At 46.8% G+C, this 144,179-nt stretch overlaps 1 protein-coding gene across 1 annotated transcript; it reads right to left on the reverse strand.

Moving 5' to 3' along the window:
• Positions 1 to 32,937: 32,937 nt before the first annotated feature.
• NIPAL4 (NIPA like domain containing 4) lies at positions 32,938 to 117,827 on the reverse strand. The gene is made up of 6 exons (XM_086931225.1): positions 117,552 to 117,827; positions 52,020 to 52,268; positions 42,641 to 42,697; positions 41,918 to 42,008; positions 36,483 to 36,643; positions 32,938 to 34,733 (listed from the first exon to the last, which is right to left on the reverse strand). The coding sequence occupies exons 1-6, from the start codon at positions 117,586 to 117,588 to the stop codon at positions 34,123 to 34,125; spliced, it is 1,206 nt and encodes a 401-aa protein (XP_086787351.1). The 5' UTR covers positions 117,589 to 117,827; the 3' UTR covers positions 32,938 to 34,122.
• Positions 117,828 to 144,179: the final 26,352 nt, after the last annotated feature.

The following is a 144,179-nucleotide window of genomic DNA, read 5'->3' on the forward strand; positions in this document are numbered from 1 at the left end:
AGCGCGTTTGGACCGAAGGCCCAGAAATATTGCAAGTATGAGATTTTGCTTTTGGCCTGTTTGGGGGTGTTATGCTTCTTGGCGGGTGGGTTGCCGGGTCTTGGGGCATTCCTGGGAAGGTCTAATACCGGGTAGAAGTGGTTGGGACAAAATCCAGGCCGATTTTTTTTTGGGCTATTTCTGACATTTTGCTCTATGTAGCGTTTTCGGGGGCCTGTTTGGGGGGCTTCCTGGTGTTTGTGGGTGAGTTTCGTGGTCTGGGAGCACTGCTGGGACACTCTAATCTTGATTGCATTTGCTTTTCAGGAAATCCGTCGTGCCAACCCCGACTTATGGCCTAGCTACGCAGCGCGTTTGGACCGAAGGCCCAGAAATATTGCAAGTATGAGATTTTGCTTTTGGCCTGTTTGGGGGTGTTATGCTTCTTGGCGGGTGGGTTGCCGGGTCTTGGGGCATTCCTGGGAAGGTCTAATACCGGGTAGAAGTGGTTGGGACAAAATCCAGGCCGATTTTTTTTGGGCTATTTCTGACATTTTGCTCTATGTAGCGTTTTTGGGGGCCTGTTTGGGGGGCTTCCTGGTGTTTGTGGGTGAGTTTCGTGGTCTGGGAGCACTGCTGGGACACTCTAATCTTGATTGCATTTGCTTTTCAGGAAATCCGTCGTGCCAACCCCGACTTATGGCCTAGCTACGCAGCGCGTTTGGACCGAAGGCCCAGAAATATTGCAAGTATGAGATTTTGCTTTTGGCCTGTTTGGGGGTGTTATGCTTCTTGGCGGGTGGGTTGCCGGGTCTTGGGGCATTCCTGGGAAGGTCTAATACCGGGTAGAAGTGGTTGGGACAAAATCCAGGCCGATTTTTTTTTGGGCTATTTCTGACATTTTGCTCTATGTAGCGTTTTCGGGGGCCTGTTTGGGGGGCTTCCTGGTGTTTGCGGGTGAGTTTCGTGGTCTGGGAGCACTGCTGGGACACTCTAATCTTGATTGCATTTGCTTTTCAGGAAATCCGTCGTGCCAACCCCGACTTATGGCCTAGCTACGCAGCGCGTTTGGACCGAAGGCCCAGAAATATTGCAAGTATGAGATTTTGCTTTTGGCCTGTTTGGGGGTGTTATGCTTCTTGGCGGGTGGGTTGCCGGGTCTTGGGGCATTCCTGGGAAGGTCTAATACCGGGTAGAAGTGGTTGGGACAAAATCCAGGCCGATTTTTTTTTTGGCTATTTCAGACATTTTGCTCTATGTAGCGTTTTCGGGGGCCTGTTTGGGGGCTTCCTGGTGTTTGTGGGTGAGTTTCGTGGTGTGGGAGCACTGCTGGCTATATATACTTTACTTTGCAAGAGGTTTGAAGCAAATCCATGGTGGCTGAGGGGACTTAGGGCCTAGCTGCAGAGCGCGCGTGGAGTGATTTGGGAAATTTGTGAAAAAGTGACTAAGTCCCCATTTTTGTACTTTTGCTCTTTGGCTGTTTGGGGGTCTTCTACTCGTTTTCTCCTGGGTTGACGGCTCTGGGGCCATTGCTGGGAAGCTCTAATACCGGATAAAAGTGTTTTGGACCAAATCCCAGGCGGAATTTTTTTTGTGTTTTTGATGACTTGCTTGCCTTTGAGGTGCTCTTAGGGGGGGTTCCGTCTGTTTGCGGGTGAGTTTTGTGGTCTGGGAGCACTGCTGGGACACTCTAATCTTGATTGCATTTGCTTTTCAGGAAATCCGTCGTGCCAACCCCGACTTATGGCCTAGCTACGCAGCGCGTTTGGACCGAAGGCCCAGAAATATTGCAAGTATGAGATTTTGCTTTTGGCCTGTTTGGGGGTGTTACGCTTCTTGGCGGGTGGGTTGCCGGGTCTTGGGGCATTCCTGGGAAGGTCTAATACCGGGTAGAAGTGGTTGGGACAAAATCCGCGCGGAAAAGCCTTTAGTTTTGGCACTTTTTGTAACTTAGGGTTCGTTAGGGTTAGCCCTAGCAGCAGGATTGCATGTGTTTCGGGGTGTTCTAGATTTTTCAAACTGAGTTCTGGGGTCTTAGAGCACTCGTGAGAATGTGTAATTTTGGTTGCAAGTCATTTGAAGAAAATCCATGGTGGGAAAGGGGGGATTTGGCATAGTTAAAGAAAGCCTTTGCCACTATTCTTAACTTAGGGTTCGTTAGGGTTAGCAGTATTTCTATTGCATGTGTTTGAGTGGGGGGGGGATTTCGAGTCTTGGAGCGATGCTGGCTATGGCTACTTTTGCTTGGTTGCTTGCAAGTGGTTTGAATGCAATCCACGGTGGGTAATGGGTAATTAGGGTACTTCGGCCTACTTTTACTTTCAAAGTAAGTTTTGTCACCAGTTTTCTGCTAGGCCTCGTTTTTTGAGATTTGATTGGGGGTCTTCTACATTTTTGCGACTGGCTTTAGTAAGGGTCTGGGTGGGAGCACTGCTAGGAAGATCTAATTTTGTTCTAAAACACAGTTTACAGTACACCTAGCTTGAGGGGCAAGATCCGATACATTAATTTGCCCATACTTATTTATCCTTCAAAAGGTGACTCAGAGTACGCACTTTCAAAAACATTGTACTGTCTACTAGGAAAAACAAATTGTGACTTTTTGCACTCCACAGCCTACATACCTTATATTTATTTATCAGTGGTGTTGTAATATTATATCACTTCCTGTTTTTCGTTGAATAGTTACAGGCCGGGTTTCAGTCTCTGCAATGGGGAAAAAAGGATGGAGTCAGGCTTCACAGTAGCGAGCCACAATTCAGCATCAGGCAGGCAGTGGACAGGGTGTCTTCTGGTGACCAACATCGATGGACGAAGCGTCGGCTGCAATGGAGGAGTGCCGCTAATAGGAGGATTTTTTTTCTGCGGGCAACTTACTTACCACTTCCAACAGGACCACTACAACCACATAGATACAGTATCCCTTGCCTTTTTCTCTGACTGTGACTGCATTTCTTGGCTCTCTCTCTGCTTCTACATTGATCCCTTAACACATCCCTTAGTCCACTCCACTATCACATCTGCACCACACATAGTCATTTGTAAGTGCTCCTACGTAATTCGCAAGTCGCAGCACGCCCCAGGCCGTAGAGGACTGGAATGGCCCCAATGATGAAGCATGTCACCAAGGGGCAACCCTGGTGAGTGAGGGGACACCTAGAAAAAAAGCAATTTCTCCTTTTCTATCTACTATACCTTCTGTCAGGTTACGCAGCCCCTAAGCGCCTACCGTACTATGAAACTACATTTCCCATGAGTAGGCGGGAGACTTGCAGACTATTTAGTGAGACTATATGAGAGTACCCTTGTATGTTAGGACAGCACTTCACTGATGCCTGTCTTGTCTTCTGTTACAGGTATCCTTTCCCTGCTGACCCTACCTTTACCCATCCCACATTTTTTATTTTAGTTTGTTATTTTTCTCCCCCGCCTAATGCCTCGAACACCCTGTGTTTACACTTCTGGGTGTTGGTGACATTTGGAGGTGGAACCATATTTGCATCGACTGGATCACGGGGAGTAAACCTGACACCTTCCAGACCAACCCCATTGAGTGTTGTTGTGAATGGATTTATAGTGACCAGCAAGGCTCTCAGGTATCTGGCTACAGAGACCTTATGTTGAATATAGTTATCAATATTTCCACCCACGCCCTGTACTGTCGCATTCTTTCTTCCACAGTTGTCGAAAGTACTAATTACTTTTAACTGACATGCATGCAGTTACAGTAGTGTATGCACTTTCAAAGATTGATGGATAGGTTTGTACCCAAAGATTTGTTTATGTTCACAATTGTTCGTCCATGCTGTGCTACTTTTTCTTGTCTCCCAAAACCTTTCCCAAAAACCCCCGTACCCATCCATTTTTCAAACCCTAACCCTCTTCCCCCGGGCTGTGTGGTTTTGATTGATGTGTGACTAAATTACAGCAATAAATCCACACACTTGCTGGGGAGGATAAGGTGATAGCAACAGGCTGGTGAAGAAATCCGAGGATATATTCTTACTCTGCTTGACAAAGACCCATGGCTAATGTCAAAGAACTTCAACCGAATTAGTTATACTTTAACATTTGTTAGGCTACAACGTGGCACTGTTCTAGTGTACTTCTGTCACCTGCTATATTCTGTATTGTACCTTTGTATTGCTCAGGAGGACAAACCAGATTTCATTTTCTTTTTTTCATAGGCAAGCAACTGCCACTGTGTCACACCACTAGTACCACCGCTATGAGGAAATTTTATCCGCCCAGGATTGCCAACCTTATTTGCTGTTTCCCGTGGAGCCAGCCCTGGGCCTAGCCCTACTTGCAAACAGAAATTACAGGTAAGATAGGCGTTTGGTTGGAGGTAGTATAATGGAGTATTAGGAGAGACGAGAGATTTGATTGACGGTAGTACTACTAAAGTCCTAGGACTATTCAGGAAAACAAACTTACTGTTATGTTAAACCCCCACCCACCAGACTCAAAAGCAGTAAAAAACAGGTATGGTCAGATAAAGTTTCAAAAAGTATATTTTTATAGCCCTAACAAAAGAATCTCCCGCAAGACCCTCCCTAACCCCAACGATTGTCCTTCAAAAGTCCCCAAAAATCACAACTCCCAATTCCCACCCCCCAAAAGTCTCTAAAAAAGGGGCAAGGGACACTATGGCAGGGTGCTGTTGGAATTAGCAGCCAGGGCATCATGCTCCTTGCGGAGGGTGGCAAGTTCGAAGCGGAGGCCCTCCACCATGTTCTTATAATTATGGACCTCCTGCTCCAGGTAGGACAGTCTGAGGGATAAGCGGCGCCGGTGTGCCTTGCAAATCCTGTGAGGGGCAGCTGCTTTCTTTGCTGCTGGGCGGTGGCGTTTGGCTTTGGTAGCCCGGCTCCGTACCGCTGGAGCACTGCGCTGGCTGGCAGCCCGCACGGAGGAGGAGGCAGCTGTCCCAGTGGACGTTGTTGTTGTTCCAGACTGCGTCTCCTCCTCCTCCAGGGCCACCAGCCGCCGATATTCAGCAACAGTGGCATCCAGCCTCCGTTGCCGGGCCATTCGAGCCAGCTCCTTCCTCCTTGATGGTGTCTTGGATTTGGAAGGAGCAACTACATGAAAAAAGAAAGACATAGTCTGTAACCAATGCTCCTTAAGATTAACACAAAATGATTGAGCAGAAAGTTGTCACAGTACAAGTAGCAAATTGAAAGCACAGTGCATAACTATTGAGGACAGTATCTATGTAACCTCCGACTTCTTCATCCTTGCTCTAACATTAGTGGGAGTTTAAGGAACAAATTCTACGAGCACTATGGACTTCTATTACAGTCGACTATGACAGTACACCACTCTTATTCTTCTTCTTCTCTCTTGTTTAGGAAAATTGGTACGTTATCTTATGCAAGCCGGCATAATGCCAGCGCAGTGAACTTGCACCCGAGAAAAACAGACGCACACCATGGTGAGTGAGACAGACTTGCGTTACTGTACCGGTCCAGTACATGCAGGTGGTGAAGCTCTTACTTTTCTATTACGGGTGGCACTGAGAATACTCTGTTAAAAGGGCTACTGCTTAATTAATTTAGCTTTCACCCTACAGTGCAAATGAGTATTAGAAAAGGAAAATGAAGAAGCTAAATTATCTGATTATCTATCACTTCACATGGGATGTATTTGATGACATATGGGATGACTTTAGGTGCTTTGCTTATTATTGAGTGAACAGTGATACCCCCACACATGAATGACGTACTACTACTAAACTAAAGTTATTAAGGGAGGTAGGGAGTGCCCACCGTAATAACTGGATATATGCTGTGCTTGCAGTTGCAATACAAACTACTGCTACTATTCATGGTAGTCTTTGGACAACGTTACAACTTCTTTTCCTTGCCTTTCCTACACTGGAACGGACGTGCGGGTGCGGTGTTACATGCTCTTCAAAGTAACACTTAGTTCATCCAGTGACCGTCTACTCTCTCTAGATTCACATATGCTATCTAAGAGTCAGATAGTACCATGAATGATCCAGGCATCCATCCATTCAAAGTATATTGCACACATACAGTTTCTGTCTCACCCACCCAGGCTGTTCTCCTTCCACCCATCCTTGCTTCATCATTCACCCAGCCATGCACCATACCATTTTCTTACCTTCCCAGCCACCTCGGGGACCAAGCAAACACATATCATTCTTCTTTGCCAGTCATCATTACATTTCTCGTGCTTCCACACTTACTTACACCCTTCTTTCGCTTTTCGTTCATCCCATCCATCAAGTTCACCTCAGATCGGATTGGGATTCTTCTCGCCAAAAACTTCACAGCTAAGTCGAAGTACATTTAGAGGAGGCTACTACCTGCTTTTTTTATAATACACCCGTGCAGAAAGCACACTCTGCAGTCTTCAATCTCAATGACTAAGGAATGTATAGCTTACCTCTGCCCGCCACCACCGTGTGAACCCTCACAGGCATGTCCTTTTCCGGCACTTGCACCGCCTCCTCCCCAGAGTTGTCCTCCTCGTCCAATGCCACCACCTCCGCGCTGGCCCCGTCTCCAGATGTTCCACCTACAAAGTACATTTAATAATGTTAGAATACACCACTCACTACTATATAATATTTGGTCTAGGAGGAAGAAAGAAATGTGAAAAAAAGTGTACAATTTAATAATTTTTGACTGTGTACTCTAGAGTAAAAATGTCCCTTTTTCCAGGGAAGGCTGTTGTCTTGCTGCACTTTTTGGCACAACTGATGAATGTTTGCTTTTTACTTTTTAACACGCACCACTTTTTCTCCTAACAGACAGAACCTTGACTTCTAAGAACACGAGCAGGATCAAGTTCAAACCAGGTGAGAGCTCGGCTCGACCACAAGAAATGTGTCCAATTAATCGTCAGCACTAAGCACTTTTCCATTTTCAGTTACACGTTCACTTTTATGACAAACTTGAATTTAATAAATGTGTTTACTTTTAATAAAGCTTTTAAACTTAAATAGACTCTGTGGTTTTTGGTCCTCCAGACTAGAGTGGATGAGCTAAAGGTTTTCGAATTTTTGCAAGCATGAGTCCGTGCCTCTGCCATCGGTGACTTTGGGAGCTAAATGACTCTGCCACACTATCTAGTCAGTAAGGAGATTGGGGGTTCAACTACAAAGTCTGTTATCACTGAGGTATGTGGAAAGTCTAACAGTTACAGCACCTATTATAATTGATAAGCTAAGCGATGCATTATTTAGTGTCCATAGTTCTGTTTGTGCAGATTTGTCCCTGCAACAGTAGTAGAATGGATTGTCCTATCCAAACCAAAAGTAAAGTAGTATCTTATTATTTCTTGGTGGTGGTCATTCACCTTTTTATTGTTGGCAATGGTCAAAGCATAAACATTTAGAATACTTGAAAAGACATTATGGACAATCCCAGAGGACTACACTCAGTGCATAGAGCTATTGCTGACTAGAATGGGAGTCCAATGGAAATGCCAAATGTGCAATCTTAGTTAGCTACACAGACAGACTAATAAGAATAATCTAGTAATACCACACGGAGTCATAGGGATAAGAATTTAGATCCTGTCTACAAGAAGATCAAAGACGATTTAGAAAAAATCGAATGAGGAACGCTAGGAAAAAATAAGTACTCTATATTAAAATTAAAACTTACTGGGGCCAGCAAAGGAGCCCTCGACTGCCCGGTCCTGGCCTGCATCGACAACAGCACCCTCCTCCTCCTCCTCCTGTGTCCTCCTCTTGCCCCTGGGGGAAGCTGATGTACAACATGAAAGAAAGAAAAACAGAAAACATGGATGATATTTATTTCTCAACCAAATCAAACATTTAAAAAAGAACTAACAAAGTAACAAAATATTTTTGCGAAATAGCAAATAGGGAACGACTCCACGGGATATATTATTGACCAATCTCATGTGGTCGACTACGTCATTACTTTAGTATTGCTTGATTTGCGGACCGTCGAATTGGAAACTACCCTATGTAACTCACTAAACAAAGTACTAAAAAGGTTTGCCTAGGATTGGCAGGCAGCAGTCCGCAGCACGCAAAGTGACAGCCAAAGTCCATCGTGATTGAAGATCAGCGACAACACTAAAGTTTCCTACTACATTCACCAGTCATTAAAATACTCAAACTATTAATCCACCACCACTATTTCTTCTTATCGCCATGTGTACAAAGGAAGGACTGGACTTGAGTCTGTAGGGGCTGATTTATAAGGCCCTTGCGGCTCTTTTGCTCCATTGTTGCGTGACTTTTGTGACGCAGCGACAGCACAAAAGAGGCGCAATGGTGCGGCGTATATTAACAACGTGACGCATCTGGGAGATGCATCACGTTGTAAAGCCCTGCGCCAATAGGGGTGTTCCGGCGCAAGGGAGGGCGTTCCTGCGCAGGAACGCATCCTAAAAGTGGCTGAGGGAAATCTACAAGATTTCAATCAGTCACTTTGAGGACAATGATGCGTGACTCAAACCCTGCGCCTGCTTGAAGCAGACGTACGGCTTGACGCAGCATTGGGGAGATAGGGCACCCCAGAGAATTGATGGAGCTGCACCATCGTTGCGACGCAACTCCAGCAATGCGCCACCTTTACGGCACAGATGCGTAACGCTTTGGTGACGTTTTGGGCCCATGGCGCGCCGCATTGTAATACGGCGCACCATGGGTGATGGTGGCGTGACGCACAATTACTGGCGCATCCCTGCAACTTTGCAGGGATGCGCCGGTAATTAAAAATCTGAACCTTAGTGTGTAGCATTGCGCAGTTCTTTCAACTACACTCATACATAATTTCACAGGCCAATGAAATGAACACAAAATCTAAAACAAATAAGCATAGTAGCAACACTACTGAGAAGGAGAGCAGTGTACCTGAAATGCACAGAAGATTTTGAAATAAAATGTACCTACAATGTAATGAGCAGCATTATTGCTCTTGGTAAAAAACAAAAATTTGCAATATAATAACACAGCAGGAGAAAACATAGTAGTAAAGACATAGCTACTACTACTCACCAAGCCCGGGGATCTCAAGGCCAAGGAGGTCGAGCAGATCTCGCTCACGGGTCAGGACATCCGTCCAGCGGTGGGTGGCCTGGTTGTAGGTGCGCCAGACCCGAGAGTGGTGGTAAATGGCCTGGCACACCTTCTCCCACCGCTTCCGGCGCTCCCGGGCCCCGTACCCGGCACTGATCTTGCCGCCTCCCATGATGGTCCTGGGGAGGCGGCGCTGAACATAAAAAATGAGTTGGGCCACCTCCTCCGGGGTAAAGATCTCCCGTGGCATCACTAGCTCCCCCCTCAAATGCCCGCACGGGAGCCGGACACGGGGTGCGGGACCCTTCCCCTTCTCAGGATGCTTCCCGGCTCCCTTCACCATGGTCTGGGCGGAAAGGAATAAAGAAAATAGAATAGGGAAGAGAAGAAAAGAAAAGAGTTTACAAAAGTAGTTTAAAATTAACCAAAAGTAGCAGTAAACACAAAAATATAGGGCTAGAAAAATAGAGGGATAGATAATAAGTAAAATAGATTAAAAAAAACTTCAAACAAGCAAAGGATGGCAGAGATTGACAGAGGATACAAAGACCATGCCCAGAACCATAGCAATGAATGAGAAACAAGATGGCCGCGCCCGTTCACGACCGCGCGGGTAAGTTTGCGCGAGATTTTCCTTGCGAACACGCGCGAGACTGTACTGGCAAACCGCGGACTTTGCGAGATTACACTTCGCGCCCGGAAACGGAAATACGTCAGGCAAACAAGATGGCTGCGCCCTTGAACGACCGCGAGGGTAACTTCGCGTCTTGCGCTACGAGCGGCTCGCAAAAACGCACAAAACCTTGCCAACTAACACGCCGCAAAAAAAACAAATTGCATATTCGCACGAATTTGCGGCTTCCGAATCCGATCTTGCGCGTGTTCGCACCCCGCGAACCCCGCGAAATTGCAGAAAAACGAGTTTTTCAAAAGTGAAAGCACTCGGCAGGGGCAAGAGTTCAAACTCATCATTAGTAACAATTCCCGGTAGTGCTTCCTGACTGGGGCCCCTCCAGAATTCAGTTGCTAGTTGCAACAATTGTATGACCCTGCTCTGACCCTCACAGCAGGCTCATACAATAGCTACAAGTAGGCCACAAAGAAGGTCCTGGGGAAAAAAAATGCACTGCAACAGAAAGCAAAATTACAGATAAGGAAGCAGGTGCCAGACTGGAATTTTAAAACAGTGACACATTAATAAACTAACCCCAAATTAATTCATCTGAGTTGAAGCAGGGATGGTGTGCTTGCTTTTCCCCCCCATAATCTACAGTAATGATGAACCAGAGGGTGGCATTGATGTAACAGAGGGTTGCAGTGGTGAAACAGAGGGTGCTGGGAACCTGTGATGATGAACCAGACGTAGAAACAACATAATTCGCGACCGTTGCGCGACGAAATGTAAGTTCGCAATTGCGAACTGGTACGAAACCCTCGCGAACTGGCAGAAATCCTTGCGAACACAAAAAAAAAAAAAAATCCGCAAATTCGCAAGAATTCGCGGATTTTGCGGATTGCGAGTTCGCAAATCCGCAAATTCGCGAACGCGAGATCCGCAAAATTCGCCCATGCTTAATTGCCGCGCCTATCGGAGGTCGACAGAGACTTAATGGATGCACCACTCTCGGCGGATGAGATTGCTACTGCCATTCGTTCCGTTCGCTCTGGCAAGGCTATGGGTCCCAATGGTCTGCCCATTGTACTATACAAACTGCGTCCTGATAAAATGGCACCGTATCTTCGAGATATGTTCCTGGAGTCGCGAGACCTTGGCTCCCTTCCTTGCGATCAGTGTCTCGCTACGATCGTGGTTATCCACAAGGAGGGGAAGCCGCGGGATCGCTGTGCTTCCTATAGGCCCATCTCGCTCTTAAAGGCCGAACCCAAAATTCTAGCCAAATTGTTAGCTAACCGACTGATCAAGGTAATCAGTGACATGATCCACCCGGATCAGTCTGGTTTTATCCCGCATTGCAACACTGTACTTAACCTGCGGCGCTTACATGGCCTCCTCGCGAGGGCGGCGTCTCTTCATGAGCCAGCCATTTTGGCTCCCTTAGACGCCACGATGGCCTTTGACACAATAGAATGGCCGTTACTCTGGGCCTCCCTCGCGAAATTTGGTTTTGGTTCCGGGTTCATCGGGTGGGTGAAACTTTTGTACGAGAAACAGCTGGCTCAGGTGGTCGTTAATGGCCGAGTATCGGACTCTTTTACCCTTGGGAGGGGTACACGGCAGGGCTGCCCGTTGTCCCCCCTACTTTTTGCCCTTGCTCTGGAACCACTGGCTGCGACGGGAGCCTTCGATAAAGGGTATCCAGTGGACCCCGGATTTTGAGGATCGAGTATCGCTTTATGCAGACGATATCTTATTGTACCTCACATCCCCCCGAAAAGCGCTTAACGTGTTGTTTGACGTGCTTACTTTGTTCAGAAAGAACTCAGGTTTAGTCATCAATTGAACTAAATCCTGTGTTTACGTGCTTTCGGGTGGTCTCCCTCCTCTGCCTCGTAGATTTCCTATCCAGGTCTCGCAGACGGGATTCAAATACTTGGGGATCTCCATATCTTTGGAACCCGCCGTCCGCTACGAATGCAATCTGCTTCCCCCTCTTCAGAGGCTGAAACTTGACGTTATGCGCTGGCGTAGGCTGCCATTGTCACCGCTCGGGAGCGCAGCGCTTTTTAAAATGATTTCCCTGCCACAATTTTTGTACGCGCTCCAGAATACGTTCAATATTATTCCAGTGAGCTATTTTCGAGAGGTGGAGAGCTTACAGAGGCGGCTAGTTTGGGACGGACGTGCGCATATCGTCCTTGCTAAGCTAACGCTCCCCTGGTACGACGGAGGTATAGCGCTTCCGGATATCAGGCGGTATTATTGGGCCTCTCAGTTGAGTGCGATTAACCACGCAACGTACGCACCTGGCCCAAACCCGGCATTCGAGATGGACAAGTACCTGTTACCAGGAACAATAATAGGGCGCTCTATTCTAAGGTAGCAGGGAGGAAATTAACTGGACCTACCAAGATCGCTGTACGAGTCTGGCATGATGCGAATGTGGCTTTGGGTTGGAGAGATCGACTGACCCTTGCAACTCCTTTGTATGCATCTGAAAGATTGGGATGTCTCTGGAAAACGAAAGGTATTGAGAAATGGGACATGATTGGTATTAGCAGGGTGGGCGACCTCTGGGCCAAGGGCAAAATTAAGACCTTTGAGGTATTAAAGACAGAATACGAGTTGAGCGACAGAGAGTTTTTCAGATACGCACAGGCTCACCACGCTTTGACCTCTGTTTTCACTGTCGGCGTCGATATCCCTGAGTCCTCCCTGCTCGAGGATCGTGTGCTTGATGGTCATGTGCCCGATAGCACGATTTCATTAATATACAAGAAGTTGTTCAACAATCGGGCAGATCTACTTGTACGTCTTAGGGAGGTCTGGACTGGAGATGGTTTGGAACTGGACGATGAGGATTGGCAATCCGCGTTATCTTCTCCTAAGGAGGTGGCTATTCCTGCCCGTCTCTGCCTTGTTCAGCTTAAAGTCCTCCATCGTGTGTATGCTACTGGTCCGTGCTTGGTTCGTATGGGTTATTCCACTGATGGGTTATGTAAACGTGGCTGTGGAATGGTTGGAACCTTCCTTCATATAATTTGGGAGTGCCCGGAGGTGGTTGCATTCTGGAACCGTGTGCATGCAGCGATGGAGAGGGTCACGGGAGTTGTGTTACTGCCTGAAGCCAGGCGCTGCCTGTTGAATGTGTGGGAACCGAATGATTATAATGTTGCTCAGACCCAGTGGGCGACCCTTGGGAACATGATTGCCAAGAGAAACATCGCACAGTTGTGGGGTTCCCAGCGGCATCCCACGGTATTGGTATGGAAGGAAAGTATGGATTGGTGCATGTTTAGAGAAAAGACTGTATATGTGGCTAGGGGTAGACCTCGGAAATGGAATAAAATCTGGAACCAGTGGAATGCCTACCGTGGAAACATATGTACGCCCCCTTTCGTTGAGAGCCTAGATGTCTCCCTTTCCCCTTGATCTGACATTCCATGTATCCTTCACTTTATGTTACTATCGACCGGCTTCCCCGCTGACCCCCCGACTCTGTATTAGTTACATGCTGAATAACATTACACTCAGAATTTCTTCCTGTATGAACACATGTCCATGTATATTGTACTATTGCCTTGTGGATTGTTCTTTCTTTTTTCTTAATAATAATAAAAAAAAGGCATTAGACACTATCAACACAAATTATAAACATAAATACATGAAATACATTCATTTAACAGCCAATGTAGACAGAATAGAAAACATGATAAATAACATTCATATAGACACCATATATAAACACAAGGGGGGAGATGCCACCAAATACTACGTTTATGGGGCACCAGTCCTGATTTAATATATACAGACAAGCGGCAAACTCATAATTTCCATATGAATGTTATTTATCATGTTTTTTATTCTGCGGCAAACTCATAATTTCCATATGAATGTTATTTATCATGTTTTTTATTCTGTCTACATTGGCTGTTATATGAATGTATTTCATGTATTTATGTTTATAATTTGTGTTGATGGTGTCTAATGCCTTTGATAGTAGTGTCCCCTTTTTCACACATGGTTTGAATTGAAAAAACATTCAAAACTAAGTAAAAAATAATCAGAAAGAAAACGTCTCTCACTTAGGATTATTGGCTAGGTGAGTTGCAAAAAAACTTTAAATGTATGTACCTGTTTAAAATCAGTGGCAGACTTCTGTTTTGCAACTCAGCAAAGTGAAGGGATTGGGATAGGTTTTACACTTGCGTTAGTCCCTCAACAGTTGAACTTTTGCTGATTCGTACTCAGCATCTGACAAACAGCTGGCTGAATGAATATGACAAAACAATCCTAGTGTCTGACAACATTTCAGTCAGAAGGTGCAATGCTCTGAATTGTGATCTTGCCATCCACAAACAAAGATGATGATGAGAACTGTGATAATGATTGCATTGAATTGACAGAAATATGTACCCAGCCAAAACCAGATATACGGCATGTGCCACTTTAATTGGCTGTTCTAATTCGATTTGTAGATGGTTCTTTGAGAGCCCATTATAGAACATTGCATATGAAGTCTACGCCATGCCAAGTATAATGGACGCATCATACTTGTGTAACGTAACAGAGTTAATTGCATTCATGAGAGCATGCTGCTTAGCTGATGAATTTAGAGTCACAATCTACACTGATAATCAGTATGCTTTTGGAGTGGGCCAACTGTGGTCACAGAGGGTTTTTATGACATCATCTGGTTCCCCGATCTGTAATGTGGCATACATTTTTAGCAGTGGTGGCTGGTGGAATTTGAAAGTGGTGCACATAAGAGCAATGAATGAATTAAAATGTGAGCAAATCCAAAGCTTTTAAAAGGGGCGCAGGAAGGGAGCTCACCCAAGAAAATTTTACAAGTTATTACTTTGGTGCGATTTTTAGCACTATTTCTGTGAGAATTAGATAAAAAATGCAGTTCTTACAGTGGCTTCAGCCTGCCACCCTCCCTCTCGCTACCCCAGGCGTGATGTTACAGACAGAGCTGCTGACTTTGGAACTGGGGGACCAGGTTCAATTCGCACCACTGGAACGGATTCTGGGCAAATCACTTAAGGCCATATTCATCATTTTTTCACACAACACAGCAAGACACCTTGCTGCACTGTGCTGTGTGAAAAGGAGAGGGCAGGAATGTGCCATATCTACATAGATATGGCACATAAAGAAACACACAAGGTAGTGGTGGTCAAACTGTTGCACTTCAATGCAAAATTGTCGGATACAGGTACAGTCGGATATTAAGTCACATAGGTGTAACTATACACCAAAGGTCTGGTAGGTGCCACTCAGGGTAAGATACCCCATTAAAAAAAACGAGGGTGTGTGGAGGGTCAAGGGGAATATTTAGAGACCTGTATGCTACCTCCCCTATTACATGAACATAAGACATACAAAAGCAGACCAGGTCTAAAGGGGGTGTATGACTATACCAGTGACTACGGACCAGCTGGATGCGCATGTGTATCAGTGCCATTAGTAGTTATCGGAAGCAAACAGGCTAGAAAAATCCCATCAGACCACCCTTTATGATGGAGTATGCGTCACGTGGGACTTTCTGATCATACCATGTCACAACCAACCAATTAGTGTTAGTGTGAAAATGGATGTCAGCAATCTTATTCATAATGTTTGCCAAAGGAGTGGACTAGTGAAGTGCAGTGCTCAGGAAATGGTGAAGGATAAAATTAACTACGCAGGCTCTGACTAGGTGTGCATACCGAAGTCTGTGTGTCAAAAAATTTAAAAACACGCCTGGTGGAGGACTACTACTCCATGGCGCTGTGCAGTATGGTCGACATGTTTCAGCCTAAGGGGAATTGCCCCGGCTTTCTTCAGGACCTTGAGAAAAAATAGCTACTGCAACCAAACCCAAGTAATCCGTTGGGAAGGGATAACAATGACGTAACTGTTAGACAAATATATATCTACCAAGAATTTAGGCGTCCACTGGTGGGAGAAGATACTCTTCGGTGCCCCTGTGTCTAAGCCACTTCCGCTTGGCTTAGACACAGGGGCACCGACGGACAGAGCGGGGCCTCATTCTCCCGAGCGGTTGCCGGGTGAGGTGAGGTTTTCACCCACACAAGGCTGGGAAGAAGAGTATCTTCTCCCACCAGTGGACGCCTAAATTCTTGGTAGAGATGCTTTTGTATGTCTTAAGATACCCCATTACCTAGAGTATCGGTAATCACATGATACAAAGTGAATTGTACAATATATGCACAAATACCCCCGCACTCTTATCAATCATATTTACAATTTTACAAATAGGTTTTTAGAGCTAAATCAACACCAAGATGAGGAGTGAAGCTTTCTGTTACAGGAATCATGTATAGAGACAGATTTCGTTCATTTGTTACAAATGCTTATTCGCTAGTAAATATAAAAAAAGTATTTCTTCCTCGATAGCACCACAACCAAAGTTTAAACAGTCACAAAAGATGATTTCTGTGATGTATTCATAGTTCCACTTCTTAGTCAAGTAGAATGAGAAACAGCCAATGGTTCGGCGAAACGAGACGGGTTAAACTTGCTGGAACCGTTGCTACTACTCAACAGGGTCTTATCATAGAACTCAGAATACTGCAACTGAACTGTCCCCCGAATAGGATGGCAATTGTTATTCACTGAATGGTCTTCGCTATGATATTTCAGGGGCGTGGTCATCCAAATGTTTGAGGACTCTGACAACAGAGACTCTTTCGTTATTGTCTGATTTCACCAAGAATAACTTCTTCCAAACTACTTTTTCTTGGAGTGTATGTACACTTTGTTTCAACGCCAGCCAGTCTGACCAATCCTGACTGGGGCCCGTATATTTGCGGTGCTGGAAATAGATACGTAATTGGTATTTTGGTGCCCAGAATATAACAGGAGAGGCTGGGACCGATAGCAGTCGTTACAATCCGCCTTTATCGAGTTGCGAGCCAGGACCACAAACTCTTCGTTCTTTTGGGGATATCAGAGCCAAAGAAAATGGTATCAGGGCTTTGTGACAACACAATTGAAGCCTTGAGGAAGTTTTAGATATGGTACATTCCTTCTCTCTCCTTGCATTGGCGCACTTTAGGCTGCCTAGCGCCACCACAGGCATCTTCCATCATTCATGTTGCAGGCACGATCGTTTTTGCAATGGGAAGGGCACCTTTTTGTGCACATAAACAATCCTTTGTGGCTTTTTCTTCTTTTTACTTGTCTTACATAATGCAGCATATACAAAAAGAGACACAGACAAGGAGAAATAAAGATATTTTTCCTCATTACGCCTCCCCTGGGAATGCGTAGCATTTGTACCCATTCCTAGGTGTACCACTCATGGTAAATATAGGAATGCACCAAAATCCATGGGTGGGTGCTGGGAGCGCTCCAGCCGTGCAACGCCGCTCTGTCATGCGTTACTTCTGATTAACCAAGCATCACCTGGACATGCAAGGTGGTCTTGTGTGGATTGGTAAATTTCATCAAGTTTTTTCCTTACCCTTGCATTACCATGGGTGGCACTAGGGCAACACACATCTTTGAAGATTATATGCCCCTTAATCTCCCATGTGCATTTAAAAAAATGATTGTGACCTTATGTAATGTAATTCGTGCTCATGTAAAGTGTTTCAATATCTTTGGGTCAAGTTTGTGTTATATAAAAACTGCACAAAGAGGTTAAAAGCAAATAAAGATATTCATTTAGTGGCTGATTTTTCAAAGTGAAACCAGAATATCTGGATACATCATGGCTTTCCCACTTTAATTATGTGATATTAGGCAAGTATTTTACTTCACCAAAGCTCCATTTTCACATATGAAAACACTTTTAAATATCAAAGTACCAGTTGCACAATACCCTTATGTGTTTGATTTATTAGACTTATGTTCATCTATAATAATCTGGACCACATAAAGGATTTACAAGGTTGTTGTCTTGCCGCTTAGGTCACTAATAGTTAATGTTTAAAAATTATTACTTCTCAGTGCAGTGCAATAATGTGAGATATTGACGTAAAAGTTTTCACATGTTAAGGAAAACAGTTTGAAGACAAAATTATACTTGAAGAGACATCATCATATGTAACGTTGTATGCACTGCTGCTGCTACTAGAGAGAGAGAAAGAGAAGGAGATCAAATAGCAGGAAAGGAAGCGGGCAACTGGATATAGACACTGAGAAAATGATGGAAAGGGGGAAGGCAGGGAAAGTGAACCCGACCGTGAAGGAGAGTCAAGACAAGTCAAGACCACTTAACCTAACTGTCTTCTTGTCTAGTTGGTGTCGCAGACAGAGTAATAGCACACCAACATTCTGCACTGCTTTCTTTCAACAAGGCCAAGCTGCCAGCTCCTCTTTCTGGCTGGAATGCTCTAAACAGATACACATGGCTCAGAAATAAGCCCAGTATATCTTTTTAGAGCAGTGCTTAATTTGAGCCAGTGGTTTCTGGTGCACAGCACCGGTAATTCATTGTCAACACGAGCACTTGTGACAGCCAGACAATGCCACCTTGTGGCAGGCTAATTTATAGATGATCAAAACAACAGTTCATTATTAAATCGAAATACATTAAAAATTACTACCAGCTGCCAAAGCCATTCTTACAGCTCTTGGGGCCTGAAATAGTGCACTTTATCACACTTTTACGAGTGTGATGTTTAATTTAATTTAAAGGGGTTTGTAGAGCGCATAGTGACGCCTCACGGCGTGTCCCCGCGCTGTGGATAGAGCAAAGACTAAGGAGAGAGGAGTAACATTATGCCGTAAATAGATGGGTCTTTAGCCGCTTTCTGAAGAAGACCTCATTTGTCTCAAGCCTGATGTCCGTGGGAAGGAGGTTCCAGTGCCTGGATGTTTAGTAGTAGTGTTTTCACTATTATTAGCAGCATAGGTTGGTCAATGCGTGGAGCAAGCTGCAGTGAGTTCCTGTAAAGCGCCCTGGCACTTATTTTACAAACTAAACACTGGTGTAGAGCATAGAGCCATGAGTATAGCTTCATGGTCCAGTTGCAAAGGCTGCAACCCCGCCCCTTCTCAACTCATCACCCTGTGATGACTTGGGAAAGGGAGATGCGGTGAAAAGCAGATCTAAATAACTGACCAGCAGCCGCGGGAGTACAGGGCCGATACCGTACAAGCTAATGGCTACTTCAGAATGTGAATGTAATTGCATCATTTGTGGGCAGTCCCTGGGGATCCCCAAGTATTGAAGAACTGGGATGACAGCATGTTCACTGTTGCCAACTGGTGCATGTACCTAATTAAAACAGCCTGACTTCCATTTTCAAGAACAGACAAGCCAGTGTATGTAGGCATTGTAATGTAAATAGAATGTTAATTGCTTTTTGCAATAACCATCCATCCTTATCACATACGTTTGAAAGGGCGTAAAGTGTTAGAAGCAATAAAGCAACGTAAAGAGATTCCAGTAGCAAAGTGTGCTGCCCATAAAAGTGGAAATAACATGATTACTTTGGGTAATAGGTAAGCAGACAAATTTGCAAAATATTGTGCTCTTGAATCTGCTACAATCAATTCAAAGGGACAAGAATAGTGAAAAACTGAAAATTTAAATTGTTTCTTGTTGATTCTTGTCCAGATTTTGAGTTAGCTTAGGGAGGTCTGGGATGATGCACCAGAAAACGAAGAGAGGAAGTGGGAAACAGCCGGTTGTAGTAAATATCACAGTGAAGTTTTCATGATACCTGAGAATCAATATTTTACCAAACTAAAGGTCACTTGTCTAGGTGTAGGAAAGCGGGGTTCTGTTGCAGTAACTCCCCCACTTTTTGCCAGATTTCTGATGCACTTTGACTTTATGTGCCCTAGATCCCTGCCAATCAGGTTCCCAGGGCTTGTGTTCTTTCCCAAAACTGTACATTTGTACCCCCAATTGGCACATCCTTGGCCACATGTAAGTACCTTGTAAAAGGTACCATGGGTACCAAGTGCAGTGTGACCAGGGAAGGCCTCTAAGGGCTGCAGCACATGTTAGGCCACCCTTAGAGGTCCTGTACCTTACCACACACACAAAGCCATTGCAGGCTGCATGTTTTGGTGCAGAGGAAAGTGAAGAGTCGACATGGTACACATTGCTGTGTGCCATGCCTGTAATCCACTGCCTATAGTAAAGGTAAAGCAAAACCAAAGGGGACGATGGATGGAGTGTTGAACATTGCAAGCACTCACCCCCAGTCAACTGATCTGGGTTTAATCCATCATCATTCTTTAGCTCACTCTGTCACCCCAGTTCAGACATGGCCATATGCAAATCAGTCTAACCCTGTGCCTCATGGGAACAGCTCAGTCCGAACTGCCAAGCCATGTCTTTCCTGGACCGGAAACAAGTATCCTGGGACCGGTTTCTGGCTAATCAGCCGTCATCAGCCAGGCTAGCTTGAATCCAGTGGCAAAGTGAGCAAGAGACCCACATCTGGGCATACCCTGCCAACTTAGGGCGAACAAAGCAAAACCAAAATGGAGGATGGTCGGAATGTTGAACATTGCAATCACTCATCCCCAGTCAACTGATCTGGGTTTAATCCATCATCATTCTTTAGCTCACTCTGCCACCCCAGTTCAGACATGGCCAAATGCAAATCAGTCTCACCCTGGCAAAGTGAGTAAGGGACCCACGTCTGGGCACACCCTGCCATCTTAGGGCGAACAAAGCAATACCAACGAGGTTGCTTTATGGTATAGGTAAGACACCCCTCTAGCTGGGTGCACTATACACTGATGAGGGTACAATTGAATGAGCAATGTACCCCTACAATGTCTAAGTCCATTCTTAGACATTGTAATTGCAGTAAAGCCATAAAGAGTACATGGACGGGAGTTTGTCATTACGAACTCAACAGCACCATAATGGCTTTACTGAATTCTGGGAAGTTTGGTATCAAGCTTCTCAGCATAAAAAACCCACACTGACCCAGTGGGGGATTTATTATTCAATGCACTGATAGGGCATCTTGGAGATGCCCCCTGAAAAATTACCAGACTATGGTGGGTTCCCTGACTGGGACTCACCAGCCTGCAACCACAAGACATGTATCTGGAACCCTGGGGTGGGAGTCTTTGCTCCCTGGGCTCAGAAACCAAGCCTTTCCTGAGCAGAGGTGGTCATACCTCACCCAGGTCAGGAAGAGCCATCTGTGGCAGGTGAGCTTCAAAGGCCTGGCCGCCTTTGTAACGAGACTCCCAGCCTCTCCTGCTATAAGGAGCAGAACCCCCCCCCCCCTTCATGTCTCCTCTCCTTTTTGGCAGGAAGACAGGCGGGACAAACTAGAACAGCCCAAAAGGGGTGCCCACCTCTGCCAACCCCACCCCTCAGGTGGGGGAGACGAGGTGAAGCCCACTCTTCAGTGCCCGCCATCAGGCACTCTTGAATCAGGATTAGGGATTGTGCCAACCTCCCATGTGGGGTGAGCACACCAAGGGTGTAGTCACCCTAAGGTCAGTAGCCCATTGGCTACTGACCTTGAGAACCCTAAAACGCCCCAAAATACAGTATTTTGGGGGCAGCCCTAAACCAAGAAGACAGATTCCTGCAACCTATGAAGGAGAATGAAAAAAGACACCCAGCAGAGAAGAACTAACTTGGCCCCAGCCCTACCAGCCAATCTGCAGTTTCCAGAGATCCTGTGCCAAAAGTAGCCTTGTCCTGCAACCATCAACCTCCAGAACCCCTAGTAGGACTGACTACCTTTCATAAAGAGAAGATCACCTGTGAACATCAGCACTGTTAAAAAGAAACCCCCAAGACAGACGCAGAGCCTGCTGAGGACAAAGAAACCCAACGTCTAGAACCACCACTGCACCAGACTCCTACGGCCCTAGTCAGAGTGGCTCACCAGTCTCACCGAGGTCCCCCAGAACTCCAAAGTCCAAGTCCACCATGGGTTGACCCCTCCATGAAGTCGCCTGCAGCCTCTGCACGGAGACTCCTCCAACAGCGAGTGACCCGGTAAGGTGAAATCCAACTTCTAAAGGCACCCCTACATCCAGCGTCCTGGAGAAGAGAACCTGAGGTGCACCTACGTCACCAAGCACTCTAACTTACCTGCCAGCTGTTGGTTCCTCTCAGAAGACTTCTTGGATAGAGCCTGCAGCCAAAACCGGCAACTGCTATTAAAAACAATAGGCCTCAGTGGTGTCATGGCTCAGACCTTAGGCAGTCATTAAAGGATGAAAGAACTCCAATCAACCTACCCCCACCACTTTAGGGCTGGTTATAAGGTCTCCAGCTAGCCTTGCTGATCGCAGGGAATTTGACCCCTTCCTGCTTACCCTTCCCATTGCCAAGATATAGCTCGCAAATTGAAAAATCACCACATAAATTTAGAATACTTTGTAATGAACCTCTGGCAGCCTGGTCTTGAATCCAAATATAAAAATGCAATTAGTCACAGTGTTGTGAAGAGGAAATTCCAAGTCCTAACCTGGCATGCCAATACCCTTCACCAGATAACCCTAATGCCAGCCATGCCCTTGCCCTCAGCAGGAACACCATCCAACCCATGGAACACCATCCCTCCTCGGCACACCATAGCCCTCATCTCTGCTACATTCCAACAGCTCATGTGGACATGCTCTACCTCCACCACAACAGGCCTCTTTCACAGGCACACAAAAAACCTTGGAAATATTGTTGGGCCCCAAACCCTAAAGCAGCAGTGCTCACCTAGCCAGCACCTTCTGAAGCGAAAAGGAAATGCAATGAGTGCTGGTCATGACAAGTGACTATTATACCCTCGAAGTCAACCCCATACCCATTTTCACTACGCAATTGGCATTTAACAGGCTAGAAGAAGGTAACATGGCCAAATAGGCTTAACAAAATATTCTTGAGCCAAAAGAAGACCGTTCGACTACAGGGATGCTGCCCATAGAGCTTATTTCAGTCAGTTGGTCAGTACAGACCAGGGGAGATTTGTCCAGAGACCTGCTTGCTAAGTCAGGTGGCTCAGAGAGAGTCTAAGATTTGCACTTTTCAGGGTGTAAACGCGGACATCATGAGAGGAGATTTGAGGGCTGCAGACAAGCCAGGCTGAGCCAACAGGTTCTAGTGAAAGTGGGAAATTCCCTCAGGGATCTTGGTCGGATGCATGAGATGAAAAGGCAACCCAAGAAGAACCTGCTGCTTCTGAGGTATAAAAATGTGCGAGTTATGGACAATTATAAAAGGCCAACGATAGGACAGTGAAGGCATTGTGAGTGTGCCCTGGACCCTGATTTAAGCAAGTAAAATGGGACTCACCCCTTACCGAGGTGCTCAACTCTCGGAAGGACTAGCCGGAGACACTACTCCCATCTGGCCCTTAAGCCGACAGCACTTCGAATTCTGGGGCTAGTGGTTCTGGACAGCTCATTCTATGTATGGACCTATAAGTCTCGACATGCAAAATATAGCTAACTGCGAAAAACAGGATTGTCTGAAAGTATCACAAACAACATGGCGTCCTCTGCAGCTACTGAAGCCATTGCCTGGTTTTACTCCTCTGATTCTTCCAAGGTGGCGAAACTGTTGTGCAAGTTATGCTAATTGTCCCATGAAATGATCTGGCCTATGTTCTCCTGCCAGGTAACACTAGATCTGTAACTAAATTACTGTATGGGGATAATGAATCCAGAAAGAGCATCCTATCAGCTTTATTTGGGGCGCTCTCCCAGTTCTTTTACCCACTTCCTCATTTTCCCTTTAAAAGGCTTGAAGTACTCACACCTCTTCTGATAATCTGCACTCAGCCACTCTTTTTTATACTTTTTCTTTTGTCGTTTAATCAACTGTTCTATACAATTGGACTGCCTCCCACCAATATATGAATTGTCTAATCCACTTACTCATTCTCATAAACCTCATCCACTCATTCTCCTTAAACTACTCCAACTCACCCCCTATTCCATTCACTTGCCCATTTCAATTTCTTCTATTCATTCACCATCCCATGCCTTTATTAGTCTTGTTTAATTCCTATATTCAATTTCTCACTTGCTCATAAACTCAACTCACAAGTCTTAATATTCACTTAGCAGGAGGTACATGAACACTCAGCCAACTCTTCTGACATCTATGCACTTGCAGTGTATGCTCCTGACCCAAGCTTAGGGTACTGCAGGGAGATAGAGCTGGCGGCTGTGCTCGAGACAAACTTACTTGAAAAGCTAGAGATCCTTAGTGAGGGTCTCTAAAAGGACCTTATGAAAAGCATCCAATTAGCCATCTGAAAGAACAAGGTTTGAGCAAGGCACTGATGAGGTTCTGACTGTATGTCTAATGACAACGTAGTGCGGTATCTGGAGGAGCTCTTAGGAAAGGCATGGGGCACTTTCAGGTAGGTTTTCTACCATAAACAAATCTTACTACTTATTAAAGAAAGAGCTTGGTAATGGGTCCTTAAAACAGGCATATCATTATCCTTAAAGGGTGGATCCTAAACCAACCCCATTCCATTTTAGGTCTTGCCTAACATTGCAGCGCATGCGCTGCCCGCTTGGGAGAACTATTGTCGTTGGTTTTCTGGCTTCTTTGGAAGTGGGGTGGAAGCTCCACCCATGCTTTTAATTGGCGCACGTCATAAATGCTAGCTTTTCACTGCAAGTCAGGCTTGTTTGCTCCCTCCCGGTCTCCCCCTTGCCTCGTCCTCCCAGACTGAAGATTTTGCACGGCGTTACATGCTTTCATGTATATATTGCTTCCGGATTATCATCCACGCATACTTTAAGTGACAATAGCAGCAAAGCTGCATTTCTGGTACGTAATGGCCAGTGCACCCCTGGTCTGCATACACAGGTCTGCAGCCACGAAAACATAAAGGACTCAGGTCTCGAGGCACTAATTAAGTAAGGTGGCTCCACAAAATAAAAATAAATTTACATTGGCTTTTTGAGCAGAGAAACACTATTTGAGCAGAAGCGCTGAAATCATGATTTTAAACCACAAAATGTACACCAGCACTCAGAAGCCTCAAGTACAGTGACACTTGGGGAGCTCTGAACCCCACACCCTGTTAGTACATTTTCCCATCTCTACTAGCTTGTATGGGGGTTCCAGGGGGGTGGGGCACAGCCCGGGGTTGTACCAGATATTTAATTAGTACTTACACAATGAAATTTCATTTTAAACCACAGTTCTGACCTAAAGTCACGCATCAGATGGGGAACATTAATTAACTGTCGCCGTAAATTAATTAATTTTATCATTAGCATTTTCTTTTCTGCTTGAAGAGTATCTTGAAGTGTATCTACATGTAGCAAAGGCTGCGAATTTGTGATTCCATGCGAGCACAAGGCACTTTAGTTTTGTATGATTTTTGGTTAAAATTACATCCTTTGTTTAAAATTGATTCTGTTATTTTCACTGAGGTCACAATACTCCTCTAACACACCCGGCTCTCTGCTGGATTTGATCTTTCAAATAGCGCACACCACAGACTAAAACATCTCTTTGCACTTTACTAATAGGTGCAGTAGTTACTCACCTATAGGCCCTCATTACAAGTGGGGGACTCAATTCAGATCAATGGATCAGAATTACAAGTTGTCTGGTAATTGACACACTCAGATTTTCCCACTAATCCATTCCAGACAACTGCAGAAATTCACTGGCGGGGAATGGCCATCAAAAAGTCAAAACATGTGGAATGGGGTGTGTTAAATACTGATCACAAATGTTGTGCCACATTCACAAGTTGACAGAATAAGAGGTATTTCTCCCATGTAGTAAATGCCTCAACCAGCAGTACTGGTATTTATCGTGTGCGTAAAATTGTAATTCCAATTCCAATAACTAACTGATGCAAGACCTGTTGCATTGCAAATGCTTGTTTATAAAGAGAATGCTCAACACATTAAATCCATGTCCTGGCCTGCACGGCACACTCTGCTGATTACGAGACCAGCAGAGGAACTGTCAGAGATTAGGAACCTGTAGATTTAAAGAGGGAAAAATGAGGGCCATATGTGAGGCGCCACCACCGTCCAACAAGGAAGAGGTCAGGTCATTCCTAGGAATGGCCGAATATTATAGCAAATTTGTCCCTCACTTCGCGACAAAGACCCACCATATGAGGCAGTTAACATGGGAAAAGATGGTGTTCAGATGGACGGAGGAAGCCCGAGGAGAGTTCGAGAACATAAAGAGAGATGTGGTGCAAGTAATACCGTTGCAGGGATACGACCCTCAGGGGAGCACAATCCTCACCACAGATGCCAGCGACAAAGGACTGGGAGCAGTCCTGATGCAAGATAGGGGGCAAGGAGTGGTGGAGACGCTGAGTTTCGCATCCCGAGTGCTAAGTGAAACAGAAAAGAAATTCAGCATCATAGAAAAGGAGATGCTCGCTGTGGTGCGGGCTATGACCAGATACAGACAATTTCTATGGGGAACGAGATTCCAGTTAAAAAAACAGACCGCAAGCCTCTGGTAAAGGTGTGCTAGTGCCACTCCCAGGATTGCAAAAATGACGTTGAATCTCATAGAACATAGATATGATGTGGAATACTTCCCTGGAAACAGAAACAAGGTAGCAGATTACTTAAGCCGGGCAGCATGGATGGAAAAAGAAGAGGATCAGGACGCCATGGAAGAAATCGTAGCACTGATGGAGGATCATGAAAGGGACATCAGCAACCAAGAATGGGAGGAAGCCTACAGAGAAGACCAGGATCTACAGGAGGTAGTGAAATGCATAGTAAGTGGGTGGCCAGAGAAGAAACCTCTCAGTGGGTACCTGCGGAGGCACTATGAGGTGAGAGAAGAACTTTCGGTGGATGATCAGGGGGTGTTCATATACAGAGGAGACAAGGTGATACCGCCAAGAGGAATCATCCCCAGGCTACTCGCGCTACTACACGAAGGTCACTTGGGGATCGGAAAGACTAAGTTGAGAGCCAAGGAAGGGTACTGGTGGCCGAGCATGGACATACAAGCAGAACGCCATGTCAGGGAGTGTACCCAATGTCAACAAGCAGACAAGACTTTAAAACCACTGAGGCCAGCCTTGGGTGAATTCGACACTCCCACGAATCCGTGGGAAGAGCTATCTATTGACATTTTAGGTCCGATTCTTGACGGACAAGGAACACAGAAATATGTGTGTGTGCGAAGAAGAAATGGGCACTGAAACCGTGCTCAAATTCCTAACAGACACCTTCCTGAGGGAAGGGATCCCCAAACTTATACTGAGTGACAATGGTTCACAGTTCACTTCAGATAAGTGGGCCAAACTCATGGAAAGAAATGGCATAGTTTCGAAGCACACATCCATATACCACCCAGCGGGGAACAGACTGGTGGAACGGTTTAACCGGGTTAAGATGGGATCCATACAAGCAGCAATAATGAGAAACAAGGACTGGGGAAAAGAGATATGGCAAATGATATGGGCGTATCGAATCACCCCCACGAGCACGGGGTATAGCCCATTCCAGATATTGAGGGGCCGAGATCCATTCACGAAGGACAACAGGGCGTGGAAGGAGAAAACGGTAACCAGCAAATGGTCGCCAGCTGTAGTTCAAGCGAATTTGGAAAGGGCCCAAGCAGTGTACACACAACATTATAACTCTAGAAGGAACGTCAAAGACACTGGATTAGAAGAAGGAGAATGGGTGAGAGTCAAGTTGGGGGTGCTGCAGAGGAAGGGGGATAGCAAGTATAGTAGACCTCTCCAAGTCAAAGAGGTGTACGACAGGGCTGCCTTGCTGAGCGACGGGAACGCATGGTCCCAAGACCGAATGGCCAGATGCAACAAAATACTACAGTTGGACAGTGGTGATAAGGATCAGGAAGGAATGGAGAGAAGCGGAGTGGAGCATGAACTGTCCATGGAGGAAGGAGAGACTGATAAAAGGAACATGAGGGGCGAGTTAGGGGCGGAGAGATCGCCCAGCGGAGAGATGCCCCGGCAGGAACAGAGGTCACAGGAGAGCCCGAAGGCGGGAAGCAGCCAAGAAGGTAGAGAAGGCACCCTGGGGAGATCCAGTGGGAGAGAAGCAACCTCCAACCTGGTAAGGTGTACCAGAGGTGGGAGAGCTGTGATGAGGCCAGCCAGATTTCAGGACTATGATATGAGTGATGGACAGTGACTCTATAATGTTGTTAATGTATATAAAAGGGGGAGATATGTAGAGTTAGCGTTCTAGTGCTCGGATCGGCGTCATGACGTAACACGCCGACCCGCCATTTTGGTGAAGCGCGCGAAACCTTCAGTGCGGGTGCCGGAGCCAGGGAAGCAGCAGGCTCGGCGCTCTCTGTGCGGTTATAAGAAAAAACCTAATTACTTATACCAGACGTGGTCCTGTCATCTGTGGGGGCAGCAAATCCTCACAAGCCCGAGCACTTCAATGTTGGGACAAAGGCAAAGAAACCTGCAGCTTAGAAAAGGGCCAGATTGGAGCTTGGGATTCCGGGAGGGCAACCAGGAACCAACACTCCCCCTTACACATCTGTAGCACACGTCAGTACAAAAAGGATACCTATTTTACAAGTTGTAAGATAAATTCTGTGGTACAAGCAGTGGTGGCTCGCAGAGGGAGTGCTGTGAGGCGGTGGGCCAGGGCGGGGAAGGGGTGTAGTAGAGTCGGACATACGCCAGCAAAGGTGAACGTAAATAAATAAATACCTGCCGTCATATGTCCGACTCTACCTCCACCCCACCCTGCCCCTCCCCCGCCCACCTCACCACCCTGCAGCACTCTCTCTGCAAGCCGCCACTGGGTACACGTTAGTTTGTTTTAAATGTACAATAGAAACCGAATCAGGACAGTGCTTTCTGAGAGTGAATGGTATTACATTTACTTTAGATACATAAAGGTTGACTTGGAAAACCGGGTGCACATTGCACACAAGGGTTGAAGTAGCAATGGCTGAGGACACTGTTGCCTTGTTTTGCTCAAACAACTAAACATTCATGATGTACCACCAATGAGTCCAACAATCACCTAGAATGGCCCATCCGTGTTGTGTGTTCAGAAAAAACACAGATGTACAAATGGAGCTAAAAGAAATCGGTTTACATAATCAGTGATTCTACTGAAAATCTGCCATGGATTCAGCCCTCCCCTAACTACGATGGATAACATTAACCTAGAGGGCGTTTCCCCAAGAACTGGATTTCTGCAAGCCAAGGAAAATCAACAAGGTTTGCTGCTACTCTAGTGCCTTACTAAACCATATTCAGAGTTAATGGAAGTCACGCAGTAAAAATCTTCTGAATAGATAGTCTGACTGTCCTGTTTGCAGCACGAGAAAGCACTTTAACTACCCATAACGTGTCCTTCAAAGACCTTTAAAGCACAGCAACATGTTCAGGTTGATTTGAATGGATTTCACAGTGGTCTCGGTCAAAAAGTTCTATGTGCATTTCTATACTTGCCTGCAAGATGTACTGTTTGACGCAATACGGAGGGTGAAATTTCCAAGTTTGCATGCAGAGGAGTATATGAATGGTTGATGTATGGGCCAACAACTTTTTAATGTGAATGATATTTGATATGCATACTTGATTAATTCAGAGTGTCGAATAGAAGAACGGGTAATTTCAACAGAACCAACCAAAGAGGGTAAGAGAAGGAGAATTGCATTTGCCACTGCAGTGGGTTAAACACAAAAAATTAGATGAAGTGAGAGGTTCTGATGCGGGGCCATCAATTCTAATAAATAGAGCAACAGCAGGGATACGACATCCAAAATAGAACATCTCTGCTTCTTTAATTTACCCTACTTGCATATTCCCTACCACATCAGTGCAATTGCGGGCTGGGGCATAGAGCTTAGCAAACACAAGGAGATGATGGACAGAGCGCTGAAGCTTTTCAGACACTCACCCTAAGTCACAGATCTTGGTTGAATCCATCATCGTTCTTTAGCTCACTTCGCCACCTCAGTTCAGACTGAGCTCTATGCAAATCAGTCTTGACCCTATGCCTCATGGGAACAGTCAAGCCCTAATTACCAAGCCAGGTTTTCCCTAAACCGGAAACAAGATTTTTTTTTTGTTTTTGCATTTGTCACCCCGAGTGGGACGGGTATGCCCAGTCGTGGGTCCTGTGCTCTTCATGCCACTGGAGTCAAGGTATCCTGGCTGATGAGGGGTGAAACCCCAAAACCGATCCTAGGATGCTTCTTTCCAGTCCAGTGAGGACCTGGCCTGCCAGCTCGGGCTGGACTGTTCCCATTGGGTGCAGGGTCAACACTGATCTGCATAAGCTGGGCTCAAACTGGAATGGCACAGGGACCAAAAAACTATGGATTTAGGCCCAGATCTTTGTCCTGGGGTGAATGAATGACATTGTTCTACATTCTGTCCATCAATTTGCATGGGGCATAGAGTTTTCCAGTTTCCAACTGTTCCCAGTGTACTCCTCCACACCACATCTCCTGACTAGTTCCAGCGAGAAGGAATGATCACACAAATGACATGTATCTATAACACACGAATGCCATGCTGCTGTATAGCATTAAGAAGATGACTAGCACGCAAGGCAGGCATGCATCATCCGAGAAAGAGTGTAGAGTCGGGCATCAGGCTCAAGGCAGGATTGGTCACAGTAACACAGGTTAGACTTTCCACACTTGTGCGAGTTTGACCACTACTTCCTGGAGACGTTAAAGAATAATGCATATGGCACCTGATTTAATGAGCAGTCAAACTTCCTGAGGCAGGTCATAGAGCTGGTGAAAATCATCAATTTACAAAAACGCAATTTAGCAGCAGTCTGTACAGTTAAAAAATGGACCCTCGTAGCTCTGGGCACCACAGCGCAGTCTACATCTCTGATCGGTATAATCCTGGATGGTGGCCTGTCCTGTCCCCACAGAAATGCACCATCCATGCTCTAATCGGGGGGCTGTTTTTTATCCTGGAAACCTACATGCTGAAGTAGATACGCTGTCTGAACCTCCTTATATCGACGTACAAAATACGCGGTTTGGATACCGAGTCAAAGCAACCAGAAACAGACGCACGAATCACGCGGTCTGTACGCCAAGTGCACAACACTAAAAATGAAAAGTAAAGCCGGTGCGCTTTTTTTCATCTACTGACACATGATAACTACTTGTGCAAGTTGTCAACTTTGGCCCAAGGTGTTACTTAAAACATTTTAACTTTTGCTGCGCATCTGTGCTGGGCTATACAAAACAACATTTATACATTTTAGGACTCACTTTAAAACTAAATGCAACTAAATGCGACTAAGCCCAATCCAATATAACCGCTTTCCGTCTTCTTAATAAAAAGTGCTACGGAAAAGGGGAAGGTCTCTACCAATAAAATTCAGTGAGTTAAACGTGTGAAATTAGATTGATCCATCAAACTACAAGACAGTCAGCAGCGTACATTTGGCAGGGATTTTGAGCATCCAAACAGACTTAAATTAAACAGTATCACGATGGTACAGTCCTGATGAAGACACGGTCTTGGTGTCGAAACGCGTCGACAGGAAACCATCTAATTTTTACATATAACCTCTTTTGAAAGTGAAATCATATGTATTGATACAATGCCATTTTATTGAGTCTTATGAAAGGACCGATGAATTTTATTACTTTTTTTATCATGTTGCATTAAAATGCATTTTCTTAATTTGACCTAGTTGTTTATTATTGTTTGCCACTTACATTGTGCCAGTAATTTTCTTATGTGCCTGGGAGTGTTATTTTGCATATATTGTCTACCCTGTCCCAGGATTTTTATCCATATCAGGGGGTCCTTGTTCTAAACACAGCACCACAGCGCAGTCTACATCTCTGATCGGTATAATCCTGGATGGTGGCCTGTCCTGTCCCCACAGAAATGCACCATCCATGCTCTAATCGGGGGGGATGGAGGGGAGAGACGAAAAACACCTTAAAAGTGTGTCAACAAGGCCACGGGACTCATTTTAGGCCAGGGAAGCTGCTGTTGGTGTCCATCAGTAGTAGTAGTAGTAGTAACCTGAAGGAGCATGGAACCCATAGACAAAACCGGCATCGTCATGGGCAGCCGAGGAAATCATGAAAGGAGTGGATACCGTGAAAGGTGGTGCCTAGTTTGGCAATGTACGATCGATCACATATCTGCAGTGCGAGACAGTGGACCGGCCAGGGGGGAAGGGGCAGTGTGTATACCCCCACCACTCCCCACCCCCAAAGTCCCGCGCCTGAGACACACAAGATCTTCCATTGAATGGGGGAATGCACCTTGTACAGACATTGTATTAAATGTAGGGTGGATAGAAAGAAGGCTCCTCTTGAGGCTGCACCGCAGACCAGTAGATAGGGAAATCTTGACAGGCCACAGATCATACAGCAAGAAGGAGACAAGTGAACTCCGCACCATCACCATTTTCAATTATTTAGGAATTTTTACTTTCTAAGTAGCTGTCACCAGGGAAGAATATTCTCTTTGAAGCAGACTGAATCCTTTGAGTGCTACAATCTTGTTGGAAAGTAAAACTATTGTTAAAACACCTTTGATTCCTTTCAGTGGCTTCAGTAAAAAGAATAATAAAAAATGTAAATAATAAAGCGCTGGGGGTCCTAGTTAAGAGGTCACTGCAGTTTTCACCACCCATTGCTCCTGTGAGCTCTGCCAGTGACACTACTAGTACAACTTCTGTCATTACACATTTACAACTGAGTATTCCAGGCCCTCAAAGCTATAAGATTAGCTTGGACGGCAAATATCAATCATTTTTAATGCACATTGAATCAATAAATACCTGTTGTTGTGCTCGTCTGTTAATTAGACAACAAAACGCCACCATGTGACGGACTGTCACAAATACCGGTGTTGACAATTAAGTGCCGGTGCTGAGCACTGGAAACCACCCGCTCAAATTTAGCAGAGTGACTTTGAGTCTAGCGAGCAGCTCAGTTTCCTATGCACAGTGGGGAGATAACATCCGAGGCAAAGTACCAAACAATGGTGTGACCAAGTGACATGTCCAGTATACGCACATGGAGAGCGCGGAGGGCTATGAATAGCAGAGTCGTTTGCGTTTTAGCAACAGCCACCCTCTCAAAGCATAGATTCAAAGCCCACAAATGAGGCCTCTTCATTCAGGGTTCCTGGGACAAGCCCCAGAATGTAGTCGAGATACTTCTTCCCATTGGAGAAGAAAGTGGAAGCGCCACTTTGTGATCCAGGCAAGCCACGTGCCTTCCCTCCACCCCTCCCCCCTCCAAGCACTAGAAACAAGAATGCCCAACATCTGCCGAACAGCACTATTTTGAGTGGGTTTTCATTGAGAGACTCCCCTACTGAGACTGGTGGGAAACAATAAGCTATGCAAGGGGTCCCACTTTAACCCAAAGTCCGCCCTACCATCATTCAAACAAATTAGAAAAAAATAAAAAACTGTTTTATTTAATCATAACATCATTAACTGCCCTGGGGCAGCACAGACACAATTATATACAAAGTTCAGAGGCGATCTGGGGAGAGACCAGAATACCTTGTGCAAACAGATAAATTCCTAAAAAGAATCAGGCGAAAGAAGGGTCTTTCAATACTGAAGACTGTGTTGGTCACAGAAGAACCAGCAAGAGGCTGCAGGTTAGAAATAACTTCCTCCATAAAAGCATATCTTAAAGAACGTCTACCTTCCGGTGCACAAAAATCATTTTCCTTAACGGTACAGCCACAAAGAGAGGGTGAATGCACGGTTCTCACTGGCGACACCCGCATCAGGATACCCTCGGCCACCAGTCAGTATCCCACAGGCAGGGACCAGACAAGGAAATTAATAAAAAAACAGCAAAAAAAAATTTCTTCAAAAAGTGATTGGTCATTACAATAAGTCCTGCAAGGTGCCAGAAGAAGACCGATCTACTGTACTTGAAATCACACAATTACAAAAAAAAAAAAACACTTTTAAGCTTATAAAAATATTATTGCATCACTGGAGCTCTGCCCCCCAAAACTAAAAATATACTGGTTATAAAATAGCAGAGGAAACCTTTAAAAAGTGACATGCTATGATAATGTGAAATGCCAGAAGATAAACTCTTCATAATTCTGGAAGGTCAGACTGATGACTCCAGCCACTGTTGGCTGACCACAAGGGTTGTACCGAGTCCGAAGGGAAATGGTCAGTGTATGAATTGCACATCACCAAAATATAAGCCAACACATTTCCCTGGACTAGGAAATCTTACATGACAATACGTAACACATCATAAGTAGCAATCATGAATGGTATGGAGAAATTCCATGTTTGAGGGGTGGATGCAAACCCTGAAAACATGCACACAAAAGACAAAATCACAGGTCTGAGGTTCAGGAATGCTGTATGGATGTGCAATAATGCATCTGTGGGCATAAGCCCTTGAAGACATTCAAACCAGGCGCCAACAGTTCAGGTCATCTGGGAGCTTCACAGCCGGTCACCTTTGGGAAAGGAGAACTTGGAAAATAAGGATCTTCCTATGGTCCTTCATATGTTGAAACAACAAAAACCTCAGCACATCAGTCCTAAATCTCATAGCAGTGCACTTCAAAGTGCATGGTCCGTTCTACAAAGTTAGGTTCTAGCTGTAGATTACAAACACCTTGGGCTTCTCATCCGGGAATATTCCTGGAGCCTCCATGTTGTCCATGAGGCTGGTTTTGTCCTCCAGCTTGAAGTGTGTTGTATGCTTCTTGCCCTGAAGAGCCTGGTGCAGGCCCTTCCAGCTGATATCCAGGTCCTTGAAGGCATGGAGCAAAAAGACCCCCAAGATGATGGTGAGAAACCCACAGATGCAACCCACAATGTCAATCGCAGACATGGCAAGCCATTCTTTGAAGAGGATGATGGAGGTAGTGATGACCACGCTGGTGAAGAAGACGTAATAGATGGGGAAGACCAGTGAGGTATTGAAGACATCCAGTGACTTGTTGAGATAGTTCACCTGGGTGACCACAGACAGCACCAGTGCAGCAAGGAGGATCCAGGAAAGTGGGTGGCACCAGACCGCCTGCCCTGCCAGGAGCTCTTTTATGGCAATGCCCAGGCCCTTCACCGAAGAGACAGAGAAAGCACCGATAATGGAGCAAATGGCTATATAAATCAGGATATTGGTGCTGCCGTAGCGCGGTGAAAGATAAAAAATGAGGACCAAGCTAGCAACAAATAGAAGAGACACAAAGACTAGGAACCCTGGAAAAAGAGAAAAACATGGATTTAGAAAACATAAAAGGAGGCACACACATCAGATTATTCATTTAGCAAAACTGGGACCATCAAAGATTTGACCCAAGCCCTGAAGCAGCTTTTGCTGACGGAACAACTAACTCCCCCGCTAAAAGGTCACATATAATGTTGACCTGTAATGGTTGCATTCCAGTCCCAAAGAACAGTGTTCAGTTAACATGAAATGGTAATACGGCGTTCACCTATATCAGGCCCTAGGAGGATGCACTGGAAGAATCCCAGGAAGCGTTAACAAGGAGTCGCTGCACTCCACACTGATCTGCTGGGGTTTCAGCAGTCAAGGGCTTATCAGCAATAATCAAGTCACTCCACTAGGGGACAGCAGAATGAGGGCAGGTTCTGTAGTAAGAAGTTAGCAATGGAATCAGCAGCAAATAAGGTATGAATCCATTGAAGGGATTTCAGACCAAGTTATCCCTCCCTTTACACCAATCTCTGAGCAGAAAACGATTTCTCTAGTTCCATAGATTGTACAGGCGCCAGTCTTGGTCAGTAGGGTCGTTACTTAAGTATGACAAGCCTTAAAAGCACAGGATTGGACTATGGATACACCTCATTATTTTATACGCTCGAACTTCAGGTGGCAGAGGTAAACACAGGTCCTTTATCCATTGGGGTTGAGGGTGGTGGTGCGGTGTGATCTGCGTGTGTCTGATGCAAATCCACTCTGTGAGATGGGTCTCAATTACATTACATCCTTCAGGATTAAGTTTAGCACTATCCCAGATACATCATTTAAATGCAAAATAGGTCTGCCCCCAACATCAATATGCAGAAATGTAATTGAATTTGCAGGTCATCACCCTTCAGTAACAGTACATGCCTCATGCTGCAGACATCACTCGAGACTTGAAAGTATCTTTGAAACCTAGCCCACTTTCTCAGTCGATTGCAAACCACCTTTGAACGTTCCCCGACCATATTATTACATTTGACTGCACAATCAGTACACAAACAAAAACTAATTTTATATCTTGAAACCACTCTTCCAGGCTCACAATTGAGACCTGCGCATGCAATGTGTGATTTTCACTTGGTTGTCTGGAAACCATATTGTGCTTTACCACCCCCTTCCCACTCCTCCCCAAACAGACTCTTACAACGTCTACACTGCCCCCTATGCACAGTTTAATCCATGAAGCTATGTTTTTGTAAACCAGTTTCAGAAATAACACCAGGCCATGAGTGGTCTTGAAGGCTGGCAACTTTGATGGAAGATCTGCATATTGAAGCAGAGCATCCCCACTGTCAGGCACGCCAATTAGAATAGTATCCAGATTCTCAAGAAACCGCCCATCAGCATCCACAAGGCGAATTAACTGTGCTGCGAATTGTACACAACTGCTACATCAGAGGTGTAGCTGGATATCTTAGTTTTTACAAGGACTAGCCGCAGCAAGAGCACTGAGGGGGTTGAAGTAAGGAAAATGAAGGAAAGCAATAGGAATCAGCTAGTGTCTGTACTGGGAGACAGGCCTGACACAGCCTGGCAGCCCTAAGCGTTCAGGTTCTCTTGACAAAGCTAATGTTCCCCCATCCTCAGCTCCCGCCCTCACTCAGGGGACTCACTCCAGTCCAGATACAGAGGAAGCACTTTACGCCCTCCCACCCTTCCCCAAATGTCCTGTGTATATTACAGCGACACTCCCCATGTGCACTCACTCCACTCTAGTGCACTGAGACGCATGAGCTCACCTGGTTCCATGAGCTTGGATGACATGTCTGCCAAGGTGGTGACCTCTTCTTCCTCGGGGGCGTGGATCACCATCACGGTGCTGCCCAGGATGCTCAGCATGCAGCCCAGCTTCCCCAGAAGGTTCAGGCGCTCCCCCAGCAAGTAGGATGAGAGGACAGCACTGCAGAAGAGACAACAGTGAGCAGAGAGCCCAGGAGGTAGCAGTCGCAGTCTGCGTATCAATCAGGTACCACTATTTTATTTGTTTAAACAAACACTTTCCATTGGTTTTCAGTATATGAGAATGAGATTATTGCAATAGCAACACATTCCAGCTCTAAATTATGCACATTATATTCTCCCATCTCAACAGCTTCCTCCTGTTTTGTTTGGTCTTTACTACGTAATTTGCAGAGTGGTTATCGGGTTAACAAAGATCACAACTAAACTTAACAACCCCTAGTTTTCACTCACTATTGGAATTTGTGGAATGCCTGGCACATACTAGTGCAGTGTATGCATCCTTTACAGTCCCTGTGCCCAGCAATGTTAAAAACACTTGACATCCCTGCCACCGCATCTGCCCAGTCTAAGCCTACAGAGTAGGCCCGACAATTCCTCCATCTTGGAGGGGGTCAAATGTTCTACCCATCTTTGCTCTTTCAACCCCCAAGATGTCTACTGCAGTTGGCCTGCGCCATAATACAACTCAAAGTCCAGGTTGCAGAACCCTCCCTCAGACGTGGGCATCTGTAGTAAACAGTGCCACCCTCCCAGACATCCACACAGAGCCCAACAAGATTACCTTTAATTCTGAAAAGAATGATGGCTTAGAAAGATGGCAGACAGGATGTGAGCTCCCGGCTGGACTGCTCTAATCCTGTACTTTACTGACCCTGCACAGCGGCCATCGCAGTACCTTTGGCAGTGCGCAGCCTTCAGCGGGCCCCCCTCTGGCATATTGGGAGAACCCGAGGACAGCCTGCTGCGACCATTGCAGAGTTCACTGCCAACTTGGGCTGGGATGTAACTGCACCCATTCTGTGATGAGGCGGGCTGCTGTGGCGGACTACTCGCGGGCAGAACCAGCGTGTGAACCTGTTACGTGCCCCCAGGGGCGGCTCTAGGCTCATGGTGGCCCTGGGCAGGGAGAAAAGGTAGGGGGCCCCGGAAGAGGGGGTCAGGGCGGGGCGGAGCCCCCCGGAGCTCAGGAGGGAGGGGGGTGGGGAGTCAGAGTGTTAGGAAGTTGAACAGAGGCGGAGGCCGCCAAATCCCTGCCAGGGGCCGCCACGCAAATGTGTATCCATCCTCAGATTATTATTATATTAAGGATCTATATTGGCGTGGTGGCCCCTGGGGTTTGGTGGCCCTGTGCAGGTGCAGGTGCACAGCTTGCACATGTCTAAGGCCGGCCCTCCCCCCCCCACCCCCGCAGCTGGGAGAGACAGGGCGGCAAGTGCAGGTCCTTCCAGTGCTGGTGAGGCCTGGCCGTGCTGAACGGGGGCTGGGCACTGCTCCCGGCCATCACATGTTCCTGGAAGCAGAGAGTGGGGCTTAGACCAGTCTCTGAAGTTGGCACCCCCCAATATTGGCATTGTGGGGTTTCCGGGCCCACCAACTGAGCAACCTGGGTAAGGCCACACCGAAACCATTGAGGCTCAAGTATGGCCAGCCATTAGGGATTGTTCTGTGCTGGGAGAAGCCAAGGTGTGGTGCCCCGGACAGTGGATGACCAGCGGAGGGCAGCCTGCGCCAGAGGATCAGAGATCGGGAGGCTGGAGCCTCGCCTTGGATCAGGAGGGCTGCAGCGAGCCCAGTATTGCCCCTAACTTCGGACCCCCCAGGAGAGAAGTCGGTGGGTGGGGGTGGGGGGGGTGCGACAACGGGGATCACTGGCCTTGTGGCACAATCACAATGTGTGTGGCAGTGGGGCCTGCACTGGGCCGGGCCAGCAGACACTGGGGCCTCCTGACATTCTGGCTGTGGTGGGAGCAGGACAATTTTTTGCTATCTAGGAATTATGATGGCGCATTCTAGGGAAGAACCACCTGTGCCTCAACTCAGGGAGGGTGCTCAGCTCGTCGGTGACTTTCTGGAACACACGGTCACTCATGGTCAGAATAGCGATATCTAAATTGGCGGTTCTGCAGCGCTGTCTGAACACTACTGAGAACTCCCTGTGTTCGCTGCGCTTGAGTAGGTTCAGGCAGCTCGACTCCATCCTATCCTCATTTATTTGGACTGGAAAACGCAGCAGGGTGGCCCTGGCCGCACTGCGATGGAGCTCGTCGGAAGGGGGCTTGAAGGTGCTGCAAATGGGGTTCTATTACAATGCTTCCCTCATACAGCATGCGGTCTGCTGGCTAGAGGAAAGCAATAATTGGGAGAAGGGTCTGCTCGCTGACATGGTCGAGGGGCCGACCTCCCAGAGCTGTCAATGGAGGACTCCACAGCGCCAAACACCTTGCCATTTGTAGTCAAACAAACCACCCATGTGTGGCGGAGGCCCGTGACGGTGGTTCTCTGGCGGGCACCTTTCCACTGGGAACTTCGTGTGGATTCTCATTTGGATTCCATGCATGGAGGAGAACAGGTCATCAGGCGTGGAGGGAGCGGGCTGTAAGTGGCTGGAGGACTTCTACCCCAACTAGCACTTCACCTAGTTCAAAGATGCCCAGGCTGCTTTGTACTGTGGCGAGACATTTTCTACCCCATGCCGGCCTGGCCGAACTGGCCCAGCAGACCTGGAATACATTCCTGCAAAACTGATGTTCCTCTGGCACTTTGGAGACCTTGTAGTAATGCAGGTCTGGGCACCGCCTGGTGCCCCTGCTTTACAGAGCGATGATGGTGGATGATACAAGTTACTCCTTACACGTCCGGGCCGCCTGGGATACCCATCTGGGCATTGCACTAGAGGATACAGGCTGGACTTGTGTCCGAGCCCATACCAAGATTATATCTAGCAACGCCCGATTTGGACTAATCCATTATAATTTCTCCATCACACTTATGACGCCCCTGATGCTTCATTGGCTGACTCGTACCTGGTCGGACGCGCTGCAGACTTTCTGGAGCAGACTTCCTGCACATGGCCTGGAGGCGTCCACAGGTGCAATATACTGTGTCCAACCAGGAGACGGACAAACTCAAACACGCCACATCCTTGTGGCGCACACTTACCCTGCACTTCTGGCTGCTGGGAAACATTAGCAGGTCTAAAGGACACAAGATGGCATACAAGTGTGTGCAGCTGCCTTTAGTGCTGGCCAGGCGTATGGTGGCTATCACATGGATGGGTCAACGAACAACACTGGCATAAAGATGTAGTGGAATTGACTATCTAGCAGAGGAAATTCAACTGAAAAATAACCGAAGAGATGTCAAGTTAGGAGGACATTTTAGCCACGAGGAGGGCCCTAGGAGAAATATTTATAGCGACCAATGACACATCCTCGAGTGGGATAGACATGGATACTAAAAAAATAGGTGTATGTGATCGGGGGGCATCAGGGGGCAACCGTGGCTAGATGATCGACCCGTCTGCTTAGAACTACCATATTCAATTTGGGTTGGTTCTCTCAGCTGCACACTGTATTCTGTGACTGTTTTTTGGCGCTGCACTGTTAAGTAAATAGAAAAATAAAGGTGAAAAAGAAACCTAAAAAGAATAGAGTGAGATTCATATGGGTTGGAGAGGGTCTAAAAATAGCATGGGTGTCAGAGTAAAGTCGCTGCTTTAGAAATAGTGATAGCCTTTCTATAACTGAAAGCTGCAGGCGTCCTCTCAAAGCTAACCCAATGCTCCTAGCTGCAATCTCAGGCCCTATATTTCCATCAGAGAGATCTGCTTCCCTGTGAGATATCCATACACCCAGATGTCGAACTGAGACTGTGCAATCTTAGCATGGTAGTTTCCCCTGCGACCCTTTCCCCTGTGTCCCAGGGTGCTGTGGGAAAACTATAGACTTATTCCGGTTCACCTGGAATCCTGAGGCCATGCAACGTTTCTCGGGCGCCCTTATTGGCTGCATCAACGCAGCACAAAGGTCAGACTGGCCTGTAGGGCAATCGGGCAGTGCCTAAGGGGCTGGGCAGATAGGTCATTGCTTGGGCTGTTTTCAATGTTTGTGGACCATTTTTTTCTGGTGGGCTACTTTTTACTGTCGATTTCCCTGATATTACCACAAACGTCGCCTGTAGCAAGCACAATTGCATGAAGTCTCCCATACCTTGCATAACACCTTTACAGCATGCCTTTACAAGTTCAAAACTGCCTTATTTTCAATGGTGAGACTTTTTTTTTTTTAGCTATCTATTTCGCTTATGGGGGTCCATTTTTACTTTGATGCCCGGGCCTATTTTTTGGCAGCTGTGGTTAAACCTGTGAGTCATTGAAATCTTCTCAAATGAACAGCGATTAACAATGCAGCTCTGTCCTCGAGGAAGAGGTGAACTGGCCCATATGGAAGAGGTAACCTCCTTGGTGGTCCGGTGCCTCGGACAGGTGCCAAACAGGACTATTAACTTAAGCTTTACAGCCTAGAATTAAGGCATCTAAGCCGCTCTGGTTCACACCTTCAGTCTTCCCGCTAGAACACTGGAGGCATATGCTAGCTTCAATGGCTTTCCTGCAGTGCTTAATTTGTAAAAAAAAACTTAAGTGGCAGGGCTATCGGCAGGAAGCCACTGTAGCTGGCACCACACATTACCCAACCTATGCTGTCCATGAGAGTAAAAACCCAACTACTGACCACAGATGCCTACAAGTGTGCCAATGAGGACTATTTTTGGCCCTTAAAGCTATAAGAATGGCTTGGGCAGCTGGTAATAGTACTTTTTTATGCATTTTGAATGAATGAATAATTAACTGTTGTTTTGGTCATCTATAAGTTAGTCTCCTACAAAGTGACGCTGTCACAAGGTCAGGTGTTGTCAATTAGGTGCCAGTGCTGAGCACCGAAAACCACTGGTTCAAATTAAGCATTGCTCTCCTGCAGAAGACAGCCCTTCTCCTGCCAACTCTGACTAGCACTGGATTCGGCTATTAGACCATTAACAGATGCCAGACGCAGGCCGGAAACCACTGGTTAAAATTAAGCACTGTTCTCCTGCAGAAGACAGCCCTTCTCCTGCAAACTCTGACTAGCACTGGATTCGGGTATTAGACCATTAACAGGGGCCAGATGCAGGTCCTCTGTGGACTCTGCTTCATGGACTCCCAAATTCTTTGGGGGAAAAGGGTGAGGTGGGATATCTTCGGCTTTGTCACTGTCCTTGTCCCACTACCAAAAACCAAATACACATTAAAGTCCATCCAGGTTCCAATTTCAGTCAACTTTTGCATTTAATTTTTAATGTTCAGTAATAAAATGATGTATTGCGCATTCCTTAAGGGATGTTCCTCCCTGAAGATGAAGTGCATGTCTAAGTGTGTAGATGGTGAGACAGTTACCTGATGAGGACGCTCAGGGCTCCTAGCGGGGTGACGACAGTCGCTGGTGCAAACGCGTAGGCAGCAAAGTTTGCCACTTCCCCGCCTCCCACTGTGGAAAATGAGGAACACAAACCGAAGACAGAAACCAGTTATCTTCCTTGCCGTCAGAACATTAGTGGCGAAGACTACAGATATGGAGAAGTGTGGCTCAATGATGGAGAAGTGTGGCTCAATGGTTAGAGTGGCAGACCCTGATGCAGAGGTCTAGCCCGGGACCAGGGTTCAATTCCCCGCCTCGGCGGGTCTTGGGCTCAAAATTCCACAGACCAGATAATTCTCGCCTCGTGCCTATTCCAATCATGGAGTCCCACTCTGCAACTCTGGGCAATAGCTTGCTTAATCTCCATAACGGCCCCCACAACGCTAAGGATGCCTGGCCTCCAACTTGGGGGTGCCCAGGAGTGGACGCCTCACAGGGAAAGCCAGGATGTGTTCCACAGCGGTATTCGTACAAGCGCCTTGAGACCCTTGCGGGTGAGTAGTGCGCTATACAAGTATCAATTTATTATTATTATTATTATTATTATAGGCTCTTGTGGAACAGCCACAACAGAATCAGTACTCTCAGTGCACGTTATGTTTGTGGGAGCGAGGTTAGGGGAGAGGAGGGCACAGAAAGGGGAGCAGGGAGTGGAGACAATAGTGGAGACATAACTGTCTCTCACATACATGCCAACTTACTTGTTAACAGGCCGGCCCACCACATCCAGTCCTTCAGATAGCCGTGTCCACCATCGCCTGTAGAAAGAGAGTAGATGGTTAGCACGTGTTGTGAGAGCCTGTAGCGCGCACAACAGCTGGCGTCCATCAGCGAATAGAGGCACACAACCCAATTCTCTACAGGAAGAGTTATTTTTTTTTTTATTCTTTTTATTGTTGCATCAGAAGTATCACAAATGAAAAAATTAGCATACGGTAGGGCGTCAACATTCCGCCTTATCCGTTAGTTGCGCAACTTTTCTTATTTCTGGATTCCACAAGCATCATTAGATCACTTAGCTCTTTAATTTAAAACATAACGAGAACAATAATAAAATAAAACAATCCCCCAAACAGCAGCTTACCTACCCACCTCTTCCCCCTCCCCCCTGGACCACCCCACTCCCTCTATGTAGCCTTTACCCACCTAGCATACATGGTCTGAGCATTCACGTATGTACATGGCCTACAACTATCACTGTCGTACGTCCTGCCGCGTCAGGGACTCCCCCGACCTCCTACTCATCGTCCTCACGCCTCATTCCAGTCCATGGTATTGTCTCCACTTTGCCCACACTCTCCGAAACCTTTTTGGGCAACCCCTGGCTTTGTAGGTCACTCTTTCTGCCGCCATGTACAGATCTAGTCCCCTCCTCCATTCCTCTAAATCTGGCCTGTCGGGTGCCCCCCAGTATCATGCAATATCCCTTTTCGCTACCAATTAAGCCAGTACCAGAAAGATGATCAAAGGGCGGGTCAGGTCTACTTCTGTCGTCATGGCCAGTAGCGCCAATCTAGGGTCGCGCGGTAGGTTCACACCCAGTACTTCATCCAATTCCATGAATACACCCTCCCAGTATTCTTGAGTGACTTCGCAACCCCAAAGTGTGTGGAAAAAAATCGCCATTCTGCTGGTGGCACCTAAGGCACGCTGTATCAGCTATCCTCCCCATTTTAAAAAGGCGCACCCTGTCGAAATAGGATCTGCGTAGCACCTTGAATTGTATGAGTCGAAGCCTCGACTTAATTGCTACCTCGCGTGGGTGCATGAGAATCCCCCCCCCCCCCCCCTCCCCCCTCCCCACGTCTGCCTCCCATTTGTCCAGTAGGTCCTGTAAGTCCCCTAACATATTGTTGGTCAAAGTTTTGTACGTGAGGGATATCGTCCCACCCAGTATCTGTTCCTGCAGTAGTTTACCTTCCAGTGGTGCGTATTCTGGGATGTCAATGAGTGATGTTTTGCGCCCTCCATGCGTGTCTCAGCTGTGCATATTTGTAGTACTGGGTGGAGTGCAAGCCAAATTCTTCCCGAAGCGCCTGAAAGGTTTTCAGTTCCCCCCTCGCAATCACGTCTCCTATTGTAGAAATACCGATATCATCCCATCGTCTGAAGCCTCTTAGTTTGTTGAGTTCTCCCAACCACGTGCAGCACCATAACGGTGTCTGTCGGGTGGGCCGCTTGTCCCATCCCATTCGTTTCGTCGCCTTATACCATGCCATCAGCGTTATCTTCGTGGCCGGCAGGAACTGCTTCCCCACCGTCCCTCCATAGAGGTAGTGCAGTATGGTTTTGTTTGCCCACTTAGACCGTTCTAGTGCGTAGGTAGGGTGATCGGCTGCCGCATGTAACCACTCATTAATCGGGGCGAGGTGTTCCGCCCAATAGTATGCCTCCAAGTTGGGAAGAGAAATCCCTCCACTGTATTGGTGGCGCTGTAGTGTGGATAGAGAGTCTCTCGGCTGTTTCCCCAAGTACAGGAACGCCCTCAAATCCGCATGGATTTTAGTCAAAGTCTTGGCTGGCAGCGGATAGTATTCGTTTTGAAGTGCATAAAGGAACTTCGGTAGTAGGACCATTTTATAGAGTGCTGCGCGACCTAGCAAAGTGAGCGGGAGCTGTCTCCACCTATCCATCTCAGCCGTAGCACCTACCATGACTCGGGCCACGTTGTTGGTGAAGGAGAGTTCCCTGTCCAGGGTTATATATATACCTAGGTATTGAAAGCCCTCCTTTGTATGAATGAGTAGCCCTGGCAGGCACTCCCTCCGTTCCATGCCTTGCGGGTCGTAGAGGACTGATTTGTGCCAGTTTATAGTGTGGCCTGCCCTTGCACCGAAGCCCGCCAGTTCTCTAAACAGTTCCGGGATTGTCGTGTCTGGGTCAGTTACAAACAACAGGACATCATCGGCATATAGGGATATTTTCTCCTGTGTGGCATCCGAGTCTCCCCAGTTGAAGCCCCTGATCCCCTGGTTCTGTCCAATCCGTATCGCCAATATATCTATTGTGAGGGTAAAGAGAAGGGGGGACAGTGGGCAACCCTGGCGCGTTCCCCTATTGATTGGAAATTCGCGGGACAGCCTCCCGTTAACTCGTACTTGTGCCCTCGGGGCTGAGTATAGGAGTTGAACCCACTTTAAAAACTTGGGGCCAAACCCAAAGCGCTGGAGGGTCTCCATCCGGAAAGGCCAATGGACTGCGTCGAAAGGCCTTCTCCGCGTCCAGGGAGAGGAACCAGTGTGGTTCACTCCGCCCTCGGACCTCCTGCAGCCAATTATGAGTACGGCGGAGGTTTAATTTGGTCGCCCTATCCGGGAGGAAACCGGACTGGTCCATATGCACCAGATCTGCAATGATCTGTCGCAGACGTTTAGCCAGGACAGTGGCCAAGATCTTTGTCTCCATATTGAGGAGGGAAATGGGGCGGTAGGAGGCACAATCGTCCCTGGGCTTTCCCTCCTTGTAAATCGGGACCATAGTGGCTAAGGCGAGGTCTGGCGGTAGACACTCTGCCTGGTATGCCTCTACGAATAAAGCTTTCATGTGTCGTTGTAACAGGTCAGCCGTCCGCTTGAAGAATTCTGCCGGGAAGCCATTTGGTCCCGGTGTCTTCCCCGGTTTCAGCGATGCTATGGCCTCTGATATTTCCTCCAGTGTCACCTCCGCCTCCAAGGCTGTGCTGGCCTCAGGGGACAGAGTCGGCACCTCCATATCGCTCATGTAGTGTAGCGCCTCCTCCCTGTCACCCAAATCCCTGGCCCTATAGAAGTTCTCATAATATGTCGCGAAGGCATCCGCTATGGCCTGATCCGTGTACGCCCGTCTGTTCCCCGCTAACGTAATCTGACCCACCCACCTTGCCGCTCTTTCTTTCCTGCTCAACCATGCCAAGAGTTTGCCGGACTGGTCACCCACGTCATATAGTCGGTGGAGTGTCGCCAACGCTTGAGTACGTGCCTCGTCAGTGACTATTTCCCTGTAGTGTCTCTGAGTGTCTAACAGTTTCCTAAGGAGTGCCTCTCCCTTTCGCTGGTGGTATTCTGCTTCTAGGGCTAAGATAGACACCTCTTCACTGGCTATTTTGTCCTGTTGCTTCTGCCTGACATCTCCCAGCCTACTTTGTATGCGATCCCTCAGGACCGGTTTCATTGCCTCCCAAAGGGCCAAAGGGTCACCCGAGTCCACCGTACCCTCATTCTCCTCAGCCATGTACACCCTTATGTCCTCTCGGAGGCCCCATAGTATTTCCGGTGTTTGGAGGTCCCAGGCCGCTAGTCGCTATTTCTGCCTTCCTCTCTCCTCTCTCCCGCCCCAACTGCGCATACAGCGGGGAGTGATCTGAAATTCCCCTTGCTTTGTAGTCTGCTAAATCACTTGCTGAAACATCCTACCTGGATATAAAGATATAATCTAGCCTAGAGAAGACCTTGTGGGCCCCCGAGTAAAAGGAGTAGGCCTCCTGCGTAGGATGAAGCCACCTCCAGACATCGGTGAGGCAGATGATGTTCATTTGCCGCGCTGGGGCTGAAGTGGACCCTATTGCATGTGGTGTCCCCGACCGATCCTGTGAAGCGCACATTACGTCATTAAAGTCACCCCCCACTATTTGTATTGTGTCGGCTGTGTCCATGAGTATAGCGGTGATTGCCTTGAGTGTGCGTGTCTGTAACTTGGGCGGGGCATATACTGCTAGGATCGTGTACCTGCGCCGCTTCCAGACCCCCTGGACTCCCGCGTTCCAGCACCTCAACAAATTACACACAAAGATAAAGAAATGAACAATTTGAATTAACCAATAAAGACCAGCGATTACTCGCTTCGTAAGTAGTGCAATTTAACCAATTAGAAATATTTCGAATTTGAAAAGGGAGAAACGGATTTTGCCCCACTTCAAAGCCACAGAGCTCAGCAATAATCCTGATTGGCCATGGCTGGACTGGTGGAAAAAGAAACGGTGACGAGCTTTGATAATGCCCCACATTTTAGTAAGAGAGTAAAACAGTCGAGTCCCACATTGTTCATGAGAGTAACGAGGGGCATAAAAGGCAGAGAAGGGTTAGAGAGACCTAAAAGTCTGGTACATGTGGAGTATGAGGAAACCAACACTAGATGGTGCTAAATAACAAAGAAAGCCAACATACACGCAGTTTCTAGATAAATGCGGAAAGCTGCCACTGCAAAATAATATTTTGCCAGGCGCGCCAAAAATCCTTGCACCGATTCTGGAGTGGTTCTCTCCCTCAAGCATGGTTTCAATATAAAAATGAGGTCACACGATTCATTTTACAGCACAATTTTCAAAATATATTGGCTAATAAGCGAAACGTTTTACAGCAGACACAACTAAACTTGTAACATTTTCCAGTTCTTGTGTTTGGTACAGTTGCTGCCAGCATCCTTTCAAAGAAACACCACATCACATATGTATGTATAAGAAAGTCGTGTACTTTTCTTGCAAAATTACTTTGGGACTGCGCCCACAACCGAGCCACTACCATGGCCACGAACGCCTTAGAGTAGCAGACTGCCATCAACCCCACTGGCCCATATGGCTAGTTATACCCCTAATGGGGGCTTCCATTATCAGGGGGGTTAAACTATGCGGAAGGCCTCGTCAAGAATTCAGCTTTGAAGGCATTTGTCCACTCCAAGCTTTTTGAAGTCAAAGCCAAAGCCATCCTAATAACAGAGGGTGGGTGAGATTTTGGGGTGGAGGGTATAGAAGAGCTTCACGCACACAGTAACATTAACTGACTTGACTGCTGAGTCTCCTGACCTTTCAAACTGTTGGTGCTAAAAGTTTTTTTCTTTGGAGTTTTATTTCGCCCGAAGTCGACTTGGGTGGTACAGAGCACCAACTGCGTTACACAGGGACACATTTCATTGTAAGGCACAAGGAGATTAAGTAATTTGCCCAAAAACACAGGATGTTGAGTGCTCCTGCCAAGACTTGAACAATTGGCAGATTGAATTTACTTTTAAGTCCCTAGTAAAGTGGTAACCCATGTACACAGGGTCTCGAAAATTAAATCCTACAGCCCTTATTGTGCCACGCACATAAGAAGGCCTTTAATAATTTCTAAGGCCTGCTATTGCAGCCTGGGTGTGCTGTTTTAAACTTTCATTTCGACTTGGTTAAATAAGCCTTTTGCCAGGCCCAAACCTTCCTTTTTAATAAATGAGTCAACCATTGGAAAGGCTCGAAAACATCCCACAGAGCAGGGTGCAACGTATTTAAAAAGAAGGACATGCAATTTTATGTTTTACATATCCTGGTAGTGATACACAACTGCAAGGCCTAACATTGGAATTACCTTATTACATTTAATAAGCTGTAACTTCCAAATGGGAAAAGGTAAACAGTTCTTGTTTGGTGTCTTTGGAGGTGTAATGAAAAATCTTCTCTTATGATAAAGTTAGATTTTAAATTGCGGTTTTATAAATGCGACTTGTAGAAAATGTTCCTGCCTTAACCATTTACTTCCTGTAGGCTATCTATGAGTCACATGCCTGGGTGTAGTTGGCAGTTGGGCTTTACAAATTCCTCCTAGACACAAGAGATCCTAGGTGGGCCATCTCTGGCAGGATGGGAGGGTGTAGCTTGGCACAGCTCTGCTTCAAATTGAATTAGCGGTGTCCTGTCTTCAAACAAAAAAAATTACATACCCCCTTTAGTTAGTTTGGAGCCAGGGCAGGAGAGGAAGGAAACCATTGAACTTCGAAGTGAAACCTCCAGAATCTTGTTCCACTTCAAAAGGAGGTGCCAGGTATAAATATCGGACCTCGGACACCAACTCTTCAGTACACTTCTGTACATGTGGAAGATTGACAGGAAGAAAGACTACTGTGCTGCTGAAAGTGCAGCTACTCTGCTAACCTCAAGGATTGCTGCCTGCCTCACTGACCTGCTGTCCTCTTGCCTGGATGAGAAGGACTGAAGCTGTAACCTGAACCAAGGACCACCAGAGTGACTCCAAGAGCTAATTTCTTGCAATCAGCACCTGGACTCTGCTAAGTGTGAGTCCTGCCAAGCGAGGCCACCACAGTAAATGTAAATGTAAATGTATAGGTATTTATATAGCGCAAATCACCAACTGGTCTCTAAGCGCTTGCTTAGGGAACCCGTCCTGGTATTCCCCTGTGAGATAACCCCGGCAGGGTATCCGCAAGGTGAAAGCCAGGCATCCCTCCGCGAGGGGCCGTTGTGGAGATTAAGCAAGCTATTGCCCAGAGTCGCAGAGTGTGAACCCGTGAATCGAGTAGTCACCGGAGCGAGAATTGTCGAGTCCATGGACATTTTAGGACTCAAGACCACACCGAGCCGGGAATTGAACCCTGGTCCCGGGCTGACCTCTGCTTCCAGGTCTGCCTCCTCTAACCAGTGAGCCACACTTTTCCACGGTCCTGGGCCTTTGAAAGTGGGCCTGAAGGTGATCTGCCAGCCCATCTGTGGATCCAGCAGAACAATAACATTCAGAATTATGACAACTGCGTTTGGCAGAGGAAATGACTTCATAATAATTCATATAAGCTCCATGCTACAGGAAAGACCATAAGGAGCACAATAGAACATAGTCTGTAACATTTACAAACAGGACACCATCTGCTAACTAGATCGCATACATTTATTACAAACAATGAAGGTCACATTCAAGGCTCTCAGTACACAGGCAGTGGTGGCTCCTCCATTATGGCAGAGAAGGGTCACCCACCTGTAAACACAAAAAATAATAAAACTATTTTTTTATTTTTTTTAAATTCCCCAGGAGCAAAGTCTTAGGGGCGGGGCCATGAGGACGACAGCACTGAAGGAGTGGTGGGCACTGCTGCAAGTGCGCATATCTGTTTGGCCGGACGTCTTCGGACGGCCAAACCGTCATGCACACGGAGATCTCTCCAAGCAATTGCATGGTGGAAAGAACGGCAGGCACAGGTTTCCAGTCGCAGTGGGAAAGCAAAACCAACTCTGGGGCTTCACTCATGCTGGGTAATAGTATTACTAGCATGAGAGCAGCATCTGGATTGAGAGCAGGAGGAGTCTGGGAGCCTGTGCAGTAGCAGCAGAAGAGCACCGAGCTGACAAAGCGGCAGGTAAGTGCTTTACTGTGCCATGCCAACACTTTATCCAATAGCAAACGCTGCCATACACAGGCAGGGACGGAGATCTGCTGCATGCAGAGTGCACTGATATGAATATTGGAAACATGAGTAGGCAGGTAGGTCCAGTATGGTTAAATTAAGTTAAAGTTTATGCACACAGTTTCAATGGGTCGCATTAATTTCAGTTTAGTACTGCAGACATATTTTGGAATTCTCCCCTACGCTACTTGGCTTGGATGTGCAGAGTAAACTCTCCATATACACTGGTAATGCCACTGAGGGGCCCATCAGCACTGCATGGATAGCTTTGGATAGGGGACCTCTGCCTCTAGGACTGGTGAAGTTCATGTTTCTGCAAAGTCGCCTCATCCTCTTTAGCCGGAAGTTAGTGATTTGTTAGTTCCAATTCTCTTGCCAGAAAAGCTCAGGCTTGATCCGCATTAGCTACTGGTTAGGAATGCTGGAGAGAAAAAAAAGATACCAATTTTAGACAACTGATTGTCTGTGCTCGGATACCGTCTGTTTGTAAACAGAAATGTATGAGCCGAAACACAACTTGACCTGTACCGATACAAGGCCACGAGCATGAATATGGACAGTCACACGAGAAGCAGCACTGATATGCCAGCCTGGGTGAACCACAGCTCAGCCACTGCCCCCTCTACCCCCCCTCCCCCTCCCCCCCTTGATACTCGCAGGTGTAGGGGACGAGGGTGGGGGCAAAGGGGAGGAGAAGTAGTAAACGAGGATTTAGCAAAAGTCGCACGGAGGTCCAAAAACGCCATACAAGCCTTGGCTGACCAGTGCCGTCTCCCTCACCCATGCACAAGCCACGGGAGGGCAGGCAGCAGCGGCACCAGCCCACCCAGCCTCAGAAAGGATTTCCGAAAAGCGAGGAAGCTCCGAGAACATTGCAGGCCTCCGTGTGCCTACGTGTCCCGCCTCCCCTTTCTCTTGCTTTAAGTGCCCTCGCCCTGGACTGGCTAGGAGCGATGTAGGGCATGTAACCTCAGAGTAGGGGTTCTCTGCTACTTCTGATTAGCACCCTACAAACAAGGCAGCCGCTTACAATTGCATCCTACTGGGGAGTCCCAAAGAGGGAAGTACCAAAGAGGCAAGTACCCCTGAGGTTGCTGAACTGTAACTTTATTTCAGGATGGCTCATTTTAAAGCGACGACGCCTTCACAGGAGGGTGTCCGCCCGCGTCTTCTCTCGGAATCACTGGAGCCAACGCGTGTCTGTGTACACACCTGCACTTGGTATGCGCTTAGGCTCCGTGATGAGGTCAGTGATGTGCGAAGGACAAAGCAGATAGTTCCTTGTTCAGAAAAACCACCGAGAGCAACAGGCAAGGCCAGCAATTGGGAGACAATGGACATGTTTACAGGTGAGGTCACCGCGGAGGTCAGGTTACCTAGGTTATGAAATCCAAACGAACAAGCTAAGTAAGTTCTGGCACGGCAGCGAGGGCTCATTTCAGACCGGATGTGTGCATCCAAGCAGGAACCAGCAGTCCACTGGGCATGCAGTTCTCAGCAGCAGCTCAGTGATTGACAAAGACGAGTGTTCCCTGGACCAGTGGATCACAGGGAGGAAGGGTGTGCGGTTTCACCAAGACCCTGTGGTGCAAAGGCTGGAGAGGTCCTAGTGGTTATCACAAGGCAGCAGTGGCCAATGTTTCATAGGATGCGGCATGGGTACCAACAAGCGCCAGTGATGCACAGCTTCTAAGAAGGTATATCAAGAAGGGACTATGCGTGAGAGCTGTGCGGCTATCAATGACCAGGGTTCCTGAGGATGCAAAGTTCCAACAAGAGCCCAGTATACAACAATATGCACAGGCTCAAATAATGCTAATATTCTTCAGAACATACATGTGCTATGTACTTTTTGTAGCATACACGAGATCCAGCAGGGTCCCCTAGAAGAAATGAATTCATGACGAGTAATTGTTGTTCACACGCCCCTGCGAGTCTTACCTGCTCTGGTGCTTCCATGCTCCACCAGTCTCAGCAGACCCTTTTTCTTCAGGATGACACTACTGCCGATGAGTAAGCTGGACAAGATGGCCAGTCCCAGGCCAATGAAGAAGTCATAGTTCCTTGACAAACCATTAGCCCAAGTAGTGCCAATTGTCACATTCCCATAGATGGTGATGGGCCATTCATTTCCCCCAACAATTCGGCAGACCACTGGCCCGGATGGACAGGGCAGGGCAACCAGAGTACCTAAAATGTTGAGAAAATACCACAATGTCAAATAGAAGAACAGACCTAGAAAGAGAAGCACCGTACAACAAAACTTGGAACTTGTGCCACAAAAAAAGCTGTAATCTCAGACTGCATAAAAATATTGCATTTTGCTGGTCATTGTTTTAAGAGCAGGGTATAGTATTGTTCAAGCAACAGATCTGACGAGGGATAGCAGAAAGGTATCAAAGGCCATACAGAGAGCCGCTGTCCTCTTGCATTGTCTGGAAGCTGCACTCAATTCAAGCTTTGCTCCAAAAGTGTCTAAAACGGTTACAATGCCGAAAATCCTGCCTCTTCAACAGCACATATCCCTGAAGTATTCTTAGAGTGTACTGGATCTAGCAAGCCCTCAAAACACCTCTGCCCCACTGTACCAAAGCTGTGGTGGCACAATATAAATGTAAGAGCAAGGCCAAGACTGGGTTATGCCCCATTCCATTGGAAAATGGCCGAATAGTCCTGTCAGATCAACCCAAGGCCCTTTCTTCTTCTTAGCCAAACTCGGTGAATAAGAGTTTAGCGTTGCCACAAATCTTCTGTGTGCTTGTGGAAAATCATTTGGCCTTACCATAACCCATTACTCCAGCCCTTCAAAATTTGAACCAATAGAGAGAAATGGAACTTTGGGGCACGCAAATATGATCGGGGGAAGAGGAGAAATGGAGGCAGCAATTATCCAACTTCCACCATCCTACCCAAGTCGTCTTCTCAGCACCGAGAAGACATTACAGCAGAGAGCATCTTTCTCACTGCACTAACTTGCATCTCAGGTGGCACGGACTCCAGTCTACTATTGAAATAGTGTAGTTACTCTAGTTTGGAACTTTCAAAAAACAAAAAAACACAAACACACCTTTAACTGCATCTCAACTCTCGAAGATTACAATTGGACCTCACCATTTAGACCAAGTTGCCATTCGGAGCTACCATTTAGAAAGCTGGGAGCATGCACTTGCAGCCAGAACTACATTGTGCTTAATCTATAAAAAAGATATGTGCAGGGGCCAAACGTTTAGAACCCACTGCTAGTGCTGCTGAAATAGGATTCCAACTCCCTACATTTCCCGCCACCTTCTCTCCCTCTTACTGGTTATTTTCCATTCCTGTTATTTCCCTCGTCACTGTTTTTCTAATTTTCATTTATGGCTTTTATCTCACTTTTCTGCCTCTCTTGCGTGCTGTGTGGTAAAGCCCGATTATGAAAAATGTAATTCCAATGCCAACCACCTACACCCAGAGGCAGAAATTAAGCACTCAAACGGTCAATCCAGAGGCCTGTGGACTACTCATACCAAAAAACACACCCTTGGTTACAATGCAAGACAGGCACACACTGCTTCAAACGTATATTATTATTATTTATTTTTAGGAAAGCTGTAGTTAGATTTACCAAATCTGCTTCACCTCACTTCTGTTGGTGAAAAAATGCATTTAGATGGCCGAGGGGAAAAAAAGGCTCCCATCTCACTCATGAGGCTAAGAAGGAAATCACGCCTTGCAAATCAAGACACAAGGTGCCATCATCACTAGTGAAGTATTTGTCCCAAGGCAGTAATATGCAGATCCTCATGGATGCAGTTTGAGGCCGGGCGCATAAGGACTCTATGAACTCACTAAGTAAATCGAGTCATACTTGTTAACATTCAATACCCAAAGAAAAGAGGTAGCAGTATCAAGTTTCAAAACGACAAGAATGAGGTCACTGGAAATGACATTCCACAATCTCTGTCATGATGACATCACAGGAAATTACTTCACATGCCATTGGACCTGAATCAGAGAAAAGAGCCTGGTGGCTTCGGACCTAGCTGGAATCACGAGAAAGATATGTCAACAAATAAATGACTGACCTTTGCACGCTGTGATGCACTTTCAAATTATTTATATCTTTTCATCAGCAAACACCTGCAGAGGGCAGTGATGTAATCCACTGACTAACAGCAGGTGAGGCGTGCATTTCATACAGCTACACGACCAGAAGACTTTTTGGTAATATATTCCTGCAGAGCAAGCTGGGGTTAACATATTAACAGTTCCATCTGCAGCTTCCCCTAAAGCAGGAGGGGGGCTCCGAGGCATCCATGGCTCTAGTTTTCCTGAAAAAGCATTCTGGAAAGTTGCTGAAAATCAGTAGGACAGAAAAGTAGGTCTAGTGAGATAGACAAAGCCACTTCATGCACGACCCCAACTATAAGAACCATGGGCTACACCCAACGCAACAAGAATATAGTAGTATACACACACCACCACACACATTTAACCATTAAATGAACTGCGCCTACACAGGTGTAGTGCATGCAGTGCACAGCAACTGCACCCAGGGCCTGACCCTGCTATCTTCTGCTAGGGGCGTTGAATCAGACACAGTAGACTTGACAAGCTTCGGGGTCTGACCCGAGACCCAACGTTGATTAGCACAGACAAGGGTCCATTTACCCCTGGGCATCTGCCCCAGTGGACAGGACCCAGTCGGCTCTGGAAAGGAAGCGCTCGGGTAGAGGGACCCTCCACATGGTTAAAACACACAAAGCGGACATCAGAGGGAGCCAGAAAAGAGTTACCGCATTTCAGGAGTCCAACTGACGGCTTCCCTTGAATTTTTGTTTTGTGGTTAATGTTCTAAGAAAGTGCTGATAGAGATCAGGAACGCTGTGCTTTGGCACTAGCACACAAATTGCAACAGGCAAATACATGTGAGGACAAGCTGCTGAGGGAAGTTGTACTTCCTCCATGTAAAGCACCTTTTCTTTTGTCTTTGTAATTGCATTTATATAGCGCCTACTTCCCCGATGAGGAGTCAAAGCGCTTTTCAGACGAGTGGACTTGACATGGCCATATTCAGAACTGTGCTCCACTGTGGCCACAGGCCCCAAACCTGCTTGAATCTCCAACTGGTCACATGCGTTAGGAGAGTAATGCTAAAACCAAACCAACCAGGAGGCCTGCAACAGAGGGATTGGCTGTTGGGTACCGCCAGAGTTTCCAAGGACCTTTACGACCAGAGGGAGTCAGCAGCAGTCACATGCTTGAGGCGTGGATGACCACCTCTGCCACTTGCCACTTCTGGCCCTTGAAGGAGACGACAGCTTCCTCCTTCATCCGCAGCCCCCACTAGTGGCTCACAGCGCCCTCAGCACCAGAGTTACTATCATAGTGGTACAAAAGGGGGTGGTGATGGACGGAGCATCTGAACTAATCAAACACTCACACCCAGTCAGCAGATCTGGGTTTAATTCATCACCGTTCTTTAGCCCACTCTGCCACCCCAGTTGAGACATGGCCGTATGCAAATCAGTCTGACCCTGTGCCTCATGGGAGCAGTCCAGCCCGAACTGCCAAGCCATGCCTTCCCTGGACCGGAAACAAGCTTCCGAGGACCTGTTTCTGGCATTTCAGCCGTCTTCAGCCCAGCTTGCTTGAATCCAGTGGCAAAGTGAGCAAGGGACTCACGTCTGAGCATACCCTGCCAACTTATGGCGAACAAAGTGGTACAAAAGGTGGTGGTGATGGACGGAGCATCTGAACCAATCAAACACTCACACCCATCCATAAGAACACCATCAGAATCAAGACCAGCTCCGATGATAATCTTGCAACTGCCGAACATCTCCACTTTCAGATCCACACCGACCCTAGGACGACACTTAGAGGCACCCTTATCTACAGGCCTCCAAGTACCCGCAGGCAATTCAGCGACGACATCACCGACTTAGCCAGCCCACATGCCTTCGCCTCCGAGAACTACATTCTTTTAGGAGACTTCAACTACCACCTTGAAAACAAACACGACAGCAACACCACCAGCCTTCTGGACAACCTAGCCAATCTCGGACTCAAACAACTTGTTGACACCCCCACCCATTTAGCCAGACACACGCTCGACCCTATCTTCACCTCCAGCAAGCACATCTCCTTCGATCGCACCACATCTCTACACTGGACGGACCACAGCTGTGTTCACTTCACAACCTATTCCTCGAAGAAACTGGAACAAAATCACCTCCGACCAACTCGTCACATCACTCAACCAAAACCCTCCCACCCTCTCATCGGACCCAAACCAAGCGGCCACCAATCTCAAGCAATGGATCACCCACAGTGCTGACGAATTAGCACCCCTGAAAAAACACCAGATCAAATCAGCCAGCCAAAAGGCTCCCTGGTTCAATGATGACCTTAAAAAATCCAAGAAGCTATGCCGCACCCTGGAGAAAACATGGAGAAAAAACCCAACCACCGATAACATGTCCACCCTCAAGGCAGCCACCCGCAAACACCACCAACTGATTCGATCCACCAAGAAATCAGCATTCAAGGATCATCTCGACAACAACACTCACAACAGCAAGGAACTTTTCAACATCGTCAAAGAATTCACCAACCCCACCGCAGCATCTAACGACATAACTCCCTCCCAAGACCTCTGCGATGCGTTATCCTCCTTCTTCTACAACAAAATTGCCGACATCCACAACAGCTTCAAGAATACTCCCAGCGTTCAACCCTTCCCACCCCCCTCAGTTCCTACTCCGCCAACTAACAACCTTACCGCCTGGAACCCAATCACCACTGAAGACACCATCCGCCTAATGAACTCCATCCACTCTAGCTCACCAACTGACCCCTGCCCCCACCACATGTTCAACAAAGCGGACTCCATCATCGCACCCCACCTCCGTGATATCATCAACTGCTCGTTCAACTCTGCCACCTTTCCAGAAAGCTGGAAACACGCCGAACTCAGCGCCCTTCTGAAGAAACCGACAGCAGACCCCTCTGAACTTAAAAACTACCGACCCATATCCCTCCTCCCATTCCCGGCCAAAGTCATCGAGAAAGCCGTCAACAAGCAGCTCGCCGCCTTCCTTGAATCCAACAACTCCCTCGATCCATCTCAATCTGGGTTTCGAGCCAAACACAGTACCGAAACCGCCCTCATTGCAGCGACTGACGACATCCGAACACTACTGGACAACGGTGAAACAGTGGCCCTCATACTACTCGACCTCTCCGCCGCTTTCGACACAGTCTGCCACAGCACCCTTATACAATGCCTCAGCAACATCGGAATACAAGGAAAAGCCTTGGACTGGATCACCTCATTCCTCGCTGGGAGAACTCAAAGAGTCCGACTTCCCCCATTCAACTCTAAGGCCACTGAAGTCATCTGTGGTGTACCACAAGGATCCTCACTCAGTCCCACCCTCTTTAACGTCTACATGAGTCCACTCGCCTCCATAGCGCGTCAACACAACCTTAACATCATCTCTTACGCCGACGACACCCGGTTAATCCTTTCCCTAACCAAAGACCCTAACACCGCCAAAACCAATCTTCACGAAGGCATGAAGGAAGTAGCCGAATGGATGAATCATAGCCGCCTAAAACTCAACTCAGACAAAACGGAGGTGCTCATCCTAGGATCTTCCCCCTCTGCCTGGGACGACTCTTGGTGGCCCTCCGCTCTGGGCACAGCACCCACACCCGCAGACCATGCACGTAACCATGGCTTCATCCTAGACTCCTCTCTCTCGATGTCCAGACAAGTCAACGCGGTCTCATCCTCCTGCTTCAACGTACTTCGCATTCTTAAAAAGATCTTCAGTTGGATCCCCCTCGAGACAAGAAAGACTGTCACCCACGCACTGGTCACGAGTAGACTGGATTATGGTAACACTATAAGCCGGAATCACAGCAAAATTACAGAAAAAACTTAAACGAATCCAAAACGCATCAGCGAGACTTATATTAGACATCCCTCGCCAAGATCACATCACCGGACACCTAAAAGACCTTCACTGGCTTCCCGTCAACAAAAGAATTACATTCCGCCTTCTCACCCATGCACACAAGGCCCTCTACAATCTAGGACCCGAATGCCTCAACACTCGACTGTCCTTCCACAAACCCACCCGCCAACTAAGATCTTCCAATCAAGCCCTCGCCGCTGTCCCGCGCATCCGAAAATCAACCATGGGTGGCAGATCCTTCTCCTTCCTTGCTTCCAAGACCTGGAACTCGCTCCCCACTCACCTCCGCCTTACTCAGAACCACTTCTCCTTCAGAAAAGAACTTAAAACCTGGCTATTCGACAGATAATGAACCCCTTACCCAAGCGCCTTGAGACCCTCTGGGTGAGCAGTGCGCTATACAAATACCAGAACTTGAACTTGAACCCAGTCAACAGATCTAGGAAAGACATGGCTTGGCAGTTCGGGCTGGACTGTTCCCATGAGGCACAGGGTCAAGGCTGATTTGCATATGGCCATGTCTGAACTGGGGTGATGTGGAGTGCATAAAAACAATGGATTTAGGCCCAGATCTCGGTACTGGGGTGAATGTATGACATTGTTCTGCATTCTGTCCATCAACTGTGGTTTTTGCAGAGTTACTATCATGACACTGGAACAAAGCTAGACATATCCTGTTGGCCACAACAGGAGCAAACAGTGCACGGATGCTGGGCATTAACCTTCTGTACTGCCCTCAGTCTACATGCGTGGCCTTTGGGCACAGCACATTAGCCCAGTTACACAACTGGAAAGGATCAGATTGTCCCCATAGGCTCTTACATTCCAACTTTTCTTCAATTTTGACAGGGTCCATCATTTTTTTTGTTTGAATTTTCGACTTCATTCACAAGAAGAAAAAGAACAAGCATTTACAATGCAATGGTCTCGGCATTGTTAAAGTTAGAGCTATTGGTATTGCTCATGACATTTTTTATTTATGTTATTGTTTTTAAAACATACAAATAAATGGCATTGTCATTTACAATGCCAATAGCTTAATCTCTCGCAAATGCGAGACCTATTGCATTTGCACCCATAAACAGAGCCACACACAAAGCCACACACACACAGAGCCACCCACAGTCATTCACATAGAGCCACACACACACACAGAGCCACCCTCACACAGACAGAGCCACCCTCACACAGACAGAGCCACCCTCACACAGACAGAGCCACCCTCACACACACAGCCACACAGAGGCAAGAAAAAAAACGAACAGCAGCAGGGAACAGAGGCAAGAAATAACAAGGGCAGCTCCCCCCAGATACAGAAACTTATTCCCAGGTGCTTTGAGAGTTTGCAACCGCCTGCCCCACCTACAGGCCAAATTGACCTAAAAAAACAGGCAGACTCATCCCAAGGAGGATGGAAGCAAAAGAAACTAGGAGTGAGGGATGCAGAATGAAGACCAAGGAGTGAGGGATGCGGAATGAGGAACTAGGAGTGAGGGATGCGGAATGAGGAACTAGGAGTGAGGGATGCGGAATGAGGAACTAGGAGTGAGGGATGCGGAATGAGGAACTAGGAGTGAGGGATGCGGAATGAGGACCTAAGAGTGAGGGATGCGGAATGAGGACCTAGGAGTGAGGGATGCGGAATGAGGACCTAAGAGTGAGGGATGCGGAATGAGGACCTAAGAGTGAGGGATGCGGAATGAGGACCTAGGAGTGAGGGATGCGGAATGAGGACCCAAGAGTGAGGGATGCGGAATGAGGACCCAAGAGTGAGGGATGCGGAATGAGGACCCAAGAGTGAGGGATGCGGAATGAGGACCTAAGAGTGAGGGATGCGGAATGAGGAACTAAGAGGGAGGGATGCGGAATGAGGAACTAAGAGTGAGGGATGCGGAATGAGGACCAAATAATGAGGGAAGTGGAATGAAGACCAAGGAATGAGGGATGCGGAATGAGGAACTAGGAGTGAGGGATGTGGAATGAAGACCAAGGAGTGAGGGATGCGGAATGAGGAACTAGGAGTGAGGGATGCGGAATGAGGAACTAGGAGTGAAGGATGCGGAATGAGGACCAAAGAATGAGGGAAGTGGAATGAAGAACCAGAAGTGAGGGATGCGGAATGAGGAACTAGGAGTGAGGGATGTTGAATGAAGATCAAGGAGTGAGGGATGCGGAATGAGGAACTAGGAGTGAGGGATGCAGAATGAGGACCTAAGAGTGAGGGATGCGGAATGAGGACCTAAGAGTGAGGGATGCGGAATGAGGACCTAAGAGTGAGGGATGCGGAATGAGGACCTAAGAGTGAGGGATGCGGAATGAGGAACTAGGAGTGAGGGATGCAGAATGAGGACCAAATAATGAGGGAAGTGGAATGAAGACCAAGGAATGAGGGATGCGGAATGAGGAACTAGGAGTGAGGGATGTGGAATGAAGACCAAGGAGTGAGGGATGCGGAATGAGGGACTAGGAGTGAGGGATGCGGAATGAGGAACTAGGAGTGAAGGATGCGGAATGAGGACCAAAGAATGAGGGAAGTGGAATGAAGAACCAGAAGTGAGGGATGCGGAATGAGGAACTAGGAGTGAGGGATGTTGAATGAAGATCAAGGAGTGAGGGATGCGGAATGAGGAACTAGGAGTGAGGGATGCGGAATGAGGAACTAGGAGTGAGGGATGCGGAATGAGGAACTAGGAGTGAGGGATGCGGAATGAGGACCAAAGAATGAGGGAAGTGGAATGAAGAACCAGAAGTGAGGGATGCGGAATGAAGAACTAGGAGGGAGGGATGTGGAATGAAGACCAAGGAATGAGGGATGCGGAATGAGGAACTAGGAGTGAGGGATGCGGATTGAGGAACCAGAAGTGAGGGATTCGGAATGAGGACCAAAGAATGATGGATGTGGAATGAGGAACTAGGAGTGAGGGATGCGGATTGAGGAACCAGAAGTGAGGGATTCGGAATGAGGACCAAAGAATGATGGATGTGGAATGAGGAACTAGGAGTGAGGGATGCGGATTGAAGAACCAGAAGTGAGGGATGCGGAATGAGGAACTAGGAGTGAGGGATGCGGAATGAGGACCAAGGAATGGGAGATGCAGAATGAGGAACTAGGAGTGAGGGATGCAGAATGAAGAAATGCTGGCATTGATGCTGTGCCTACATGGGCTCTTCTGGCATGACATGAAGCGGGGGACAGACAGAGGACCCGCTGAATCTCAGTGACCTTTGCATGCACAAGGTGTAATTTCCGCCTTGTGTGTCACTCCCCCTTTTGTAAACATTTGCCCTGGAGGGAGTGCCTCGAGTTTAAATCTGATGGAAGACACTACTCTCTGCCCTTGGTGACGTGGCATATTTCTTTAGTGTTGCGCTAACACCGCATTTAAAAATAAAATTAGTAAGTACAACGCTGCACAATTCTCTCCCGATTGCTCGGCGCAGCACCCAGTATTTTCATGCAGCGCTACGTTGCATGGTATTTTTAATAACTGTGGGACTTTTTCAGGGTGTGGAGACAAGGAAATGGCTGAATTGAGCTGAAAAAGCAGAACTTAATAAAACGGAATAAAATTGTGATGAATCGCGTCTCCTCAATGTCTTTGACTTATTTACTGCCAGTAGAGCGGGATTACTTGGGCCTTATTTGGAGAGATGTGTGATGTGACGTGTAATCGGATTACCGTATATATTACCGTATATACACACACCGAGCACGCATCTGGAGCCCTTTGCAGGCCTCTGGTATCCACTGCTTCCTGCTCGGCAATTGCCCTAAGAAATAACACTCAATTTAATGGAAGAGAATTAACTCACCTTAAAAGAGGAAAGGCTAAATTAGTTTTGTGAAAATTCAATTTGTTATCCACAGATAAAAGTAGATGTCAGCAGCAAACGTTCATTTTAACATAAAATGTGAACGGATTTGCTGGAAGGTAAATTCTAAACATAATTTTGCTGCGTTCTTTTTTATCGTACATCGCAACAAAATAAGGTTATTGAAGCATCTTTTTATAGACAGTTTTTTTTTTTTTGCAAAGAAAATGCAGGGCACAACTCTTAGTCCTATGACCTATGCTATCCGTTAATTGTATCATATATGCAACGTTTTGGTGGGTCGCTAGGAGAGAAACTTGTAATCTTTTCCTCAAAACCACTATAAAAAAAAAAAAAATCAAAACATGTCGAATTAGCCAGGCACAGTTATCGGTGAATTGAGTGATTTGGCAAAATCTGCAGTAAAATAACCCTTATGACAGTGACATCACTTTGTAAAGAGTAAATTTGAAGAATGCTTTAAAAAAAAAATAATATGTAGAGCGAACTCAGTCCAAGGGCATTGGAGCGTTTTTGCATGAGCACCAATTATTTTGCTTGTAGATTAGGTGAGTTGCCCAGAATCACAGGCGGTTGAGTCGACGCCGAGACTCGAAGCTCCCAAGTCTGCAGCTGTGGCTATAAGACATTCCCTATGTCTAGGGAGACTCCTGGTGCGAGACTTGGGGAGGCTGGCGTCTTTGAGGGAAACAATGGGCTCTCTGGGGTGATCGGGGAAACCATGCGATGTAGGGGTTGTTTATTACCAGGGCTGCCTAGTCTTGATTCCCCCTCAGGCCTCTTTCTTCCATATCCTAGCTTTTCTCTTTTCATCTGACCATTGCCGGTTCTTTTCCATTCGCATTCTCCCTCTGTATTTGCCTCACCAACATTCAAAGGATAGACTGCTCAGCAGGCCCCGCTGGGTGTCAAGCCATTGCACTGTGCTGAATACAGGTGTCTGCGGCACATGCATTCGCCCACTGAGCAGTCCTACCCAGGCACAGCTTTGTAACCGCTAAACCTTGAGGTGATTGTCTGTGCGGGGGCAGAGGGGGGCGTTCGTGAAACGGCATCTGAGGTTCATTTGCATAATGTTTGCGTCCTAACTTCAGATTACAGCGTTAGCCATTTATTTCCAGACGGTGGTGGGTCGCTAAGAGAAATTGTAATCCAATGAGTTTTTTCCTCAAAACCATGATTTAAACTAGAAGAAAGCTCTTGAACCTGAACAGCCCAAGTAGAATATGCCACAATCGCACACCTTCACTGTTAACAAAAAAACGCATGCAGCACCCTGGATTATATAAGTCTTTTCTGACTTCAGACTCGAGTGCAAGGGAAGGCAGGGAAGGCCTTATTTTATGCGGCAGCGTTAACTAAACAAGCGCTGGCAAAGTTCCTTGCCGAAAACGTGCAGGCGAGGTGCGACACGGCAGGACGGAAGGAAGAGAGGGGAGGGGGAGGAGAAATGCGACACGGCGGGAGGGGGCGGGCAGGGGAGGGAGCTGTAGCATGTCTGTTTTTGCATTTTTATATAGCTCGAAATCAACCTTAGGATATCAGTGCTTTACATGAGCAATAGTTGCATTACAGATGGACACATTCATTGTTAGGCACGGGGAGAGTGTGATTTGCCCGGAATCACAGTATGTTTGAGCCTCCGGACAGACTCAAGGCTGGGTCCCTGGCTCAAAGTGCACCACTCTAGCCGTTAAACCACATCCTTTCCCTTCTCCCATTCACGAAGAGTGGCAACGAGGTTTCGGCATCTGTTCTGCCCATTGTAAATAAAAATGAAACGTGAATGCCGTGTGTGTGAAAAAGAAAAAAAATGCTGTCACGCAGCATGTTTGTTTAGGAGATTAGACAAAGTAATTTCGGTTCTGCTTGTTATCACAAGAACTGCCATACGCCATTCAGCTACAAGCAATGCGCTCGCGTGTTTATGGGTAATTCCTTCCACCTGAAAAGGAGCGTTTTTCAAAGCACAGCAAGGGGGTGTTCGCCATGACCCCTCATCAGTATGAACGCTGTACTCTTCAATACGTTTTATTTGGTAGCTGAAACCATGCACCTTATTGCTGCTCTACTATAAACAAAAATCACACTTTGATACTAATATACACCTGGGGTATACTTAGACGTGGTCTATTGTGTAAAACTAAACAAGCTCACACACAGAGCGTCCCGTATGCCACCCATAACCGTCAAAGTACCTTTTTTACACACACAAGCAAAACATGTTTTCAAACATGGAAATAAATATAAGTAAACTCAACCACGACTATAAAAGACTTCTAGACAGACAACCTGTTGGCCTTCAGTAAGCCAGATGACTCACTGAGTTGACCCGACATCCGAGTGTGACCTCTACCAATTCTGAATATTCGTAGGGAAGGCTCAGCCTTTCATCCTTTAGAGGGTGATAAACTGGTTGCTATTGAGCTGGTAATAGGAACATCGGGTTATAAGGCTGCAATTGGTGTGATGCAGAAATGTACTTCTAATAACTTGTCCCACCCGTAGAGTTTTATTCACAGTAAATTACACCTCGTTCACTCCTGAAGCAGAGAGAGGCTTAAAGCTTCTGCAATCAGTAAACAATGGAGTGATTTTCACATATCAAGGCCTCTGCTGTGAAGGGCGTCGGGAATTGTAGTCCTTCTTTTGCTAGTTATCGCACGCAGAAACTGATGGGAAATACAAGTTCCGGGTGCCCTGGGACATTGCCTAGGAGACGTGGGTGCAGGCTTCCTGTGGAGCCTGGGGGGGAGAGAAGATGAACATTTGAAGCAACTGGACAGGGGAGGAGAGTTCAGGCAAGGCGGAGGAGGTGAGCCCGGGAGACGACTCATGAAGGTACCAGATAATCTTTTTGGAGGGAGGTGGACATTTAAGGGCCGTATCACGGAGGCGGAGCGTTACCGAAGGGTGTGAAGGGAGGGTGGTGTTATTAGGTAGGGTCTCTATAGGGGCGTGGAGGTGCTGAAGTAGTGGAATGTTAACAAGTCGGATGGGGGTGGGGGAGAAGGGTAGTGAGCGAGTGGGAGGGAAGCGCTGGTGAAGCGTCGTGCTTCAAGAGCCTGGTGAGAGGTGCGACACGACGGAAGGAAGAGGGGGGAGGAGAAATGCGACACGGCGGGAGGGGGCGGAGGGGTAAACAAAGACGGACGTGCACGCGCCCGTGAGTTTTAAGGTCAATGCGCATGCGCATAAGCTTAATGCGCATGCGCATTGACCTTAAAACTCACGGGCACTGCAAGGAATCGCCACGATTCCTTGCAGTGCAGATAAAGTGTGGATAACTCGCAATAGTCTCGCTTTGCTCGATGCGCATGCGCATCGGCAACAGGCGAGACCTAAAAAAATCAGGTTTTGGGAAAACTGATTTTAAAGAATGTATTACATACATTATATAATGTATTTAACACATAAAACACGTCGAATTAGCCAGGTACCCTGTTATCAGTGAATTGAGTGATTTCGCAAAATGTTCAGTAAAATAACCCTTAATACAGTGACATCATTTTGGGACGAGTACATTTGAAGATTTTTTTTGTTGTTGTTGCATTTTTATGTAGAGCGAACTCAGTCCAAGGGCTTTGGAGCGTTTTAGATGAGCACCAATTGTTCTGCTTCTATGCAAAAGGAGATTAGGTGAGTTTCCCAGAATCACAGGATCTTGAGTCGAGGCCGAGACTCGAAGCTCCCAAGTCTGTAGCTGTGGCTATAAGACATTCCCTATTTTTAGGGAGACGCCTGGTGCGAGACTTGGGGAGGCTGGAGGTTTTCTGAGGGAGACAGGGGGCTCTCTGGTGAGATCGGGGCTCCCTGCGAGACATCTCGGGCGGGGGAAGCCACTCTACCTGAGCCAGGGGTGCGTTTTTATCACGGCACAAGTCGTAAAACAAGCTGCCTTCCACCGCATCCTAGATTAAGAACGGCGAGGTGAGGGGGGGGGGTATGGGGGAGTGCAGACAGCGGTGACGCCAGCCCCCCCATTTCGCAAAATGTGCAGTAAAATAACCCTTATTACAGTGACATAATTTTGTGACGAGTACATTTGAAGAATTTATTTGATTTTTTTTTGCATTTTTATGTAGAGCGAACTCAGTCCAAGGGCATTGGAGCGTTTTGGATGAGCACCAATTGTTTTGCTTCTATGCACGAGATTAGGTGAGTTGCCCAGAATCACAGGATCTCTTAGTCGACGCCAAGACTCAAAGCTCCCAAGTCTGCAGCTGTGGCTATAAGACATTCCCTATTTTTAGGGAGACGCCCGGTGCGAGACTTGGGGAGGCTGGAGGTTTTCTGAGGGAGACAGGGGGCTCTCTGGGGAGATCGGGGCTTCCTGCAAGACATCTCGAGGTGGGGGGAAGCCACTCTACCTGAGCCAGGGGTGTATTTTTATCACGGCACAAGTCATAAAACAAGCTGCCTGCCACCGCATCCTAGATTAAGAACTGCGAGGAGGGGGGGGGGTCCGAGGGGGGAGTGCAGACAGCGGTGATGCCAGCCCCCCCTCACCAAATGACGGGCGTTTCTCCGAGCCATTTGTGAATGACCTCGGAGAAACATTGTGGTGTGGGGCGCTCCTCTCTTGCTTTACGATCTCGAAAGGCAAGAGAGGAGCGCTCCATACCACCAGGTTTCTCCGAGGTCATTCACAAATGGCTTGGAGAAACCCCCATAATTTTCTGGATTGAAGGGCGTGTTTAGGTCAGACAGGGACCTCGGCTAGAGGGAGGGTGTAACGCCCATCACTAGAAAAGGGGCAGGGCTTAAAAAAAAAAAAAAAGAGAAAAACGCCCCCGAATCGTGTCAAGGCAGGGCCTGAACTGAGTGACGCTCCTCTCGTCCAATGGCTGGCCAGCATTTACGAGGCCAGCCAATGGAGAAGAGGGGCGTGTTCAAGCCCCCATACTACACAACATAAAATTTCGGCTCCGCCCACTGCTTACGCAGTGCGACGGTAGCCTCAACCTAAAAACATTCTCCCCAATGCAACCTGAAGTAAAACCATTAACTCCTCGCTATCGGTCACTCCTGTAGCCTCCAAAATGCCCAAAACGTATGCCCTCACCTGATACCAAAGTGTAATCAGTCTCCAACTTCTAATTCCATTCATTCGTCGAATTAAAGAATACATAGCCATTTTGCAAAACTAAGTTCTGCATTTCTAAATTCACCTCAAGATCACCTCGAAAAGGCGTCTTACAAAAGTTTAAATATTCGGTCAAGTCACAAAATAAAATGAAAACGAATGTCAAATTGATCTCTGGGGTATATCACTCTGCGCACAAGATGAACAGGCCACAGCCAACTAGTGGGGGCACAGAATGCTTTGACATCACTGCATACATTTCCCTTCATCACCATCCAATCCTGAGCGCCAGCAAAAATATATAAGACACAGGCCAATCTAAATCCATGGCTGTCAAGTTCTAATCACCAGGTTTAGAGCTTCCCTTGCCCTCACCCGAGATGCACCCAGAGAAGGTTTCCTGACCCACAATCATTAGGTTATATGAGAGTTGAACGTTCCTTCCTCACCTTTCCCAAAATGCGCCTCCAGTTGCTCTGCTGTAAAGAACACCAGAGTTATCTAGGTCCCATCACAAAGTAATGAAGGTAGACACATTTCCTCTGTCCACCATTTCGTCCCCTAAGGTAGGCATGGTTAACAAACACTGAAATGGCCCTGTGGGAATAGTCTATGCAGACATAGAAAGGCATGTTCTTTACTCTAGTGCCAGTCAGACTATTTACGCAAAGTGAAATTACCCTCCCCCGCCCTTCCAAAAAAATACAGAGGACATTGACTATTACAAACCAAGTTCTAGAATATTTGGAAAAAGTTTAGCACTGCACAAATGTTGTAAATTAGTATCTAAATGGTGCAATTTCGTTACACATTCCAATTACGGATCCTGCCTTGAGAGTGCTGCTGAAAGCAAAAAACTTAAACACCCGAGATATGTGCCAGGCCAGAAAATTGCAGCAACAACAAATGGACAGAATGCTGAATGAATCAAACATTCGCCCCAGTCAAGAGATCGGAGTTAAACCCACTGTTCTTTTGCTCACTATGTCACCCCAGTTTGGACCCAGATATATGCAAATCAGTCTTGACTCTGCTTCACATGGGAACAGTCCAGCCTGAACTGCCAAGCTGGTTTCTCCCTATGCAGGAAACAAGCATCCTGGGACCGGTTTTAGGGTAACACCCCTCATCAAGTAGGCTAGCTTGAATCAAGTGGCACAGCAAGCAAGGGACCCACTTCTGGGCATACCCATCCCACTTTCAGTATGCCTGAACTCAGAATATACAAATGTACCTTTTAGTAAAGATGATTTTTATATTGTGTGTTTGGAAATACAATTTTTTTTAAGTGGGTATTTTCGTGCTTAGCAATCCTGTGTGCCTCTGCTCGTTTGTGGATGGACTGTCTGGCTTTGGAGTGACAGGCGCTGGGGATGTGCATTCACTGTAGACTTAGACAGCCACTGGGAGGGTTGAGGTGTGTCCTGTCTTTCCTGGATGATTCAGGGCTGGGCTGAAGAGACCTGGGATGCATTTAGAGTGGGGGGTGGAGGGGGAGGAGATTTCCCTTCACCTGAATAGGCCTGGTCTGCCTTACACAATGCGGTCTCCACCTCCTGCCAGGAATCTAGACCAGAGAGGGTACAACTGGTTTGGACTGAACACAGAGTCTTTCTGCCAAGAGAGAAAGAAATGCTGTATAAATATTGGGGCCTAGAACTTTAAAATACTTCTGGACTCAAGAAGAACCTCTGCCAAGGAGAAGAGCTGGGAAAGCTGGAGAAGTACTGCCCTTTTGCTGTGTGCTGCCTCTGGTTGGCCTGCAGTAGCCATTTCTGCAAAGGAGAGGACAAAGACTTTGCTGTGTATCCTGCTTGAAAAAGATCTCCAAGGGCGTGAAGTAGAGCTTGCCTCCTGTTCTGAATTCTCAGGAACACAAAGACTTAATTTCCTCTGCCCTCCTGCACCTGGAACTGCTTTTTCAGCTGCCACAGAGGGAAATTGCAACACAGACATCAATGAGCAATGCCACGACCTGCAACGAAGCTGTGGGCACCGCCTGTGAAGTGCAAGACACACCGCCCTGACTTGCACCGTAAACCAGACGCTGCACCGTATTGACTCAGACGCCACCACAGAGGCCGCTGTCTACACTGGAGCAGAGGACACAGCTCGTGAAACCCATGCAGCCCCACCCCGACTCGCACTGCAGTCCCCGTCCACACCGGTGCTTAATCATCACGGAGCCGATACTGGACATGGGTGACTTCCTGAATGCATGGACTCCGCACTGTCGTAAGGAATCGACGCCTCACCGCCACCTCCCCGGCAACAGTGAGGCACCGACACCTCACCTCCCCGAAAACAGTAAGATAAAGATGTCTCACCACCCTTGCATCGCAGTAAGGAACCTACGCATCACCTCCCCTTGGGTCGGAAGGAACCGACACCACCCTGCGCCAACAAAGCACCACTTGCCAATACAGTGCACCATCTTTACTTTCATCGTTTGCCAAGGTACTGTTCTTTGGGGTTTGTGTGACTGTGCACCTCGCCGCCTGCACCGCACTTTCGAGTTTTTATTGGTCAGAACGTCATAATTGCTCCAGGTGGAGTTGTGTTGCTACAAGCTTTACTTGTGTGAAAAAACTATTTTTGAGGATATCTTGGTATATGTATTGTGGATTTGTGTTGTTTGTCTTGTTTGGTTTTGATAAAGATTACTTTTTTTTCTAAACTGGTATGGTGTCCATTTGTAGTGTTTTCACTATATTACTGCATGTGTGCACAAATGCTTTGCACACAGCCTCCGAGATAAGCCTGTCTGCTCACGCAAAGCTACCAAGGGGGTGAGCAGGGGTTGTCCAAGGGTATGCTCACGCAAAGCTACCAAGGGGGTGAGCAGGGGTTGTCCAAGGGTATAACTCCCTTACCCTGAATAGAAGCAAGGTTGCAAACCATTACCAACTAGAGACAACCCTATTTAACAATCACGAGCAGCATGCACAAGTAACAAGCTGTATAAGAAAGTAATTCATGTAAGAAAGAAGTCATAGGCCACAAGGTTTGCAAGCAACACAGTTAAATACCTGACACCCCCTTTCATGCATTAACACAGACCACTCATTCAGCCAACTCCGTGGATGAGCCTATATTTACATCCAAAAGCTTTTAACCAGAGGGTCAGTATACTGCAAGGGTTAGCACCACACTACTGAACGCCTTTCATTCAAGCATATAGAGGAACCTCAAATAGTAGAGCGGATAGGAAAGAGTCACACCTCATGTCTTGAGACTGCCTGAAAATGGAGTAAAATGTTCAGACTACTCAAAACCTGGTCTGTTACTGCCTCTACCATCCTAGTGATCTTGGATTACAATCAGTTTTAGACCAAACGACATGGTCCCACCTAAGAGGCAAGATGGCTGCCGTTGAAACTTAGATAAAGCAAACTTCAATATGAAAGTGTTTTCAAAGTACCAAGAGAACAAGGAAGCATACTTTGAGAGGACATTCCCCATACGTATCGCAGAAGATGTGGACAAATATTAGAACTGCAAGCAGAGACGTTTTAAGGCAGTGGCAAAGTGGCCAATTGCCCAAGGCCCTCACTTTCCAAGGGCCTCCCTGGGAAACTGAACTCTGTCTATTGGACTATCCGTGTATACTGTTCTCTCTCCAAACCCGTGTCTCTGACATGGTCTCTTCACTGCATTGTATTGTATCTTTGCATTTTCTGGTGTCACAGGAAAGACATATTCCAACTCGTAACCTTTAACTTATAATTTAGTACAGTTTAGCTTCAGGGACTGAGATAACAAGAAACGTGTAATAAAGTACAAATGTATACTTACAGGAGCACTCACAATGCGTCTTCCCTGGGGCCCCAAAGATCCTTAAAACGACACCAACTGCAAGGCTGAAAGTGCCAGCTAAATGCATCTGACCGCGTCCCAGCCATTTCTATTTTGATGTTCTCATTTTATTTGGTTTGACCATCACCAAGGACCGCAGAAGGAGTTGAACTGAACTTGGCTTATGTCCACCTTTCCAACAAGAGTACTCATTTAGTTACCTGCAAGGGAAGGCACCTAGTCTTGGGGATCTTCCTAGTTTTGGGAAGGCGGAGCAGCTTGGTCTGCTATGTCCAAGGTCCAGGACCTACTGACCATCCTTTGCAGATTTAGTAACCAGACAATGCTTAGTTTGAAAATAAACAAGTGCAATAGCCTATGGTATTGCTCCGGAGGCCACTGCATGTTACACTACTGGCGAACATGCCATCACTGCCCTATGCCAGTATAAACACTCCCTCCCAAATATCACACTGCTATCAATTTGACAGTTTGGACAATTCCAGGCCACGCTTAGCAGTAAATAATGGCCTGGGCGCTCGTAAGTGCTGGAGTTAACAATTAAGTGTTGGTGTACTACTGGTACAAATTAAGGAATGATATTCCGTTAAAGGTGGGGGATTGCATGAAATCAACTCCAAGTGCTCTCTGATTGTAGGGTACAAGCACATGTGTGTCAAATGTGTTGTCCGAAAGGCAGCTAACACCAGTCACATGTTCCAATGGTTATAAAAAATAAAATGAACTTGGGTGGCAGATTTTAGCTCATGGTTTGATGCCACAAGAGTCAAGATTTTAGTTCAGTCACAAACAACTATTCAAATTCTAAATAAGATGAGGGGTCTATATCCACTGTAACCCAGGCTACCAGGTGTGGTAGTCTCCCAAAATATCACAAAGAAAATGTTGATATGCTATAATATTGTAGCATAAATATGGAGTATCTAAAGGTTTACTATTTTTAACTACAAATAGGGACCCTGATATATTGCCTACTGTTTACCGCCAGTAGGTAGTTATTCTTAGGACCTAGTTTCCATATGAAAGCTTTTTTTTTTTTAACACACCAATACCTTTGGCGGCAGCTGATGAATTTTCACTAAAGTTTCCCCCCCAAAAACATGCCCCGGTGATTCTTGATGTACATGGACATTTTTAGAATGAATTGTCAAGCGGGGGCAGAGAAAAAAAAAAGGGGGGGGGGATTAAAAAAAAAAAAGTGTTTTTCCAATGTTAATTTCCACCGAAATTTTTTAGACACTACTGCAGCCCGAACCGCTGGAAGGAGTTACACACAGTTTGCCAAAAAGGTAGCTCTTGGCCCAGAAACAACCCTATTTGTTGTTATTTGGTGTACATTTTTTCAGCAGTTTGAGAAATTAAAAAACAAAAACACAAAAAAACACGTATTTATAGGCATGCAGATCCTACGAGTCCCATGCTGAAATGATTAGCTGCCTGCACTTCAACCAGGAAGTGTTGATCGCCACCTTGGCTTTTAAGAAAAGCCAAGATAGCTTTTCTAAACAAAAACAAAAAAAAGCACAAATACAAGAAGGGGGCAAAAGAGCATTTTTGCAAAAACAATTTCAGCGGGAGTCACGCTGGATCTGCGGCTTCTGCCCAAAAAAAATAAAAGCACATGCTCCTGTCCTTCTCCACAAATTAGCCCCTGGGCGGGTTATGTGCCTGGAGCATGCGAGTGCATAAAAAATGTAAAGGAGTGGGGGGGGGGGGCGCACAGGGCCCTCCTCCTAAGGATGATTGAGCCCCAGGGTCCACCACAAAGGAAAGATTAATGGGGGGGAAACAATGACCCCCATGGTTTCCAGAGGACCACCACCTCCCCGGGGCGGAATAAAACCCACAAGTAAATCCCCCACAGCGGTATTAGTGAGACGTTAGAGGCCACACACCCTTTCTCAAACACTCTGCAAAGGGAACTCCTGGTGCACTACTGGTTGGGGTATGAAGTTAGGGGTGAGTGCACCGGTAAACTCTGCTCTGCCGGTAGTCAGTGAACTTTTTGCTGAACTCTGTGTTCCAAGCAGAGTGTGAAGCGGCAAAACTCTGCTGGTAGAGCCAAGATTACCGCACACCCCTATCTGAACCTCACATGCCCACTTGGAACCCCACTCATACTCTCTCATACCCAATGACAAACCTACCCAGACACTCAAACCCACTGAGACACCCATGCACTCCCTCACACTTCGTGTCAAAGGTTAGTGGTTACAATTGGTTTTTTTTATTTCCTATCACAAATTCACTTAAAAATCAAAAAGGTTACAGGGATGTTGTAGTTAGGCTCAGATTTCACGCTTATAAAACCAGTGAAATTCAGCAGGTATAGTTAGCCAACCTAACTACTAATCACACCCCGCAATGCAATGCTTAGGAGCTCACATATTACATCACTCATGACATGGTCAGTGGCATTACTGATTACATCATCCACAGGATCACTCACACCCCCATACAACCTCTCAGACACCCACTCACACACCCATACAAATGCTTACACAACCACTCACTTATCCAGAGAGCCACTCACTCAGAGTCTGATCATACAACCAGTCACTCACTCATACAGCAATGCACTAACCCATACAGATACGGACACACTCCGTTAATAACCTATACAGCCACTCACACAGCCCCTCATAGCTGCTCACTCACCCTTACGACCACTCACACAACCACCTACATACCCATTTACACATCCATACAGCCACTCTCACCTATGCAGCCAATCCCACTCACTCTTTCATACAGGCACTCAAACACCAATTCACTTAACCAAACACTCATTCAGCCACTTACACACCCAATCATTCACTCATACACCCATTTAGACACCCACCCACACAGCCACTGACACACACACTCACCAATACAACAACTGTCACCCACACAGCCACTCAGACACCCATAGAGCCACTCACACACCTGTACAGCAACGTAGACACCCACTCACACAATGTCACAGATAACTTTTTTTAGCATAGTTTATCACTCAGTGGTACACAAAGTATACTCATTCAACTTTCATGGTACCTTAGTATATAAGGTAAACAAATCTTTTAGAAAACATTCACAATCAATTGAGGAGGTCATCATTGATGTCATTTGAGATGGCAGTGATGTCACTGACCATGTCATGAGTGATGTAATATGTGAAATCATGAGTAGTGCATTGCGGGGTGTGAGTTATAGTTTGCTCAGATAACTATAACTTCTGAATTTCACCGGTTTTGTACAAGTGAAATCTGAGTCCAAATATAATGTCCCTGTAAACTTAGTTTTTTTAGTGAGAATTTATTTGTATAAAAAACAAATATATATACATACATATATACATACACACACACACACGTAATAAATGTATATTTACTCAAGTTACATGGATGTGGAATAGTCAACCTATACTCCGAAACATGATATTTTTTTCAGAACAAAATTTTTTATTCAAGTACTGACATAACACAAAATGAAGGGACATCGTCCCGCATCACAACGCAGGACCAATGAGCTTAAGCATAAAAAGGGTATGCATTCAGTACAAGCAGTATTGTATTAATTACCCGACCCCCCCAACCCCCATCCCCCCACCCCCCCCCCCGGCCCCACCCCGTCCCCTACACAGTGTCCGTTAATCTCAAGGCATAAAGCATGATAGTACCAAGTGTGTGCACTCCCTGTCGCCCAGGGTACAGCTGTTAAAGATCCTCTCCAGTGTCCTGGGCCATCAGTGGTTCCAGCCACAGTCCCCTGTAATCCGCCCATCTTTTCCATATCTTAAAATGTTTCCGGGGGCATCCCCTGGCCTCAAAGATCGGGCGCTCCAGTCCCATGCAAAAGTCCAACCCTCGTCTCCAAATTTCCAATAAGGGGGCCCTGGGGTCCTTCCAGGCCCTGGCTATATCCCGCTTAGCCACAGTAAGGCCTAAGACCAGTAGGTGACGCTTGTAAATGTTACCTCCCACCTGTTCCATAACATGTAGCAAGCCGAGTTGCGGTGATCGGGGAAGGCCCCAGCCCAGAACCTCAGCCAAGCAGTCCCAGACACCCATCCAGTATCTGGCCAGGTTCGCACACGACCACACAGTATGGACAAACGTCCCAACCTCCCGTCCACACCTCAAGCACTCAGGGGAGGCAATCAAACCTGCTTTCCACAGCCGCTCTCTGGTAAAGTAGGCCCTATGTAAGTATTTAAACTGAATAAAGCGGAGGCACATCGCAATGGCCGCCCCCCTAGGGGCCTCCAGGGCCTCCCTCCAGTCCTCCTCTTCGAGAGCTCCAATATCTCTCTCCCATGCAGCACGCAGTCCATCCAGTGAGGAGGAGCAGTGTGTGACCAGGGTCTGGAATATATTGGAAATTTTCTTTTCCTCCAGTTCCCCCATAAACACCTTGGCCTCCAGGGGGCTAAACTCGGGCAGAGATTCCAAGCCCACCAGAGAGGGAGATAGTGCATGACGCAGCTGCAGATATTTAAAGAATTGGGTTTTGGGCATGGCATATTCCTCCCTCAACATCTGGAAAGACTTAAGGGTGGTGCCCCTCATGACGTGGCCGAGTGTGGAGATGCCAATATCGTCCCAGCCCTTGAATCCCTGCAGGGATGCCAGCGCCGGGAGACGTCCGTTCTGCCACAGCGGGGTCTCCCTCGTCAATTTGTTCCACCACCCCGAGCGGCGCAAGGCTGCGCGCCACACCCGGAAGACCACCTGAGTGACCATGGGGAGCCGTTTCCTGATAACCGCCGAATAAAGAATGGTGTGGATTGTGTCCGGGTCCATCAAGTACCGTTCCAGGGCGTAGGTCGGGTCACCCCGATCCCCATACCACCAGTCGTTAAGCACCAGCAGGTGTGCCGCCTGATAGTAAGATAAAATGTCCGAGGTGGCCAGGCCCCCGCAGTACATAGAGAGGAAGCAGGTGCGGAGAGCTACTCTCGCCACTCCCCCGGCCCAAAGGAACTGACTCAGTGCGGCGTTCACCTGACGAAACCACTGCGGTGCTATAGGGTATGGGTTGTTCTGCATCTGGTATAGAAGGCGCGGCAGGGCCACCATTTTAAAGATCGCCGAGCGGCCATATATATTCAGTGGCATTCTGGACCAGGTTCTTATGTCCGAACGCACTCTGTCCCACACGGGCACCACATTGCGCTCCCATGCCACGTCCGGAGCATCCGTAAGAAAGACGCCCAGGTACTTGAGGCCACCCGGCGCGCTCTGTAACATCGAGGCCCAAGCGCCCAGCTCTTCGCCGCCGCCAAGCACCCACAGCTTGGATTTCCGCACATTCAGATGCAATCCTGTAACCTCCCCGAAAATTCTCATTATCTCCAGGACCCTGGGTCCGGACCTATTAAGGGCCGTGAGGAAGAATAGGACATCATCGGCGTATAGCGCAATACGGTCGGAGGGGCCCATTTCCCACTCCAGCCCCCAGAGTTGTGCGTCCATCCTCACCCACACCGCCAGAGGTTCCATGGCCAGGGCGAACATCATGATATTTTGATTACAATATTTATGTACATTAATATTCTGCCCACAATTTTCTGAGATAGAGTTCCCATTTTGAAAATTAAGCTAGATAAAAGTTTACACCTCTTCCCAGTCCTAGAGAGAGACACCTAACTTTAACAGAAGAAAAATGGCACAACTGTTTACAATGGTACTTGTCACACTGGTACATGACCTTGGATATGGACATGAATCACGAGATTCCATCCCCCGGCACAACACAAATTAAGACAGACAAAGGCAAAGACTGAAATTATAGTAATTAAGTTAGAGATTACTTTCCTAGACACCATAAGAATGCTCAATGCATGTATTTTTTGTGGGATGGTGCAATTCAGGAGTGGTGCAAATTACTATGACCGGAACTTGTCAGATACATCAACAAAAAGCATAGCCAGACCAAATCAAGCTTTATTCAGTACATTAAAAATGTCCATAAAAGCATACTATAATATAGAAAGCCATACATCAAACACTAAAATACATTTATGTACAATTATTCCCAAAAAGTTTATTAAAAAAGGCATTTATAACCTAATTTTTACATTAAAAAGATACAACTTAACAAAATGTGATCTATTCAGTTTCGTAATTAACATTTTCCAAATAGGCAAGAACCTTACTTTGTTTAATGGCCGACATTATAAAGCAAATTAACGCATTACAAGTGGATACATTTTTTTCAAGTTTCGGATTTGATTAAAAGCAGTTTTAAAATAATACAAACTGTTAGCAATAAAAAAGGGGCATAAAAATGCTTTTCTAATGTCTATACAAATTCCAAAAAAGTAGAAAATGGAGAGTAGTCTGAAAAGATCTACCATCACACGGGCATTTTGGTAAATTTGCACTCCACTTACCCATCTTTGGGAATGCAAACTGATAGTGGAGCGTATTCAGTCGTAGTCTAGTTAAATAAAATCTGTGTTGTGTATTAGTTAGAAAAATAAGATAAGGCTGAATGCCCAATAATAAGGGTCCTTCAAGATAGAAGGTTATACATGATTTTGTGCTCGGGACAACACCCCTTGATGAAGCCCTGGCGTTAGAAAGCCTATTTTTTAGTTATTTTTTTACTAACATTTTCGATATCCTCAGGGGTCTTGAAATTTGTGGCCAAATTACATTCATTTAAAAGACCACAAATATGATTTAACCATGTTATTTTATTACAATAATCCTGGATGAGACAATCCAAGATAATATCCCTCGTAAAATGTGTCTCCTCCCTAGTCCAGACCTACTCTAGATGCCACAGGGTTAAAGCGGCTGTACTAATCAAGTCATTTACATATGTTGTATCAGTCTCAGTATGTAATATAATAGTGGCAGTAGAGGTTGGTACTGATAACAATATTCGTAAAAAAAAAAATTCCAGAGTTTGTAACTGTGAGGTATCTGCCATAGCCCACAGGGCTCCTCCGTAACAAGCCCCGGTAATACACTTCGACCCATATAATTTAAACATTTCCCATACTGGTTTTCTACAATTTTTTTGTGAAAATCTAAATATGGCTTCAAAAGATTTCACAAATTTCAATTTACATAAATTAATGTGGGAATTCCATGTACCCTTACTATTAAAAAGCATACCCAAAATACGAAAAGGTATAAGTCCTCTCAATAGCTACACCATCGATATGTGTTCTATTCCTAGTTTTCCTTTTCCCACATAACAGGACTAAAGTTTTACTCAAATTAATGTTTTTCCGCCATGAAGGTGGCAAAGTTATCCATCGACAATTGTAGGCTGTTTGCTGACCAAGAAATTAGGACTGCATTGTCGGCATACAATAATACCGGGGTAACCCGCTCACCAACTTTAGGGGCATCAGCTCTTAAATTCTGTAATAACGAGTCAACACCATTATTATAAAGTGAGAATAAAAGAGAGGCATGGGTACAGCCTTGTCTATTCCCACGGATAATACTAGAGTGCTTTGTGCAATCCCCATTTTCCCCGAAATTTATCTGAGGTCATGTGAGCATAAATTTGCGATAAAAAGCTGATAATATCCTGTGGGGCACCCATCCCTTCAAGCATTTGCCATAACTTGGGAAGATTTACCAAATTAAAAGAACTCAATAAATCAACAAAACAAAGGTGAAGGAAGCCATCCCTAGCAAAGGTGTATGTTCTAACAGCCGTTTGAGATTAATGCACTGCTCAATTGTTCCAATACCCCTTCTAAAACAATACTGGGCTACTTTCAAGACATTTTTTTCGATTACCCAGCGTTCCAATCTGGCCAACATCATTTTGCCCATTACCTTTGATGTCGAGTCTAGAAGGGATATTGGTTGATAGCAGCTTGCGCTGCCTCTATCACCTTTTTTGAATATGGGGACTATCACACTTTCTGCCCAGGTTGCAGGTATCACCCCATTAATGGTTGCATTAAGAAATGTATGTAGGATTGATATCCAAAAATTCATGTTATGCTTAAAGACATCGATTGGCACCCCATCCGGGCTGGACGCTTTTTCGCTGGCACTATTCGTGAGTGCGATTTTAATTTCCCCATGGGAAATATTTTCTAGTTTTGGTTCTTTAATGAAATAATACTACTATTATCAACTAACATAGCCAGACCAGTTGGACAGTGGAGATCCCCCTGGGCATCTCCAACTGTTAGATGATTAAAGACTTGGTGACAGAAAAACCCTTGCTGCTAAATGTCTAGTAGGGAAGGAGGGGAATAAAAAATAAAAAATAAATTTATAATATATATATATATATATATATATATATATATTATATCCAAAATTCTCCGCAATTATGAAGAAATGTGTGACACCCAGAGCTTCTGTAACAGCATTTATTCAAGCAGAAGAAAAAGTCTCACGACGAGTTTCACCACTTAAGGCTTGATCACGCTCGTCACATATGTGTTGGCAGCCATATTTAAACCCACAACACCCGTGTGCATAGAATATAATGCGCAAAGCGGCAGACATGTTATAACGCACTGAACATGCTAGAAATACATCCAAAACATTGTTGCTAGATCGGTGACATAATTAAATACATTTCATAACCGTCATTGTTACAATTTTATGTGCGAAACGCATTTTTTACGTGACTTAGTGAATTAAACATTTCATACAAAATTAATCTTAATATGTCACATAAAGCATGTTCGTCATGATAATATAAATATTTAGAACTCAGGCCTCGATTATACCACAGTAAACATACATTTACTCTCGCTTCAATGATAAATGCTATCTCAATTGTGATTGGCCGTTGTTATAAGAGCACTGTTGTGATTGGATACGTGGTTACTATGGAGAAAATACACAAATGTATGCGTGTCTCATTTTCTCCGTTTATCGATACTCCCAAATACATTATATATTGGGCCTAATGAAAGCGGTTCTGTGTTACATTGTCTCTGTTGCCCCAGTGGGCTTGGGACGTGTATGTACCCGGTCTCACAATCGGCCTTCACCATAGCGCCACCTCCCGTTGAAGTTTCTATGATGGATTCAGCTAAAAATATTTTTATAGCATTTCGCAATTAATATTGCGATACCCAATATATGCAAAACATATAGTCTTTTCAGACATCATCAAGAATTGACAAATAAAGCCCCAGTGGGCTGGTACAATTGTGAATTATACCTTTGAAGTATAATTCACAATTGTACCAGCCCACGTATCCAATCACAACAGTGCTCTTATAACAACGGCCAATCACAATTGAGATAGCATTTATCATTGAAGCGAGAGTAAATGTATGTTTACTATGGTATAATCGAGGCCTGAGTTCTAAATATTTATATTATCATGACTAACATGCTTTATGTGACATATTAAGATTAATTTTGTATGAAATGTTTAATTCACTAAGTCACGTAAAAAATGCGTTTCGCACATAAAATTGTAACAATGACGGTTATGAAATGTATTTAATTATGTCACCGATCTAGCAACAATGTTTTGGATGTATTTCTAGCATGTTCAGTACGTTATAACATGTCTGCCGCTTTGTGCATTATATTCTATGCACACGGGTGTTGTGGGTTTAAATATGGCTGCCAACACATATGTGACGAGCGTGATCAAGCCTTAAGTGGTGAAACGCGTCGTGAGACTTTTTCTTCTGCTTGAATAAATGCCGTTACAGAAGCTCTGGGTGTCCCACATTTCTTCATAATTGCGGAGAATTTTGGATATAATTTACGTGCCTGCTGGTGGCCTAGTGGGACCGCCCATCGACAGCCGAACTTGTTTAGCGGCGCTTGTGGAGAGTATATATATATATATATATATATATATATATATATATATATATATATATATATATATATATATATATATATATATATATATATATATATATATATATATATATATATATATATATATCGTGTCTGGAGGTGTTCTTGTAAAACCCAATAAAATTTGGGATTCATAACATTCCTGTGAGTGATTTTGCATTTCAGTGGAGCTTTGGATTTCTGGATCCGCACGGCGTCTGTCACCGCGCTTTAAAGCATCCGATCGCGAGTGTAAGGGAAAGTGAATGACGGATAACGGAGCAGAATATATATATATATATATATATATATATATATATATATATATATATATATATATATTCTCTTTATTTTCGACAAACGCGTTTCAGCTACAAGCCTTCGTCAGTGTCCGACGGACACGGACGAAAGCTTGTAGCGGAAACGAGTTTGACGAAAATAAAGAGAATTATGCTGTATCCCTTCTGTGAGTGCGGTAATTATTAAATGGAATTTTGAGAGTTGGAGTGTTCATATTTAGCAGCTGTCCACTACCGCAAACTGAACCCGCCAAGGAGTGATCCGTGAAGAGTGGAGCTGGAGCTGGAGCAGAAATATAATATATTATATATACATATATTTCAAAAGCAAGCGTCCCTTGGTTGAGGAGGAGCGGCCAGTCAGCTGGTGCAGGCGACGAGTCGAGGACAAGACTCGTGTTTTATTAACTAGCAATTCAGAAAATACACCGCACTCTTCTCGGATGATTAAAGCAGTTTAATCCAGCTCAAAAAAACTTCCTTCACCTACGCGTTTCGAACAATAAATGTTCCTGATCACGGTAGTAACAAGTCCGTTTTCACTTTGTTATTTATACCCTCCTTCCCTCTTTGACAGTTAGGATGCATTGTGGGGGGGTAGTTTGTACTAGGCTTAGTTAAAACCATTTATCATTTTCCTTACATATTTTCAAGCCACAAGTTTATAATTACTTGACATTCTATTAAGAAGCCTGAATTTGGCTTTTTGGGTGGTGGTGGGCTGAGTGCCCTATTTGTTAAAGGAATTTCTTTTAATTCCTCAAAAAAATATATATAAGCAAAATGCATATCTTGCAAGGCGTGTATGATTGGGAAGAATCTAAAATCTCTGAATGATCCCAAAGGACAACCATTTGAAATCAAAAATAAAATAACCTGTGAATCTCATTATGTTGTCTATTTACTGGAATGTGACGGTGGCAAACGGTACATTGGATCCACCATATGTGCTCTCAAAAAATGGATGTTGGAGCACATCAGAGCGATACAAAACAAAGATCAAACATATGCTATGGCCAAACATCTGAGGACTCACAAAAACAAAACTTGGCAAAATGTTAGATATTCAGGAACCGCAATGGTGCCAGAAAATGAAAGAGGAGGGAATCGCTTACAAAAACTAAGACGTTTGGAATCAAAATTGATAATAAGATTAAAAACTAAGGTCCCCGATCGGTCTGAACGGGGACGAAGAACTGTATGTACATTTATAAAGAGACTATGATACCTAAAAAAAAGACATTGTAAATATAAATCTTGATTATGCCTTCCTATCATATCTCCTATTTCTAACACACTCCAGTGTTATAATCCACAATGTGCCAAGATGGGAGAAAATACTAAGTCTCCAAAATTGAGAATGAATTGCATATGAAATATTTGAAATATGACAATAAGACTTCTTTGCTTTTGCAATGCATATTTGCCTGTTCTTCGGAATACATTTTAGACTGAACTTGTATTGAATTAAGGGTCAAAATTGAGAAATAGTACGTAATATCAATGTCTATCGTAATGATTGCCTGAAATTTGAATTGTGCATGTTTTTATCAATTTCCCATACTAAGACACAAGCCACAGAAAGACATCCGTGATAAGCACTAAGCTATCACATATATACATGCTTATATATATATTTTTTTTTTTGAGGAATTAAAAGAAATTCCTTTAACAAATAGGGCACTCAGCCCACCACCACCCAAAAAGCCAAATTCAGGCTTCTTAATATAATGTCAAGTAATTATAAACTTGTGGCTTGAAAATATGTAAGGAAAATGATAAATGGTTTTAACTAAGCCTAGTACAAACTACCCCCCCACAATGCATCCTAACTGTCAAAGTGGGAAGGAGGGTATAAATAACAGAAAGTGAAAACGGAATTGTTACTACCGTGATCAGGAACATTTATTGTTCGAAACGTGTAGGCGAAGGAAGTTTTTCTGAGCTGGATTAAACTGCTTTAATCATCCGAGAAGATTGCGGTGTATTTTCTGAATTGATATATATATATACACACACACACACGTGATCAAGGGAGGGATCTCACGAAACGCATCATGGCGGCATTGGCGAAAATAAAATAATGCACCGAGAAAAATTTGGGTCCACGCTGGTCTGTTCGAGTCTTCTGAAATTGAACGTGGTGAGGCGAGTTTTGGGGATAGGTTATATATATATATATATATATATTATATATATATATACATATATACACACACATATCCAATGCAGACCACCCCTTGCAGAAGAGATCAGAGGACACAGCGGGGACTTTTTCGGAAAGTTCTCTTTATTTGGAGAGTGCGGGGCATAATGCATTTCAGCGTTTAGGTATGCCTTCTTCAGATGCCCTTCACAAAACAAGGATTTCACTTTCACCACCCTTTTGAACTGCTAAGGTTCTCCCCCTGGGCGGGAAGCCAGGTGGCTCCTCCGGATTACTTGCAGCTGCCGTCAGGTGAGTAAAGACTACAGAGATATAGATATATATATATATATATATATATATATATATATATATATATATATATCCAAAACAAAGAGCAGGGTCCTGCTGGGATTCTTTCTCCCGAGCCAGGTGGCGCATACAGATCGGCGGACCACAGAAGCCGATTTCCATAAAATCCAGGGATTGCTTCAAAGCAACAAATTGCGCACTCAGGAATCCAAAGTTAGCACAGAAAGGTTTATTTCCAGATCACACGCTACGCGTTTCGACACGAATGTCCCTGGAATATATATATATATATATATATATATATATATATATATATATATATATATATATATACACACACATACATACATACACACACATACATATAGATATTATATATATATTTTTTTTTCATTCACTTAAAAAAACCATAGGTTTCAGGCCTTATATAGTTAGGAATTAGAATTTTAAAAAAACATTGAAATTGCTCCTATATAGTTAGTTGTACTAACTATATTTCACGCACCCGCAATCCACTGCTGATGATCTCACATATTACATCATTCATGACATGGTCAGTGACATCACTGATGACATCTCAAATGACATCACTGATGACATCATCCAGTGACTGTTTCTGTAAAGTTTAAATATGTTTTACATATTGAAGAATGAGTGGATGTATAAGTGTCTGGATGAAGGATTTAGTAGGTGCGTGACTGACTGTATGAGTGAGTGATTAAATGCGTCTTACTAAACGCATGGGTTAGTTACTAAACTGTCTGAATGTGTGCATCAGTATATCTGTTGTTGTGTAAGCTGCTGCATGTGTTGACCAGTAGCTATATGAATGGCTATATGGGTTATTGATTGGTTGCCCAAGTATTTGAATGGGAGACTGAGTGTGTGTGTGTGGGTGGGTGGCTGGGAGGTGTGTGACTGGCATAGATGTGTGAACAGTTGATTCACTAGGTGTATGAGTTCAAGAGTGCATGTGGAAACAGCTATATGGGCTGTTGACTGTGTGCATGGGTGTGTTGGTGAGTGAATGGATATCTCAGTGCTACATGTCCAAGTAAGTACATATGTAAAACACAGTGCATGTGAGAGTTGGCATATATAAATGACTATACATGAGAGCCAGTGAATGTGCGAGTGGTTGTATGGATCTCTGTACTTGTATCAGTGATTGTATAAGAGAGTAAGTATGTGTTAGTATAGGTTTGAATAAGTAAGGTGTTGTGTGCATAACTGTATAGTTGAGGAAATGGAAGTGTGATTGATTCTTTGCATGACTGACTAGGTGTGTGAGTAACTCCATGGATGAGTGGCAGTGTGTGAGTGTCTGTATAGGTGTATGAGTGCATATGATAGTGTTGTATTGATGAGTGACTGTATGTATGAGTGATTCTATGGGTGAATGAGTGAATGTGTGTGTAGACCTAGGAATCTGAGTGTGTATGTAGTAACTGGTATTGGTGTGTCAATGGTTTCAAGAATGGTAGTCTGTATTTAACACTGGGTGTATCAAAGGTTATATTAGAGTGTGAGGAGGTGCATCGTATTATCACATGAATGATATATCATCAGTGATGTGATCAGGGATGTCAAATGAGATGTCATCAGTGATGTCACTGACCATGTGATGAATGATGTAATATGTGACATCATCAGCAGTGGATTGCGGGTGCGCGAAATATAGTTAGTACAACTAACTATATAGGAGCAATTTCAATGGTTTTTTAAATGCTAATTCCTAACTATATAAGGCCTGAAACCTATGGTTTTTTAAGTGAATTTGCAAGGTTTTTAAAATGCTAATTCCCAACTATATAAGGCCTGAAATCTATGGTTTTTTAAGTGAATTTGCAAGGTTTTTTAAATGCTAATTCCTAACTATATAAGGCCTGAAACCTATGGTTTTTTAAATGAATTTGCAAGGTTTTTTTAAATGCTAATTCCTAAATACATAAGGCTTGAAACCTATGCTTTTTTCAGTGAATTTGCCATTTTTTTTAAATGCGAATTCCTTTTTTTTATAACAATTCTTTATTGAAAATGTTTGATCATTCTTTCCCACCCAATTATAAAAACAAGCCCATGCAAACAGGCAATGAATATAAACAGAAATATTTTAGATTAGATTAAACGTTATGCAAATAATAAGCGAGACACACAACAGATAAGTGCATAACCATACAAAGAATATCCTTTCATATACACGCAATTAATCAGCATTACGAGTCTGATCTCTCGATCCATTGTGTAACGGGATACCGTATTTCTAACCCTTTTGTTTTCTTTTTAAGGCCCTTATGTTTGTATATAGCTATTTCCAGGCTACAGGTAGCAGGGAATCGTGCCCGCCATTGCTGGAATGTAGGCGGGTACAGGTCCAACCATGCAGATGTTAAGCAGATTCTAAGTACCGCCATTGAGATAAACAGTAATCCCTGCATATTGGCGGATCTAACGTTCCTATACACCCCCAGTATAATTTCCGCAGTGGTGATCACAATATTACTCTCAAATATTCCTGACAGAAACGTTGATATATCTTGTCTGATAGTATTTAGGGTTTGACATGTAGCTAACATGTGTACCAAATCTGCTTCGGGCTGAGCACATCGAGGACATAGTGTGCTTTTACCGGTACTCCATTTGGATATTCTAGCTGGTGTATAATAAAGTTGAAAAACGTCTTGTAAAATTGGGCTTGACGTTTGGTTGACATTAATAAGCAATTTGATTTTTCTAGAGCATTTCGCGTAAGAGGTTCTGTCAATTCTAATTTGTTTTGCCAATAATGGATATGCTTGTCTAAATCATCTGGGAGACTTGCAACTAAATCTTTATAAATTTCACCAATTTTAACACTATTAGTGCGCACCACTGTTTCGATTTCTGGAATTTTATTCATGGCCCTACTGCCAGCCCCCTTTTTAGCAATAAAATCCCTAACTTGCAAATATTTAAAAAAGTCACGCGATTCTAACCCAAATTTAGTTTTTAGGGATTCGAATGAGCAAAAGCCCGTACTGTCATTTAGCGAACCAATCTGTGTGATTCCCGATCTTACCCATCGTGTCATACAATAATCTGTAAAGATCTCAGGGAGATTAGAATTTCTAACCAGGGTGGTATAGTGGGAGAACCTACCGAGTCCCAACAGTCATAGGTTAACCTCCACAAATGATCACTTGTCTCTTTACATAGAAGGAGTTCCTGTGGGGTTGGGACTAACATATCTATATTGGGCTCTTGCCTGGGGGTTAAGAGAGCTCTACTGTATTTAAGGATGGTTGCCCACCAATAGATTTTAAGGTTGGGAAGCGCCAGACCCCCCTCTTTCCCTTGGTAGGATAATATATTTTTGAGCTCTACGTGTTCTTCCATATACCCAGATAAAACGAGAATATATTATCCATTTCTTCAAATATTGATGGGTCGAAATTTAAACAGATGGTCCGAAAAAAGTACAGAAATTTCGGAAAGAATAGCATTTTAATAAGATTACATCTTCCTATGATAGATAAATATAAGTTATGCAGGCTATTTAAACTTTTCTCAGTCTTTTTAAGAAGTGGATTCAAATTGAGACTTACTAAATTGTTTAGATTGGAGGTGATATTGACACCAAGATATAATGCATTCTCTACCACCCTGTCATCAGAAAAATTGATTTGACTATTGATTACAATCTGGGTTTTGGTTTCGTTCAATTTATAACCTGATATTTCGCCAAACTTTTTCGCTGCTTCTTCCATTTGTTTTAGTGTTTCCTCTGGAACAGCGGTGACTATTGCAATGTCATCTGCAAAAGCCAAGGTCTTTGTTTCACCATTGGCTGTTTTCCTGGGTTGTATTAAGTGGTTTGATTCTAGCCTTGAAATAATATGCTAATTGCTAACTATATCAGGCGTGAAACCTATATTTTTTTTCAAGACATTTCAAAGGTTTTGTAAATGCTAATTCTATTAGCGGATAACGTTTATATATGTTATTATCCTTCTGGGACCACCTGATCAGCCATCTTGTTTCTCAGGAGAAGTGAGGCACAAGAGAGCACAAAACAAGAATGGAAAACACGAAAAGGGGGCAGGGTTGAGACCCCCTGACCCTCTAGCCCAGCGGTCTTCAATCTGTGGGGCGCGACCCCCAGGGGGGTCGTGGAGTCCTGGGAAGGGGGTCGCAGATTCTGCAGAGTGCAGTTCCTGGCATTGGGCTGAGGGTGCTCACGGCGGAGCCGAGGTGTGAAAAACATCAACGCCCCATTAACAAGTAAAAGGTCTTTTAAAGACCTTTCAAGTACTTGTGTGTGACTGTGTGTGTGTGTCCCTGAAGCTGTTACAGCTGGGCTCACATACACGAGCTGGGAGGAGGGGGGAGGGGGGGGGCTGGGGGAGTTGCGTTAGCGATGTTGCGCACCTGGAGCTGTGGGTCCCGTGACACGTCCCCTGCCCCCAGCAGGGTGGCACAGAGACGCCCTCCCATGAGTGGGAAAGAAAAAGGAAGACGACGCAGAGAGATACTGACCCCCCCCCCCCCCCCCCCCATGAGAAAGGCACAGAAAAGGTGGGTGGATGAATGATGAGTGGATGGATGGATGAAAGGCTGAAGGATGGATGGATGTGTGAAAAGGTGGGTGGATGAATGATGAGTGGATGGATGAATGAAAGGGTGGATGGATGGATGTATGGATGTAAGGATGAAAGGGTGGATGGATGAAAGGGTGGATGGATGAAGGATAGATTGGTGAAGGATAGATGTATGGATGGAAGAATGAAAGGGTGGACGGAAGGATGGATTGATGAAAGGGTGGATGATGAATGATGGATGGATGTGTAAAAAGATGAGTGGATGAATGAAGGGTGGATGGATGAATGATGGATGTATGGATGGAAGGATGAAAGGGTGGATGGATGAAGGATAGATTGGTAAAGGATAGATGGATGGATGGAAGAATGAAAGGGTGGACGGATGAAGGATGGATGGATGAAAGGGTGGATGGATGAATGAATGATGGATGGATGGATATGTAAAAAGATGGGTGGATGAATGATGGGTGAATGGATGGATGAAAGGGTGGATGGATGAATGATGGATGTATGGATGGAAGGTTGAAAGGGTGGATGGATGAAGGATGAATGTATGGATGGGAGGATGAAAGGGTGGATGGATGAAGGATGGATGTATGTATGGATGTGAGGATGAAAGGGTGGATGGATGAAAGGGTGGATGTATGTATGGATGGGAGGATGAAAGGGTGGATGGATGTATGGATGGATAAAAGGCTGCATGGATGAATGATGTATCGATGGATGTGTGAAAAGGTGGGGGGATGAATGATGGGTGGACGGATGAAAGGGTGGGTGGATGGATGTATGGATGTAAGGATGAAGGATAGATTGGTGAAGGATAGATGTATGGATGGAAGAATGAATGGGTGGACGGAAGGATGGATGGATGGATGAAAGGGTGGATGGATGAATGATGGATGGATGTGTAAAAAGATGGGTGGATGAATGAAGGGTGAATGGATGGATGAAAGGGTGGATGGATGAATGATGGATGTATGGATGGAAGGATGAAAGGGTGGATGGATGTATGGATGGATAAAAGGCTGCATGGATGAATGATGTATCGATGGATGTGTGAAAAGGTGGGGGGATGAATGATGGGTGGACGGATGAAAGGGTGGGTGGATGGATGTATGGATGTAAGGATGAAAGGGTGGATGGATGAAGGATAGATTGGTGAAGGATAGATGTATGGATGGAAGAATGAAAGGGTGGACGGATGAAGGATGGATGGATGAAAGGGTGGATGGATGAATGATGGATGGATGGATATGTAAAAAGATGGGTGGATGAATGATGGGTGAATGGATGGATGAAAGGGTGGATGGATGAATGATGGATGTATGGATGGAAGGATGAAAGGGTGGATGGATGAAGGATGGATGTATGGATGGGAGGATGAAAGGGTGGATGGATGAAGGATGTATGTATGGATGGGAGGATGAAAGGCTGCATGGATGAATGATGTATCGATGGATGTGTGAAAAGGTGGGGGGATGAATGATAGGTGGACGGATGAAAGGGTGGGTGGATGGATGTATGGATGGGAGGATGAAAGGGTGGATGGATGAAGGATGGATTTATGGATGGGAGGATGAAAGGGTGGATGGATGAAGGATGGATGAAAGGGTGGATGGATGAATGATGGATGGATGAATGTGTGAAAAGGTGGGGGGATGAATGATGGGTAGATGGATGGATGAAAGGTTGGGTGGATTGATGGATGAAAGGGTGGATAGGTGAAGGATGGATGTATGGATGGGAGGATGAAAGGGTGGGTGGATGAAGGGTGGGTGGATGAAGGATGGGAAGATGAAAGGGTGGATGGATGTATGAATGGATAAAAGTTTACATGGATGAATGATGGATGGATGTGTGAAAAGGTGGGTGGATGAATGATGGGTGGATGGAAGGAAGGGTGGATGGGTAAAGGATGGATGTATGGATGGAAAAATGAAAGGGTGGATGGATGAAGGATGGATGTATGGATGGAAGGATGAAAGGGTGGATGGATGGATGTGTGAAAGTGTGGGTGGATGAATGATGGAGGGATGTGTTGAGGTCTAACAGGCGCATTTATGGTTGTCAAAAGTTGATAATGAGGAGTACCAGTTTCTAGAAACTTTTGTCGGAAGGGGGTCCTTACGCCTAAAAAGGTTTTACAAGGGGGTCTCGGCATCAAAAAGTTTGAAGACCTCTGCTCTAGCCCTTCTCAGGGGGTCCCAGAAGGGCCACCAAGTGCAAAAATGTTTTTTTTTAAAATCACGGGATACGCGTACTGTACGCGTATGGTGCGCGTACTCCACGATTTTTTTGATTTTTTTTGCCCTTGAGGGTCCTTTTGGGACCCCCTGAGAAGGGCTAGAGTGTTGGGGGGGTCTCTACCCTGCCCCCTTTTCGTGTTTTCCCACTCTTGTTTTGGGCTCTCTTGTGCCTCAGTTCTCCTGAAAAAGAAGATGGTGGCCAACACTTCCTGGTTTGGACAGTTTGAAATGTTGACAGTCGACTGCCAGCCAATCAGAAATTCGCTCGCGCACGTAAGGGTACGCGCACGCAAGGGTACGCACGCGTACGGTGCGCGCATATAGATATATAATTTGCTCAACAACTACTGGAGGGATTTTCACCAAATATAGCAAAGGCACATCTGCATACCAGGCCCTACCATTTTGCCAAGTTTGGTGTAATTCCATTCAGGTCCCTATGGAAATTAACATGGTGAAAACACGTTTTGGGACCCCCCTTTCGGCCCCCGTTTGACGAATCCCCCCAAAACTTTCAGGGAAGGAGCGGAGCGGAGCTGGCCAAAATTCTGGAAAATTACACACAGATTCCTCAGTCGGCGCCAAGGTTATTCCCAATAGAATGTTGAGCGCATATAGATATATAATTTGCACAAATTCAATTTTCTCAACAACTACTGGAGGGATTTTCACCAAATATAGAAAAAGCACTACTGCCTACCTGTCCCTACCATTTTGCCAAGTTTGGTGTAATTCCGTTCAGCTGTGGGGCTGTAGCCGTGTCTAAAGTTCCCATAGAAAATGCCATTTTAAAAATTTCAAATTCAAATTCTCAAGAACTACTGGAGGGATTTACACCAAACATACAAAAGGCACTGTTGCATACCAGTCTCTCACATTTTGCCAAATCTGGTGTAATGCCGTTCGAGCTGTAGCCTTGTCAGAATGTCCCTATGGAAATTAACATAGGGAAAACATGTTTAGGACCCCCCTTTTTTCTAAGCCCCCGCTTGACAAATCCCCCCAAAACTTTCAGGAGCGGAGCGCAGCAAGGCAAATTTAAAGAAAATTACAGGCAGATCCCTCAATCTGCGCCACAGTTATTCCCAATAGAATGTTCGGAATTTCCTATGGTAACTAGGTCCTAACTATATATATATATATATACCTACTGGCGACCGCCAGTAGGATGGATGGATGGATGGAGATTATATATATATATATATATATATATATATATATATATATATATATATATATATATATATATATATATATATATATATATATATATATATATATTCTTTGCACGAAAATAAATGAATTAAGGCAAGGTTGTTGTGCGACTCGCTTCATCTCTCGAGGGGGATGTGTTTTTTGAATAGATGTCGGCTTGGTTCTGCCGAGGAGGAATACGCACAGCCTAAAGAAGCGCCAGGCAGCCCCGCACTAGAACCAAACTGCTGGAACTGCCATACGGACTAGGGGCTTGCGGTGCTCGCCGGGGACTGGACTCCGGTTTCAGGCTCTCAGCCTGTCATAAAAGTTTGGCGGACTATGAGGGAACCTGCATTTCAATCGTGGCAGATGATAAAAGGGTTGTACCACAAAGGGACTCAAAATGCTCCACCCACTGGAGGGTTTGAATTGTGTTCAGATGCTGGCAAACCACAGGAGGCATAATGCACATCAAAGAGGAAGTGATTCCAAAATGGACGGAGCCACAGGACGTATAAAAACTATGAAAACTCACCTGTGGTAAACCACCAACTGAATTGGGGCAGACACACCTTTGAGGAAGTTTCCTGGAGAAACGAAACATGTTAGGAAAGATGTCGGGTCCCGTTTCTCTGCACGAAAATAAATGAATTAAGGCAAGGTTGTTGTGCGACTCGCTTCATCTCTCGAGGGGGATGTGTTTTTTGAATATATATATATATATATATATATATATATATATATATATATATATACATATACACATATACATACATATATATACACATACACACACATACATATATACCTTCACTTCTCCCAGTATTAGCGTAGAAGTACGCAGCCTTGTGCTGTTCTTTCAAATCTTTCATACGCGTTTCGAGTGCTCGCGCACTCTTATTCACTGATAATTTGTTTGTTGGCACGCAGCCATTTTTAAAATCAGATCACACGTGAAGCAATTGAAACTACAGATTGAGTGCATTCAAAGACAGACTCGCAGTTTTTACATAGATTTTCACCATGACTGTTTGTTTTGCGCAATATCATATAACCGCATTGTTCCGCAGTAAACCATTTTTACCTTACGGACTTCTCTTTCAACAACACAGTGTGTCTAGGCAATATTGCTGATGTCTCTTGTAAACAGATAATTTACAATCGATCCATAAATTTCCTAATACTGCCCAAGTGGGCGCGCATCACCATGTCATATTAAACATTCCCGGCATATTAAAATGATCATTATTGCTATTTTACATTCTCAATACACACATATACATATACATGAATCCATTGAATTATGGGCCCAAAGTACTAAACACTTATGCACTCGCAAGAACTGCAATTACAAAATCACAAAATGTACAACTGCAACAGGAGTTACGTACAATGTACTAAACCCATTTTCTGAGTCTCAAAAAAATAGTATGAAATGGATATTCCTTCCTAATTGGAAGTCATGATGGTATGTATTAATTGTGGGTGTAAACCATTCATCAGTTACTGACACTTCAAACGAGGTGGTAACTTACTTGAACACGCATTTGCATAGCAATAGGTCTCGCATGTACGAGAGTTTGAGCCATTGGCAATGCAATAGCCTAAACTCTTGTAAATGTAAGACCTATTGCATTGCAAATATTTGTTTACTAGTACCCATGCGGCGCTTTCACATTCATGGAGACCACCACTTTCTTTAGACAAGCGTAGCAGACAAAGTGAAACAGCGGCATGGGGCGCTTGGACCAAAACAAAAGCATCTGTTTGACAAACAGATTTTTTTTTGTAAAAGTGCGCATGTTGCACTTTCACTTTAATAGCGGCTGTGCAGCTTTCTTTAGATGCAGCTTGTCTAAAGATAGGGGTGCAGCTTCCGTAAATGTGAAAGTGCTGCATGGGCGCTAGTAAATAAACAAAAATAAATAAATGAGTGCAGCCGCTGCCCTTAAAGCGAACTGAGCTGCTAAAATAAATAAATAAACAAACAAACGCGGCCCCTATAGTTAAAATCGGACCGCCATTAGGAAATAAAATAAAAGTGAACGGCGTGCTGCGACGTAGTGGGTGGAATAGGGGCAAATCATTAAACAAGATAGTGCTCACAGCCAAGATAAAGATGACCGTGTAACTAGACAAGTAAAAGGTCCAGCCGTTATGGGAGGTAACAAATGCAAACAAAGCGGTACCAAGGAGGGACTAACATACCTAATAACGAATTGGAAGGCAGCATTTACTTAGGAAAATGACAAGCACATCAAAAATATGGGCGGAGAGTGGGCTGGCTTCAAGTCCATACTCCAATACAGCATGCCTTGCAGAAGGGGGATTTGGGTGGGCAGCCGAGACGCGAGGTCTGCCCCCCGGGCAGATATGGGAGGGGGAAGGCGGCGAACAGGGAGCAGTCATTTTGTCGCTTTGGGCTGCCTGGGGATAGCCCAAAGGCAGCCCAATCGTGAGGTAGGCAGCCCAACCATATATAGTGGGGGTCCGCTTTTTCCCAGCCACCATTTTAGGTATTGAAACCTGGTGGCTGGGAGCGGCAGTTAGTTTTGGGAGTTTGTCGACGAGTGAATTTGGCGGTTGGCAGGTTGTGGTGTTAGTGAAAAAGGTTGTCAGCTTACCAATGGCGGTTTCAGAAGACGTCAGAGTGTTGGAGGCCATCCGCCTGCTGAGCGAGGTGGGGTGGATGGACCTCTTAGTAGGGCCACAGGTGGCGCGTCCGGTGCGGCGGGCCTCCTTTGGCGTGGCGGTGGCAGTGCTGGCATGCTCGCCGCCGCGGAAGGCAGCACGGCTGCAGGCGAGTCCCCAGGGCCACGCCGATCCCAGGAGCGCGGCCCGGTTGACGAGGGAGGATGGTCTGGGGGATGGGGGGGGGGGGGAGCGGGCAAGGCGCGCTACCAGGGGCGCCTCGCCGCGCATCTCTCGAGTGTTTCGGGGCAGGGAAGGGAGCGAAGGAGCAGGGGAGGGGCGGGGGGGGGGGGAGAAGCCGTGGGAGCAAGGTCTGGTCGGGGTGGGGGGATGAGCACAGTAGGGGGACAGGCCCTGAGGAGTCGGATGGAAAGCCCCTTGCCTGCTTGGCAGGGGGCCAAGGAGGCAAAGGGGAGGGGCAGGAGCACAGGCAAGAGTGGTGCAAGGGGGGGCGTGGGGAGGGGGGGTTGGCCTTAGGAGAGCGGGAAGGAGGGGTGGCAGAGCTGGAGGAGGAGCAGGGGCAGGTGGGGAAGGGGGGTCTCCCCGCTACTGATTGAGTCAGAGGTCAGTGACAGGGAGTGGGAGGGTTTGGATGTGTTCACGTCATGGGAGGAGGGGTTGCGAGAGGCGCGAACAGCGGATGAGGTTGAGGGCGGAGCAGGGGGAGGACAAGGCGGGTCGGTCAGGGCGGGGGGGTGGGGGTTGGGTCGGTCGGGGTGGCGGCAGGGAGTTGGGCGAGTCGGGCTGGGGGTAGGATTGGCGGTGTACGGGGGTAGGGGGGCTTAATTGGAGTGAGGATAAGGACGAGGGTGGGGCGGGGGGTGGCTGGGGGGAGGGGGATCGGGTGGGCGGGGGATCCGGCACACCAGCAGTACCTTTTTTCTTGCAGGGGGAAGGCCGGCGTGGGGGAGCGGACTTGGTAAGGCTTGGGGCGGCCCAGCGACACCAAGGAGAAGGGAGGGCGGATCTTCCTGCGGCGAGCCTGGGGTTTACGAGGGATCACGGCGCGGCTGGCTCACAAAGGCCCCTGGCGGGCTCGCTGGCCCCCACACCCACAGGGCCCCAGTGGCTTGGGGAGCAATGGAGATCCTGCAGCACCGGCACAGAGGACTGCTATATTTTGAGTGGAGAGAGAGGCGGAATGTGGGCCTCTGGCAGGGTTCAGTCGGCGGCGCCGCCGCTGGCGATATATGTGGGGAGGAGTGGAGTTGACTGAAGGAGATGAGGAGAGTCTGGAGGAAGTGGAATTGAGGGATGGTCTGGGTGGACGGGGGTACGGTAATGGTGTCAGTTCTTTTTTGCAGGTGTCATGGGGCCTGGGTGCTGCAGCGGCCCAGACACAGGTCGGTGCCGGAAAGGAGAGGCGAGGGGATACTTTGGTCACAGGTAAAGGCAAGGCTGCGCCGCGAATGGTGTCAGTAGGGGTGGGGGACCGGCTATGCAAAGGAAGGTATGTGGTGGATCGGGGTGTGGGGCCGGATGAGAACGCGCTGGCGCCTGGAGGAAGGCTGCAGGGGGTGCTGGGGGTGTGGGCTCAGAGGGCGGTCCGACGGCAGGCAAGGTAGCGCAGCCGGAGTACGAAGGGGGCGCAGGCAGCGTGGCTGTGGGGGAGAATGGCACGGCGAAGCCAGATAGCAAGGAGATGAGGTTTAAGCGGCTCCCGTACATGGGGGTCACGAAGCCGCTGGGGCAGCATTTAATGGCGTCTACTAAGGAAAACATCTGGAAGGGAGAGTATGTGGAATTGTTGAAGTTGTTGCACCGCGAGGTTCGGTCGAAGGAAGGGTCAAAGGAAGAGGAGTATGAGCTGCAGAAGCGCCCGAGGGTGGCGCTGACAATCGAAAACTGGATGGCGGCATTTTTGATATTCGCTAGTGTGTATTGTGAAAAATTCCCGGATAGATCGGTGTCCCTGTTTAAATACATGGACGTCATCCAGAAGGCGCAGATCACAGGGGGGGAGGAGGGGGGGGTTTGCGTTCGCGCAGTATGACGAGGAGTTCAGGGCGAGGATGGCATGGGACCCCGAGGCGAAGTGGGGCGAGCTGGACTGCGATCTCTGGCAGCACACAATGGAGTTGGCGGGATCGGGCAAGACCATTTTTACCGCCAGCGGCCTCCCGATCATCTATCAGCCCTTTCAAGGTCGCCCCACCCGAGGGGGGGGGGGGTGGGAGCCGGAGCTAAGAGCCAGCAGACCGGAACCGTGGGTCCCTGCTGGAACTTCAACAAGGGGGCATGCGCCAGAGAGCATTGTCGTTTTTGACATGAGTGCTCCGGGTGCGGCAAGTATGGGCACACAGTGCTCCGCTGTTGGGGCCCTACAGGGCAAAAACATGGGGCTCCGCAGGCGTCAGCTGGAGCAGTGCACCCTGGGACCAGTCAACCGTCAGGCAGCGGTCGAGGGGGGAAAGGGCCTGGGCCAAATGGCTCGTACGCCGGTTAGGTTGGACCGGTTGACAGTGGCCCTGCGCAATTACCCGGATGCGGGGGCTGCGGATCGGTTGCGGTCTGGGTTTCGGAACGGTTTTTGGTTGGGATACGAGGGGCCCCAGCGGCGGCAGTGGGCGGACATCTTGCGGTCGGCTCGGGAGCACCCGGAAGTGGTGCAGAGTAAGCTGGACAAGGAGGTGCAGGAAGGCTGCATGGCGGGTCCTTTTGTACATTGGCCGATGGATGAATTGATAGTGTCCCCCATAGGCGTGGTACTCAAGAAGGAGGTGGGGTAGTTCACCTCAAACAGCATTTGTCGTGGCCGGACGGCGGATCGGTAAACGATTATATCGATGAGAGTGAGGCCACGTGGCATACTCCTCGGTTGAGGCGGCCATGGCTTTGGTGATGGCAGAGGGACCGGGCGCGGTCATGGCCAAGTGTGACATCAAGTTGGCTTTACGGTTGCTGCTGGTTCACCCAGATGACTGGGGCCTTCTGGGGATCCAGTGTCACGGCCGCTGGTATGTGGACAAGGTGTTGCCGATGGCCCGTTTGATATCCTGTGCACTTTTTGAATGTTTTAGTACATTCCTGCAGTGGTTTTTTACGGAACGCACAGGTCACCAAGGAGTTACGCACTACCTGGATGACTTTTTCTTGGTCAGGCCCCGCACTCCACGAACTGCCAGGTGGCCCTGGACAGGTTTCATGAGATCATGGAGGACCTTGGGGTGCCATTGGCACCAGAGAAGACAGTGGGGCCAGGCACGGCGCTGTCATTCTTGGGTATTGAGCTTGACTCTAGGTTGATGGAGGCCCGGTTGCCGGCGGACAAGCAGCAGCAGATGCTGGGGCTACTGGAGGTGATGGCGGCCAGACATAAGGTGACAGTGTTGGAAGTGCAGGTGTTGTTGGGACATCTCAACTTTGCATGCAGGGTGGTATGCGTTAGGCAGACATTTTGTAGGAGGTTGGGCCGCGCATGGGCCGGGCAGAGGCCCCCGCACCATCATGTGCACGTGTCGGCGGGTGTTCGGGAGGATTTGCGGATGTGGCGGTTTGCTTGAACCAGTTCAACAGAGTGCCCTTACAGCGGGATGAGGACTTTGTTTGGGATGCGCAGATCTTCTCGGACGTGGCGGGCAGCGAGGGGTTTGGCCTCTACTGGAACGGGAAGTGGTGTGCAGAGAGGTGGCCCCCCAAGTGGCTAGGGGGCGGGAGGAGCATTGCCTTCTTGGAGGTTTTTCCTTTGGTGGTGGCGATCTGGCTGTGGGGCGAGGGGCTGGCCCACCGGAGGGTGACTTTCAATGTGGACAACATGGCCGTGGTACAAGTGGTGAATCGCCAGTCTGCCAGGGATGAGCAAGTGCTGAAGTTGTTGAGAGTGTTTGTGTTGGGCTGTTTGCGCCATGACATTGCTTTTCGCGCGGTGCATGTCCCAGGAATTGACAATGACATTGCGGACGCTCTGTCTCGTTCGCAGTGGGGGAGATTCCGTGGGTTAGCCGAGGACGTGGAGCGGGACCCGACACCAATGCCGGCGCGGATGTGGCACATCGGCAACACCGGATGTTGCAGCTGGTTCTAGGATCCTTGGCAGCGTCAACCAGAACAGCGTATGTGGCAGCCTGGGGTGAGATTGTGGCGGCAGGGGCGCGTTGGCGGCCGCCGGGCAGGGACAGGCAGGAGGATGTGTTGCAGTTCATGCTGTCCCTGATAGGCAGGGGTCTGTCGAGAGTGACCATAGCGGGTAAGCTGGCTGGAATCGCTTTCATGGGGAAGAGGTTTTGGGGATACGCCCCGTCCACAGGTGAGCTCTGGACTAGGATGTTGGAGGGTTGGGCTCGGGAGTGTGGGCGAGAGGGGGGGGGGGTGGTGCGGCGGCCGGTGATGCTGCCGCGAGTGTGCAGGGACGGAAGTGAGGCGTGCCTTTTCTCGACCCTGATGGTGTAGATGTTTGCAGGGGCATTTCGGGTGTCGGAGCTGTTGAGTTCTAGGGCTGGCCGGGGTTTGATGTGGTCGGAAGTGAAAGTGGAGCAGACGGAGGTGCGCCTTTGGCTGCGTAAGTCCAAGACTGATCAGCGGGGTGTCGGGCGTGGGTGGTCCTGCATAGGGTGGAGGAAGGAGGGGAGTGCCCGGTGCAATGGGGAAGGAAATGGAGTGGTGAACGGAGGGCGAGTGGTTTGGTGTTTCAGCACGTGAATGGAAAGGGGCAACGGAGTCACAGCTGTTGGGAGTGTTGCGGAAGACATTGGCCAGACTGGGGGTGGAGGGAAGTCATTTTGGCACACACTCTTTCCGGATCGGGCGGCGTCGGAGGCACATCGAGGGGGGTGTGGGCAGGGGGCCATTATGCTCTTGGGGAGGTGGTCCTCCAATTGTTATCTGCGGTATATGCGCAGCACAGACTTAGCAGGAGCGAGTGAGGTGAGGTTGGGGGGACACTTTTGATTGACATTTGTTTCTCATTTCAGGTTCGGTGGCGGGTCCCATGGCCCGGGACATGTTGGTTTGGATTGTGGGCCATTCCTTTGTGAAGAGGGCGAAGTTACAGGCCCAAGATAGTTATTTTGGGGACAGCCTGGGTTTCAATCCGGCTTTGTTTCAGGTGGTTTGATCAGGGAGGGGGGCCATGAGATGGAAGGAATTGATTGTGACGTTAAACGGTTTGGTGCAAGGGGGGCGTTGCCCGGACGTGTTGGTCCTCCACCGGGGGGAGAACAATATGGTGCAGGAGTTGGGTCTGGTATTGATGAGAGCTATGCAGAGGGATTTAGCTGAGCTGCGGAGGAGCTGGGCAGGTTGCACGGTGGTATGGACAGAGTTGGTACTGCGTAGAGTGTGGAGGGGGCAGTGAAGCCGCAGGCAGTGGACAAGGCAAGGCGGAAATTGAATGTGAAGATGGTGCGTTTGTCGGCATTTGGGCTTTTCGCGCATATGGCACAGGGACATCAAGTACGATGCGCCTGAGATGTTCAGGGGGGGCGGGGTCCACCTCTCCCGCATGGGAATGGATTTATATCTGTTAGAGCTTTGGGAAGTGTTGTCTAGTTTGTTGGGGGTTCGCCAGGAGTAGGGGGGGGGGAAATCGCAGTGGACGGTCAGTTCTGCACGGGGGGTGAGGGAGCAAGGAAAGGGGGGGTGAGGCGGTGTAATCACCTAACCCCACTTTCCCTGGGTGGCGGAGTTGTTTTGATGTTGGCCAAGTTTGGCTGGAGTTCGGTTTTTTATAGTTATGTTTGGGGAGTTGGGGAAGGGGAGCAGGAAAAGGGTAAACAGTTTTGAAGTTACATTAGAGCATGGGTACTCACAAACTTTCTCTCAGGGGCCTAATTTACAGTGTGGTTTGTGTCCGAGGGCCGCATCGGTGGGGGGTGGGGGTCATTGGAGAAGGGGGCGGGGCTAGAGCAAAAAAAACCTGTGACCATGAGGTTGATCACAGGTCCCTGCAGCGGACGCCTTCGTCCACTGAGCCACCAGACCCAGCATACACACATCTCTCTCTCTCTCTCTCTCTCTCTCTCTCTCTCCCTCCATCTCTTTCTCCCTCTCCCTCTGTCTCACTCACTCTGACTGTCTCACTCTCTTTCTCTCTGTCTCCCTCTCCGTTTTCTTCTCCCTCACTTTATTTCCCTCTTCCTCACTCTATTTCCCTCTTCCTCACTCTATTTCCCTCTCCCCCACTCTATTTACCTCTCTCTCTCCTTCCCACTCCCTCCTTCCTTCCTTCCTTCCTTCTGTCGCCCTCTCTCTCCTTCCCTCTCCCTCCTTCCTACCTTCTGTCGCCCTCTCTCTCCTTCCCTCTCCCTCATTCCCTCTGTCTCCCTCTCTCTCTCTCCTCCCTCGTTCCATTTCCCTCTCCCTCACTCCATTTCCCTCTCCCTCACTCCATTTCCCTCTCCCTCACTCCATTTCCCTCTCCCTCACTCCATTTCCCTCTCCCTCCATTTCCCTCTCCCTCCTTCCCCCTCTTTTACCTTCCCCCTCCCTCATTCCCTCTGCCTCCCTCTCTCTGCTTCCCTCTCCCTCTCTCTGAGGTCTCCCTCTCTCTCCTGAGGTCTCCCTCACTCTAAGTTCTCCTTCTCTCTCCTTGCCTCCCCCTCACTCTGAGCCCTCCCTCTCTCTGAGGTCTCCCTCTCTCTCCTTCCCTCTCCCTCACTCTGAGGTCCCCCTCCCTCTGTCTCCCTCACTCTGAGATCTCCCTCTCTCTCGTTCCCTCCCCCTCACTCTGAAGTCTCCCTCTCTGAGGTCTCCCTCGCTCTCCCTCCCTCCCTCTTTCCCTCGCTCTCCCTCCCTCCCTCACGCTCCTGCCCCGCTCCCTCTCTTGCTCTCCGTCCCTCCCTCGCTCTCCCTCCCTTGCTCCCTCGCTCTCCCTCGCTTGCTCTCCGTCCCTCATGCTCCCTCCCGCTCCCTCGCTCTCCCTCCCTCGCGCTCCCTCTACCTCCCTCCCTCGCGCTCCCTCTACCTCCCTCCCTCCCTCGCGTTCCCTCTACCTCCCTCCCTCACGCTCCCTCTACCTCCCTCCCTCAACCTCACGCTCCCTCTACCTCCCTCCCTCAACCTCCCTCCCTCGCTCTCCCTCTACCTCCCTCCCTCGCTCTCCCTCTACCTCCCTCCCTCGCTCTCCCTCCCTCGCTCTCCCTCCCTCTCGCTCTCCCTAACCATCTCTCCGTCGCTCTCCCTGCCTAGCGCTCCCTCTCCCTCCAGCCCTCGCTCTCCCTCACTTGCTCTCCCTCGCTCTCCCTCCCTCCCTTGCACTCCCTCCCTCGCTCTCCCTCCCTCACGCTCCCTCCCTCCCTCACTCTCCCTCCCTTGCTCTCCCTCCCTCTCGCTTGCTCTCCCTCCCTCTCTCTCCCTCGCTCTCCCTCATTCCTTCTCCCTCCCTCACGCTCCCTCCCTCCCTCTCCCTCGCTTGCTCTCCCTCGCTCTCCCTCCTCACTCTGCCTGTGTGTGCTCGGGCTGTGACAGCTTCCAGGCGCACACACACTGCCGCACCCAAGCTCTTCACAGGTCTTTAAAAGACCATTTGTATGTTAATGAGGCTTTGTTCACCTCTCAGTGCCCCTGTAGCCCCACTCCGATTATGGCCGGAATCACCCGGCCCCCACAGAGCAGCAGAGTCTGAGTCGCGCTCTGGCTGCACACATCTTTAAAACATTTTTTTTAAACTCGGGTACAATGTCTGCAAGGTCCGCGGGCCGCCAGGGAAGGCTTGCCGGGCCGCCAACGGCACGCGGGCCGTGCTATGAGTACCCCTGCATTAGAGGGTACTTGGTTACAGTTGCAAGAAGACAGATAGGTCTGTAGGTCTTGGCAGGTTTTGGAGTTAGGATGTAGGGGAGAAAATTGGATACTAAGAGGATGTAATTGAATTTTATATTGCAGGGTGGGGGGATGTTATCATGTGGGGATCGTAGGGATGGGGGAGAGAAAAACCTAAGGGGTCAGGTAACTCGATGTTTAGTGAGGTTTTAGTTTTGTGAGGCAGTTGCCAGTTTAATGAATGTGATGTGCACTGGTTTCAAATAAAGTGGCCTTTTACACACACAAAATGGTAGTCTGTCTTGATTGTCCCCCTTCTTCCCTCCCAAGGGGGATTTGGGGGGCAGCCGAGCCACGAGGTCTGCCCACCGGGTAGATTTGGGAGGGGAAAGGGGGCGAACAGGGAGCTGCCATTTTGTCACTTTGGGCTGCCTGGGGATAGCCCAAAGGCAGCCCAATCGTGAGGTAGGCAGCCCAACCATATATAGTGGGGGGTCCGCTTTTTCCCAGCCACCATTTAAGGTATTGAAACCTGGTGGCTGGGAGCGGCAGTTAGTTTTGGCCCGCCCACCAACCTTGGGGTTTTTGGGTCGAGGGAGGTTTTTTAATTAAGGATAATTTGGTCAGGGAGGCGGTGTTTGGGACAGGTGCACAGGGGGGCATTTGATGTAGCTTGTCGCTTGGAACAGGTGCTGGCGGAGTTGTTTTGATGTTGACCAAGTTTAGCTGGAGTTTGGTTCTTTATCGTTATGTTTGGGGAGTTGGGGAGCGGGGAAAGGGTAAACAGTTTTGGAGTTACATTAGAGGGTACTTAGTTACAGTTGCAAGAAGGCAGATAGGTCTGTAGGTCTTGGCAGGTTTTGGAGTTAGGATGTAGGGGAGAAAATTGGATACTATGGAGGATGTAATTGAATTGTATATTGCAGGGTGGGGGGGATGTTATCATGTGGGGATCGTAGGGGTGGGGGTGAGAAAAATCTAAGGGGTCAGGTAACTATGTTTAGTGAGGTTTTAGTTTTGTGAGGCGGTTGCCAGTTTAATGAATGTGATGTGCACCTGTTTCAAATAAAGCAGCCTTTTACACACACAAAATGGTAGTCAGTCTTGATTGCCCCCCTTCTTCACTCCCAAGCGAATCCGCTGCTCAGGCTCGGCCTAAAAAGGGAAAGGCATTCGTAACCGTGTGACACCTTCTCCCTCTATGAATCTCGGTGGGTGTTTGGCAACTGAAAACTTTTTTGGGTGGTTTTTAAAGCTGCACTAGTTCATTTAAGGAACACAGGTTGCATGAATTGTAAAAACTCGTTTTCCGTTTGGGAATGCAAATACAGGGAGAGTGGTCTGCTTTTCCTTGCCAGTCCCCATGAGGCAGACTGTTCAGCCGTCCTCTGTGACTGGAGAGTTTGTGATCAATTAGTACATAGGTTGCAAAAAGCTGGTGCACCGTTTGTGACCACTTTTTGGTCTGTTTGTTTGCTACATATGTACTATGTGAGACTTTTTATTAGTAATAAGCATTTGGCTGGACCCGTGAAATATCAGACATGGGGACTTCCAAACATTCTGGTGTCTTCCGAAGAGCACAGCTTGCCACCACACCCTTCACTGGAACCTGGACTTTATGAGAAGGGACGGTTTTTATTGAGAACATAGAGCCAACATCATTAGTGCTCAAACTTTAAGCGTTCATCACGGACACGCAGCCGCCTGGCTCCTCCAAACCCATCGCACCATACGGGGCGACCATGAAAGGGCACCTACACCTTCACGTCTGCCCAAATGTACCCCAGCGTTATCATGCAGGCTGGTTTGCTGACTTTCTGTAATTGACATTGCAACACGTGGGCATTCCGGACTGGACTGCAACGCCCTGTGCAATGAAAGCGGATTAGAGACACCCATGGCCTGCTCACGGCCCCGGCACGCACGCGCGCTTGGCACAGGCTTTTTAGGGAGATTGGGGAAAAGTGCAGTTCGTGGTACATCGAAACTCACGTAGATTGAGAGATAGAGGGAGTGACGCGATAACATCCCGCGGCTGCAGTAATGGAAACCAGCCCAGAAAGCAAACAATCCCCTGACATGGCTTTAGCTTAGCAGCACCCTCTCTCAACCCGATACTCGAAGTGCGCTGTGTATGGGAGCTCACCCTGGTTACAGAGGGGAGAAATGCCGCGCGTCCAGGGGAGTTTCACCCGGTGGACAATGACTGAGCCGTGGCCCTTTAAGGAACCCTGCAATTATCTCTGGACCATCTCATCCTCGGCCTATAATTAAAAGCGGTGACCTACGTTTCCTGCCTACCACGGGTGTAAACAAACCGGGGGAGAGAGTCATTCAATCACTGCGTTTATAAATGAGGAAGTGGTGACCGTGGCCCGATACTATTCAAATCTCACACCTCTGAGAGGACTCTTAAAGTGACAACTCGTGCACTAACATAAGGTAAACACGTGACGTTTTGCTTGCTAGAATGTTGTAGGGCAGGAGTAGGAAGAACATCCTTCTCTAGCCCTGGATAGTTTAGGTGTGGCATATCGACAACTTCACTGTCGTACGAGTGTAATCTAATAATAAAAATCCCATACAAACGAAACGGGTTTGGGGCGAGTCCTTTTTATCCATTAATCTGCGCAAATGACAGACATTTTGCTTATGTCCACCAAAGGATGAGGCAGGTGTCAATGAGTCAGCCCGGTTCAATCACTGGCGCCATACGAGGGACGGCATTTTTCCCCGATCACATTATATTGCAATTGCATTTAATTTACACGTACTACTCCCGAGTCCTGATGAGGTGTGAAGTGCTGTACAGCGGCTGCTTCGGAGCCCATTGGGCGGCTCCTCCATTAGGGCAGTGGAACCCACTGCGAGAAAGCATAAGGATATGCCTGGCTGGGTCGGGGAGGAGTGGCTTGCCCAATGCTGTGAGCCCTAGGGTGAGCAACTGGCATAGGTGCAAATTCAGGACGGCGAGTGTAAAAATTCAGGACAAAGGGTCAAAATTCAGGTCAAAAGGTCAAAATTCAGGACAAAACTTCGGGACAAAAGGTAAGTTTTACAGATACGTCAGAGGTGGTTGCGCAATACTATATATGTAAGTAAATAGACAACCATCTAAGTACAAGTCAAAATAGGTTAATATTAGGTTGAGACAATCGTGCACTTCACGGTTTTTCAGTATGGCTGCAGCTTGCAGCTTTAGATAATTCAAAATTCGCATCTCGCTACAGCAGGTACATTAATCAATAGACAATGGTGAACAACACCTGAATATAAGTGAAGCCGCTTTTATTGTCGATTGAAAACTACTGGATATATAAGGAACTTTGCAGTGCCAGCCCCCAGTAATAAAACCGCTTCCTCACCCCCCCCCCCCCTTTCTAGCCTCCCAGGGAAACACCCAATGCCCGGTCCGGCCAGTCCTGCCTTGCTATCACCCTTCAATGGTGCCCCTCATCTTCACTTAGACCGTCTCTCATGTGTATTTAATTTCTCTTATAGCGTTACTCATCCCAATTATGTAGGGCAGGGTGTCGGAGTGCGTTACATCACACACATTATATAGAGACAATGACTCACATTAACGTGAAAGTCAATGTATAGGAAATACTACTTAAGATAATGGGTGCTACAAGGTGTAATCATTCTTTTATCTGTTATTCAGTCTTTCACCATTCATTCTGTCCTTTCATCTATGTGCCCATTTATATCCAAACATATTCAACCATTTGCAAACCTATCCACCATATATCCTTCCAGCCATCCATCATTACACTCATCCATCCCTCCATCCACCCTTTCAGTCATCCATCCATTATTCATCTATCCACCCTTTCACCCCATCCATCCGTACAGTCATCCATCCACTCTTCCCTCACCCATCCATTCACTCATCCATCCAGCCATTTACCCTTTCACCCATCCAGCCATTCATTCATTTACTCATCCATCCACCCAGTCACTTATCCTTCCACCCATTCATCCTTTCAGTCATTCATCCTCCCTTTCTCTCTCCACCCCCCTTTCACTTATCCATCCATCATCCACCCATCCATCTACTCATCCATTCATTTATTCCATCCATTGATCCTATTGCTCATCCATCCTTTCACTCATCCATCCGTTCTCACATCCATCCACCCTTTTAACTTCTTCACTCTTCTATTCATCATTTTGTACATCTACCTATTTCACTCATCCATCCATTCACTATTTCACTTATCAATTCAATCCATCCATCCTTTCACTCATCTACCCACATGTTCACTCGCCCATCATCTAAGCTTTCACTCATCCATCCATCCTTTCATACACCCATCCACCCATTTACCCATCCATCTACCCTTCCACCCATACATCCATCTATTTACCTTTTCCCTCATCCATACTTCCACTCATCCATCCATCCTTTCTTTTATCCATCCATTCACCCTTTCATTCATCCATTCAACCTTTCAGTCATCCATCCAGCCATTCACACATTCCTTCACTTATTTACTCACCCACCTTTTCACATTATGAGCCGAGCCTTTGTCTACAGAGTTGCAGACAGAATAGGCCCATGAAGAACTTCATCCTTGCTGTAGTTCCTAAAGCAAAGGATGGGATGGGGGAAAGTTCACTATGCCCCTGCACATAGGCAGTCTGAAAACGTAGAAGTCATGAGTCACACATGATGCACAGTGCCAGGATGTGAGGTGACTGTGACATGGTGTTGTTTCCAGGGCTTGAAGTGGTATAAAAAAACTGGGGGGGGGGGGGGGGTATCTTCAAAGGGGGTGTTCGATGTAATTAAGGGTGTAGTTTAAAACACCTATCCTAAAAATCAGCGCTAGCGTAGTGTTCCGCCTGACTGGTATTATGTTGTTTCTGTCATTGCATCCGGATATATAATACAGCAAGTATCATTACACCAACAAAAACCAGGACTATTGGCTTTGCCAATGGTTGATAGTTGCTTAAAATAAAAAAAAAGCAGCAACCATGGCTTTGTTGGATATAATATTGAACATACTTCAGTTAAAAAAATGATGACAGTGAAATAACGATAACCCGTTCTTTTTAAGTTATTTTACAGGCTTCTTTATATAAACTGTTTTCTTACGTTGCTAAAGTTGCAGCATTAGCATTTTGCCTTTTATTTTACAGAACGCCCTGCTGTACACCTGAGGAGGCCGCCATATGATTTACCAGCCCAGACTGCCCCATTGACATTCGGTATGTGGCAATCATCAGCCCCATACAGAATAACAATGGGCGGGTGGGGCTGCTCTTTTGCTCAAGGAGAAGCGCGAGGCGCCCCACCAGGAAGGTGAGGCCTCTCACAGGGGAGCAGTGCTGCTCCCTGTGATGGCCAAAATTACGGACAAACTAGTCATGCACACTGACTTTTCTCTATGTAGACCGCCTGCAGCCTACATAGAGAACATGGCCTCCCCGACGGTGCCTGGCTGGGTGCAATCCCCACCAATCACAATGCTGCCTTTACATCATTGTGATTGGCTTATGGGAGAGGAGGCTGCCTGCTTCCTCTTCAGCAGGAGAGCAGGAAAATGGGACCCTGCCAGAAGCCGCAACGTTGCGGGACCCAGGAAGGTACGTTTAAATAAAGGTTTCAATTAAACACCCCCCCGCTAACCTGTGCGCCTCCCCACCCGTGAGTCCTGCCGGCTGCAACTGCATATACATATGCACCTAAAAACATGTATGTGCAGCAGAGCTAGAGGAGCAAGCTAAGCAATTTTCACGTTTTACTTTTTTTTTCTCTTTGAAAGCATGTGCTCATCATCTTTAGATGGCAAGACTTAAACCATACTCTTTTAAATACATATTCGCAAAAATTAATAACACTGCACGCTTGCAGAGGCCACACCTCTTGACTTTGACAATGCTTGTTCGTTCATCTAACAGGTCTATAAAAATAATGCCATATGCACTAGTTACTGGTTGCAAAATACTAGTTGCGATCAGTATTTTTTGAGATCAGTAAAGAATTTTAGGAAATAAAATATGTACTAATAAGTCTGTTCTTAAAATTCCAAACTATAGTCGGTAAGAATCTGACCTACTGCATGCATATTAATGAGGTACATCACAAATTCTGACTCACTACAACTGGAGGCCATCACATGGATGATTGTCAGCCAACCACAGAGTCCGGTTGTTTTTTTTTTTAAGCAAACTTTTTTTTAAAATGCATCCCATTTTACTTCAAGGACTAAGCTTAACAAGAAGCGTTTGTTATAACATTTGTTTAAGGGGAAGCCGTGGTCTTTTGGACCACCGCCACCTCAGCCCTTTTTAGGTTGAGACCAGAGCTTACCGAGATCAGGCGATTCCCAGGCGATTTCTTCCAGTGCATGTGAAAGCGCGTGCACAATGCCACCAGCCGCTTGCCTCGCATTACCACATCAAAGGCGGCCGCGTCTCAGGCCCCTGCTGCTTCACACCCTCATGCCGCTCTCCCCACTCCGCCCCCTCCCCTGCCCGCCGTGTCGCATTTCTCCTCGTACTTTCACTCTCGTGTCTCTCCTTGTTTTTTTTTTACTTTTCTTGTTTTCTGTGCTGCTTTGTCTTTAGCCTGGTGATGTTGTGGCTGCGGGTTTGCCGAGAGCCTCCAGAGTGCTCAATGTGACAATCCTGGAAGCGTGCTGTTCTCTCAGTTCAGCGAAGCAATTCTAGTCCCCAGGCATAATGTTTGCGAATCCTTTCCTGGTCTGTCCAGAGCATCTTCTGCCTCTTCCTTGCTCGTTTGCAAAGCCTGGCTGCTAGCCGACACTGTTGCACATCCCCTCCCCTGACCTCGTGCTGATTCTGTCCCGGTTAGTCATGGATGCGTGAAAACATCCCCTATCCCTCCCATGTTGTAGTTTGTTCGTCTATTAGCTCTTGTTCCGCACACTAAACCGAACAACACTAAATAAACTCCTGTCCAGTCATTGTCCCTGCTCAGTGATGGTTTTATGCTTTACAACGCACTCTTGTCTCCTGAAACCACGGGTCCTCTTTATCTCGTGGTTCAGGGGTTCTGAAAACCTCATTTATTCAAGACGGTGTACCTGTCTCGTATATTTTCTTTCAGATCCCACAGGGGCGAGCTCTATCGATCCGCCTCCTCCGCTCCCTTTGCAATGTACTCCTGTAAATTCGCAAACAAGCACTTTCAATAAATCACTCTTCTCTAAATCACTTTTTTCATTCCTCTTCTTTGGACTGTGGCACATTTTTCACTAAATGTAGGGAAGACTTGCTCCACTGCCTTGCGGATAGGTTCACATATGTACATACATGTGTAACTTTGAAACAGATAGCAATGCAGAGTTAACTAAATCTTCAGCAGGTTTCCATTCCACCGGCTGCCTGTGATCGGCCCCTTGAGGGAAAGATAAGTTCGCGAATGAAGTTTTTCTCCTCAAGGCATTGCAAACAGTAATATGAGATGTGATCAAATAAACTGAGCTCTCAAGAGTCCCAAGTACCCCATCCAGTGCAGGTGTTTGCTTTGCATCCTGGGATTTGTAGTCCTGTTTTATCCCATTATGTAACCAGGGCTCGATGTCCCAGAATCCTGTGGTAAACATATTCACAGGAACAGCTACTCGTGCATAGATCATGGAGACTGGAAAGCTCAGATTAGAAAGTTAAATGTCTGCTTAATTTTAAAGTGTCATTCTTTCCTCCCTTTGAAAAAAATTGTAGTAGGATATGAAGATATTTTTTTCCAGCTAGGTGCTGTGAAGTACTTAATTTTCAACTTTCATCCATGCTGGTAAAATTGCCCTGTTTGCCCTCACCTTCACCGAAAAAAAATTCTGTAGTGTCAGATAATTTTCACACCATAGCAATAAACATTTACCTCTCATCCAAAGTAGCGAAGCAGGAACAATATATGCAATTACTTACATCTGCAAGCTTTCTACTCAGAATGAAGATTTCATACATTTTTTTCTTTTTTAAGTTAACCTTTTACGGAGTGTGTCTTTTATTCACAAGTCTATTACACAGGAAAGAACACTGCTTAGTTTTCAAGGGTGTGATTCGCAAACTGCTGACATGTTTGTGCCAGCCTCCCAATGCATTCTGAACATGCAGTTCTGTAGAGTTGTATTATTCCCAATTACGTTTTCGCCTTAAAATACAAGCAGCATCAGTGCTGTACATTAGCACGGGAGGCTCGTAATCGTTGATGCTGTTAAGCTGGAAGGCTCTTAAGAAGGAAGGTTGGTGATCAAAGAAGATTTTAACCTGGGAAGCTCTTAAACTGGAAGTCCCTTTAACCTGGAGGTTTTTAATGGTCTGGCTTGATAGAGCAGCTGTCGCCAGACAATTATGTGAGAATCACCAGGAGAAGGACTGTGCTCCATCCACATGTTGGGAGTCAGGAGTACATGTTTCATTGGGCAGAAGTTGTGTGCTTCCACAAAAATAAGTACTCGCCCTCCACATAGCTGCAATCATATTGTTAACCCATCTGGTTACCTGAGCTTGAACTTTCAGGGGCCCCTGTTCAACTGTGTGCCAAAAGATCACGATTTTGTTTTTTCGCACTCAAAATATAGTTGGAGTGTTATGATTTTAGATATTCGACAATTAAATAACCTCACAAGAGTGATGTGAAATTACTGTTTTTCTCTTGGGCATTGACGTGCCCTATATTGTTGTTCGCATTTGTATATTTTTTATACACAGTCTTTTAACTCATACATCTTTGGTGCTACCAGTCTAATTGGAGAAATGTTCAGCGCTAATCTTGTGTTGTTGTGTGCCACATCAAAGTGGAAAATACATCAAATTAACACTGAAATCAATATATTATACTGGTATTTGTATCGCAAATGCTCTCTAAAGCGAGTAAGGGAAGGAGTTAGTCCCATACTCCTGGAAAGCGTGAAGCTCTCGAGCACAGAGTGGTATTTGAGTGCGAACCTGTCAGTAGCTCAGGGCAGTGCCTGTCGTGAAGGGGGCCATTAGCAAGGGATTACTCCTGCGGACCAGTGGCACAGCCGAGTGTAGCATCAGCTGTGTGTCTGCTTCTTACATGCAAGGTGTCTGAGGCTGGGGCTTTGCATGATGAGCATAGGTGTGTAAATGTCCCAGTTCGAGCCTTTTTCATATCCGTAATCCAGTCCTATGTTGATCGGTTCGGGACTTTACCTTGTGGGTATATAGGGAGTGCATTTTTTTTCGTATCCTACACTTTTTCTTACTATACAATCAAAAAAAAATACAGTTTCAAGTAATTGTTTTTGTATGGCTGACTGAAAGATACTTCTACCGCACACTCCTCACCTTGTGAATACCCCCAGGTGCCAGACTGGCTCCTGAGAATTTTCATGTTTTGCGAGAGTGTGGCGGTGTGAGCCTCTACATCAACTTTGTCCTGCTGCTGAAGTGACATTGGAGATGCATATAAGCACCACCCTTCTTGCTGATGTCTGTACCTTTTTTCTGTGACGTTGGTCGCGGATGGGGAGCTCACTCCCAAACTTTTTTCTTCATTATTAATGGGCTTTTTGCATAAAATGTCTCCTTTGTGCCAGAAAACATGTTCCCACCTAAGCCCACAGGGTTTAAGACTTGTAGAAACTGTTACAAACAGATGTCTGTGACAGATCTCCTGGAGGTATGTCTTTAGTGTTTAGCTTTGTCGTACGGCTCCACGCATCACCACATCCACTGCATCCACCACCACCGCATCCACCACCACATCCACCATCAACACCACATCCACCACCACCACATCCACCATCACCTCCACATCCACCATGACATCCACCACATCCACCACCACCGTATCCACCACCACCACCACACCCATCACCACTACATCCACCACCACATCCACTACAACCACCACCCCATCCAACACTACCACCACCGCATCCACCACAGCCACCGCATCCACCACATCCACCGCATCCACCACCACATCCACATCCACCATCACCACCACATCCACCATAACATCCACCGCCACATCCACCACCATCACATCCACCACCGCCACATCCACCAGCACCACCACATCCACCACCACTTCCACCACCACCACATCCACTTCCACCACATCCACTACCACATCCACCACCACCACCACCACATCCACCACCACCCCATCCACCACCACCATCACCACCACATCCACGACCACCACCACATCCACCATGACATCCACCGCCACATCCACCACCACCACATCCAACACCACCGCATCCATCACCACCACCGCATCCACCACCACCACCGCATCCACCACCACCACCACATCCACCACCACATCCACCACAACCACCACCACATCCACCATCACCTCCACATCCACCATCACCTCCACATCCACCATGACATCCACCGCCACATCCACCCCCACATTCACCACATCCACCACCCTCACATCCACCACCACCGCATCCACCACCACCACTACATCCACCACCACATCCACCACCGCATCCACCACCACCGCATCCACCACCACCGAATCCACTACCACATCCACCACTACCACATCCACCATCATCACCACATCCGCCATCACATCCACCACCACCACCACAGCCACCATCACCTCCACCACCACCACCTCCACATCCACCATGACATCCACCACCACCGCATCCACCACCACCACCACCACACCCACCACCACTACATCCAATCAACCACCACCCCATCCACCGCATCCACCACCACCGCATCCACCACCGCATCCACCACCACCACATCCACCGCATCCACCACCACATCCACCGCCACATCCACCGCATCCACCACCACATCCACCATCACCGTCACGTCCACCATCACCACCACCACCTCCACATCCACCATCACTGCCACATCCACCACCACCACCACATCCACCACCACCACCACATCCACCACCACCACCACATCCACCACCACCACCACCACATCCACCACCACCACATCCACCACCACCACCACCACATCCACCACCACCACATCCACCACCACCACATCCACCACCACCACATCCACCACCACCGCTTCCACCACTGCTTCCACCACTGCTTCCACCACTTCCACCACTTCCACCACCACATCCACCACCACATCCACCACCACATCTATATGTGTGTGGCTCTGTGTGTGTTTAGGTGCAAATGCAATGTTCTTGGATTTTCGTCACAATAAAATACACTGAACATAATCTTCACAAAAGTTATTTACAAACATTTAAGCTATTGCCATTATAAATTACAATAACTTTTATTTAAGTATTAATTGTTTACAAAATTAAAAGCCATTGTTATTTGTAATATCAATACATCTAAGTCACGTAAATACAACACACATTGCATTACAAATGCTATAGGTGTCACATTTGCAAAAGTTAATACTATTGACATTGTAACTGACAAAGCTATTAATTTTGCTACTTTCAAAACCAACACATATATACATACACATACACACACACACACACACACACACATGCATATACACACATACGTATACACACAAACACCATACATACAAAGTTTTGAGACTGGATTTCGGTCACAACACTTTGCAACAAAATAGAATTTGAGATGCTTACAACAAGCCAATTTTAGATACCAAATTTGTACCTAGTAATCCAATTTTAGGAGTTGGGAAAACTTCTGCCTCCTAAAATTGAATTAGCAAATAAAAAAACTGCATTTTAAGGGTTGCCCACCGCGAATTGGAGTGTTTGTGACCCTTACATTGCCTAATACATCTAGTTTAAAAAGAAGAAAACAGCAAAAACATTTTAAAGATGAGTATAGTAGTTAGGGCATTTTTGTAACTCAGTGGTGGCGCACACACAGCACTAATTGGCCCTACACCACAGAAGTCCCGGCAAAAAGATAATTGAGAAGACACAAAGTAAAATAGCCGATGTTTTTTCTCCAGTGTGTAAGGAGATCACATTGTCTGCACACACTGGTGTCTCTTATTAGAAAATCTGTCAGGGAAGTTTGTTAAACCCACCAGAAAAAAAACGTCAACTAAGGGTTTCTGAGGGTCTGTGTGTTCCTTCAGTCCCAGCATTGATCATTGATGGAGGGAGGAAGATCAGATGCTAAATATAGGTTAGCTTTAAGATACAGACCGTCACAACGTGGCACATCTAGTAGACAGAAATGCTTATAGGCATATGTATAAATGTAAGCGGCATGCATCCAACATTCCTAAGAGTGATTGATTCAGTAGTCTCACTTCAATAGTACTTTTCTAACTTGCACCGAAACAGATCCTCGCCTTTTGCAAAGCTGCTGCTCCAGGTAGAGAACGCATCTATTGCCTGGGTTGCAATGCTGCCAACTCGGAGTGAGAACTAGATCACAGCCCCTAGCTAACCAGAGCGCACGGAGGACAAATACAAGGTTATAACTATTGCCACGTGGTTAAAATCAATAAAAGCGCCATCCTTTCACTGCTTTGGAACAAGAACAAACAACATGTTCTTTCTACTGAACACAAACAAAATGTAGCCGAGTTATTTCATGCAAGAGGCTTTAGAAATGTGCTTGTATGGAGCATAAGCCCGCGGTTTGAGTGGATCTGTAAACAATGCAGAGTGCCTTGAAGGCCCTTTGGCCATTGGGAGCTAGAGAAGCGCTGTGCTTGCATGGAGCATAAGCCTGCAGTTTGAGTGGATCTGTAAACAATGCAGAGTGCCTTGAAGGCCCTTTGGCCATTGGGAGCTAGAGAAGTGCTTGAAGGACTGGTGTGAAGCATTCTACTGCACCATGAGCTGGCCTGCATCCAAATGCCAGATCCTTTGCAGTTGTCAGAGCTGGGAGGGGGTGCTGCTCCCTGGAGACCATTTGCGTCGACACAACAAGGGTGATGGTGGGCTATAACTTGTCAGACACTTAAGGGAAAACGTTGTCAAACAATAGATGTCACTTAGAAAGACATTTTGGGGCTTTATTCACTTAAGAGATCAGGGAAAGACTGGAGTCCATGATTACTCCCAATACTCGCTGCTTACGTACTTTTCCTCCCTTTTCTCCCCTTTTTCTTCCCTTTCCCCCATTCTTTTTGGTTTGTAATTCTCCCGTTCTCTGGTGGTTGGGATGCGGGTTTTGCCGGAGTTAAGTTGGTCTGAATCCACCGACTGACAGCTCGGAGGAAATTGCCCCGAGAAGTCCATATCCACCCTATGTTACCATCTGAATTATACATGCGTCCTTGCAGCAGGTACCGTTGAACTCCGTGAGGTCCAGTTGGGTTGTGAACTAGAGATTTGGGAGAACTGGTGATATGATTGAATCTTGAAATAGGTCAGCTGAAAAGAGCCAAGGAAAACAGGGGGACGACGGTGGCCCTGCTGAGCAGGAAGGAGGAGAACCAATAGCCACTGGTCTCAATAGTAAGGTCTGGTGGTGCACTCTGCTAATGATGCTGGGCACGTGCACCGATAATGCAGCCACTCCATCTCTGCCCACTGACATTCAATCCCGACGCCTTCAGTGCCTCAGAACATACCACACTGCTGTTCAATATTCTACTCAGAGCCACACAAAGCAACCGTCAAATAACGTCCTCGAGCTACAACAAGGTAGGTACCCGAGCTACAACAAAGGTACCTGAGCTACAACGAAGTCATAGCTCTATGATAAGACCACGCACTGCAACGAACACACCGGAGGGCGATGAGCCCTGAGCCAGGCACACCCGTCAAACAAGCCAGTGAGCTAAAACAATCACCACCCGGTGAAGGGCACTTATTGTAGAACAAACCTAATTGTGTGTGAGAAAAAGTCCCCGCCCCAAGCTGCAGGAATCACAGACGTCACGTAGAAGGCGGCAGAGCTAGCCCTCAGCTGAACAAGCAGGCCCGGAGCGCGCTGCAGGGGGCCAACGCACCGGGCGCTCTAAATGGCTTTTCTCGCCCCATCTCTCGATGAGCGTGCATAACAAGAGCCCGCCCCTGCTTCCACACATCCTTTGTACCAGGGGAAAACCCGTTTGCCTCCACCCTCGCCCCTAGTGAAGTTACTCGGGCTGCTGGAGACTCCCCTCTCCAGGGCCAAACCTCCGTTCTCGAAGCCAAAGTCAGGCACACCTGGAGGGAGTTGGCAGCTCCCCACCCTCCCTACACGTATTCGTTCCATTGACTGCACCTCTTAATTTGCGAACGAGGTATGCAGTCGGCCATTCTGACCCAACCACCTATCGGGTCTTCCGCGTACCCTCTGGCTCTGTTTGTTGTGATCACCGCTTCCCTCCCAATTCTCCATTATAATAGAAGCCCCTCCCTCGCCCCCAGCACCGGGGCCTTCACGGGCAAATATCTGGATGGCTCTAAACAAAGAGGGGCGCGAGAGGCGGAGAGAGGGCCGGAAGTCATCAAATGCCACAGCAGGGAACTCGAACACCACCCTGGCCATCAGAAGAGCGCACACAAACACACCACTCGTCACCCAGAGCTTCTAGCAACGCCCCAAATGTACCCAAGCACCGACGGTCACTCCATGCACATAGTTAACTCCAGAGGGCGAGAGCCGCACGCCCCCACCCCAGGTTCGTACCAAAGGTGCCATGGGCCTTAATGCAAGCAAGGGAAGAGGACTGTGGGTCCCAGGTTTGCATGCAAAAACAGCTATATCTGGGCAGAAATATATAGTCAGTGTATTGTGCGCCTTGGAGCAAGGGAAGAAATGGGCCCTGGCTAGGGTGACCAGAATTTTAAAGACAAAAAACGGGACATTTTCCAAAAATAGGTGGTTTACACTTTTACTGCAACCCGGGCACACAGTGACAGTGCCCCTTAGCAGAAAATTACAGAAGAGGCAGTAAGAACACACATAAAATGCAATTTGTAAAGCCAGTAGCAGGCCTGTTAATTAAATTACTTTCTTATAACAGCTGCTAACCATCCCTGCTTTGCAAAACAAAAATATACCTCCCAATTCAGCCGACCCTCTCTACAAACTGGGACTGAACTTAATTTCTAGAAATCTGCCAGGACAGCTGGCGGAAAAAAACGGGACTGTCCAGGCAAATCCGGGACGCCTGGTGGTCAGCCTACCCATGGCTGCAGTCTGGGTTATAAAATGGGAGCAATAATCGGGGTTCAGTGGGCCTCTGGGACCCCGTGGTAGGTACCGCACCCGTGGAACGTACGCCCCCGTGTCTGGCCTGTAATGGGCCCTCTTGGCGCTCGCCGGTGCCACTGCACCTACTTTACTACCGATAGATACGCTCCAACTCTACAACAAGTGTGAGGGTGTTCAGGGGGGGGGGGTAGTATTCTAAAAAGGCAATGATTTGGGTCGGAACATTGAGAAACAGGACACAAACAACTTGTAGCACGCAGACTCCCACGCGCTCCGAGAACGGGCGGCGCTGCCACCAGATGCCCCATGGACAGGCAATGGGGAGGCAGACAACTCACAGCCCAGGAAACACGCAGAGGTAATGCGTGACAGGCGGGAGCGCCACAACTAACCACCCCCCACGAACAGTACCTACACTTAAGATGCCATACTCTCATAACCTGCTCCCTCGCACAGGTGGCTCTGCCCGGAACCTGGCTTATTTCCTTCTTCCAACACCTGCCCCAGTGTCTGTACTCGCACTGTCCCCCTAAACGACGCAGACGTTGGGGGGGGGGGGGGTCTGATAGAGTGGGACCTAACCTCCGGTGATTCGACCTGCCTGCCCCGAGGGGTGTACTTATCCCACATACCCAATGAGGCAGACTTTTCGTTCCACAAAACCTGTGCTTCCGGTTCTAGTGCTCACCCCTCCACTACTTACCCCTATTTAGTGCATCATTCCGGGTTCAACCCATACCCGACCCCCCAAAAAGTGCATACAACTCACCGTTCGCACAGCTGTGATTTGTTAAAAGCGCTTCCATCAGATCCCCTCGCGCTTCACTCTGACGGTGGCTTTTTTTTTTTTTTTTTTTTTGGAGGGGGTCCAGGTAGGATGCTAAAGGGGGCGGCTGGGGGAAGCGCTATGACTCTGTAGATGTGGCCGAGCACCAACCAGATGAAGGAAGGGCTGCAGTGCAGGCAGAGAGCAGGAGAAACGCTCTCTTTCTTCCACTCCCAGTATCGCTTTAACCTCCTGAGCACCTGCACGCACTACCTCCCCTAAACGCAAAAGCCAAACTTCCCTTAACTCCTCCCCTGCCATTAAAGGGCCCCTCTCTGTTCTCCTTCCCTGCGGCGCCTTCCAGCTAAACCTTTACGCTGACCCTCCCATCCGGTTCACCCTTCCTCTCCACACACACCCCTGTGGCTCTCTGATCCTCCTCCCTCCGGCCACTCTCATGCCTCTCCGCGGCTCTCCCGATCTTTTCCAACCAACTTTTTTCGCCTCCTGTCCATCCGCCGCCACCTGATCCCTCCTCCTTCCCTCCAAACATTCTTTTTCTTTCACTCCTGACCTCGCAATCCTCGTCCTGTCCTTCGCCCCGTCCACTCGCTGTTCTCTTCCACCTGTTTACTCAGAATATCCACTGCCCCAACCCTCTCTACTACTGTCTCATACGCGCTCGATCTGGCCCCCTGCGCTGCCCGGTCGCAAAAATGCCAGGTTTTTAGCAGCGCTTTAAGTGGGATGAAAAACGCGCGTGGTTTGTGTTCTCACCGACAGAGTCGTCTGAAGGATTTTGGGGGGCCCCGGGGAAGACATGTTTTGAGGGCTCCTTTAAGGGATACATTTTTACTTTATTACACGTTTCTTGTTAACTCAAGTCCCTGAAGCTAAACAGTACTACAATATGAGTTAAAGGTTAAGAGGCTAACGCAAAGCACTTTAAATATGTCTGTCCTGGGACACCAAACCTTTTAGAGAGACAGTGCAGTGGGAGACAATGTCCGAGACAGACAGCAGACATGTTTGGATAGAGAAGAGAATACACAGATAGTCAAACAGACACAGAGGTCACTTTCCCAGGGTTTGATTTTTATTTTATTTTATTGTTAAACTCAATTATTTAAAATCAATCATGTAAAATTGCTAAAATTGAAGCCCATATCCCCCTTGCCCGCCCATCCCTGCCACCCCCTCCGCCGCCGACCTGCGAGTTTCTAAAACCCTATTTCCGACAGTCAATCTTGTAATGCAAAGTCCCTTTTGCCGTCAACTTTTTAGGAAAAAGAGGGCATAAGTGCACCGGGTTATGTGCTTGTTTAATGTGCTTGCCAATGGGAATGTGTTACTGTATTCTATGAATTATTCTGACTTTTTTGAAACTACATTTTTGCATTATCTTTTTATAATAGATTTGTCACATGTGTAAGCACTTTGTTTAGATAAATGTTTTATTAGTGAAAAATTTCCTATAAAAAAGAAATAATAATAAATAAAATATCAGTATATATCAAGAACACATACAGTGTTATTTGATTCATTAGCACAACGTCTTCTCAAACCCATTTAAACAAGCACATAACCTGGTGCACTTATGCCCTCTTTTTCCTAAAAAGTGTTTCCTTGCTAGGGTTCATCTCATAAGGCGGGGGCTTCATTCTTCCAAATATACCTTTTGCCGTCATCTCCGGGAACTTAATTGTATTTCGGCAATGTTTCAATCAAAGTGAGTGGGATGACGGCCGTCTCTTCTTTGCCCATAAATGTTACTGAAGGACCTTGTTTGCCTGTTAATCAGTCTCTGTGTTTCACGTGCTTATGGTAAAAAATTTAAGCACTTACGTCTAAGGCCAGTCTAATATGGTGAGCACATTTTGCCGCTCTTGCGAGGAGGTGGGTTTTTATTTCCGAGAAGCACCAATCTGATGCCCCCTGCATGTTCTAATACCAAGATATGGCGGAGCATCCTTTGTCACATTTGGGGCAGCAGTATAGTAAGTGGAGCCAGGATTCCTTTTGGTAATTGAATAGGCGGCAAGAGGTGGCACCATCTGCACGTGCCCATGCTGGATTGAAGTCCGCAGTTCTGAGGCCCGTTAGCCTCATAAAAAGGATTTTCCTGTGGGCCTAGCTACGCCCCTAGTGCTTCACTTAGGTATGGTTGAGCTTTCCCCATAATGTAAGATTCCTCCCATGCCTTAGTGAGGGTATTATGGGGAAGTGCAGTTCGATCCAATTCATACGAAAAGGAGCGGACCTGCCGTCTCATGATGTTTGACCAGGTCTTGTGCGGGATGTCTGTTAGGGACAGGCCGTAGGGTTTGATGTTGAGGGTCTCTATTGCTTTGCCCAGCTTGATGTGCCAGGGAGAGACCTCTTCTCCAAAGATTGTTACCAGGTGGTGTTTGAGAGCCGGATGATACAATATCTGAAATGGGGAATGGCTTTTACTTTGATTTAGACAATTTTGGACCTTTGATTTCAATTGACTTTGACTTTGGACTTATGTTAGGACAAGGTATTTGCCAGTTTGATTTTTCTTTCCCTATTTTAACCATTAGGACCTTTGCTGTATCTTACATTTGTATTTGTTTGCTCACCCAATCCGAGGCTAGCACCCCTACCTGGACCCAATATCTATTTTAGTTGGGTATTTCCTTTGCCGTGGATAGTGTGTACCCTATTCATGCCATCTATTCCTGGACAAAATTGTCCTACATGCCACAATTTTCTCTATTGTATCTTGTAAAAAGAGTATTTTCTTAATTCAGTGTCGAGGAAGTGTTCCTCATTGAGATGGGTAGCTAGGCATTTGTTTAACATTGTTCCATGACTTTTGCTGGGAAAGGTAGTAGGGAGATAGGCCAGTACTTATGTAGCTTATTCAGGTCTGCTGAGGGTTTCTTAAGGAAGGAGAGTACTGTGGCATGTTTCCAGATGTCCAGGTAGGTGGATTTGATGACTGAGTCATTCAGGATTGGGATGAGAGCTGCATTGATAGTGTACAATCCTTTAATGAAGACATGTGAGGGCAAAGGGTGCTCCAGTTTGTATGGCCTGCAGGGTCGTTGCTGTTTCTTGAATGATGATGGTAGGTCACGTGGTCCTCTGAGTGTTGGTTAAGATTGGCAGGAGGGCTGTGAGGGTGTAAGTGTCCAATTGGGGCTCAAAGTTGTCGTAGATGCTGGTGATCTTGTTGCTGAAGAACGCTGACAGCTGAGTGCAAAGGCTCTGAGAGGGGGTTAATCTGGTGGAGCTTGCTCCTGGAGAGATGACATTTTTTACTATGGCAAAGATTTTGTTGGTGCCGCTTTCAATGCGGTCGGTGAGCACGGTGCACTTGGTGCCTCCGATTTGGTGAAGGTAGCATCTGAGGGTCGATCTGTTGGTACTAAACTGTGATTTTTATTTGGGAGCAGGTAGCGATATCATTTTTGGTATGTATGAATTTGTGATGATGAACCTTTTTTAATGGTAAAGTTTGAATTTACATTAACATTTTGAAAATGCCAAATTTAGGAAATTGGAATTTTCCTGCACCTAACCCTTTGTGCCTGCAGCCTGTCATGGGTCACATGACTGTGTATAGCTGACAAACTTTGTAAATTCCTCCCAGACAGTCGCATAGTAGCGCAATTAGGTGTGCCTGGATGGGCCATCTGCTGGCAGGATGGGGGCCGAGCTGAGTAAGCCATACTTGTAACTGAGTAGCCTGTGCTCTACCTTCACACAAAGGACCTAACAACCCTGTGTTGTCACTGCAGACAGTTTGGTGCCACAGAAGAGGAATTAGAAAATTCCATGCACTTCAAAGAACCTTTCCAGAAGCCTCTCCCACCTTCCAGAAGAAGGGCACCGGGTATGAAAACAGGACCTTCACACCAACTCTACAGTTCACTACTGGACAATCGGAGGGACTCTTAGAGGACTGCTGCTGCTGTGAACTGCTCTGGACTCTGTCAGACTGTTGCTGTACCCTGGAGCTAGCCTTGAACTCTCGGAGGCCAGCCCTGCAGTTGAGCTCAACGTCTTCACCTGCACTCAGGGCAACCAAAGTGAGTCCAAGGGGTAGTTTGCTGGCATCCTATTCAGAGCCACATGGTCATAAGAGGCTCCCACTATCTTGAACCCGCACCTGGACCCAGCCTGAGTGATTAATGAATAGGGGTGGGTGATAAAGGCCGCTCCCCCTGTGGAGTTGGCAGAGCATTGACCACTAGTTCAGGCCAAATTCCGCCAACTGTTGTGTGGCAAAGATTTTTCTCATGCACAGTTTGGGTAAATTGGCCATCGTGAGTGAGATTTGGTATTCCCTAGCATGCTTTTCAGACACAAGGAGGGCACCCTGCAAGATTTTCTCAACGTGGGAGGTTGCAGACAATCACAGGCAGTCACGACCATTCATGGGGAGAAAGCTGCGGCTCAAGTAGATAATCTACTTCAAAAGCAGCACCCTCTGGCACACCATATGGTGCAGTCAATGCTGATTTATCAACAAGGAACAAGCTCCTGGTGCTAAAAAGCACTTCAAGCAGCATGACGTTTCGATTTCTGCCAGTTCGCGGAACTCTGAGGAATCTTGTGGATTTTTCATGTACCTCCGCAGAATGAACCTCTAGTCCTGAAACCCCAAGAGGTGTCCCACAAGTCCTTGACCCCTGGTTGTGGTGTTAAAGGTGCCCACATGGCCAGTTCCCAAAAGTGAGGAATTTGAAAACTTTGGGTAAAAAAAACTGCTTTGAAAACTTGGAGGAGACCGGGACCAACCTGCTTGCCTATCTGTCCAAGGTGCATCATCGGTCAGCTTAACTTTGCGGCTTCTCCCACTATGTTCTTCTCCGCAGCAACAAACCCTTTTCGGCAGTCATTCACCAAACGTGTATCTTGCGGAATTGTCTTCGGCTACAGCCTTCAACCTGCACCAACTGGAAATTTTTTACTTCCATTTCGACGACTAAGTCCAAACTTAGAAATCTTCACTGTGGCTTAGACCCAAGTCCATCGGACATCAATGCTTCCTTCTTGCCCCGCTGAACTTTACCTTCTCAGACACCTTTTCTCATAATTTCTTCTAAGTCCAAAGGTAAGCATTGACCGGGCCCAATTCACTTCTTGTATCCGAATCGCTCTCCATTGCGGTGTACCATATTGTTTTTACTTTCACCCAGACTCGCATGACTAGATGTGTGCGATTGGCACTTTGATCATTTAGGCCCTAGTTTTCACAAACATTTTTAAATTCATACCTCCTGTTATATTGATTGGACTTTTTGTCGCTTTGGTATCAAATAATGTATCCAAATGTACGCTATTTTTCTAAATTGGTTTCGGACTTTTCTTGTGTTGTGTTTTTACTTCATTACTGTTTGTGTGCTGCATAAATACTTGATATAAAGAAAAACAATGGTTCACTGGAGCATCAATCCCAATAAAATAACAATATGCCTTCAGTCCTTGGAGACACAACAGAAATAATAGCCCTAGGCAAGGAAGAAAAGGCTGGTAATCTATACTGTTTTGTTTAGAAATGTATTCATTTATTGCATACTTATTTTCTTTATTATACAATTTTTGTTTAAAAAAGATCTAGTCCTCTCACTTTAGTGAAAGTGCAACACACATAAAATCTGTGGAGCACACATAATAACACATGATTCATTCAATTTATTTTTAGTAGTGTTTGAGGAATTACTACATAGGTCTATTGTCGACGGCGTTTCAATCTTTGGCAATGTGAGGTCATAATCAGGATGGGGCGTGAACACCCAGTATCTGGAATTAAAACATATGCATACAAATCATGGAAGAGCGCATATGGGCCTGTACAAAGGTTAACCTCAGGTTAAATTGAAAAAAGGACTCTTTTTGATATCATGAAAAATCATGGTCACAGGCCATCGAGTAGGTTCGTATTGATGGATTTGGCATAATAAATTTGGGTTTCGCGTACCTGCTTGATGTCCTAGTTGACCAGCACAGGGAAACAACGTACTAGTTGTACTCGTGGACTAATGCCTTATCAACCTCTCATCAACCCACCACCCCTCCACCCATTGTCACTGTGGGCCCTAATTCGAATATCACTTCAATGCATTTTTCTCATCCATTGTGTCCTATTCTTGGTGCCTGACCCTGCCATGCCACCCAAAATACCAGCTCCTGACGAAATGGTTCAGGTGGTGGTAGCATTGGACATGAAGAATTGTCAGGAATTTTTGCTACAGAGAGTGGACAGCCGGATGATACAATATCTGAAATGGGTAATGAATTTTACTTTGATTTAGACAATTTTAGACCTTTGATTTCAATTGACTTTGCCTTTGGACTTATATTAGGACATGGTATTTGCCAGTTTGATTTTTCTTTCCCTATTTTTACCATTAGGACCTTTGCTGTATCTTCCATTTGTATTTGTTTGCTCACCCACTCCAAGGCTAGCTCCCCTACCTGGACCCAATATCTATTTTAGTTAGGCATTTCCTTTGCCATGGACAGTGTGTACCCTATTCCTGCAGTCTATTCCTGGACAAAATTGTCCTACATGCCACAATTTTCTCTATTGTATCTTGTAAAAAGAGTATTTTCTTCAGTTTTATTCTGTTTTCATTGTGTGCACTCTCTGTGAGCATGCCTATTAATGGATTTGTGTGTGATGACATGAGCGAACAAAGTACAGGACCAAGATTGTTCCATACATGACATTACAACTATAATATGCTTTCACATTGAGACACATGTACACATAAGATAAGATACAACAGAAAGGTAGGTGGAACATGTGTTTATTTTTCAAGTGAGTGCAGGGAAGATATCAATAAAAAGTTACAGTAGTGGGATGGGTTTGCACACATGTAGAGTTGTGACGTGTGTAGATGGTGGAGTGAATGGTGATTGCAGTTTTTATGTGGGTGATGTTTGCTATCCACTCCCACCGGATGGATGTCAGAGTCACCAGCTACACAACACTGGGCCCACAATGGTTGAGGGTCCAAGTTGGGAGCAGGTGGGCTGGTGGTACCTCTGCAGGTTGTTGTTGACCCAAGTTGCCTGAAAAAAACTGACTTGACCCTGCAGCTTGAGGCGGGCCCATGCTGTGGCATGTATGAAATTCATGATTTTTGCTTTGTGTCTTGCATTAGCCTCTCTCAACACATGAAGATATTCCTGCTAAAACTCAATGAGGCCCAGGTGGCTTTTGTGAAGGGTTCTCAAAGACCCCAGTCTGCCCCTCTATTAACCATTAGCTGTACCCTGCCACGCGTTGCTGTGGCTCAGTCTGGTTAAATAGAAGAGAAAGAAAAGAGTAAGCACATGTTTTTTAATATGTTTAATTTCACAATGCTTGTGGGCACACAATATGTTTTTGTGACTATTGTCACGTTGTCTATATATAAACACGTGCTAATGTTGCAAATTGAACCAACTCCTCCCCCCTCCGTTCACCCACTTCCTGTTCTGCCATCCTGACACCAACTGTCCATCCTAATATATGTGGGAAACACCCCTTACAGCGGAAGCACTGCATCGCGACTTTTACATCGCAGATGGCTTCACACCGCATGCTACCGCGCCGCATGCTAAGACGCCGCAATGACTTTTAAAGCGGCAGGCATTACATCGCATTAGGGGCAAAAGCCATTACATTGGAAATGACACATTACATTATGACCGGAAATAACAAAACAAAACAGAACAAAATATTTACGAGCACAAATGATTTATGATCCAAACTATAGAAAACATATGATACAATAGAAAAGATTTACGAACACATATTATACTAAATAATCGAAATGATTCCGAGACAAATAATACAAAATATTTACGAGCACAAATTATTTACGACCCAAACAATAGAAAAGATGATTTACGACCCAAACAATAGAAAAGATTTACGAGCACATATTATATCATACAATTATGACTTCAAGGGCAACAAATTACGGACAACGATGGTCTAATATTTACGAGCACTAATGATTTATGACCCAAAAAATAGAAAAGATATGATACAAGTATGACTTCGATTACGGACAACGATGGTCTGAGGGCAACGCGGCCAACTTTGGTGCAGGGGACTAATGTTCGAACCTCCTGTCACGTTTCAAACACATATTAAGTTATGATATTATCTGATATACAATTTGGATTTTCGCATTTTGACCCTGGATTCGTTATTAGCAAATTATCTTTGCCATGATGAAAGGACAAGAGCTGTCTAAACACCAGCAGTCCTACGTCATACTTCTCTGTTTTATAGTGCCAGTTACTGGATGAAGTAAGATTTTGAACCCTTGTATATCACTTTTTCTGCTGGACATTCAGGCCTCATGCTGCAAATGCGCATAAATATACAACCATGGAAAGTGGTGCATGCTAGTTAGCGGTCCTTGCAATGTTGCTAATCTTCACCTGATCTAATTTAGACTTACACTCCACAAGCAGAATTCTCTTTGAAGAACAGAACTTAAGATCTGCTTATATTACATTTGCTCTGCTACTTGAATGTACGTTAATTCTGTATATTACATATCTGGCCGAGGGACCCAAATACCAACAATGAATTACGGCCACATAATGGACAACGATGTGGTTTGAGGGCAACACGCACAACTTTGGTGCCGGGGACTAATGTTCGAACCTCCTGTCACGTCAACAATAAAAAATACATAAACAATGTACTTTTTTTGGGTGGGCAACATTCAAAGAATAACTTACTTTTTATACAGGGCTTAGAGGCGGGTTCTCGCAGCCGATTCCAAAGACCGCGTTGTTTTGCCATGCGACATGATGGACTGCGGGGTAAAGTACGGCCCAATAGAAATCAACGGGATCGCGTTCCAATAGATTGCGAGGTGAAAACAGACGATGTAATGGACTCGGCGATCAAATAGATGCGGGGAAAAAGCGCGCGATGTAAATGTGCACGATGGAACGTCATACATTCAATATATGTAGACTATTGTCTCTATGCGTCCCTTGTAGTTGTTGCGTAACTACGAAAACGATAGGGTCTGTTCGGCCTTTCGATTAAAAACACGAGCGTATTTGAATCCAACGTTGTGTATATATAAACATGCGCTAATATTGCAAAGTGAACTAACTCCACCCCCATCCCTCCCTCAGTTCCTGGTCTGCCACCCTGACACCAACTGTCCATCCTAATATATATAGACTATTGTCTCTATGTGTCCTTTCCTAATGTTGCAAAGTGAACCAACTCCTCCCCCCTCCCTACACCCACTTGCCGGTCTGCCATCCTGACACCAACTGTCCATCCTAATATATGTAGACTACTGTCTCTATGCGTCCCTTGTAGTTTTCTGGCAGCAACCAAATTGATATGGTCTGTTCGGCCTTTCGATTAAAAACACACGCATATTTGACACACTCGTATTCTAATCCCACGTTGTGCATATATAAACACGCGCTTAATCGAATCGAACATTGTGTCAAAATTTCAAATCAATTGGTGAAGAACTTTCGGACATTTAAGATTTTGAACAAAGGAACATTGACATTTTTATGTGTCTGTTCGGGCTTTCGATTAAAAAAATGCCTGTATTCGACACGGGCATATTGGAATCCAAAGTTGTGTATATAAAAACACGCTCCTATTCAAATCCAACGTTGTGTCAAAATTTCAAAGCAATCGGTGAAGAACTTTCGGAGATTTGCGATTTTGAACAAACAAACATTTACATTTTTATTTATATAGATGAGAGGTATTTCTGGTGGGAGACATTGTTCCCCAGGTGGTTGGAAATGTTAGACAAAGTTAACCCATTTCAAGAAAGGATGAAGGGTAACTCTTGCTCAGTGCATCTGACAAGGCCATTTTGTTGTCTTCCACAGTGAGTGTTGACACCTCGGATGCTGTTGAGTGGTGTGTACGCAGGGAGCGATAACTTTGCTTTACCTGGTATTTCCTCTCCATGAACAGATGGAGCGAAGGTTGGTGATGTACTTGGGTGGAATGGTGAACCATGGAATGCAACTGAGTGTGTGCAGATTGGCAGTGGAAGGAGATGAGTCTTTTCTAACAGGACTAACATTTGTTGCATTTTCCTTGAGCGTTGTGACTTAAAGTACTGAAAACTGCCTGACAAGGGACAAGCTGGCCGGCAGTGACCTGTTCTGTGAGATTCCATCCTCCACTAGGTCAACAATCTCCTCTTCCTCTGCTGTGCTGGATGCCGCTGAGATGGCACATTGTAGTTGGCTAGTGGTTTCTCCAAGGATTGCATGCTGTGATTTGCCAATGGATGGAATATTGTCATCAATATTGCTCATTGTCCCCAGTTGCTACAGTGTAAGAGAAATGACAGTTCGACACTGAAAGGGAAGAGAGGCATACCGTATCAACAATGCCTGTTGCGTAAAGGCAAGGATGACTGTTACATTGAAAATAAGTACTTTGTAAGGTAAGTAGATCCAATAGCCGTAAGTGTTCTTAAGTAAGTTTATTAAGCATAAATTAGGTAGTAAGGAAGGCCCCACCGGGAGCAGCATCCAGCTGCTCAGCCCCACTCACTCAAACTGACCACACATTCAAACCATGCATACACGAACATTCTAATGACATCACACACACACAGGCTGAGCAGCAGAGAAGGAGAAGACCAGAATATAACAATGACACTTAAACATAAGCAGAATGGGTCGTGGCTGGTTACTGATTGGATGGACCCATGTGATGTCAGTTGCTCATCGGCGCTGCTTGAAGGTGCTTAGAACATGCCCTTTCATGAAGCAGCTGCATAAAAGAATAATGCCAAACGGTAAGTAATTGCACTGTTACTAAGGACAACTGTGATAATTGAAGCAACTTGTGTCCTTGCTAATACACTCCAAAAGGGACTATTGCATATTCCTTTTGGATGTATGACGTTACAACGCATACTTACCACGCATACCATTACAACACGGTTTTTACAACGCATACCATTACAACGCATAGCGCTTTGGGGTGCTGGATAGTGAATAGTTTAATTTACTATTCTAACTCCAGTCCCCGTGGACACTAGGGAAGGTGTTGGATAGTAAATTAAACTTATTCCCTATCCTAGAGCGCCCCCCAGCGCAATGCGTTGTAATGGTTTGCGTTGTAATGACTGCGTTGTAATGGTAGTGAGTGGTAAATGATTAGTTGTAAAGGTTGTATACCCACTGTAGTAAATGGAAAAGAGCCACAGACTTACCTGACCGACAGATGACACAGATGGCCGACTTGCTGCTTGGAAGATGTTCCTTGAAGTGGGCTGATGGGTGATCTGCAGCGTGGACTCCAGGGGATATTGTGTCTCTGCAACTGTGGAGAGAGACACACACACAGCATGCTCAGTATGTGGTTGTGGGAACAGTCATTGATACAGAGTATCATTGCTTTAGCTTTATTGACATGAAATGAAAGATATGTATTCCCTGAAGAAACTAGAGATTCATAAAATTAGTGTAGGTTAAATCTCAGTCAAACTGTGAAGACTTGTAATTCTCATTCACATTAACACCTTGCTTCCAGTTATGCTGTGTTTATTAACATGCATTGCATATGTTATCATGAACCCATTTATTCATGTTTGCATTTATTCTGAACTCACATGTGCATGTACAATCATGTAGTCATATAATCATATATTCAAAATTCACATTGAACTACTTAATTAAAGATAGCTTGACTAAAGGCCTTTACTTTGAAATGCATTTTGCTTGCCTTGTGTGTTCTTTCTTTAGCAGGTGTGTTCTCATGATTTCAAACCTAAAGAAAGGAGTGTTTTTGAATTATTGAAAGTGAGGCCTAAGAAGAGACATGAGGAACTAATGAGTAGAAGAGGCCTCCTATTCATCGTGTAATAGGAACAAGGAGATACTCAAGGTTGCAGAGAGGGCCCAAGTTCGTGGGATAGGAAAATCGAAGGATGTTGCCAATACCTACCATGGGGAGGGGAAATAATTGGGTTTCTGATGACATAGGGAAAGATATATTTGCTCTTGAAACTTCTTGGCTTGATTCGTCTTACATCGTTAGAGTTCAGATCAGATCGTTGCTGACTCTGAGGGGTACAGACCTCTCTATTTCCCTTGTAAGCATACAGCTTTATGCTAAACACTTATTCTCTTTTTAGAAGACTTCTACTGGAGTTTTCACTCTGCTGACACCGTCTTGCACTTGTGAACTCATCTGAGACCTTCGCCCAATTACACATTCAATCAATCAATCAATCAAAGACATTTATAGAGCGCACTACTTACCCGTAGGGTCTCAAGGCGCTTGGGGGGGGGGGAGGGTGCCGTTACTGCTCGAACAGCCAGGTCTTGAGCTTCTTCCTGAAGGAGAGGTGGTCTTGGGTCAGGCGCAGGTCGGTCGGGAGGGAGTTCCAGGTCTTGGCGGCCAGGTAGGAGAAGGACCTTCCTCCTGTTGTCGCTCATCGGATGCGGGGGACGGCGGCGAGGGCGTGGCTGGCTGATCGGAGGTGGCGTTTGGGAGCGTAGAAGTTGATTCGGTTATTGAGGTAGCTCGGGCCTTGAGCGTGTAGGGCTTTGTGTGCGTGGGTGAGGAGACGGAAGGTGATTCTTTTGTTGACCGGGAGCCAATGCAGGTCTCTCAGATGTCCGGAGATATGGCTGTTTCGTGGGATGTCGAGGATAAGTCTGGCTGGATCCGCTGGAGTCTCTTCTGGAGCTTGGCGGTGGTACCGGCGTAGAGGGCGTTGCCGTAGTCCAGTCGGCTGGTGACGAGGGCCTGGGTGACGGTCTTCCTGGTCTCGGTGGGGATCCACCAGAAGATCTTCCGTAGCATGCGTAGGATGTTGAAGCACGACGAGGAGACGGCATTGACTTGCCTGGTCATGGAGAGGGAGGAGTCCAGGATGAAGCCCAGGTTGCGTGCGTGGTCCGTCGGTTTGGGTGCGGTGCCCAGGGCGGGGGGCCACCAGGAGTCGTCCCAGGCGGAGGGCGAGGAGCCCAGGATGAGGACCTCCGTCTTGTCTGAGTTCAGTTTCAGGCGGCTGGTCGTCATCCACTCGGCTACATCTTTCATCCCTTCGTGCAGGTTGGTACTGGCGGCGCCGGGGTCGTTGGTCAAGGAGAGGATCAGCTGGGTGTCGTCGGCGTAGGAGATTATGTTGAGGTTGTGTTGGCGTGCGATGGCCGCGAGGGGGCTCATGTAGACTTTGAAGAGGGTGGGGCTCAGCGAGGATCCTTGGGGTACGCCGCAGATGACTTTGGTGGCCTCTGACTTGTACGGTGGCAGGTGGACTCTCTGTGTTCTTCCGTCGAGGAAGGAGACGATCCATTCCAGTGCCTTCTCCTGGACTCCGACGTTGCTGAGGCGTTGCACTAGGGTGCGGTGGCAGACAGTGTCGAAGGCCACGGAGAGGTCCAGGAGGATGAGGGCCGCTGTTTCTCCGTTGTCCATCAGGGCTCGGATGTCGTCGGTGGCGGCGATGAGGGCGGTCTCGGTGCTGTGGTTGGCTCGGAAGCCGGATTGCGAGGGGTCGAGGGATCCGTTCGTCTCGAGGAAGGCGGCCAGCTGTTTGTTGACGGTCTTCTCGATGACTTTGGCTGGAAACGGGAGCAGCGAGATGGGGCTGTAGTTCTTGAGTTCGGTGGGGTCTGCTGTGGGTTTCTTGAGTAGAGCGCTGAGTTCGGCGTGCTTCCAGCTCCCGGGGAAGGTGGCGGTGTCGAAGGAGGTGTTGATGATGTCCCGCAGGTGGGGTGCGATGACAGCGTCGGCCTTGTTGAAGACGTGGTGAGGGCAGGGGTCAGTCGGAGATCCGGAGTGGACGGAGTTCATCATGCGGACGGTGTCTTCGGTGCTGATCGGAGTCCAGGCTCGGATGGTGGTGGTGGGCGGCGTTGCTGTGGTTGTGGCGAGCCTCGGATGGGTTCTGAAGCTGTTGTGTATGTCCGCGATCTTGTTGTGGAAGTAGGAGGCGAGGGAGTTGCAGAGGTCTTGCGAAGGGGTGATGTCGTTGTTTCCGGCGTTGGGGTTGGAGAGCTCTTTCACGATGTTGAAGAGTTCCTTGCAGTTGTGTGCATTGTTGTCCAGCCGGTCCTTGAATGCAGTTTTCTTGGCGGCGCGGATCAGTTGGTGGTGCTTCCGGGTGGCGAGTTTGAGGGCGGTCATGTTGTCCGGTGTAGGTTCCTTTCTCCAGACTTTCTCGATGGCTCGGCAGTTCTTCTTGGAGCTCTTGAGTTCGTCGGTGAACCATGGGGCTTTCTTGCCGCCGGGTCTGCTGGGCGGGGTCCTCAGAGGGGCGAGTTCGTCCGCGCAGTTGCTGATCCACTTCGTGAGGTTGTCGGCGGCCTGGCTGGGGTTCGCTGAGCTGGCAGGAGGGTGCTGGCTCAGGGAAGCGGCGAGCTGGTCGGCTGTGATCTTGTTCCAGTTTCTTCTAGCAACCTGTTGCTGGTGGTGGTGGATCGTCGTTCTTCTGAAGGTGAAGTGGATGCAGCTGTGGTCCGTCCAGTGGAGTTCTGTGGCGTGGCTGAAGGCGATGTCTTTGCTGGATGAGAACATTTGCATCTTAGACTTAGAACTTGGGTTAGATGACTTTAGAGCCAATTCTTGTTTAGGAAGGAGGATCTGAGTTTCTTTAAGGAACATCAATTTCTATTTCTCAGTATCTGTATTGTTGTGACTGCGTCTATTGCATGTCTCATGATATTGAATCTGAATCTCTCCCGACATTTTAGCTTGCCCATTGTAGTTCTTTACTTTTATAATATGTTTTTGATTTGCATATACATTGGATTATCAACTTGCAATAAACCCACTAAACTTCATTTACTGATTCCTGGTCCTCTTTGTGTGGCAAAATGGGCTACATGGAAGTTGCATTGTCTTACTAATGCTCACTCCCTTAGCCTCTCAATCAACTACAAAGATTAATCGAATGAGAAACAGTAATGACTTTTCTGCATGCCTGCACACTCATCAAGGGATGAGAAACTGAGTCAGGATCTAAGTCCACCATCATACAGAGACCATCTTGGTAAACCTATCCTTTACCTGCCTCCTCTTGTACTGCCATTTAGTTTTAAAATAGCCCACGTTGCTTACCTCCACTGCCAATGCATTCACTCAATGACCTCCTGCCAGATGGAAGCCTTTTCAACGCCACAGAATGTGTGTGAAGGCTGACCATGCAGTTCTCTGTAGTGATCCACTGCAAAACTAACCACAAATTCTGTCTTTTCAATGAAGTTCCTCTTTCTCTTGAGGGGGATAATCTGTCCCATGGTGGCTGTAGGTAATGTCTGGCTCCACACGGTCTTAAAGTGCAAGGGGAAGAGGGTGGAGCCCGGTATCTGGGATATATTTAAGTGGTTCCATTGTAATGTTTGTCAGGTCGGTGGGATTGTTTTCAGATGATAGCTGTTTTACTATAACTTTTAATGTATAGTTCTACATAGCATAGGAGACGATGTTCACATGTAAAAAGTAAGACTATCCGGCATACGCCTAAAATAAACTCATAAAGTTACTATACTCATGCTACTAGGCATAAATCTTCACCCAAGTTGCTGAATTGCATCTAGGTTGATATGAAAAATGATGCTGAGGCATAGGTAGAAATCTATGTGTGTGGAGGTCTCTGCATGTATATTTAGATTTGGGTAAGTGGGCCCTAATTTGTGCATATTGGCATTTAGCTGAACCTTAAAATATGTGGCAGGGAATGCTGAATACCAGTTAGTTGCCATGCTCAACTTTGGTTAAATTGCTTTTACACCCCCTCTCAAACTCTCTTAACTCAAATTCACACGCCCGGTAATCTGAAGGAGCTCTAGTCTGACAGGCAAAGTTCTATGAAAAAAGACCCCTGCAGAACATCGAGGCCTTATTTGCCAAATTTTGCGCCCTCAAAACATGAAAATTGCAGCAAAAAAAGCAAACATGTTGTTGCTATGGTGACTGGAACAAAATGTGCCTGTCACAAAAATATTGTGACTCCGCCTGCAAACCAGAACCGTGCAGCAAGTTGTAGAATGGAGGTTCTGATGCCAGAGAGAGCACAGTTTAAACCCTGCCCCCTCTCTGGCACCATCTGGTTAGGCCCCAGAGTGATATAGATGCTGCTGGAAGGAACTGTTACTGTGCCCCTTGCGCCCTCGGCTCCTCCCATCTTAGTGTAAGGTGTGAAGTGGGTGGAGAGGGCTACTGTAACACCTCCCAACGTCAGCATGTGTTTCACTGCTATGAAAAGTAAAGCAGAAAGATTGCAAAGGAGGCCAGGCCGCTCACACACTTGCAATGTTCCAGCCACCAGAAATCTTTCTAATTTTTGTGCAGACCTGGCGCCGCTTGCGTTGAGGTTCCTGGAGGCAGGCTCTGCCTCCAGGAAGCACCTAGTGGCACTGCAGAGCAGGAGAGAGAACATGAAAACACCTCTCTCCTGCCCATCCTCCTGTTATTGACCCAGCACAGCAGCGCAAGGTCAATATAAGAAGGGCCAAATACGCTTCCAAATCTTTTTTTTATATTGAAAGATTTTGCTTAGGCTTTGAAAAATTCACAGGATTTTCACAAAAGTCCTAATGTCACAATGTCTTCGCAAAGTGCAATATCCTGGAAGGTCAGATAAAACCTTTAAACAAATACATGTTCAAAGGGTGTACCTTCGTTATCCAACTGGAATGCAATAGTCCATGACTCCTGCATCCTGACACCAGTGGTAAAAAAAAATGCACCCACCACAAGGACTGCTGTGTAACCCTTTTAATTTATTTGTATTTTAAAAGTTTTATATAGAGCTAGCTTGACCCGTAAGTATCAGAGCGCTTTACATACACACAGTAAACAGCAGAGGGACATTACATTACATAGTAGGGCGGCAGTAAGGAAGCAAACCACAGAGAAAAGTACAGCATGGGAAATAAATATGCAGTGCAGCGGAGGGGGAGAGAGCAATGAAAGAAAAGGTGAGAATGACATAGTCCGGTCACCCACTGTCCTTTAATGTCCAGGGAAAGAGGAGACAACTCGGATAAAGAAAACTAGGATAGTTGACGTTGGTCAGGAAAGTATTTGTTTAGCAGATGGAGATTCAGGTCCCTTTTGAAACAGGAGAAGGAGGGGTTGCATCTGAGGACTCCCGGGAGAGCATTCCATATCCAGGGAGCGTTGCCAGAAAACGATCGGTGTTGGGTGGTTTTCTTTTTCAATTTCGGAGAACGGGATTTACAGTATTACCACCTGTTTCAGAGATTTGCTGAAATAAATGGAGAATAATTGGTCTAAAACTTTCCGCCTGTAATTAGGGTTGGTTTACATTAGTCTTGTATTAGGAAAATATTCCTGGTTTTTCCGTGGCCTGATTTTTGCGTGAATATTGCATTACCAATGGCCTCTGTGAGCCAGTAAGTTATAAATATAGTACTATGAAGCTGAGTAATAATAGCTGACATTAAAACTGACGAAGCAATTCCGGTTAAGGTGCGTGCACTAAATACTCATTAAGTGTATTAACATAATTGTTCTACGGGAGTGGTTCCCACTGTATTCCAAGGAATTTCAAACCTTTTCTCCCGCCCATCAAGTCTCTGGGACTTTCACAATGTAATGTAGCCATACCGGAATTACAGGTTCAACTGAGCTCGCGCAGCAGCGCGCGGGCAGGCGATAGGAATGCACATGACCTCTCGGCTGCCCCCACTGCTGCTGACAGCCGAATTTCACTGAAACTGAGAGTCACCATTACACTCGAGGAAAAGTGCACCGTTTTTTACTCTGTTTGTGTCTGCCTGCTTGTACTGCTGCCCTATTTGGGTGGGAGGTGGATTTACGTGTCAGTGCTTAATTTGTAAAAATCATTTGGCCCTCCTCAGGAGGTCACTTTAGCTTGCACCACACATTGCTCCTACCAGCATTGCCATTGACAGTATCAACACAACTGCTAAGTGCTAACCATCATACTGCTACAAGTGTGACAATCCAGACTATTCCAGGTGCCCCAAAGATTTATGAATGTTTTGGGGGCAGGTATAAGTCATTTTTAATGCATATAGAATGGATAAACATCTGTTGTTGTGTAAATTAGATAGACAGCGCCACCATGTGGCAGGCTGTCATATGTGCCGCTGTTGGCAATTAAGCACCTTAAACCACCTACTCAAATTAAGCACTATCAGCGTGCCTGTGTGTGCCGGGTGTAATGCTGTTTCCCGTGAACATGTTGCCTATGTTTTAAAGAAGCTTGCACTGTGGTTGCCCCCTGTACTAAGCCAATTGTGGATGTATGTGTGTGCGGGGTGTACATTACATTAGCCTGCAATGTACGCAGTTGTGTGCACATGCACATACATCCGTTTCTTTTTCTACTCGTGTCCTTGCTGTACCTGATCTTTGTGTGTGAATGATGCTTGCACCGCTCCACTTGTACTTCAGCACAAGAGGGAGGTTTTCACTGATGCAGCCAGTTTTGTTGCCTCTACTGCCTGTAATGTACAATCTTAGTGCAGGAAGTTGGGACACCTCTGTTGAACTTTACTTGTTCGGTGCATGTGGAAAGCAAGCACATTGTGGTGCGTTGTAAGTGTAGTCGAATATTGCAGCGTCACTTCCTAAGCTATTTCTTTTCAGAGAGTGAGGGGCGTTGTCATGAGGGGCGGCTCCTCCACGTGGGCTTCAGAGCATCGCCCCACTGCTTTCTCGCACTGCGAGAAGCAGCAATGTAAAATGGTATAAATACCATTTTATGTTTCTGCTTCTCGTACTGCGAGAAAGCAGAAGAAGGGTATGACTGGAGTGGCTAGCCCAATGTTATGGGCGCTGACTGGTCGGCTGCAATGCGCTCTCCTGTTTTCTTCATGTAGGCTCCATGCAGCATGCATGGAGAAAACGGCCTTCCCATAGACGCCTGTACGGACGGCGTCCTAGCCAATCACAATGCTGTCATTGCAGCGTTGTGATTAGCTTGAGGGAGGAGAGGGAGGCTTCCTGCATCTGCTTCCTGTGAGCAGAAAGCGAGCAGGAGGCGGGGGGAGGGGGGGTTATTAAATTAACCACCCCTCCCCGCGAGACCCCACGCACCCCCAACTGCGTCAGTCATGCTAGCCATGGCTGGGTATTGCTGCTTGGTATTTGAAGGTAGCTCTCACTTCTGTTGCCTGTGTTGGTCCCTTGTTAGGTCTCGCCTCTCAATGGGCATGCACATTGAGCGGAACAAGACTATAGGGGCTTAAACAGCGTTTAACCAAGCACACGATTCCACTGGCGATTCCTTGCAGTGCATGTGCTTTTTAGGTCATTGCGCAAGCGCAAGCCCTAAAAAGCGCGTGCACATGCCACCAGCCGCCTGCCTGCCTGCCTCGCATTACCACATCAAAGGCAGCCCAGCCTCCCTCCCGCAGCCCCTGCTGCTTCACACCCTCATCGCCGCTCTCCCCGCTCCGCCCCCTGATGCGGCCGTGCCGCATTTCTCCTCCCCCCTCCCCACAGCAATGCCCTCTGTCTTGTTTTTTTAACCTGCTGCAGGCGCTGTTATTAATATCTCATCAGCCCGCTTTCTTGCCCTCCCAACTCCCTCTCACACCCTGCTGCCAAACACTGTTGCCCACTCCTGCAAATAACTTGACATCAGCGTGAGGCGCTAATCTGTGAGTGATTCAGGTGAGTTGGGAGAGGGGCAGAGATGTATGCATTTAGGGGCAGTCATAACTCTGGCGTAATCGGCGAGGAACTGACCTCTAAACACAAAAGGGGCTCCCCGCTTCCTCAATTTATTTACTGGAAACGGAGGTCCCATATTTCTTTTGTAAAATTTTTTATTTAGTATTTGCAAGGAAGAAAAGAAGAAAGGAAAGCAGAAAGAAAACAAATACAGGCGACATCCACAATGGACCCCACACAGGGGGTGCTGAAGAACCTTCCCTCAAGGGCGGCCAGAATAGGTAGCATAGCACAAAGTTGGAATGCAGGTTCTAAAGTTCTAAAGTCATCGTTCATCTGAAGCAAATGAAAAGTAAGGCCAAGGCCCATGCTGGTCCGCCAACTTGCAATAGTCCTGCTGTGAGGAATGGCAAACCCAGTTGGGGGATCGCGCTACATTGGAACTCAGTTAGCTAATCATCGCCATAGGCCAAGTGGTGTTGCAACCAAAGGAAATTTACCCAACAACCCCAAACGCGGTCCCCCTCCCACTCCCCCTTACCCCCCCCCTTTGGTGGTGGCGACCCTCCCCTCATGCATACCAGTCCACAGTCAAACCTTCCAACTAAATCTTAAATAGATGTAAAGAGCGAAGCGGGGACGGACATTAGTGATGGGCGGATTTTGCGGATTGGCAATCCGTGAATTTGCGGATTTGCGAATTTGCGGATTGCGAAAATCCGCAAAATCCGCGAATCCTCGCAGATTTTTTTTTTGTGTTTGCACGGGTTTCTGCAAGTTTGCGAGGGTTTTGTACAATTTCGCAAATTGCGAAATTGTACAAAACGCTCGCGAACTTGCAGAAACCCGTGCGAACACAATGTGCCTACTCATGTATGTGCCTCTTGTGTGTATAAAAGGTCAGAGAAAGATCAGTTCAGCAGATGAAGAGAAAGAAGCTCCTGGTCACAGGAACAGCACGGGTATTGCGCTCGTGAAAGTCAAGGATGCAAAGTCTATCCAGCATCACAGCTGATTTTCCAAGGTAGATTTGGGAAGAAGGCACACCTGTCCAGCCTCGACGACGCTCACGATTGTTTTTGGGCTAATGAATGAGTCACTGAATTTGAGCATCAACTAGTTCGAGCGACCATGTGTGTGTTACTATGCAATCGCCCCGAAGGGGGCAGGGGTCCCTTGAGTGAGCTGTAACTATTTTACAATGGCGCCAGCAAGCTGCCAGCGCCGTTGTAAAATAGTTACAAAGTTAGCTTGCACAGGAAGCACTTAGATAAAATAAAGCAGCACCTGCTTCGTTTTATCTAGTGGTTCCTGTGCAAGCTAACTTTGTAACTATTTTACAACGGCGCTGGCAGCTTGCTGGCGCCATTGTAAAATAGTTACATGAGTGGGGGTTCAACTTTTGAACCCGTTACGTCCGCGGATTTTTTTTTGCGGATTTTGCGGGAAATCCGCAAAATTCGCGGATTGCGGATTTCCCAAAAATCCGCAAAATCTGCAGGCGTAACGGATTTCCCGCTCATGCCTAACGGACATACCGCAGAAGGCAAGCCCCGAGATAAAAAGCGGACCAAAGGGCCCCATCTGAACAAGAAGTTTTTGAAATCGCCCAAGAATATATCCGACAGCCTCTCCAGGCTCAGTAATCGCCATAATCTCGCGTGCCACAGTGATATGGCCGGGGCCGTCGGTGTGTTCCAGGCTGCCGCCAGGCTTAACTTGGCCGCTCCAAGGCAGACAGAGGCGGTTCCTCCATGGGGGCGTTTGGGCGCCGCCCCCCCCTGCTTTCTCGCCGTGCGAGAAGGCAGAAACAAATGGTAGTTATTGCCTTAATATAACTACCATTTGTGATTTGTTTCTGCCTTCTCGCACGACAAGAAAGCAGAACTTCCTTCCTGGTTTAGAGTCAGAGTGGGAGGTGTGTTACTCGAGGGCAGGGGGGAGTGGCTTGCCCACTGTTGTTAATACTGATTGTTTGGGCAGCCTGAGGCCGCCCAAACAGACAGTATTAACTACAGTGGGAAAGCCACTCCCCCAAGCCACTCCCCCCAGCCCTCGCGTAACACCACACACTCACTCTCCCTTTTCTCTCTGTATGCTGCTGCAGCAGCATACAGAGAGAAAATGACGTAGCCTGGGGCAGACGGCCGCCCCAATCAAAAACGCGGTGGTGGAGGAGAGGGAGGCTGCCTGCTGCGCCGCCTTCCTGTGATGACGTGCTGCAGGACTTGAAAATGAGGAAGGCGGAAGTCGGGACAGAGTCTCTCCGGACGATGAGTTTATTATTTTTTATTACCCGTTCCTATTTCATTTAAATTCATACTTTTCCATTTGCTTTTTTATTATTGAGAGCCGCTCTCTGTCGCAAATCTACCCCCGCACGACATCACATGCTAATGACTTGAATGGTAATGCAGTAATTTACAGCTGTAATATCATTATGACAGTATATCATAACAACCGCAAATGTATCACAGATGGACAGATCGAGGCTGCCATTGGAAGCGATAGGTAAACACGCAGGATCACTCCAGTATACATAATGTACCGTGTTGCAAGAGGAGCCACTTCGGAATTAGATCTGGGTGCAACCAACAGGTATTGAAACCCATTTTTTATCCTAACTTAATGATCATGCTCGCGTTGCACTTTGTCATTTCCCAAATGAACCGCGGTGTCTAATTACAACCTAAGCATCGCAGATACATGATATACTCTCTGTTTGTTCCCGCCAGACAGATGTGATCAGCAAACAGATTTCAGCCACAAATATCTAAAATATTGTCTACGCATCGCTTCTAGGGGTAGTTAGCAAGACTACCAAGTTTATATAATCTCAGTTTACAGCACTTTTGGAAAAGTTCATTCATGATTGATCATGCAAAGACCGGCGTTATTGCTAGTTGGTACTGTAGAAAAGTCAGAAGTGAATAGACTTTTTCGTCAGAAGGGACAACATAAACTGCATGAAATATATTTTGGCCCTTACTACAAGATGGCTGGAAAATGTGTGGCGGTCTACTGGAGCTCAAATGAATGATTCTCCCACTATCTCTGCACCAGCTTCCCGGCACCACGAGCTTTAGGCCTTAGAAAGAAGAACATGTGGACTCGAAATGACTTGCTGCTTTCAGTTTATTAATGTGTGAGACATGCAGCATCGGTTAGCACTCTCGCCTTCCTCTGGCAGGAGCACCTGCCGTCTCCATCCAGCCCGGAATGTGTTCATGGGGCAGCGGTGTTGAGACCTCTCCTCTTGGTAGGAGTGTGGTCACTGTGGTGCTTTGTGTCACGTGGACGTCTCTCCCCCACCACAGAGACCTGTGCGCACAAACCATGCTAATAGGGCTCCTTGAGCGATGTCCCAAAAAACACAACAGCATAATCTGTCTTCTAAAAGTGCATATGGTAAAAGGATCTAAACCCCTGAGCCCATGGCTCTGCTCGAAGGGAAGGGGGAATATACAGAGAAAAGATAGAAGCAGTCATTTGTGGGCATTGCAGCTGCTCCAAAATTGCAGTGCTTGTGTCACAGCAGAAGCACGGAGGCTTGCGTAGCATACAGGAGTAAGGGACACAGTGCTTTGCTTTCCCTTTTCTCCTCTTTGTACATCAACACCATTTCAGTCCCCATTGATGCAAGGTGTGATCCTGGTACAATCACATTGCATAATGTTTCATATTCACCAGTGTTTGTGGAGTGATTTGGTGTAACCCTGTAGCAGAGAATGGGCAGGAAATAGGCAGACTTAAGGGGTTGTACCTGTATTGATGTTTAACAGTGCACCATTTTATAAAACGTGCACTATGTTAATGGAAAAGTAATGGTTATATTTATTTCATCATATTTTAATGCCTCATACCCCTAACTACCTCCCGGCTTTTAGAATGCAGTGTGGTGTTTCAGAGATAAAACCTTGAACATCTGAGATGGAAGGGGGGAGGAGGCTGCGTGTCTGACTATTTGTCTGCATTATAATTCCTATTATAAGATCCGTTTGGGTGTCTGCTTTACAGTTTCAAGACTGAGATGTGTCTGCTTGCTAGTTGGGTATTTGTCTGTCTACTTGGCAATCCCCAGTAGAGAGGTGTATGTACACCTGTAGTGAGCATGGGTCTCTGTGGAGCTGGGTGAAGGTACAAGAGCAAAGCTGTGTGAATTGAGGGGAGGGGAGGTGCAGTGACCGATCTGTTTAATAGGCCCAGCCAGCACTAATTGCTTTATTAACCTTCCTGCTTCCTCAAATTTGCTTAAAAATGCACTGTTTGTCCACTCTTTTTTCAAAATTTTCTTGGTGGGGAAGCCCTCAAACCCACCGTAGGTTGTTTGACCTCGCTCGCTATACTCGCTACCCGTAGTGCAGTACAACAATAATGTAACGCCTCACCACTTTCAAATGTCACCAGCCGCCACTGAAGGCAGAGCCCCAGGATACGTTTGTCCGCCTTAGTTTGATGCTCCAACATTGGGTCGCGGAGCCCCAGCAGGACATATTCTATAGACTCCGGGATTGGATACCCCAGAATGTCCTTGATGTGGGATAAAATCTCAGACCAGAACGGGCGGATTACCGGGCAGTCCCACCATATGTGGCGGAAGTCCCCTAACAAACCGCAACCCCTCCAGCACCTATCCGAGGACGCAGGAAATATCCGATGTAGCTTGGATGGGTAGAGGTACCAATCAAACATAGTTTTCAGGTGAGCTTCTCTGAGGTCTACTGAGTGGTTATGCGTCGCTATGTCCCGCCAAAGGCTCTTCCATTCACTATCAGTGATGTCTCTGCCTATAAGAGCCTCCCAATGTTCCATATAGCGGGGACGTGGGTACACCGCAGTGTCCAGCAACAGCCCATACAAGAAAGAAATCGCCCCCTTCATAGTGGAAGTGCGAAGAATAAAGGCTTCAAACGATGTCAAAGGCCGCGCGGCGGCCTCCGCCATGTCCGCCGAGGTTGCCCAGTGGAGGAGCTGGTTGTGGCGGAAGCGTTCAGTGGCGGGGAGCCCATAGTCTTGCATACAGTTGGGAAATGTGAGAGGCGCCGTGCCATGGAACAGATGCGTGAGGGCCCTACACCCTCCCTCTCTCCATTTGTTAAAGTGTCCCTTTTGCATAGCCGGGGGAAGGCCGGATTAAAGTGGATGGGCGTAAAGGGGAACGGAAACGTGGTCCAACGGTCATCACTGCTGACCGTGTCCCACACCTTCAGAGTCGTGCTGGTAGGTGTGCTGATGTAAGCATTCCTGGGTCGGTCCACCTTAGGCTTCCAGGCCAGATCCCATATTGACCTCCCCGCCACACTTCTGTCCATATGCAGCCAGTGTTTCTCTGAGAGTTGCTGGGACCATTCCACCAGAACCCGCTATTGTGCAGCTTTATAATACAGGAGCATGCCCGGAAGTCCCACCCCACCATCCCTCCGCGCCCGCCTCAGGGTCACGAAGGAGAAGCGCGCTCTGCCTCCCTGCCACACAAACTTCAGCATGAGGGTCTTGAGTCGCCGAAAGAAATCCAACTCCACCGGAATGGGCAAAGCTTGGAAGAGGTATAAGAATTTAAGAAGTAGGACCATCTTAAGAGCATGGATCCTCCCCAGCCATGAGATGTATTTTGGTTTCCACCTCTCTAGGTCAGCGCGAACCGCCAAGAGCAGTGGGGGGAAGTTGGCCGAGAACAACGAACCCAGAGTAGGTGTCAGCCGGATACCCAGGTACAACAGGGATGCAGATGCCCACGATAAAGGTGTGAGCGCGTGAATCCGGTCTACTTCCGCCGGGGGAAGAGTGAGGTTAAGTATGTACGATTTATCAAAGTTGACCTTAAACCCTGCCACCGCCTCAACGTCAGAGAGCACCAGCTGAATATGGGGTAACGACTGGGCCGGGTCCCCCACCGATAACAGCACATCGTCAGCAAAAAGAGATATCTTGTGCTGCTCACCCGAGAACGGAAGACCCCTAATCTGTTCTCGCTCCCGAATCGGGAGGGCCAAAGGCTTGATACTTAAGGCAAAGAGGAGAAGGGAGAGAGGGCTGCCCTGCCTCGTCCCACGCGAGTGAGGGAAACAAGGAGACCGATGTCCATTGATCATCACCCTAGAAGTGGGACTACTATAGTTGGCACGGATCATTTTAATAAATGGCTGTGAAAAACCAAAGGCGCCCAGGGTGCGGAACGAGAAGCCCCAATCCACGCGGTCGAAGGCCTTCTCCGCGTCGAGCCCCACCAGAATCGCCAGAATACGAAACCGGTTGGCCTTCTTAATAAGATGTATCACCCGCCTCAGGTTGTCATGTGTCTGTCGACCCCTTAATGAACCCGGACTGATCCGGATGAATGAGGGCCGGCATCAAGTCCTGAAGTCTACTCGCGATGATAGAGGAGTACAATTTAGCGTCCACATTGAGGAGGGCTATCGAGCGATATGATGAACACCTGGTAAGGTCTTTCCCAGGTTTAGGGAGTACGGTAATCATGGCCTCGGCCATTGTCCCAGAGGTCATCCCAGTGGCCGCCATCTCATTAAAAAGGGAGACTAGACAATCGCACAATTCCGGCGCGAACGTTTTATAAAACAGGGCAGTGTAGCCATCCGGACCCTGCGCTTTGTGAAGCTTTAAGGCCTTGATCGCGTCCATTACCTCCGTAGCGGAAATAGGGGCAGACAACAACTCATTCCATTCCCTGGACACCTGCGGTATGGGGAGGCCCGCTAAGAATCCATCTTGAGCGTCCGGATCTAAAGCATCGCCCCGATAAAGCTCAGCAAATATTGTCCAAATATATCCGCCTTTTCCGTGTCCCGGTGCTGCACAGACCCCACAGAATCCTGTATCCCTCCGATGTAGTCCCTCTCTCTCTTATCCCGAAGCTGTCGGGCCAAGTGTTGTCCTACCTTATTTCCCTGCGAATAGGAGACCCGTCTCAATCGCAAAAGGGTGAATTCAGCTCGATTGTTATAATGGGCTTTCAGTTTCCCCCGTACCGCTGTCAGAGGACGAAGGGTTAATCTGGA

The sequence above is a fragment of the Lissotriton vulgaris genome, chromosome 7, assembly GCF_964263255.1.
Source record: "Lissotriton vulgaris chromosome 7, aLisVul1.2, whole genome shotgun sequence".
In the NCBI taxonomy this organism is placed as follows: domain Eukaryota; kingdom Metazoa; phylum Chordata; class Amphibia; order Caudata; family Salamandridae; genus Lissotriton; species Lissotriton vulgaris.

Coding starts and splice junctions, on each gene's coding strand:
- NIPAL4 (XM_086931225.1), bottom strand. CDS start 117,588: ATGGAAGCGCTTTTAACAAATCACAGCTGTGCGAACG. Junction 52,269..117,551: donor AAATCACAGCTGTGCGAACG/GTGAGTTGTATG, acceptor TCAACATTTTAG/GTACTCTGGTTGCCCTGCCC. Junction 36,644..41,917: donor GCCCTGAGCGTCCTCATCAG/GTAACTGTCTCA, acceptor TCTCTTCTGCAG/TGCTGTCCTCTCATCCTACT.